This window comes from Salvia hispanica, unplaced genomic scaffold (genome assembly GCF_023119035.1).
Source record: "Salvia hispanica cultivar TCC Black 2014 unplaced genomic scaffold, UniMelb_Shisp_WGS_1.0 HiC_scaffold_953, whole genome shotgun sequence".
NCBI classification, from domain to species: domain Eukaryota; kingdom Viridiplantae; phylum Streptophyta; class Magnoliopsida; order Lamiales; family Lamiaceae; genus Salvia; species Salvia hispanica.
The window spans coordinates 1-103,479 of record NW_025952747.1 but is presented as its reverse complement, the minus strand read 5'-3'; the positions used below and the strand labels follow the sequence as shown (position 1 = coordinate 103,479).

General features: G+C 36.2%; 9 protein-coding genes, 1 long non-coding RNA gene and 4 pseudogenes across 12 annotated transcripts; 7 read left to right on the top strand and 7 right to left on the bottom strand.

Annotated features, from left to right (window-relative positions):
* Positions 1-1,408: 1,408 nt before the first annotated feature.
* Positions 1,409-4,836, bottom strand: LOC125200403. The gene is made up of 8 exons (XM_048098049.1): positions 4,573-4,836; positions 4,437-4,458; positions 2,967-3,023; positions 2,801-2,882; positions 2,418-2,513; positions 2,147-2,271; positions 2,045-2,063; positions 1,409-1,881 (listed from the first exon to the last, which is right to left on the bottom strand). The coding sequence occupies exons 1-8, from the start codon at positions 4,670-4,672 to the stop codon at positions 1,636-1,638; spliced, it is 747 nt and encodes a 248-aa protein (XP_047954006.1). The 5' UTR covers positions 4,673-4,836; the 3' UTR covers positions 1,409-1,635.
* Positions 4,837-6,780: 1,944 nt separating this feature from the next.
* Positions 6,781-8,321, bottom strand: LOC125200412. Its single transcript, XM_048098057.1, has 8 exons — positions 8,302-8,321; positions 8,155-8,202; positions 7,979-8,016; positions 7,769-7,816; positions 7,570-7,672; positions 7,181-7,296; positions 6,968-7,040; positions 6,781-6,897 (listed from the first exon to the last, which is right to left on the bottom strand). The coding sequence occupies exons 4-8, from the start codon at positions 7,774-7,776 to the stop codon at positions 6,781-6,783; spliced, it is 417 nt and encodes a 138-aa protein (XP_047954014.1). The 5' UTR covers positions 7,777-7,816; positions 7,979-8,016; positions 8,155-8,202; positions 8,302-8,321.
* Positions 8,322-15,611: 7,290 nt separating this feature from the next.
* On the bottom strand, positions 15,612-16,583 carry LOC125200411 (F-box/FBD/LRR-repeat protein At1g80470-like). The gene is made up of 2 exons (XM_048098055.1): positions 15,753-16,583; positions 15,612-15,668 (listed from the first exon to the last, which is right to left on the bottom strand). The coding sequence occupies exons 1-2, from the start codon at positions 16,563-16,565 to the stop codon at positions 15,612-15,614; spliced, it is 870 nt and encodes a 289-aa protein (XP_047954012.1). The 5' UTR covers positions 16,566-16,583.
* Positions 16,584-29,272: 12,689 nt separating this feature from the next.
* Positions 29,273-30,560, top strand: LOC125200414 (annotated as a pseudogene).
* Positions 30,561-34,070: 3,510 nt separating this feature from the next.
* LOC125200410 lies at positions 34,071-38,913 on the top strand (annotated as a pseudogene).
* A 14,945-nt stretch (positions 38,914-53,858) lies between these two features.
* LOC125200409 (AT-rich interactive domain-containing protein 5-like) lies at positions 53,859-58,916 on the top strand. The gene is made up of 11 exons (XM_048098054.1): positions 53,859-53,992; positions 54,108-54,238; positions 54,314-54,353; positions 55,463-55,515; positions 56,056-56,101; positions 56,422-56,523; positions 56,954-57,085; positions 57,175-57,226; positions 57,374-57,452; positions 57,970-58,034; positions 58,864-58,916. Exons 2-11 carry the CDS (start codon positions 54,108-54,110, stop codon positions 58,914-58,916), a joined length of 753 nt encoding a protein of 250 aa, XP_047954011.1. The 5' UTR covers positions 53,859-53,992.
* A 1,334-nt stretch (positions 58,917-60,250) lies between these two features.
* LOC125200407 (AT-hook motif nuclear-localized protein 26-like) lies at positions 60,251-60,785 on the bottom strand. Its single transcript, XM_048098053.1, has 2 exons — positions 60,431-60,785; positions 60,251-60,306 (listed from the first exon to the last, which is right to left on the bottom strand). The coding sequence occupies exons 1-2, from the start codon at positions 60,783-60,785 to the stop codon at positions 60,251-60,253; spliced, it is 411 nt and encodes a 136-aa protein (XP_047954010.1).
* A 1,979-nt stretch (positions 60,786-62,764) lies between these two features.
* Positions 62,765-65,754, top strand: LOC125200401 (SWI/SNF complex subunit SWI3B-like). Of its 2 annotated transcripts, none has more exons than XM_048098047.1 (6): positions 62,765-62,982; positions 63,077-63,474; positions 63,846-64,217; positions 64,607-64,706; positions 65,242-65,366; positions 65,463-65,754. In XM_048098047.1, exons 1-6 carry the CDS (start codon positions 62,802-62,804, stop codon positions 65,643-65,645), a joined length of 1,359 nt encoding a protein of 452 aa, XP_047954004.1. In that variant the 5' UTR covers positions 62,765-62,801; the 3' UTR covers positions 65,646-65,754. The 2 variants fall into 2 exon arrangements, with proteins under 2 accessions (XP_047954004.1, XP_047954003.1); XM_048098046.1 differs by having other exon boundaries at positions 65,242-65,375.
* A 2,686-nt stretch (positions 65,755-68,440) lies between these two features.
* On the top strand, positions 68,441-71,575 carry LOC125200413 (annotated as a pseudogene).
* Positions 71,576-71,752: 177 nt separating this feature from the next.
* Positions 71,753-74,077, bottom strand: LOC125200406 (annotated as a pseudogene).
* Positions 74,078-75,535: 1,458 nt separating this feature from the next.
* On the top strand, positions 75,536-77,942 carry LOC125200404 (increased DNA methylation 3-like). Of its 2 annotated transcripts, none has more exons than XM_048098051.1 (3): positions 75,536-75,694; positions 76,593-76,927; positions 77,581-77,942. In XM_048098051.1, exons 2-3 carry the CDS (start codon positions 76,627-76,629, stop codon positions 77,814-77,816), a joined length of 537 nt encoding a protein of 178 aa, XP_047954008.1. In that variant the 5' UTR covers positions 75,536-75,694; positions 76,593-76,626; the 3' UTR covers positions 77,817-77,942. The 2 variants fall into 2 exon arrangements, with proteins under 2 accessions (XP_047954008.1, XP_047954007.1); XM_048098050.1 differs by having other exon boundaries at positions 75,537-75,694; positions 76,578-76,927.
* A 12,129-nt stretch (positions 77,943-90,071) lies between these two features.
* On the top strand, positions 90,072-91,567 carry LOC125200400 (protein CUP-SHAPED COTYLEDON 3-like). Its single transcript, XM_048098045.1, has 3 exons — positions 90,072-90,518; positions 90,596-90,870; positions 90,948-91,567. Exons 1-3 carry the CDS (start codon positions 90,314-90,316, stop codon positions 91,383-91,385), a joined length of 918 nt encoding a protein of 305 aa, XP_047954002.1. The 5' UTR covers positions 90,072-90,313; the 3' UTR covers positions 91,386-91,567.
* Positions 91,559-93,028, bottom strand: LOC125200405. The gene is made up of 3 exons (XM_048098052.1): positions 92,797-93,028; positions 92,171-92,652; positions 91,559-91,585 (listed from the first exon to the last, which is right to left on the bottom strand). The coding sequence occupies exons 1-3, from the start codon at positions 93,026-93,028 to the stop codon at positions 91,559-91,561; spliced, it is 741 nt and encodes a 246-aa protein (XP_047954009.1).
* Positions 93,029-101,029: 8,001 nt separating this feature from the next.
* Positions 101,030-101,680, bottom strand: LOC125200402. Its single transcript, XR_007172723.1, has 2 exons — positions 101,532-101,680; positions 101,030-101,182 (listed from the first exon to the last, which is right to left on the bottom strand). It is a non-coding gene; the product is annotated as an uncharacterized LOC125200402 (long non-coding RNA).
* Positions 101,681-103,479: the final 1,799 nt, after the last annotated feature.

Sequence of the window (103,479 nt, the reverse complement as noted above, 5' to 3'; positions counted from 1 at the left end):
TGTAGAGTTTGGTGGGTGTAATTGGATAAAATTTGACGTGAGTGTAACTACATTGGTAGAATAAGTAGCTAATTTAAGTAAGTAGCACTGGCGGACCTACACTTAATGGGGGAGGGGTTTTAGCCCCTAATGAATTCATTTTTTTAATTATTTTCTACTATAAAGTCCTAAAATTTATTCATATTCTATACACATTATTATATAAAAGTCCCTATTAATAATCTAAATTACCTACAAATTTATTTTTAAGGTAAAATTTGAGAATTTAGTCCATACTCTCGTTCATTTCTGCGTCCGCCACCGGTAATTAGTACTACTAGTAGTATACATTTAGTTGGGTAAGCTATCGTAAACGAATCTAAACACACATTATGTTTAGCCAACATAAAATTTTTTGAATCTTTTGTTTAAATTTTAGTGTTGTATTTAAATAGTAGTAACAACGTGGTTACAAAATCGATTATTTATCCTTTAGAGGGTAAATTGTTAATATGCCAAGAAAGGCAACCAAACAAATACACATTTTGGATGTGGTTTGAGTTTGATGGCGTCGTCTCAACTGAATTTATATTTGGCATGAAGTAATAACATCCCACAATATATTCTTTAGATAATTTTAAATTAGAATATTTTTGTCGTCTAATTTTCCATTTCAAAGGAGTCATGATAGCAGAGCAGCAAATCCAGCTGTGAAGATGAGATTGCTTTTGATTGTTATTTGAATTGGGACATCTCTCTAACTTGGACTAAATCAATGCTTATACCAATGGTTTTTGGTGGGGAATTTTGTTGCAATGCCTCTTCACTTCCCCAATGCTATATCAAAATATCCTACTACCAATTAAGTATCATCAAGAACGTTGTTTTGTAGTACTCCACAAGAATAATTATATTTTCAAATATTAAAAGATTAATCAAAATTTGACTAAATTTTGTGATGTAAGTAACTATTATCACTTTAATTTATTTATGTATCTCATTTGATTAAAAGTGAAAATAAAAGCAAAAAATAATAGCACTATGATCACCTCAATACATTATACTATTATGAGAAGAACCTGAACCTACCATAAGTATAATGAATAATTGTAGGATGAAGCTTCCTCACATGTTCGATGTGAACGAACACATTATAACAATGACTATTTATATGTTGTCTGATATTATAATACTCCATATGCGTGTACTCGCTGTAGTAACTAGCAATTAAAAATTAATTCAAGAATTGAATTATAATGCCTTATTTAATCGGAATGATATTAAAACGTGTACGTCAATTGTAGCCGCCCATTAAGACTCGATCAATCATTTGTTTCTAACCATACAATACATACAGCCTTCTTTCTATTAAATTTAGCTCTATCATAATTGGTGCAAAATTTATTTTAGAGTCACGTTGGACGTTACAAACACAAAACATGTAAATGCCATTTTATTATATACTAGTAGCATAAATCTCAAGTCATGGCAAGGCTTTAAAAAATTAGTAGGGGTCTTCATATGACTACCAACCAAATACTGTACTAGAATGTGCAACAGAAAATGTTTATGAATATCTATCAACAACCTCCGGATGATGTATTCGAACAACTCCGTCTCCGACCAACGAGCCAACGGTACAGAAGGAACACAAGCTCACCTCTGATAGCCTGCAGGGGGAGGAGGATAAGTTGGCTGCCCATACGCGGGTGGAGGAGGATAATTTGGCTGCCCATACGCGGGTGGAGGAGGATAAGTTGGCTGCCCATATGCGGGTGGAGGGTATCCGACAGTAGAGGGATATGGCTGATCAAGGCGTGACATTTGCTGGACGGGTGGAACTGCCATCGGTTGTGGCCCAAACTTACCATCACGCTTGTCCATTTCAATCTTGTGCTGTGTCTGATATTAACACAAAGGACAAACATTTTGATAGTAGAACTTATGAACCAAACCACAAAGTCGGGTTTTCTAACAGCTACACCAGCAATAACTTCACCTATTTCTTTATGCAGTTAATTATTGAACAAACGGTATAAAGTACTAAAGTGGCATTAGGCTTTACCTGCATACAAGCACAAACCCTGCAAAAACCAAATTATATTCGACTTAGTAGAGGATAGAAACAAAAGATTGACATTCAAGATATATGGTGAAAATTTCTTACGTGCAATACACCATATCCGACAAGCATGACAGAATCTGGGAAGCCTCTGAGATCTCTTCACTTCCAACGATCATAGCAACAATGGAGAAAATGCAAGCAATTTGTTGGAGGCAGACCATGAAACCCTACATACAGAACTAGCAGTTGGTCAAGCTGCATATTAAGGAGGTCGTAAGGGAAGAGCAGACGAGATTGGTTAAATTGATAGATCGGTTGAGTGCACACAAGTACATTTGTGTGTGTGTGTGAGAGAGAGAGAGAGAGAGAGTACAATGATGCAATTGTCACACTGTGTTGTTTGTATGTTGAATTCATCTTGCAACAAAAACCGAGTAGAGGCAACTGAATTTCCAAAGCACAGGAAAACCTGAAATTGCACTTCGATTATTTTCGTATATCAGCAATGCTTGGTAGCAGGAGTCAAACAAACAAAACAAGGAGAGCACAAGAATAGAGGCACTTAGTGCACACTGGAGAAGAGAGTCCATACCTTGCCAAAAAATGTTTTAAGCATAAATGTAGATAAAAGGAAAAAAAAAATAGAAATGGGTATCATAGCTGGAGAAATTTTGTAGCTTTCTAAAATCGCGGCAGTAATATCATAAATCATAAATCTTATAACACAAAACTTTGGTCCCCTGAACTTCATAGTACCTCAGTTGCAAGGCAAAATTCTGGGCAACGGCTTTCACCACATCGACCACTGCAAGGCATATACCCAGCACAGCACACATACCTGTCACAAAAACAGAAATAACGATTATAACCGCAACTGGTGGTCAAATTACAATCTAGAACATGAGAGATGATTGGTCATTACCGGGACATGTCATTGTAGAGTGCTCTTTTGCGGAGCATATACGACACACAGGGGCCACTGTAATATGGAAAGTTATTAATTACTTAACATATTCAAAAACTTGTTTTCACACTGCAGATGCAGAATCAAGGGCGGATGAAACAAAATTTTATGTCAAGATTGGCCATATACATGCTTAATTTTCAATCTTACCACCACAAACGATTTAATACCTAGAGAGGTCTTATGAAATTGCAACAAAGCTACATATCAAAGCTAAATCCTAAACTGGGCCAAAATGCTCTTGAAATATACTTCCTGATGTCTTGGTGGAGGTGGAGTCTGTGACCTATTAAGGGATAAACGATTTTTCTTACAGATAAGAGTTCCGCTGAACATGTTAAAGGGACAATAATTTTCAATCCCAAACCATAATGGTTTGTGATATCCTGGGGGAGTCTGACTGATTAAAGGAAATAGATTTTTTGTTTAAGTAAAAACTCCTCAAAGGTTAATGGTATAGACCAACAAAATCGAAGACGCAAGAGGAATCAAGAAATACCATTGTCCTCATTACTCAACCAAAAATTGTTTGAGACTTTGAGTAACAGGTCATGGCTGAGCTCGAGGATAATCTTGTTGCAAAACGAACGGAAGATGGCAGCTAACACATGCCCCACAGCTCAATTTTTAAAAATTCCAAATTTGAAGTGACAATGAAGAAAATGATGCCAATAATCGTTTTATTTTTGTGGTGGAAAACTGAAAATCCACCCCATTTTGTTATCATCCTAGTCACACTTCCAAATCCCGAAAATTTTTAATTAACCCAATCATAGCTTTAGCAAGGACATTCCTCGCCGTCACATATTAGCCATAAGCCACTAAGAGATATTTACTTTTTAATGATTGATTAGATACTACATGATTTTGTTTGGACACCTCATTAGCATTGCTCTAGTCCTAGCATATCAGTTTGATATGAATCATGCAAAATCAGCTCAAATGGAAGATTATCAAGATTCAAGGGCTTTTGAATATCACAAAGTTTAAAGTTTTACTTTTATCTATCTAGGCTAATCCTCAAAAGCACAATGCTTCCTCAAAGGATAAATTGATACTATTATTGTCATCATATTTTTAAATTGAACTCACATTCTTGCAGAAACTCAGAAATGAATATCTCGTTGATTGGAATGATCTTTGAATCCGTTGCCTTTAAATTTAAAACTCAGTTAATCCTAAATTAAGCACAAGTATATGAAGTAACTAATCCAAGTCAACCCTGAGTCGCAGCAAAGTCTCAAAGCCTAAGTTAACTAATCCGAGCTTTAAAATAACAACATCTGAAATCTTCAATTAAAGCATACTATTAATCAAAACGAAACACAGATCTGAAAAAACAAATAACACAAGAGCAGAAAACCAAGAAGATAGTAATTCCTTAGTAACGATAAACACATAAAACAATGAATCAATCAGTAGACTTACCACCAAAACGACAAGCAGCAATCTGCCCAAAAAGCATAAAAAAAAATTAAATCAGCAGCCTAACAAACACATTGGGCGTAAACGAAGAAATCGAATTAGGCGTAGAGATAAAGAAGTTATACAAAATAATACTCACATGGGGGATCATTTTGGATTGTGCGCATGAGATCGGTGTGCCAGAGATTACGATAATTCTGGCGCTGCTGCATCTTGTCCATATTCGCTTGAGACCCCATTTGTGGAGCTACCTGCTAAAAATCTCCCTAAATTGAGCTCCGATTTCAATTTCTCAAGGGGAGAAGAAACGGAGACGAAGAAGAGGAAGCGTAATTGCGAAAAAATTGATTGAGAAACTGACGCAGGAGGAGGTTCTACTCTACCAAGTCGTTGGATGACTTCTTTTTGAATCTTCTAATATTTTGACTTTTATATTCGTGACAAAATTTAGGGAGCCGGCAAAAATTTTCACGCATTAACAGTAAAATAAATCTATGGAGCTTGCCATATTTTGTGGGAGTACTAACTAAAAAAATTATTTAAGAAAAATTTATTTATTTATGCATTTAAATAAAATAAATGGATGCAAACATAGCACATAAAAATATGAATAATATTTTTGGCCCTATATTAATGTTTTTTTATAAAAATTTTTTTAATTTTTGAATCATAAAATAAAATTTAATTTAATATTTGATTTAAATTTAAAAAAAGTAATATAGAAGAAACCAAATATTATAAATAAATTAAAAATTCTTTTAACTTGTCCATTAAACGAAGATATATGTTACTACTAAAACAATATTTTTCCGCCCCCTTTTAAAATTGTTTCTTTTTTTGGGTGCCCCTTTTAGGACCCCGATTGAGATATTTAATTATTGGTAATAGGCCCTTTACCCCTTTTTCCTTCCTTTTATTAAAAACCAATATATAAAAGTGGGGCCCCTTAATTCTTTTTTAAAATTTCCCCAATTATGGGTATTTTTTAAATCCCCCGTTAACTAAGAAATTAAAATGGGGCCGGGAGTATCTAACTTACTTTTTCAAATTTGAATCAATTCAAATATTTTTTTCAGAACCATATTATTATTTGTATTTCATTCTTTACAATTTGGAGGTTTTTTTTAACCCCGAAAGAATGAGTTTAATTTTTAAAAAAGGGCTCGTAATTACTTCCCTTTTAGTGGAGGGAGTAATAAAAAAGGGGGAAGTATTTTAAAAAAGATACTACTATAAATTGTTTGAAGCAATACAGTTCTTTTGTATGTAGTCTACATTTACATAACCTGTCACAGAATTCTACACCTACAAATTATTTTTAAAAACTTAAAAATTCTAGTAGTACCCTGTTATCTAGGTGAAATAGCACTTAATATTAAAATACTACCTATTACTTACTCAAACTCAGCCCCTTTCTCTTTTATTTATACTCGATGATTTAGTCTTTAATGGGTTGCTTTAGTAAAGGCTATAGAAGGCTTATGAAAATTTCAAAAATTTTACAAGTAGAAAAAAGAAGAAAAAAACATTTGGGAAAGGGTTAAAGCCCTACACTTTGCCTAACTGTGTCCACCCCTGTTCATGGCCATGCATTACAGTTTGCTTCAGACAGCTGTTGAATTTATTGAGCTCAAACACCATACTCAAAATAGCTCAAACCTAAACGAGAATACCAAAATACTCATTCAGAAAAAAGGATTATACAAAATCAGAAGAGGTTTATTGTTAAGATGCCTCTAATAACCGACTAGCTATTAGCTCCCGGATATCTGACTCAGCGCCAGCTCATGTCCAGCTCACCTCCAGCTCACCCACAACAGTCATCCATCTTTAGTGCATCAGCAACTTCCGCATCCACACGTATGCCACTTATTGATTGTCCGCGCTGATCATAAATGATGAGGAATTGAATATAAGTGATTATTGAGAAGTCCTGATCATTAAATGAAGACAAAATGCGTTTGATACTTACATTACTGGCTCCCCTTTCGTTCGGGACCACTTCATCAGTATCATCCAGGAGAGGAGCGGGAAATTCGTCGCCCCCGCGATCCATATAATCAGACCCAATCGCGTAACTTGCCCTGAGTTATAATTAAATGCACCGCATTAAAATAATGATATTAAACGCACTGCATTATAATAATGATATTAAACGCACAACATTATAACAATACTTACACCAACTGTGATCCATCTAGTTTGAAGCCATTCAGGGCTTTAATGCACTGCAGAGCATTCTGTTTTTTCAAACGTTGCTTCTCTGAAATAAAATAAGATATTAAAAAGGACTCATGATGCGAATCCATCCATTCATATTACAAAAGTAAATTAACCAATAAAATACTCACATTTCAAAGCATATACTGGGTTTATAGAACAAAATTTCCCCATCAGCTTTTCTTGCAATTGAGACCTTAGTCACCTTCCCGTATTTCCCAAAACATGTATTGCTCATCAAAGTCTGTTGATGTATAGGATTGACTAGTAAGAACAAGCTTATAAAACAATACAATTAAAAATGGTTTACTTACAGCATCATTAGCAAATTTGAGAGGTATTCCCCTCACAGTTACAGTAGTAAATGCAATCGCTTTCGGCTTTGGCCTATAAGTATAGTAACATGAGATAAGTGGCTTTAAAACAATCTAATTAAACTTAGACTCGGGTGCAAGGACTGACCTCGGTAGCCTAGCAACAAATCCGGCCTACAATCTAATTAAACTAATACTGGTGCAAGGACTGACCTCGGTAGCCTGGAAACAAATCTGGCCTTATCATAGCGTTTACCACACGCAGGACAAGTCCCTACAGCACCTTTCTTGTACCGTGCTACTAGGCTGTTCCAACATCCAAAACAAATCTGTAAAAAGTGGAGTATGCGATTAGTTTGAGGATGCCCGATTCTCACCACCCTTTGCAACATCTTTATCTATCTTGATAACAAGTGAAGTGTTGTAAAACAGAATATAAACCTTCAACATCTTTATTTTTCTTCATAACAAGTGAAGTGTTGAAAAACAGAATATACACCTTCAACATCTTTATTTTTCTTCATAACAAGTGAAGTGTTGAAAAACAGAATACATCTTTATTTTTCTTGATAAAAGGAAGTGTTGAAAAACAGAATATAAACCTGATAACCGCATTCGCATTCTGAAAGCAGCGGCTGGTTAGGATACAACAGCTCCAAATTCAGCTCCATCGGACACTCTCCACATAGTCTAACAGCCGTCGACCTAGACGTAAAAACACACATGAAACGAAAATATATTATTACTCAAGAATATTGAAGACGAATTTCAGATTTTAACCTAAGGAATTTGAAATTTTACATGCTCATTGCTTATGAACTGCTTCTGGTCGATCGTCGCTTCAATATTCTAAACCACAGCGCATGAAAATAACTTAAATCAGATAATTGAAGACGAATTTCAGATTTTAACCTAACATTTCATCAGCGTATGAAAATAATTCTGATTCATTCAGATTTTAACCTAACATTTCATCAGCGTATGAAAGATTTTAGGAATTTGAAATTTTACATGTCGATTGCTTATGAACTGCTTCTGGTCGATCGTCGCTTCAATATTTTAAACCACATCGCATGAAAATAACTTAAATCAGATAATTGAAGACGAATTTCAGATTTTAACCTAACTTTTCATCTGCGTATGAAAATAATTCTGATACTTCAGATTTTAGGAATTCGAAAGTTTACATGTCGATTGCTTATGAACTGCTTCTGGTCGATCGTCGCTTCAATATTCTAAATCACAGCGCATGAAAGTAACTTAAATCAGAAGAAGAAGAAGAAGAATTTGAGATATTAGAAAATAATCATTATCAGAGAAATTTGAAATTTTACCCGCGATTGCTAACTGCTTCTGGTCGATCGTCGCTTCAATGTCAAGCTAGAAGTTTTTATTTATAGCAATCTTGTTGTTGGCCAATTTGATTATGGCCCATTGCAAAGGCCCATATCTGCAGTTTCTAGATACTTCGGTGGTAGAAAAATTCACGTGTCGCAAAAGGGCCCTCTGTAACATCCATGACCCATTACATTTTGTTCTTTATAATATTTAATCATAAATAAAATTATATGTATATATAAAGTGGTTATGGTATGGACAATTTTCCCAATTAATTACAACAGATTAATATATTTAGATAGGAGCATATTAGAGTGTGATCCGTTGCTAACTTGTTAATTCATCAAATGCAAATGATAAAATGTTAATACAAAAAATCAAATGTCAACATAAACTTAAGTTAATATTTTAATACATTATGTTGACATTGATATTTAAAGTCACACGTTTATTAAAATGTCGATCAAATATGTGTTGACATTTTATTGATCGTTGATATTTTTAATACACTACGTGATAAGTGCAAGTTAGAAATTTAAGAAAAATTAACATTTTAAGCACACGGGTATATTATATATAAATGTTAATTGTAAAATTCAAGAGAAATATTTCAAATAACAATAAATACTTAGATTGAGAATTATGAAGAATGTAGAATTTTAAACAGTGTAGTATAAAGTGATGGATTAATTCTATATATTGGCATAAAATTATTCATGCTTCATATGCATAAAAATAGATAACTATTTACTTTACGTAGAATGGGGGGCTCCCCCCAACATCCGCCCCCGGGTCATTGTAGTTTTAGGTTAAACAAAATAATATTTTCCGTTGCTAAGATGAAATTTCTTACCGCCCGGTTTTGGATTTTGGAAAAGGGGTTTAAATTTAAAGGGTAAGGTGAGAAAATTAAAGAGAGAGATAAAAAAAAAGAAAATATTTTAATGGATTTTAAAAAAGGGTTGAGGGTTTTAATTTGGGGAAAGGGTTCCCAAAAAAATGTTTTATTTTAAATTTGGGCCCAAACTAAAAAGGAAAAAGGGCCATTTAAGTAAACCGGGGGGAAGAATTTTTCCTTCTCCTTTCCCAATAAATATGAAACTTTTATTTTTCCGGACAAGATTTTATTAAATGTTTTTAGAGTTAATAAGAAAAAGAAAGAAAAAGAAAAAAGTAGAGAAAAAATGATTTTTCCATTTTAAAACGTTTTTTTTTATTACAACCCCAAAAAAAAAAAAAAAACCTTGATTTTTTAAATTAATGAAGGGGGAAAAGATTTGGGTCCCATTTATAATTTTCCTAGGTCTTTTTTTTTACTGTCTTTTGATTTATTGAAAACCCAATTTCATTTTATAAAGTTATGTTAAAGGTAATCGTAAATAAAGATAAGTTAAATTAAATTATTATACAATATAATTATTGTAATTTAAACTATATTTTGATTACAGTTATAATGTAAATTTAAATTACATGAGTCATATACGAAATTTTTTTATATTATCATATTTATTTGAGTTATAAAAAAATTTAAAATTATTTTAAATTTTTTTTTATTCTTTTTTTTCTTTTCCTCTTTTTAATCATATTCCGGTGGTTTTTTTCTTAATTACTTTTCTATTTTATTCTTTACACAATTAATTCACTAAGCATATTTTCTTAAATTTATGCCCAAACAACGACGCAAATTATAAGATATTTAAGAAAATTATTGCCCTACAATTATTAAGAATATTTGCAATTGCATCATATTCATATTGTGGCACCTACATTAATTGTTAAGAGAATTTGTAACTATATCAATATGCATAACTATATAAATTTTGGGTAAATCAACACTGTCATAAGAAATAGAGCATATTTCATTTCTTTCAAAATTGATAAGATTTGCTATCTTGTTTCAATTATGTGGGCCATGCCTACCCAAATCTTTAGGCCTATTTACGTACTCCTTGTTTCACATAGTTGAGTCATTTTACCATTTCGAAAAGTTTCTTCATAGTTGAGTCGTTTCCTTATATGTAATTTTTTCTTCGTTTTACTTTTCTCTCTACTTTATTCCATTCTTTATCCACTTTATACTTTATTCTTTCTACTTTTTCCTCATTACTTTTTTATTACTATATTTATTAACACATCCAACATTATTTCTAAAACTCAAAAATAATTTATTAAGTGAAAGGGGAAGTAGAAATGAAACAAACAATGAACATGCCTTTAAGAGTCCTATTTCACATTTACCAAAAATATTAAGTGGCCCCACATTCCACCAATTTATTCCACTCAATTTTATTATAAAATTTAAATTTTGGACTCATATTCCGGACAAGGAGGATTAAATAATTAATAATTTAAGGTGCATCAAGGAGTATGTATATGTAAATAATTGGACCCTTCCGGTCCATTGCAATCGAATCGCTTTTTTTGTGATAAATGAAGTATAATTTATCAGAAAGAGATGAAGGGTACATAAGTATATACTAGTACTATATGTTGGGTGAACAAACCAAACCCCTATTGATTGGTTAGCAATCCTGGTTGTGAAATCCACATCCACACTCTTATCCTCTACATCAGTGAATAATTAGAGGTTAAACTAAAAGCTAGGGTCTATTAGAGTAGAGTACCTACTAAATACATACTCCATATATTACAGCCAGTCTTTGCCAACTCACTGAAGTCTCTTGGCCGCACGAATAAACTCCACAATCACTTGTACCTAGACTTATCTATCATAAATATTTCTACTTGTGCCATACCATCGACTTTAATTGGGCAGAACTAAATTTTAGCAGTTTATTACTTTATGTTCATTACTACATGATAAAATGTTAGCAGTTTATTATTTTTTTAAATTTGATGTTAATTTATGGCTGTCATCTTCCAAACTATCTTTGTCGTTTTCTTTTTTCTCACTCAAACCGAACAAAACAAATACTACCACCATTCAACTATAGTATAGTAGTACTCATTATTATATTACGTTTCTTAATAATAGAAATCTTTAACTAATAAAAGTTCTTTTAATATGTAGTAATGAATATAAAGTAATAAACTGCTAACATTTTATCATGTAGTAAAGAATAAAGTAATGCATTTTATTACAAACAATCTAAAAACTAATACTTCAAGACTAAGCAAATCAAATCCCAAGGAAAATGCATTTTTTAAAGATCAACAATGGAAAACTATTTTAAAGAAAAAATATCTTACCAACTGAGTTACTACATTATCAGGAGTTTAGATAGTTGTACATATCTTCATATCACGTATTCACTAACAAATAAACTAGGAGAAAATTCCACCTTGCAGTTCAAAGTCCTTGTCAAATACTCCCTCGTCCCATTAAAAATGCAACATTTTTCTTTTTTATTGTCCCATTAAAAATGAAACTTTTCATAAAATGGAAACAACTCTATCTCTACTTTTTCATCTTTCTTACTTTACTCTCTTTCATTCACTCACAAAATAACACTACATAAAATCTCATGCCGATTTCTAAATGTTGCATTTTAAGTGGGACGGAGGAGTAGTTTATTACTCCCGAAACACGTGCAATTTGTATAACACCCTTTCATCAATCTGAGACATTTCATATCTATCCTAATCTAAGAGCATCTCCAATGGTAGGCTAGCCACGGCTAGCCGATGTCCGCGCTAGCCGGTCGGCTAGCGGAACCATTGCAGGCGAGCGGCAAATCGCTAGCCAATCGGCGTGGGCTGGCCGATTGGTGTGCGCTGCCGATGCGCTAGCCGATCGGCTAGCCGCTATTGTGGCACCGCGATCGCCGCGATCGGCTAGCGCCGATTTTCATTTTTTAAAAAAAAAAACCTATATAAACGCGATTTTCATTCCATTTTCATTTGCACCACTTGTTTTAACGAGTTTCTCTCTGTCTAACTTTCGTTTAAGAGCATCATCGAGCGATGAGTAACGTGGTGGTAGCGGTAGTGGTAGTGGTGGGGATCGTGAGGAGTACGAACGGAGGATGAACGAGGCTATGGAGGCCTACATGAACCGCGGGATGGAGCGGTACATGCGTATGGTGGAACAGCACTACCACCGGGCCAGGCGATACCTCGCCCTCCACCGTTGTCCACCACCGAGCGTGATTGATCGGGATCACTTAGCTGCACATGAGCGGTTGTACGCCGACTACTTTTCAGAGCGCCCGCGGTTTCCTCCAACATGTTCGGCGGCGTTTTAGGATGCGAGGAGTTGTTTATGCGCATCGTTGGGGCATTGGAGCGTCACTATCGTGTTTCCGCTTCCGGCACGATGCGGCGGCGGACCGGCCACACCCCTATCCAAAAGTGCACGGCGGCAATCGGGCAGTTGGCCTACGGAGCGCGGCGATATGTGGGATGAGTACCTCCACATCGGTGAGTCGTCAGCCTGAAATGTCGAATGGGCGTCGGTCCAGCCGTCTCATTTGTGGCCAACGGCAACCGGCATGATATGGGCTACTACTTGGCGGATGGGATATACCCTCGGTGGCCGGTCTTTGTGAAGACGATCAGACAAACAAGTGATGAAAAGAAGGCCTACTTTGCGCAACGACAGGAGTCGGCACGCAAGGACGTGGAGCCGCATTTGGTGTGCTCCGGTCTCGATGGGCGGCATAGGGGTCCAACGCGTTTGTGGAATGTCGGCTGCGTTGGCCAAATAATGTACGCCTGCATTATCCTTCACAACATGATCGTCGAAGACGAAGGCGTACAACCTGACTAGTTGGGCCTATGACGATGAAGCGGTCCAAGCCACGGAACGGCCACCCCTAGTGTACGACAGGGTACTCTCGATGAAGCCGACCGACTCAAGGAATTTGCCGACATGCGCCAAGTGGATGCTCATATTCAACTCCAAAAGGATATAATTGAAGAGTTGTGGGCACGAGGATTACTGAGATAGTTTTTTCTTTATTTATGCATGTAATTTTTTTTATCTATGTAACTTTTTTAAATGCAATTAATGAATTTTCCCATACCGTATATGTGTCGTAAATTTATTCCGTATTTTAATCGTAAATTTAATTCCATAAATGTAGTATATTTTGAATTGTTTTTATTGCGGCCGGCCTATGGCGGCCTAAATCGCGTGGCAGGTGGTTTTTTTGGTGTTGCGACGTGGCGGGGAGAGAATGGCTGGCCTATGGCTGGCCTAAGTGCCATTGCGGATGCTCTAAAGTGACAATTTGGTGAAAAGACATTTTTATCCTTTTTGGAGGGAAAATGTAAAACTATTTTATTTACCCTTTTGGTCATTTTAAGAAATGGCAAAAGAGCGGATATTATTGGATAAAAATCTATACAATAAAGAGGGACGGACGAGAGAGAGGGGTGAGAAGAAAAAAATGAAGAGGAAGGAGAGTGAGAGAAATGCCGGTGGCGCCGGATTAGGTGGTGCAAAACCACCAAAATACTCCGGGCACACTACGAAGGCGGAGGAATTGGCGAGGCAAAGCGGTTGATCGGCGAGCTGCAAAAGAAGTGTCTAATATTCGAGAATGGAGGTCGGCGGGCGATGGCTGCAAGGCGACGACGCTACGAGAAACAATGAGAGAGAAAGGAGAGAATAAGAAAAGGAAGAGGAAGGAGAAAGAGGCAGGGCTGTTTAATATATAGTGATATTATAATTTTACATTTATCCATATTAAATTTATTAGCTATCGATTTGTAATCATAGGAGGAGTTGGATATTCATGACATATTTTTGTAATTAATTTTAGAAATTAATTATAGCAACGTCTATATCACTAATTATATTTAATTACATAAGTTATACTATCACTAATTGTATAAAAAAATTTAAATATAATTTTAAAATAAAAATATTTCAAAATATTAAATTCTTAATACACACTAACCATTTAAATTATGCTTCCTTCCTGAGAAAGTAGTTGAATTATATTTTTGTAATGAAAAATTAATTTGTTAAAAAATTATTATAATATATACTTATATGTGATTATGTTTTTACCAATTTTTTTATATATTCATATAATTTATTATTTCACAAATATTGTTGTGGTTACTTTTATATTTTAATTACAATAAAATTTAAAATATATTCATGTAAACAAACCAAATTAATCAACAATTTTTATGCTTTTCGAATTGTGCCAAAGTAGTTTAGTAGTACTACTATAATTTCAACATTAAAGGTGTATTTTTATTTTATTGATTTGTAAATCAACTTGTGGTATAATTAAATTGTTGTAATGGATATTTGTAGATATAATTATTTGTACGATAAAATTATTAATCGTATTTGTAGTACATTTCTTTTTTTTTTTGAAGTGTATATATAATGATAATTACACGGTTAGGTAATCATACTTTGGAGGGTCAAATATTGGGTGACCATAAAATTGGCCATAAAGTGTTTGATTCCTCGAATGTCTTTAATACCATATGATTCGAAGTTGCTAACTTGCTATTCAGATTCCAACGACGACAATTTTTTTTGGCTATGTCGTATGCAATGACCATTAACAAAAATTAAGGTCAGTTTCTCTCTCATGTTGGACTCATTTTCCACTAAAACATTTTTCTTTCTATCTCTCTTCTTTACCAAATTTGCATTAAAGTTTATGTCATTTCAAAAAATTTTATTTTTAGAGGATGGAGGGAGTATATGATAAATGTATGTGACATATAAATGTTACGACAACACAAGTTTAATACTATTAATTTATATTTTTAAAAATAAATATATTGAGATGAATGGATGATAATTTGGTGTCATGTAGGATAATAATAATAATAATAAATACTCTCTCCGTCATTGAATAGAAGTCTCATTTCTTTCAGGGGACAAATTTTTATTTAATATTACTGCACTCATGTTAGATAGTAGATACTATTAAAATTGTATAAAATGATATGCTGAATATGTATGGGTTCATTTACAGTATCTTGATAGATATACAAATTTCTTTTTGTTGTTGTTTATAATGTTATGTATATTCTTTATAATTACTTTATATTCTTATTTGTAAATATGTTTTTATATTATTTATTTTATATTCTTTATTTTAATATATTTAGCTGTTATTATATCTTCATTACTTGAAAATCTTTTGTCTCGTGCATAGCACGAGTGCTAATTGTATAAAATTGTTGACTGAATTTGAAATATTTGATTTAGGAATAAGTAAATTATTGATTTAGAGTGGGACAAGATAAGCATATATTTGATTTTGTAAATCTTTCTATTGTTATGAATTCTTATTTCCTACAGTTTCATTGGTATTAATATTCATTATATGAAAAATCTTATGTCTCGTGCATAGCACGGGGGTTAATACTAGTTGGGAAATGGAGTAGGAGTTTGCTCAAAAGAACCAAATTTGCATTGGAGAATCTATCAGTTTCAAACAATCCAAGCATACATATAAGCAACACACTAGTTATTAGTATATGTATATGAGGAGAGAGAGAAATGTACCTGCAGAGTGTCCACAGTGAACGAAACTGTGGTGGCATGCCCAAATTGGTGAAGCATCATAACAAAGTTGTTATCGTGATGATGGTAACAAGTGTCATGAATGTCTAAATAGACTTGTTCCAACATTGGGAAATTCACCTTTGCACATTCCCAAGCAATATCAGACTCGTATCTAAATGAGGTAAGCAATGGAGCAGAGATCTCTTTCACTTTTAAATAATAATCCTGGATTTCAAGAACTCTAAGCTTTGGAGCCTTTATAATAACAAGGCCATCACACGATAAATTGATGAGAGTAAGCTTCTCCAGCTGTGGGAGGCCGGAAAAGGGGTCCATCCTATGGTGATGATTGTCGAAGACCAAAAAGAGGGTGTGGAGATGAAGGGTTTTCAAATTAGGTAAGGACAAGCGTCCAGGTAGTTTAACCGGGCAGAACAAATCCCTGATCTCGAGCTCCCGTAGCGTGTTGCAGGTGAGAAACGCTGGCGGAAGCCTGAGTTTGCGGTAGGTGGGCCAGTGGAGGCGGAGAGATTGAAGGCCGTGATTGATGGCGTAGAGCACGCATTCCTCCAAGAATTCCCTGTCAACTCCGCATGGATATTGTGGATTGGGGGTAGGGCCGTCGAATAAGAGGTGGAAGTCGTGGACGGCGGCTGCGGCGTCACGGTGAAATAGCAACTGGGAAACAAAGCTAGAGTGGATGGTAAAATCTTCCAAGTGGATGCGGAAGGGGGTGGTGGCGGGACGGAAGTGGAAGCGGAGGCCGGGGAGGGAACGCCACAGGTTCTTCCATCTATGGGAGACAAGACTCATTGTTTTAACCGCTTCATATATGTGAAAAATATCGGTTTTATCACAAAACCTGAAAAGTAAGTTCAATATCGATTGTATACATATGCATGATTACAATGGCGGATGCAGAAATTTTTTCAAGGAGGGACTTACTATATAATCCTTCCGTCCCACTATAAGCAAGTCACATTCCCTTTTGAGATATATCCTAACATAATGAGTCATTTCCATTTTAAGTAAAAAAAATCTCTTCTCTTATAGTAATTAATTTCCCCATACTTTATTATTTTCACTCCTCTACTTTTCTCTCTGTCATACTTTATTCTCTACTTTAGCTTTTTAAATATTAATTTCTAAAATCTTGTGCCAAAAGAAGTGGCTCGATTATGGTGGGAAGGAGGAAGTATATTTTATATAGTTAAAAATAAGTTTTTTTTTAAAAAAATCTTGTATGTTCCATTTTTCTATTGTGAATGTTTCATTTGATTTAGTAATTTTGTTAATGGACCATTTATTATATTAGCTCATTTTGTGTAGATTTTATTATAAAACTACTCCATAAAAATAGAACTTTGGTTCCATTTTTATAACATGTAATAAATGAAGGAACATAATAAAGTATAAATGGAGTTAATAGCATGTAAAAAATCACAATCACAAAATTGAAAATTGCATACATATGTTAACATTTTTTGAGTAATAAGTAATATTTGGCCTAATCCAAAAAAATGAAAAAGTTTCATTATCACACATTCATTTTCTTATTCTCAAATTTTCATAAAATATGAAAGAAAAAAACTGCAATTGATTAAAAATTAAATTTCACCTTCATTTTCTTATCCTCGGATTTTTATAAATATGATGAAAAATGGAGTATAATTTTTGTATAACGTATTAAAATTAAAGGTAAAGGAAGAATTAAAAAATTCAAATTAACAATATAAAAACATTCTAAAGCTAAATACTACGAGTACTTTAAACTCGCTCAATAGAGATAATATTAACTCCTATTAAAACTAGTAGTACTAGAAGTTTATTTATAGGCACACCTTTATGTCGAGTTTTGTACGCTTACCGAGACCTAACCTTAAATTTAATAATTAAACAATTATAACAATTAATATTTTATTTATATTGGATACTCCATTTACTTCTTCTTCCTCAATGCGGGAAGCCATTTCGCAACTTAAAATTTAATCTTCTAAGTCCCTAATTTGGTGAGGACTAAACTTGATTTTCTGAAATTTCAAAAAAATTATAAATAGAAAAAGGAAGAGAAAAATTGGGTAGGGGCTGAGGAATAAATCCTTGTTTATTTTGTATAGAGGCAAGAAGACGTCACCTTTATTTAGTGATTTATGAAGAATAGTTGGCGGAAGATATTGTCGAAGCGAGAAAGAAAACGACAAAGGAAGAGGAACAAGTTCAGCTCAGCCTATTTTAAGGCCATTAGCAATGGGTGGCCGATGGGAGGGCCTTCCCATCGGCCACCGTCGGCCCTCATTGTGGAGGAGGGCCGATGCACCCATCCCACCTCCCCCCATATGGCCGATGTATCGGCCTTGGCCGACGAGAAGGGCCTCCGATCGGCCTCCATTGTGGAGGAAGGGCCGTTGGTCGCCACTTGCTTCTATTTTTTTTTCGTTTTTTATTTGTTTCTTATATATCTCCATTTCCCCATCACTTTCACACCATTCCTCCACTTTCCAACACTTTGACTACTTTCTTTTCACTCTACACCTCCTCTCCACCATCTCCATTTCCCATCACTTTCCACCATTCCTCCACTTTCCAACGCTTGGTATCCGCGTTAAACATGGATACGATTATTATCCATAATTAACATAGATTTGGTAGCCTGCATAATAAACTAATTGCCCCGTTTTTTTAAAAAAGACCCGCCACTGTTCACTAATTTCCTATGATAATAATCGCGATTTCAACACCGATACTTTAACATGCTCGGAGTTGTCCCAAATTTAAATTTGGGTAGGGTTCATTCTTACCCTTTTTAAAAACCATTTTGAAATTCATTTTACATGAGAGAGGGCTTCACCCGAGGAGAGGAGAGGGCTTCATCAAGAAGAGGACTTCGAGAGGGCTTCCGGGGAAGGGCTTCACGACCGTGAAAATCCACAAATCGCTGGACGTCTCCGGTTCAAAATTGCTTGGTAAGGTGCTGGCTCCGAAATACTATCACAACGTTTTCATCTTCGATTCCAATGTAGCTGCCAGTTGGAGGTAAATTGGATTGGTTACTTTTTTTGAAATCTACGCGTTGTGGTAATTAGACAAAAAGCTATATGAAATTCGTAGAAATTGGATTAGTATTTTTTTATATGAAATGCACAGTGTTGTGTTCAAATTAGACAAAATGCTCTAGACATTTGTAGAAAATGGATTGGTATTTTTGATTAACTGTGAAGTAGGGGCATCTTTATTTTCTTTCTAATGGTTTTGACTTGAATTTTTTATGTTTATTTGGCTTGAATGTGTTGGTATGTGTCAAATGTTTGTAGATTCACGTAGAAAGGTTTTAATAATGATAAAAATTTATTATCTTGCTTGAATTTTTGTGTTTTCGTTCCTCGGGATGTAGGTTTTCCTTTGTGAAACACGAACTTTTTCCGGTGGTTCAAGATTTAGCCTATATTTTTGTAGTATAAGCTAAAAACAATTTGGTGTTTTTGTTCTAGTTTGATGGCGCGAAATGTTTCACAACCCCCGAAATAATCCTGAGCTTGAAGGCATACTCTCTTTCTTCGTATTCAAATGATTATAATCATCCACCTATTTTTAAAAAAAGCCCCACTTGTCGTGCCGAGGCCGTTTCACACGACCTTCTCCTCGTTGATAAAATGCCGCCAGTTAAACATTTGAATCGACTAGTATGGTTTGTGATGTTGATTGCTTTGATAATCTGCGAATGGATAGAAACACATTTGGTAAGTGTAAACTTTTAAGGAGTTGGGGGATAGGGATGGAAGATTTGTGACGTGAGGAACAAGTATATGTTTCGGAATACTTGACACCACAAAAAATCTCGATTGTCCGGTTTGATTTAGAGGTCTGGTTATACGGTTTCCAAGACGTCCATGCTCTTTACGCGCATTATTAGACATTTACAAAAATTTTTTGGCTAAGCCCGACCCCGTAATGAATGACTCAACATTCTAGGTGGAAGCATTTAAGGTATATTTCAAAAAAAACTGCCACTTTGTTACCATATCCCATATGCAATACATTTTGTTTACTTATTTGAAGACATTCAAATTTTGGTTTTATTAATGCATATTAGGTTGTCGGGTTTTGGGTGACTTTTATCAACGTCCTAGTGAAAAAAACGACAAGCCTCGGGATAGGACGAGGAAAGGGCGAATAGCTACCAACATCTTGCTGCTTTTGGGCAGGAAAGCGCTTCATTTATGCCTTACCCGGATGGGAAGGTTCACGGGATTCACGAGTACTAGACGCTTAGTAGAGAATAGGCTTAAGGTCCCAAAGGTTAGGGCCGCACTTCGCATCAAAAATATATTTCATTAGATTTCAATTTTTTTAAATGTAGCTCAATAAAATGGAAATTACTTTCGAAATTCCCGCAATTATTATTTGTGCGACAACGGTATGCTAAAGGAGGTTTTTGACACCCATACAAGGGTGCTACCATCTCAAGGAGTGGGCTGGGTCACAACGCCCCAAAATGCTATTGAGTTGTTTAATTTAAGACATACGAAGGCACGCAACGTAATTGACGTGCCCTTGCTTGCTTTAAAAATGCGATGGGGAATCTTCAAAGGCATCATTTTACCAATTAAGATCCAAATCCGACTAATTATGGCCGATCCTTCTCCATAATTTCATCCGAGCAGAGATGACCGATGACCCTATCGAACGTGAGCTCGACGTTTATACCCGATACCATCCCTTGGAGGAGGACAACCGATGTTGATGTTTGGGAACGTTGAACCTTCAACTAGTGTGGACACAAATGCGAGTAGATGGCAATTCTATGTGGTTACATGTTAGTGCTTATTGACAATCCCATTACTTGGATTATTTGCATTGTGTTTGCACAAATAAATATGATATGTTATTCTTATTCCTCTTATGATTAGGCTAATGGTGTGGGAACAATGCATAATTTCCATTTGGGTTGGAGGACGATGCAGTGTAAAGTGGGAAAATTGTGAATCATGTTGGTCGACTTCTACAAGTGTCTAGGAAATGTCAACCACCTGGGGCCTTTATGGGGATCGTATTGTTTCTATTGGGTGTAATTGTGGGGAAGCCTATTGTAATTCCTATGATAAGATCTGTAATGCTTATGTCTATGTCCGATATTGGTTGTTGCTTGCTTTCGATGGTCTTCAAAACTTTTATCCTTTTGTGATTCAATGTGAAGAACCACTTGATTAGTTGATTACTTTGGGAAAATTTACTACGATTATATTTCAAGATTGATGAGATTATGAAAAATCTGTTCTCGTATGTACATCCTAAAATATAGTAAGTACATCTCCATTGCAAAATACCGAGGACGAGGAAACAGTAAAATTAGTGAAATTTTCACCCCATTCACTCTTGAATATCTCTTGAACACTGGATTTCTAGTATATATCATGCACCACTACTACCAATAAAATAGAATGTGAAAGGTGAATAAAAGAGATATATGTCATTGCCAACTCAAATAAAAATTGTATTAGAATTTAAGAAGCTTACAAACAAATACGATTAAGAAAAGTTAATTGGATATATATCCGTTTTTATACATGGAGTACTATTAAATTTTACTAAACAATGTTAGATTTATTTAACAAAAATACTAGTACTAAAAATGAAAAATTACTAATCCTCGGTCCCCAAAGAATATGCACTTTGGGTGACGGCTTAAGGTGTGCATATTCTTAAGGGACTGGATGAAGTATTATTTGAGGTGTTGAAGTTAAAGCCATTGAAATTGATCAAATATCTATCATAGACAGAGAAGAACCATACTTTGCCTGTCAAAGTTAGACGATGCATTTCTTTTGGAAACGGAGGAGTGTTATGCAATGCAATAAATCTTCCAATTTACAAATTCCACATCACATTTATGTCATGGATTTTTTTAGAGTTCAAACGGCACAATAGAGCCAAATTGTACATATATCTTGTCAATTATAATTGCCACAACAACCAAATCCTAGTAAATAGTTACGAGCACTTATTAAAAGTAATCATCCCTATCTCATTGGTAGTTGGCCTTCAAGACACATTATTAATAACCCTATAAACAATGTCAATAAAAGGGATCACTCCTTGCAATCGAACAACACAACTCCATAGCTTTAGTCTTTTGCTTATTTACCTAAACATGGTTCTCCCCATCCCTCACCAAAGTTCATTCCTTTACACGCAAAGTGGACTCCAACACTTGACTCCACTCTAGTTCGACGTTGATGAGGTGAAAAAGAAACACGGGTGGGACGGCACCGTTTTCCCACGCTATTTCTTTGTGGAGGCACAAGTTTTCATTGAGGAGGAGCTTGGCTATGCATTCAACTGGGAGGAATTGTATGATCGACTGCATTTTCTAGAACTTCGGTACACAACGTTCAATACCGTCCTTGACGTGCAAGGTACTCTATGGAACTCTGATGAAAACTCGATGGTGGTAGTTGATCATCACTTGGAGCCTCTCATGAAGGTAACCTCAAATTTTGTTATTATAATCATTTGTTCTCATTCGCATGACAATTACTAATATTTGTTCTAATATTGTCGGAATAGATGAACCCATAGTCACCGCTTATTACCGGCAAAGTGAATCGGTATACAATGAGTTGACGATGATATTTCGGGTTCAATAAGATGAAAGAAGTGAAGGGTCATACCGTGATCAACATATCTCGACTCTCCCCTCACCACCCATGATGGAGAAACTCAACGTGCATGTCACCCTCCGCTCGACATAAGTTATTTGATGAAGATGACATCTCGTGGACATGCAATCAAGCAATGAAAGGTTGATCACTTCTACGAAGTGAGCCCCGGTGGTGAATTAGTTCGCCGACATAAACACAGCTCAGTCGTCTCGCCACTACCAAAAGCATCCCTCCAATTATCTTCCCCTAATAGTAGCTTCTCGCGTTGTATAGCCCTCCGATGTGGTGGCGGGCATAGAATAAGTAGGAGGCATGACAATCGACTAGAGTGGTATATTTGTGTGGCTATGCATTTTCGTGTTCTTGTTTTAGTTGTTTCTATGTATTTGTTTTATCTATGTTCTAGGTTGGTATATCTCCTGTCGTAGAGCTTATATCCACAAGTTTATGAACCATATTTTGTGTTGAATATTGAAGTGAAACTCGTATGTTCGAGTTATAAAACAAAATTGTAGTCAGGTTATGAACTATATTTTGTGTTGAATTTAAAGTGGCAATGTTCGAGTGTGTATGCTCGTACCATTTTAAAAACTTTGCTTTTACTTGGAAAAAAATTCAATTAGATAACATTCACAATTTTTCATTATTATAATTAGAATCCATAAGTCAAATAAGAATAAAAAATCTATAGCACACATAAATATCTTATTGTTGTTACATGATCTGATCTCGATCATCTTCATTTAAAATATTCATGTAATTTGACGAATGGTTTTTGCTATTGTAATTAGATTCCATATGTTAAAGAAAAGATGTTTTACAAACGGCTTTGCTATTTAAAGAAAAGATGTTTCACAAAAACTATTAGCAACGAAAGGAGTTTGAAAGTTCATTTTATTTTGAAATTTTGTATGTGTTCCCAAGAAAGAAAATCATCAAATGAAAACATTGTTCCATGATAAGCTTTACAATATGATCACAGAAAGAGCAAAATTATGATCAAAATAAAGGCTTTGAATAATGGTGTACAAAACTAAGTGTTTCGACATAAATATAACTGCAGGAACCTTAACATATAACTAACTGACATAAAGTGAAAGAGTTTGAAGTCGGATAAATTCATAAAAAAGCCAAAAACAACCTTAGATGTCCATTCCTACACAAAATGCCCACAAAAACAAACATATTAATTAGTTTGATGTTACTCAATCCCATGTTACTCAATCATTTCCAAATGAATGGATTTCACATCATATTCTCCTTCTCAAGAACGCGGTACACATATCCTCGCCTTCTTTCTCGGTGGTATACCCATGAAGATCTCCAACCTAGTATTCTCTTTGCCAATTATGTCGCACAAATCATACCTATCTCGATTGGAGAGCCTTAAATGCCACCGAGCTACTCAAACACCGCCGCCTTGTTTACCAATGTCAATCTTGTAGCATCCTAGTGACAAATTATCTAGACGAGAGTTTGTCTCAGCATGGAGTTTCTCAGCAAACTCGAAGTAGTCCATCGCCGTCGTCGAATTTTTTCGTTTCGAGAGCTCGTTTGGGAATGGAGGTCGGCACAAATGCACTCGTGTATGACCGTCCTCACCATGGTCAATTGCTTTCGTTGTAACCAATTGGAATTTTGGGAGAGTTCTCATCAAATGTGACATTATATAGTCACTATTGTAGCCATGTCTAAGCATCATCGCCTATGATACTCCACGCGATCTCCCCGCCTCTTCCATATCCTCTGCAAGTTCACCACCGGCCCTATCCTTTCCAAATATCACCTTCCACTTCCAAATAGGGACATGCTTTAGTCCTCATGCCTTTGAGACTACTATCTCCATGTGAACAAGAGTTGTAAGCATTACTATGAACTATACATCATGTAATTACAAAAATTTAAGATGAAATCCAAACCGACATTGATGATATGATCTCACCGTTCATCATTGCGTAATAATTTTGTAGTCATTGTGGACATTAAACCCGACCCGCCCACTTCGTAAATAATACAGAGGCCATTTTAGTCTTCTTCCAAGCGTTATCTTAGATCGAATATGAGGGTTGGCCCTCAAATCCATGGTAGGAAAATCATGTAGAGGTATTCCTCCACTTTGTTCGATAGCCACCTCTAAAGCCATTGTCGATTTCCAACCATCCCAACTAACTCCTTCATCGCTGCTATAAGTGCAAGCTCTTCCTTATCCGACCAGCTCCGCATGATCTATCTACCCTCCGATGCCAGCCTCCAATCGGAATGCACCTACACAAAAGTGATGCATAAGTTTCGTTTAAGGTTCACCACATGTCCTAATAAAATAAAAGCATAGTTTCTATGTCGCAACTTATGCGATTGCCCCGGCTCAAACTTCCATCTGGGCATTGTTCGACGAAAATGAGACATGACCTTGTGCGTAGTGGCATTCATACATGCAAACATAATAACAACGAAACAAAAATAAACGGAAAGATCACCTTAATCAACTCGCAGATATAGGTTGATGTAAGAAACATGTCAATAAGTTCACATGGGTATAAACTAGCGAAGAAATCAAAATATTATTCTCGGGATGTCAGTGACAAATTTATATTGATATCACTACAAAAAGGAATAATGAAAATTAATGGACAAAGAACTCAAATCCTAGAACATAAACGAAACTTATCACCGGACATGTTCGAATAAAAGTCATGGCAGAACCACACATGAGTTGTAGCAAATATAATATGAAAAATGAAAACTAAGAATGGGTTCAATCGACAACCTAGTAAATTCTGAGACCGAGCTTCAACCGGAGAGATAATCTAAAGGAGATGGTCACCACTTTGGTTGGATTGCATTTTCTTCTACAATTGTAAATGAGAAATTTTGATGCATGCGCTAAGAGAGATAAGTTGGGGTTTTGTTCACAATGAGGGTATAGATGGAAATATCACCAAACCCTAAGGATAACTTAGTCATTTTAAAAAAGGATCCTCGACTCTATGTAACCAAACACCAGATAATAAAAAAGTAATACAAACCAAACACCTCGTCCAAATAGTTGTCATGTGCAATTTTTTATCTATCAACCTTGTAGGATCGATCACTGGGATTCACTTATTATCGGACCTCTTTGTATTAGGTCAACACCGAGATGGCTAATCTCGAGAAGAACAAGCCAAGACAAAGATTACAAGTAACCGAAGAACACCGACTATCTATCTATTACGTATAGCAAACCCTAATCGGAACCCTACTAGTTCAAGACTCTCAACCAACTGAATTCAAGCTATCACCAATAGAGAACTCCGCACACTAAGATAGAACGTAAGATCACACACAAGACTCAAAGAGTCTAAATCAAACAGATAAGGAGACAAAGAAATCAAAGATTTGCGGATATGGCTCAGTCACAATGTGACTATGTCCGCGCTAGACCTCCTCAATCACAAGATTTATCCAAAGGAGCGTAGTGAAACCGTTCGAATCGAGATCTACCAAGATCTCACCGATTGCTACCAACGTCACCGTCTTAACACGCACAACCACCTTTTCACCAAGAGAAAGTCTCTAAACTCACGAACTCACGAACTCACGTATCCTCACAAGAACACTACGAATCGCTTCAGCCTTGCAGATCCAACAAACGAGTTAGATCTAGCTGACTTCGCAAGGCAACCGAATGGGTAGCCTCGCAAAGTGATTTCACTGGTCGAAACACTAAAGGCTTCACTGCAGAAACACTCAAAGAGAAGATCTCGCACTAAAGAAGTGAAACCCTAGAAATCGCCAGAGAAGAGAAGCTGAAGAGAGAGAGAGTCTAGGTGGAATCGAGAGAAAGTAGAGAGACCTCGGATATCTCTCACACAACTAACACACTCAACATCCAACGGTGTAGCTCGGTGATCCGCGTGAGTTGCAACGCTGAGCAATCCAAAAGCTTCTGAGAGAAGTGCACACCAACCGGCCAAACACTTGGGGCCCCGAATTAATAAGTCATTGGACTAAACACGATCGGCCCAAGACACCATTATATCGATATGGGCCATTAAGTCTCACAAACCTATGTTTGCACTAATCCATGATAAACCCAACATGGAAACTAAACAACCCCTAGTTTCAGGACTTTAAAAGTAGAGTAAAGGCCAAAATTGGTCTAACATATGCCCATTTGACGATTTTGGTCCTAAACTTTATCTTTGAATTATTGCATCCTAAACATTTCAACTCGATCGCAATCGGTCCTACACTAATGCTTCGTCTATATTTAATCTCAACTATTAAACCCGCTTTTAACCAAATTAAGTTGTTAAGTAGTATGATTACTTACTCCCTAATTATATCCTTAATTATTTTACTAATATAACAAATAATATTGAAAAGAAAATAAAATAAAATGGGTTATATCAATAAATGTATGGATCAAATCCCTCCCATCACTACCACCACCATCGATCGCTCCACCGCCATTTCTGATCACCCAAATCAAGAATCACCCTTACTCAACTTATTTTTAACACAAATATAGCCGCAAGTACACAGGGCTAATGTAGCAAATAGTAAGCAATAGTATCGTATCCACTAGAGACAATCGAGTGTCCACTTATGTACCACTAATCAACTTCAACTTTTATCAAGATGAATTGAAAAGTTCTGTTTTTTAAATCTACTTGAAAGTAAAATATAAACAATAATTAAAGAAAATAAAAACAACTTAGGAAAATAAAAGCAAGAGAAGAGTAACGGATGTAGATCAAGAATGGGAGGTAGAATCCTACGGATCGATAACAATTATCATATGCTCAACTAATTTCCAAACTATGCCAACATAGGTCTCAGGGTTATTAAGCTATCACTATAGTAAAACTATATCTTCCCCCAAGCATATAATTTGTAGATTGTTACCTAGAACCGAAGTGTCCTTCCTAGAATTAAGACAACAACTCCTAAAAGCTCCTAAGATACTTAGCTTCATCCAAAGGCTCAAATATCTCGATTATATGCCAAAAACATCAACTTCTCTTCTTCAAATTAAACTCCCCATCTCCTCAAGATTGAGTAAAATCCACGCATTTATAGCGATCACCAAATAAATGTATAAGCACAAGAGAAGTCAAAATAACTACATGAGCCAAGGCATATAAAAAGGAAATCAATTAAACATAAGAATTATCAGTATCTCCCCCGTGAACTCTACTGAGGATTTAGCTTACTCATGTTCATCACAAAAGTCGAGAAATATTCAAAACATTGTTCAACAAAAATAAAACTAAAATATGAACTCCTAGAATTAGATTGGGTGGATTGAGGCCTCGTCTTCAATCTTGCGATGAATACTCGTCCTCCGCTGCTCTTCTCTTCTTCCTAGGTGGAAAACTGGTCTTTTGGAGTAGAGGCGTGTGTAAGGGTAGGAGCGTCCCATGCATTGATATAAATTAAAGGTTCTGATTTCTTCTCTAGATTGTCGGCCGAACTCGGCGGGTCGCGATGCTTACGGTGATCTCCGGGCTGATGTCCCGCGAGTCGCTAGGTCGTCTTAGCGAGCGGCGATCCGCCACCTACGTACGACAATTTCATCCTTTTTCATCCTAGATGCTTCCTTTCGCCATTTAAGCTCATTTTCAACCTTTTTTTCTACACATTATTCACACAAATATCAATATCATAAAAAGTAGCTATAACCATGTCTCAAAGTACACAATATGATCAAAACCAAGTAAAACCGCCCTCTAAAACCACGTAAAATCCAAGTGAATCACACCCTCCACTCCTAACCCCGCTCTCTAAAATCCCTCCCAACCTCCTCCACTCGAAACCCTTAACCATTGAAATAACACTTACATTTCTGAAAATCCCATCCCTCTCAAATTCTCTGCTCTACCTTCCTCGCAACTCCCTCGGACACCCCTCCGCCCGAATCCGAGCAGAATCGGTTCCTTTCTCGCCTCAAGATGATCTCCACGACCTTTCGCGACTTCATCGCTTAGCTACAAAGTGAGATTCAAATAGACGTTTCGATTCTCGCGATAACTCGAGGCGGATTAGAGAATAATTTAGGGGCGGGTGTTCTCAATCGCTTTGACAACTGAGGATGGGGAAGCTGAGAATCCTTTTGGAATAAATAAATTAGAATATATGATAAGTAATCATACTTAATACTTAATTTGGTCAAAATCGGGTTAATATCGTTGACCTTAATGTACAAGTAACTGAGTGTATGACTGATCGTGATCCTAATAAATGCTCGTGATGTAATAATTCAAAAGATAAAGCTATCACCAAAATCATAAATGAAAGATACGCTTAGACTAATTTTAACCTTTACTCAAAATATCATGGGATGTAATCATATTTCTAAATATTGAAATTTGTATTAATCATATTTCTAAATCATATTTCTAAATATTGAAATAATTGAAAATAATATATTTATAAGTATGACGTGTTCATAATAAATTATAAAAGAGTAAAGTAGAATTAGTTTAAAATAATTTATTTTACAATAAATATATTAAGACGAACTAGTGATAAATACGGTGTCATGATGCACTATATAAATTAATAAGCATAGTATATTTCGAAGACCTAGCTTGGAATTAATTCAGGATTTATACTTATCACAATTTTACAATAAAATTTTCTTTTTAATTTTGATTTCAGACAAATATTAAATTGGTAAACCTAATTTATAATTCAGTTAAATACAAATAATCTTAAAGAATATATTTAGGTAGTGTTCAGATATCCAATAATTAAATTAAACGTTATAAAACATAAAAATTGAAGGATGAGTACAGCTCAAGTATTTTATTTTCAATTTTGTTACCAGCAGGTACAGCTCAATACTTACATTTCTACAAAATGCAATCTTTCAATTTTTAATTCTATATTCCCACTCAAATCAGATGTCTAGGGTTTCTTCAATCTTTCTCAAACCCTAACAAATTCAATCATTCTCCGCTCGGTTTCAATCGATCTCCATCAATCCGCTCTCCAATTCGTCTATCGAGCTATTCGATCCGCACAATAATGGCGGAGCACTTGGCCTCCATTTTCGGCACCGAGAAAGACCGCGTCAACTGCCCGTTCTACTTCAAAATCGGCGCCTGCCGCCACGGCGACCGGTGCTCCCGCCTCCACAACCGCCCCACCATTTCTCCGACGCTGCTGCTGTCCAACATGTACCAGCGCCCCGACATGATAACCCCCGGCGTCGACGCCCAGGGCCAGCCGATCGACCCCGACAAGATCCAGGAGCATTTCGAGGATTTCTACGAGGACATATACGAGGAGCTCAGCAAATTCGGCGAAATCGAGAGCCTCAATGTCTGCGACAACCTCGCCGACCACATGATTGGAAATGTCTACGTCCTGTTCAAGGAGGAGGACCAGGCGGCTGCTGCTCTCAACGCCTTGCAGGGCAGGTTCTACTCTGGCCGTCCGATTATTGCCGATTTCTCGCCGGTCACTGATTTTCGCGAGGCCACGTGCCGGCAGTATGAAGAGAACAGCTGTAACCGTGGCGGCTACTGCAATTTTATGCATGTTAAGATGATCGGTAGGGAGCTGAGGAGGAAGCTGTATGGTACTCGCCATGGCAAGTTTTGGGGAACTAGGAGCCGAAGCAGGAGTGCGAGTCCCCCTAAGCGTGAGAGGGAGAAAGACAGGAACAGGGAAAGAGAGAGGGATTATGATAGGAGGGATCACCACCGTGGTAGTGGGAGGAGGGTGGTGGAGATGACAGGCATGGTGGGAGGCATGGGAGGAGAGGAGGAGGCATGGAGGGAGTCCGAGGAGGAGCAGGAGTCCAGTGAGGGAAGGGAGCGAGGAGCGTAGAGCTAGAATTGAGCAGTGGAATCGGGAGAGGGAGGAGAAGGGGCAGTGATGCTGTTGGGTTTGTTGTATTTGTTTATACTCTCTTTTGGTATTGCGCACTATATTTTCGTGTTGCCATGTCTTGGTAGTTTGATTAGTTCGACAGTATACATGCAACTATAACCTAGAATTATGTTTCTTTTTTTCTGTGGGATTATGATTGGGGGATCAGATTGTATGACCGTTAGCATTCTAGTTTATCAAGACTGAATCTCATCACACTTTGGTACCTGGTATTGGTGGTTGTTTTCGTGAGATCTTAATGTGATGTTCCTCATTCATGACTCTAGCTCGTTCTCCTGGTTATTATTGGTTATCCAAATTTCAAGTCCTTAACTCCTTATATGCTAATCACAACAGATATCTTCCATATTCAAGTTCTTATTTCTTCTTGTGCCCGTGCAGGATACTTAATTAGAAAATTTTAAGAATTCCCTATGAAACATCTGATAGTGTGGTGAAAACTCCATTTGCTAGAAATCCTGTAATGCGTAGCCTGGCCTGCTGAGCTTTGTGATCATGTGGTGAACAAAGATATAGAGTATGCAGTAGTTTAATCATGATTTTTTGCATTAAATCAAGTTTAGTTATTCTTACGAGCTTATTGATTCACCAACTTACTCTGAAATGGGTGCACTTTTCCTTGTATATTACAGATACTTTGATGTGAGCTCTGGCTGAACAATCTGTAATCCGTGTGTTCTCCATTTCTTACCTAATTTCAGTGCCACGTGTTATTACTCATAATATAGTAGTACTCTATTAGGATTTTCTTGTGTGTATGTGCGTGTGTGCTTGTGTTTTGTTTTGTTTTAGCACATCTTTCAACAGTAACTGTTCCATTTTAGGCCTAGCATCTATGGTTTCAACTTTCAATGAAGTCAAGTAATCAACGCTCTACAAAACTTCTGTTATGTGTATTGCTCTTTATGGATATAACGAGGATTGTTGTGTTAACCTATCTATCCAGGCTGCATGTCTATATGTGCTGCATGCCGATTCATTTATCCTATTTTTATACCTTTGAAAAGTAATAAATTGATATAGATTGTGCACAAGGAAAGGACAAGTATCTAAATCATGCAGTTTAGTCTTCGCATCACCTGCAACATTTAACGATTGTTCGATATGGCTCTTTATGTCTTCACCAACTAGCCGTTTCTGGTTGGAGGCTTGATACTGAAAGAGCAATCCAATTTGTCCTATATATTAGAGATGTGCCACATTCATTTATTAGCTTGGTGCACAGCCATATCCATGTTGAATTAGTAAAAGAAGCGTTTAAGTTTTTGTGTTTAAGTCTTCTTTTCTCATTACATGTAGTGATAGTAATTGGGCAACTGTGTTCATACATTCTTCTGCTCTCTTTGCTCATGGTATGTGTTTTCTTTTCGCATTGCTATGTCTTGTTGGTTTATCTAAAATTAAACAGTACCTGTGCGCAATAATATAGGGTTATGTTTTATTTTACTGTGGGATTATGATTGCTAGATTAACTTGTGTAGTTATTAGCATTCTTGCTGTCGAAAGCGAATCACATCAGATAACTTCTTGGCTGCAAAGGAATGAAAATTGTGTTGCTATAGTAGCCAGTTTCATGACATGTCTTTGGTGTTATATTTTGTAGTTTATCTAGTTAGACACTAAACATGCCATTGTATTTCCTTTTTGTGGGATTATGATTGGGGATTATTAGCTCATATAACCATTAATATGCTGTATTGATTCTTTGCATCTATATTACTTAGTTTATATTATTACTATGCTTCGGATATCACAATATGAGTATATCTATACCGTCCCGGTCTTCTAATGAAATCTTTGGTTTACTATGTCTTACAAAAGCTAATTTAGAGTATGTTTGACATAGAAATCTTACTACATAGACGACAATGATGTCTACAATTAAACAAGGTGAACTGTGAATGATGACAGTGGCATAGGGTCGGCGGTGGCCTTGCAGGTAAAGGAGGTCGGCTGCAGCTAGGATACCTCACGGTCACAGGCGAAAGAGAAACAGTCGTACTGATGCCACCTTCTTGCACGTGCTCGTGGGAGGAAGGCCAGTGGCGCGGTGAAGGGAGAAGGCTATAGACAATCGATTTCCTTCCAAATTTGAAGGAAGGATAGAGTTTGTGACAACTACTAGGGACAAATAGTAGAGATAGTGTCATCATTGATGATGAACTACATCCTGGAGTGGTCGAGAACCATATCTACTTATTTAGCAGTGAGCTTGAGATGGTCAGCGTAGTAAGTCCATACATCAGTGGCACGACCATGAGTAGGCTGCAAGGGCCTAGTAGCCACCGGAAGAGATGGAGGGAGGGAGGAGACATTAGGGTTTGCGAGAGTAGAGACTTGAGATAGAATGTTGAGACAATTGTTGAAAATAGAGAAATGGTGTATTTTCAAATTTAAAATATTTTATTTGTAAATTTGAAAATCAACCTATTGAAATTAAGTTGGTGATCAAGTTTTTATTTTTACTTTCCATTTTGTCAATCTGGAGTGTTGCCAATCATAGGAGTAAACGTATCATAGCAAAAATATTAACTCTATTCTACTGAAATCTACTATTCTACTAGTACTTTACAAAATTTGTAAAGTTCTAATAAGACAACGATATTTGTAGGAGAGAATGAGCGTGGGATGGTATGTTGCGACGGACTGTATCCAAAAGAGATTTTATGCTCAAAGTTTTTTGTCTGAATGTCTTATTCCACTTTCTATTTATAGTATTTGTTAGCACTTTGTTTCCTAAATATTAAAACTTTTAAAATGGTACTATAGTACATATGTTTTGTATAAAATTTGGTAAAGTAAGGCAAATAGAATGAAATATTTTGAAAATGAATCTCATCTCATGGATGGAGAGAAGAAATTTTCTAAAATGACCAAAAATTTCTATATTTATGAAAATTAAAAATTAATGATATGAGACCTACATTATTAAATTAATATAACTTTCCAAAAATGAAATGCACATATTTTTGAAGACTACGAAAAAGAGAGCGATATATTTTTATGGGACGAGGGATAACTATATTGGAATAAAGTCCAATTAGTTAGACTTATATAGTACGATACAAACTTGACCGAATATGTTTCTAGCCAATATCAACACCAACATTGTCGAGACACGAGTCAATAAACTACTAATACTACTAGCTAGCTGATCCGTATGTTGATTGCTCGCTTCAATACGTCATAGTAGGTATTTAACATTATAAATAAGAGATGTTTATAATAAGAGATGTTATTGTTTTCAATTATTAAAGAAATATCAAATTATCTATTTTTCCTTTTACGCTTTTTCGCAAAGTCGAATTTTTAAAAAAGCCCGAAGACTTATAACTTAAGTTTTAAAACTAGAACTAAAAAGAAATACCCCGTTGATCAACGGACTTTGCTTCCGGTACTTCCTTTCTTTGTTCTACGTGCTTGTATTACTACATTTAGTCGTTGACGAAATATTGTTCACAAAAATATAAATTAAAGTATATCTATATTTTTGACAAAAATTGATTTATAGAAATTTTCTAAAATGACAAAAAAATTCTATATTTATGAAAAACTATATTACCTGTCTTTGAGATAATTAAAAATTTAAATTAATTATGAAAATGATTAGACTTAATTTCAAATGAATGAGTGAATATTTATGATAATAAAGTAAATCATAGTAATATTATTACAAGTTAGTTGGTTGGTAGGTAATTCCCCTCGCCGGCTTGCCCTTTGGGTATATAGAAACGGGAAGATATTAAGCAAAAAGAAAAGCAGTGTGCTGGTTTAGGAGAAATGGACGGGGATTATGGATTAGCGAGAGAACTTTCGGATCTGCAGCAGCTCCGAACCCTCTACAAACCTCAACTCCCGCCCTGCCTTCAGGTCTCTCTCAACATAAACATTTCAAGCTTAGTTTCGTTGCTTTAACTACTAAGTAGTACCACTATATACTCCACTTACTTGATTTTAGCTGAATTTACTTTTTCAGAACTAGAATAGGTTCTATTGTGAAGTTTACGAGCTCATATCCTATATTTTGGCTTGGCTGTTGCAGTGTGCTACTTATTTTTAAGCAATATGAATTAGGGACTGACCTTTTCTCGGTCCAGATCCAGAATACAATAATTTTTACTTTTTAGTCTGGAGGTGGTCCACATCCATGCTAGGAGTGTGATGAAATCGACTTAAATATCAAGATTTTGTATCAGAACATGAATGATTTGGTTAATTAGTTTACAAACCTAGTAGAGGAGTGTAGCTTGTGGGGGAAGAACAAAGTGTTACTTTTGCGAAGCATGGGGTAACACTAGTATTGAATACCGATATTGTGTGTCTGATGTCGATATGTATCCTTGCAACATGTGATTGCATTGGACAGGGAACTACGGTTCGGTGTAGAGTTTGGTGATGCAACCATAGCTGCAGATCCTTCAGGTGCTCACACCATAAAAAGGTCGTTTCCTCATACTTATGGTCAACGTTTAGCGCACTTCCTCAGAGCTACAGCTAAGGTTCCTGATGCTCAATTTATTACTGATCATCCTGCAGTTAGGTATGTTATCCATTCCAACGAATTTAGATTGCATTTCACTTACGTTGAAGTAGATTTGTTTCTGCTCTGTCAAATTTAATTACCACTGATTTAACTTCTGTATATCTTGTCACAGGGTAGGAGTGGTGTTTTGTGGGAGGCAATCTCCTGGAGGACATAATGTAATTTGGGGCCTTTTGACTCTCTAAAAGTCCACAACCCAAAAAGTGTGTTGCTTGGTTTTTGGGTGAGGAGTCTATTCTTTTTCTTCGATCTATGGTGCTCCTGTTTTCCTTATTCACTCTCTTGCCTATACAAAACTCCTTACTATTGGTATTAGTTTATTTTGGGGCTTCTATTTTTCTAGGTTATTATGATTGTGATTGCTCAATCAACTAGTTAGTCATCATAATACATTTCTTAATATTTGTATCTTTCAGTTGTTTGCCACAGTCTTTATCCTTCCTCAAGTCTTGCTCCATTGTTCCCTTTTTTTAATGAATAGTAGTATATTTGGCCTTGCGCATAATTTCCAGGTGGTTCTGAAGGTTTATTTGCTAAAAAAACTTTAGAGATGAGTGATGAATTTTTGCAACCTACAAAAACCAAGGTACATCTGACATGCAAGTTAAACTTTAGGAAATTTGACTTGTTAGTTGAACTCAGATCACTTATGCTAGTTGATATTGTACTGTAAAGGTGGATATGATTTGCTTGGACGGACAAAAGATCAAATTAGAACAACAGAACAAGTAAATGCGGCATTTAAATGCATGCAAAATTTTAAAAAGCTGGATGCTTTTGTCATTATTGGGGGTATTTTTTTTCTCCCAATTTTCCCAGTGTATTTTATTCAGTTTCTTGACTTTTTTTTTTTTTTTTGCAGTGAAGGTGTGACATCAAACACAGATGCTGCCCGACTTGCAGAAATATTTGCAGAAAGAAAGTGCTTTACAAAATTATAATGGCACTTGTGCTTCACCAAGCATTTGCTTGTAATTGTTTCTTTTTCTTTTTTTTTGATCATGCCTCATGATCTCGTCATCCTGAACTATATTTTGCACCTAGTTTCTACTCCCATTGTTCAATTTTGACTTTATTTGTCCTATTCTGAACGTAGCTAAACTTTGCAGGTTGTTGGTATTCCCCTTACTCTAAATGGAGATCTTAAGAACCATTTTGTTGAGACAAATGTAGGTTTTGAAAAATTTGTAAGGTAATGATTTCTATTCCAGATTTCTGAAGCCTGTGTTAGTTTGGTTGATATGATTGCAATGGTAGTTTGTTATATATTCTTTCCTTTTTTTTCCTTTTAACATACAAGCCCTTTGTTTTGCCCCTCTGTCTTTGATCTTGTTGAATTATTTTGACACCCCTCTGTCTAGATAACTCTTGATGACCTCTCTTCAAAAATTTAATAAAATTTTAACAAAAAAGGGATAATCAATTAATTTCACTCATCAGCAAATGAAAAAATTGTAAGTCTTGTTTACTTTTTTAGGTGAATTCCCCCTGATCAGCAATGTATGCACTGATGCATATCCGCAGAAAAGGTGCAATTTATTTCATGTAATGCTTCATTTTATTGCTAGAGATCCTTCAGGGGATTATTTTTTGTCTTTACTTTGACTGAACTAATTTTGGGACCTTTTCTTGTCGACTTGAAAATTCCAATATACTGTCCATATTTTAACATCTGTTTATATTTGCATACAAACTTTTTTAAATTTTTCCCTTTGCCATGCAGTATTATTATTTCATAAGACTCATGGGGAAAAAAGGCATCTCAAGTTGCATTAGAGTGCACTCTTCAGTCTCATCCCAATATGGTTTTTACTGAAAAACATTTCATTATCAATTTTATTAGAAATTTTCATTTAAGGATGAACTTCAAGATGCTGTATAATTCCTTTGTCTCTTAGAAAGGTTTGATAATGTAATACAGGTAATTCTTGCTGAAGAGGTGGATGCATCTAAGCTTCCCTTTTTGACATCACAAAAATTATGCGATGCTGTTCAAGCAAGGGCAGAACAAGGTTCATCAAGAGCTTTTGTTGGTTTTTCAGTGTTTGTAGCAACTAATCCTTTCTAAAATTCTGACATTTATTTTCAGATAAATACCATGGTGTGGTTCTATTGCCCGAGGGGCTCATAGAAAGTATTCCGGAAGTATATGCTCTGTTGCAGGTAAACTAGATTGGGCTGTGGCTTTTGTAAATAAATATAGATGACAAGATCTTACCCTTGGTCCTCAAGAAAATGATTTGAGATTTTTAAAAACAAGTTGTCAAGTATCAGCCATTGACAACATTTGTCTTATTCTGAGTTGATATGGATATGAAGTTATTGTGCATCTGTAATAATTTGGCCCCTTTCTCCAGGAAATTCATGGTTTACTCAGGAAAGGTGTCTCTGCTGACAATATTTCTGGTCAACTGTCACCTTGGGCTTCTGCATTGTTCGAATTCCTGCCTCCTTTTATTAGGAATCAGGTACTTGTGTATATTTTGCAGAAATAGTTGCCATATTTTGCTTATGCTGAATTTAAATTTTTTGTTATAGCTTCTTCTTCACCCAGAATCAGATGACTCTGCAAAACTCTCTCAGGTACCGGAAAAAATATAGAGTAGAGATGTATATGTTTATCTTTAAGCAAACTGTTTGCATATCAACTGATTTTGCTTTCGCCTAGACAGATTGAGACGGAAAAGCTTTTAGCTCATCTTGTTGAAATAGAAATGAACAAACGGCAGGTAACTAATTGCATGCTTTTGTTTTATATTCACAACAGTATTCAAATCTCAAGCTAACTCAAAATTTTGGAATTGTTAGTGAATGTTGCTTCTTCATGCTATAAAGCTTTTAAGTATTCCTATTGTTTGTGTGAAGACTGGATTTGGAGATTTTCTACTCATTGTCTTTGTAATTGACACATAAAAGGGCTTTTATGGATTTGATATTCTCTGCATGTTCTTGCAGGAAGAAGGAACCTACAAGGGGAAGAAATTCAATGCAATTTGCCATTTCTTCGGTTATCAAGCTCGTGGATCATTGCCTTCCAAATTTGATTGTGACTATGCTTATGTGTTATAGTTTCAATTTGTTTAAAGGGCCCAAAATCACGGGCTCTGACGATTGCTTCTCTGCCCGATATGGTCTCCTTGTACACTTCCAGTCTCCCAATTGATGTTTAATAGCGCAAAGTTGGGTTCAAAGTGTATGCTTCTTAATACTTTCTTACTATATGGCAATATTGTTATTGTAGGTGCTTGGTCATATCGGCTATCACATAATTGCTGCTGGGTTGAATGGTTATATGGCAACTGTTAACAACTTGAAGAACCCCCGTGAATAAGTGGCGGTGTGGCGCTGCTCCCATCACTGTACAATCTCCATCCCTCCAAAAATTTGCTCTTACATTGTGAAGATATAGTAGTAAGAAAGTTCTGATCACACCTCTCAGGCTATGATGACCGTGAGCGGTATGGTAATAACCCTTCGATCCTCGGACAACCAGCCCTCCGTCCTGCAACTGTTGATTTGAAGGCAAGGCCTCGAGTACGCTTCTTTATTCACCTCTCTCAAGTCCTTACTCATGACAAGAAACATGACACGGATGGTTGATATTTGTTTGGCAGCTTGCTGAGACAGAACGCAACCAAGTTCTTGATGGACGACATCTACAGAAACCCTGGCCCCCCCCAGTTCGAAGGCGCTGGTGCTGATGCCAGGCCCGTGATCCTCTGCGTTGAGATCAGGATTACATGGGACGCATCAAGGAACTGCAAGAATACCTTGAGAAGGTAAGCAAAATCGTGATCCCGCTTATCTTTGTGCATATTATGAACATGAGTTGGCCTTCGATTTTACAGGTATCAATAGCTTTAACCAGGTTGCTCAAGATATTGTTAAGGCTGCTCTGTCAGCCATGGCTGCTGTTACCGACATTCTCTCGGTAATGGCCTCTCCTTCCACTTCTTAGACGAATCGCAGTTTACTGTGTTACAACTGCAACATTATCTCTCTCTCTCTGGTGGTTTGTACTAGTATGTATTTCCTTATCAGAGTAAATTAACATACGAAGCCAGTTTTGGATTAATGGTGAGGACTTCATTTTTTTGCTTTGTCTATGATTTTTTAAGTGAGGAATTCGACGACTAGAAAATGACCAAAAAAAACCACATTGTGGCTGGTTTCTACTCTGTAGCGTAAAATAATATCAGTGTCAGGGATTCTGTTTTGTAAAAAAAATTTAGCAGTGCAAATCTTAGTATCTGAAAATAAAAAATGAATTTTCAATAAAAAAATTTGTATCGTACTGTTTATAAATTTTCTTCGAACCACCTAAAAATCATCTGTAACTATGAGTCACCATCCAGTAAAGTATACGAAAAGGGATTTGTTTGTTTAATTTACGTATTCTTTTTTCCAACGTTAGTTCAGTGTATTCCCCTTTTTTTTTATCTCAAATTAGTTGAGCCATTTTATTGCAGAAAATAAATATTTATCATTAAAGTTTCTATGCTTTGTTCTTTTTCCTACTTTATTCTTATTTTATTTTATTTTATTTAATTCACTAAATTTTATTTTTTAAATTTTCGTACAAGAGGAACGCCTCAACCAAAATGCAAAGGGGGTATTATTTTCATGAATATCAATAAAAAAAAAACATTGATGAAATAATTTTTTTTGGGACAGTATTTAGAAAATAAGAATTTCAAAAATATAAAGCAACACAAAAATTTTTGTTCAGTATATATCATAATAAAGAAATTTAAAGGGGTTTCAAATAATTTGTTGTGGTTTTTTTCATTTAACATAATTATGGGGTTTTTAAAAAATTATATTCCATAATTAAATTTATATTATTAAAAACATTTAAACTCATAATTTTAAACCCGATTTAACTAACTCCATTTTGACCCCAAAAAAATGTTTTTTTTTTTTTTTTATTTTTTGGTTTGTTCATCGAAACTGTTTACTCGATATTAAAATCCTAATTTTTTTATTTTACAATTTAATTTTTTAAAAGATAAAAAATAAAATCATACAAAAAAATTAAAAACAAAAAAATAGTTCAATACTTGTAAAATTATTAAAATTAGGGGGATGATTTTTTTTTAAAATATCATTTAGTGTTCGTCCAAAAGGGTATTTGTTAAAAATACTTTTATTTGCAAAATTGATAGATTTAGAAAAAAAGCCCAAAATAAACCCCCAACATTTTAAATTTTTTTAAATTTTCCCATAACATTATCTTTCAATTATTTATTAACACAAAAAAAACCCAAATTTACCTTTTTGGGGCAACGTTTTTAAAAATAACGGGAATGACTTTTGAAGTAATTTTTACCAAATTAAGTTACTAATTATGTTTTATTAGAGCCTAAATTATAACCCAATATTTTTTTCTGAAAATTTTAAATGTAAAATATTTTTTAACTACAAAAAATGCAAAAAATACAAAAAAAAAAAATTTCTCTTTTCTCAATATAGAAGGAGAAAACAAACTGGGAGTACACAATTTGGATAGATTTATAAATTTCAACTTAATCATAAATAAATTTAAATTGCATCCATATTTTCACGCTACCTACAACCAATTTACACAAAAGAAACCAAATTCCCAAAAAAAAAATATATCCGTTGGTGGGGTTTAGGCTTGAAGGCGTGAGATTTTAGAAAGAGAAGGAGGAAAACAAGCCGAGAGGGGAGTTCGCCGTGGAGAAAAAAAGGTGAGGAGGAGATGGCCTCTACGTGCCGCACGCACCCTACGACGGCGCACGAGGTGAGAGAATCACGACGAGAGTGGGGAAGAAGGAGGCCCCCCTCTCCTTTACAAAATTATTTGTTAGGGTTAAGTTTATTTTCGCTTTTTAAAGGACATCATCTTCTTTCAATTTGTTTTTTAGAATAATGGGAGTACTATATTATTTTTAAAAAATTAAAAAATTCTAATCGAAAATACATTCGGTCAAAATCAACTAAACAATGTTGATTGTTAGTTTTAAACCCCGTCTAAAAAGGACCAACTATGACCCGTTTTTCATGGGCGGACCAAATAATTCAAAAGATAATGTTGACCAAAATCGTAAAAATCATCATAGTTGTGTTTAACAAGTGGTTGTGAGAAAGACTCATCCCAAAATACCGGATGAAGATGTGGCAACCTCGATCCACATCATCTTGTAACGAATTAAAGCTAAAAAAGTTTACAAAAAAATCGAGAACGGAAGAAGAAGGACGCACTACTATGATAACCTCACAACCTGTGTGGACCACAAACACACTGGAAACAAGTTGCGTGGGTTAAATTTCAGATTAGAATCGCTATTGACGCTTTAAGTGCTTATTATCTTGGCCAATAACCCCGCATCTATATAGTATAGAGTTTGATAAACAGTTTATTAATGAAACAGTGAAAATATTTCCTTTCTCAGCTTAAGTCTTCTTTGCTTTCACTTTTCATGGCTTGCTTCATAATCTCTTATCGGGGACCATTTTAACCTTTACTCTAAGATTTAATAAAATAAGGCGTTTTAAACAAACAACACATTTCTTAGGCTGCCAACATTTTCGCACATTTTAGGATGAGCATTAAAATATTATAGTACTAATATTTCTCGACCGTCTTCCTCAACCTACAGATATGCAACCATTTTTGCTAATTTTGCCTCTGTAATTTTGTTTCCTTCATGCAATTCAGCCCTTTTTACTTTCAAATTATGATCTATAGCCGTCTACGACACTAATTTAGTGAGGGCTTGTTTAAATTTTTAAAATTTTAAAAAAAAATTTTGAAGTAGAAAACAGAGAAAATCAAAATTTTGGTGAGGGCTTAAGCCCTCCCATCTTCTCATGTGTGTCCGCCCCAGACATAGCCAACCCCTCCTACTAAATAATTTTACAAATTAATCTTATACTCGTCCGTCCTCCCAATATGAGCCCGTTTTTCCATTTTTTGGGCCCGTCTGAAAAGGGAAACCCGGTCATAATTACATAAATGGAAAGAGGCTCCCACATTCTACCAACCCACTTCACTTACATACTCCCCCCGTCCCGATAGCCTGCTCTCTATTTTAACCATCCGCGAATAAAAGTTTTTGTACCTTCACCTAACTCATTACACCCCATTTCAATTTAAAACTAATATATACAAATGTAACCATATTCCACTAACTTTCTTTCACACACTTTTTTTTAACATTTCTTAAAACTCAAATAAAATAAACGGTAATTTTATTCCATGACAGGGGGGATTATACAATATCTTGCTATTAAGATTTTATCTATAAAATCAAATGTCGTCTTTAAATTAAAGAAGATCCGAGTTATGGCTCGTTTGTTTTTCATGTTAGGGTAGATGGAGATTTTTTTAATGTCTATGTTTGACTGCCATGTTTGTCTTCCCAAGACCCGGTTCTAAATCCCACAACCCGATTTTGTTGGTGTTTATTATTCCAAAATAAGAAAACCCCTAAACCGTTCCCCTGGTTTGAATTTTATCTTCAAAAAAAAGATAGTACCTCCCATAGTCAAATGACGTAATTACCCCCCCCATTATTACAACCACCAATTTTCACCGACAAAACTCCCAACCCAAGCATCCAAAAATGCAAATCAAACAAAATTCGTTGTGTTGGCGATTTAAAAAATTTTTTGAATAATCGAAAATCGATTCGCAGTGTGGTTTGATTCGAAGATTTAACTAAATATAATCGCAGAAAAGCTTCAGCGTTTAATTTTAAGTTCAATCGAACTGTGGGTTCCCCTCGTCTCAGCTGTTGAGGTTAGGTTTAATACAAGATAGGGCCCATGGCTGAGCAGAAAAAATTGGGAATAATGTTTTTAAAAACTTGAAAACTATCCATTTTCAATTTGTGATATCGCTGATTTTGATTATGTACATAATAAAAATCTGTGTCTGCTAGAGTTGTTCGTCTTTCTAAATGCAGGTTATAGGATGTATGTGATTTGATATAATTTGTATTTATTTTTCCCTTTATTCCAATTGATATTTTGTTGCTCTGTATACAATCGATTGAAGTCGGTATGCTCTGACTTAGCGTCATCATTTTTTATAATTTTGTTTACAATTTCGCTTGATAAGTGGTGTTCATATTGGGCAGCCCGACTATGTCTACGGTTTGTTGGCTGTGCATACAATATATGAATAATTCAGAGTACCGACCTTTTATCTATGCACAACATATGTCATTAATTTATGTTGTATATTTGCATTTAGGCCTAAAAGTGGTTCATGTTTGTAAGTGCAATGCTACTGGCTTTACTATGACAGTTTTTTAATCCAAAAGGATGACCGGAAGTCTGAGGAACAACCACCATTTTGATTATGCTTGAGGAAACCGACACCTAACCCCAGACAGCACTTACTATAAATAAATTCAAAATTTAAAAAAAAAATCTACACGTCAAGTACAAAAAAACACATATTATATTATTTCAAAAAACCCAAAATTTATCGGGACATATTTCAAACATTCTAAGCGAAAAACCCCCTCACCACTCTTTTACTATACATTTATCTACATGAAAAATGGAGGGGTGGGGCAAAACGGACCGCCCCGATAAAGTAGTTCCTATGACCCACGCAATCAAAAAAGCACTAATATCTTATTCCCGAAAAAAAATAAAAGGTTTAGGGCACAACTCAAACAGATATAAATCTTACCTTAATTCCCCAAATTTTAAAAAATCAATTATATTCTTTAACCAATATATATAACAATAATCAACAAAATTAAAAAAGATTCCAATGATAGCATAGCCATGTCAGCTTTTTTTTCTCGGAAAATCGCCCGACATCCGCCCAAATTTCCCTTATATCCACCCAATGTCTCATTGTCATTGTACATATATAGACCCGGCCATTTATTGTATATATCCCGGGCTCATGCATGATAATATATGACCAAAACCAAGATTGATATATCCATCCATTGTATAGACCCATGTCCATTGCCATTGATAAAACCCAGCAAGATTTCCCGATCCTTTAATCCAAATTCAAATAATTTAAACCATGTGTAAACGATCAATTGATCAATTTCATATTTTGATCATATTTCATCCAATAACACCTTTATAATATAAAACATATATCTATTGCACAAATTACAAATTTATATCATCTTTCACAATCAATATCAAATAACACATAACTATATCATGTTCATATCATATAATTCAAATATTCACTCTAAGTCAAGAAGATATAGCAATTAACCACATAACGCATGGAAAATTAAAAGTATGATTTATACACACCTGATAAAGATAGATAATCCGCCAGTTTCTGATCTATAGCCCTTATTCTTACAAGGAAAATTAATCACCTCTTCAATTCTTCCTCTACAAAGCACCAGAATAGGTTTTTCCCTTTTTTTTTTCTTTCTTATTCTATTCGTATGATATGTGAAGCTTAAAAGCTTTATATGATGAAGAACTACAATAATATATCTAAGTCAGCTAAATAAATTATTGAACCACTAAATTGATTGATATTATCCATTGTCTTTCTTTTATATTTTTAATACTATAGTTTTAAGATGACTTATACATTTGGCAACTTACACGTATTTTCTACAAGTACACCTATTACAATTAATATATTAAAGTATAACATATATATATATATTGATGGCCAACTCTATATGTTAAAAAAAGAGATCACCCTATTATTATTACACTATTTTCTAAATAAAGTAGCTACTTGCATACAACAAAATTTCTTTAAACTACTAACTATCTAATATTCACAGTTAGTTAATAAATACATAATCATATATGCATAAAGGTAATATACATATGTACTATATGATATTCGTGCATATATATTAATAGATGATCTAATTTACTTAGTTATTTAATTATACTTACCTATATTTAACATATATGTATACATAAATATATTATTAAATCTTTAGAACCTTGCTCAAAAATATAATTAACTATACTTTATTTTCTTATTTAATTTAATTCTATCCTCTTATGCAAGTGACAATATAATATGCAATAATGTAAAAGGATGCATGTTTCGGGTTGGGGATGTCACTGTAAATACAAGAACCTTAGGATAAATCTCCTCCGAAAGCATGCTACTCACTATGGTTGGACCAAAACCCAAAAAAAAAGGAAACGGGTGGTAGAGATTCACTAGAAGAACCGATTAAGTCCATTCTAGCACATGTAAAGAGCTTATATAGGATTGTCCGTAAGTGATAGATCATGCATGACAATCTTCGATGGATAGAAACACATTTGGTAGATTATGTCGACTGCTGACCGAGTTGGATTAATAGATCGAAATTTGTTACGTTGAAGAACAAATTGCTATGTTTTTGTGCATTCTATCCCACCACAAAAAGACACGATTGTTGGTCACGATTTCATGCGTTCACAACCGTGTCTAAATATATGCATATTGTACTCCGTGGGGTCCTTAATTTACACGAGGTGTTTTTAGTAAACCCGAGCGCTTGATGATGATTGTATCGATCCAAGATGGAAATGGTTTAAGGTAAGTTAAATTTGTCAAATGTTATGTTCTTTATCTAAGTTTTTTAAATACCTTGGTCTTAAACTAATTTGATAACAAATACCTGAGTGCCTTGAGCTTTAGATGGACAAGTATATCAACGTCGGGTACCCATTGCGGACACCCCTAGGTACCGAAATAGGAAGGACATAACGACAAATACACTTGCGGTTCGTGATCGACGACTCCGCTTTGTGTATGTACTCGCCGGGATGGAGGGATCAGGGGTGATTCGATGATATTACGAGATGCTATAAGCCGTCTCTTGGACTGAAAGTTCCCAAAGGTAAATCATTTGATATTTCACATAAGTACTATGTTTGACCGTGTAGTTAAACTGATTTTGTTCACACGGTGTCATTAATTGCATTATTCTCCGAACCATCGCTCTCATTTCATAGATTGCTATTACCTTTGCGACAATGCGTATGCCACAAAGCGAGGGATTCATCACACCATATAAAGGCGTTCGCTATCATTTGAAGGAGTGGGGTCCTAGAACCCAAGCGCCTCAAAATCCCCAAGAATTGTTCAACTTGAAGCATACTAAAGCGAGGAATGTCATCGAGCGTTCTTTTTTCGTGCTTAAGATGCGATGGGGAATCCTTCAGAGTCGAGCTTCTATCCTATTGACGTGCAACCGGCTTGATAATTGCTTGATTCCTCCCGCACAATTTCATTCATACTAATATGGAAGTCGATCCCTATGATGACGTCGTAAGCACTCAAATTTATGACGGGTATGGCAAGGACAACGATGAGCCGGTAGTGCCTACTATCAATGTTGTCTCATCAATATTTATCGCTGCATTGTTGGGTCAAAGAATGATCGGGTGAACGTAGCAATATGAGTTTATGAATTCAATCATTATCATTTATGTATGTGAGCTAGTCTATTCGAGAAACAAATGGTGTGTATGAAATGACTAAATGTTCTTGTATGAAACGTTGTTATTTATGACCGCATTTATAATTTATTTTCTTTGTTATGATATGAATGAGTTATGGTCCGTTAAATTTATACTACTGATTCATTTTGTGCATTTGTTTGGGAAATATAAAACAAGTAGTTGTCTTTCTTTTATGTTGAAACAATTGTGAGTTTAGGACAACACAGAGTACAAGTTTGGCATGTTTTTGGCAACACATCACATATTTCAAATTCCATATATAGATTGGACCTTAGAGCCATAACCAAATACCAAAACATCAACCAAAATACCATTAGCTAAAATACATACTTCGACGTTCTTAAGGACGTTCAAACCACACATAGAATTGGACCTCAAATGCATCAACAAGCTTGAAATGGCTAGCCACTCCTTCCACCTGATTGTGATCGTATTTGAATCGAGCACACCCATGCTTCACTTATATCTTTCTCGAGTTATGTTTGAGTGTACAGCCACGTCCCCTCTCCGGTCAGCAGATACACGCCGGCTTTAATTGCCCCATCGGATATGGCGTTGCCAAAAGCCATAAGGAATCTCAATGGTGCGATTGATGTTTGTCGGGTAAGAGAAATGGCGAATGTGGGATAGCCATCAACGTCTAGTGCCCTCCGCCGTCCTCGAACTCGTCATTGTTAGTTGAATCGCTTTCCGTCTCCGATGGCACGTAATCATCAGATGTATCGATGTTCAAGTAGCAACCTTCTTCATCATCATCTTCAACAACTAAAATTGAAATGATTATAATATCATATCCAATATTACCTAAATGAATATCCAATATTACCTAAATGAAATGTCTATACATATTTGGACACTATTATTTATAATTTCAATTCAATTATACCTTAACCACCTTTGCTATCTAAAGATTATGAATCTAAATTAAGATATTAATGCAATCAATATGATCTCAAAATTGTAGACCAACTCCCGACTATTTAGAGATATATATTCTCCACATTGTTAATTAATAAATTAATATAGAACCGAAAATAACCAAACCTTCCATTTAATTCGGTCATACCAACAATGGTTATCCCATCGTACTCCAATGGGTTGTATTTGACATGGTAGGCCGACGAGATAGTCACCTTTTTGTACCCAAACCCTAATGGATTTGACAAATATCTACCAAGTGGTAAATGCTATTCCAATTGCATTAAATATTGTATTACGAGGTGTTCTATGAATAATTCTATATAATGTAGTGAAATTCTCACATTTATACAATCAACTCCAAAATGAACTCCCAATTCCAGCTCGAGCATCGTTCTTCTATAATGGCAAATGGATTCAAGAGATGGATTATGTGTTGCTCACCACACTCATCGAGAAGAGGATCGGGCGTGGATAGGACGATGCAAGCGTTCCTAACTATTTGGTTCGTTTGTGTGCTAAATTGATTAACCGGCATTTAGGTTCCGAACTAACATGCAGCGACATCACGACACGTTTGAAGATACTCAAGCATAGTTACGATACATTCAAGGCGTTGGTTGCTACAACCGCGTACGACTATGTCAACAAGATCATCATCGCCAATGAAGAGTGGGAAGAGCGTATCGTGTTCGCACACTCATTTTTATATGTAGATTGATGATTGTTTATTTAAACGAACTAATTGTCGTGTTGTATTTGTAGAGAAATGCGTCTCGGCGTACTACCACCGCGGCGAGCTACATTTTGACGAACCGGCCACTATGTTCGGTTATTCGACATGAAGGTTGAGGAGTCAACCGAGGTGATAACCTTATCGAAAACACCGAGGTAGTAGTCAATACTCGACACCATCGAGCTAAACGAGCTCGTTTGTTTGAGTGCAAAAGATTCGGCTGTGGATGTCGATGAAGTAAACTCATCATGGCCCGGCGTATCACGTGTTCGCGAAAGCTATTTCGCATGCGAGGTTAACCTAGACCTAGACCACCTTTCATCCTCAAAGTCACCAAGTCGTGTTATACCGGCGAATGAGGTGGTGGGGTCTTCATTCAACGGTTCTTCGTGTGCTTTTTGGAGCCCACTACCAACCTCACGCAAGACGACACCATAGGGGTTTTATTGGCATCCATCGGTTGTTATGCAATATGGTTTAGAGTTAAGCATCTTTTGGTTGGTTTAAATTAATAGAAGTAAGAGTAGAAATGTTATGTTTTATGTCCTCCGCTTAGTTAGTGGTCTAAAATATTGATCGATGAGCGTGTTTGTCCTCTATGTATTAGGAGTTAGAGAGTGAACTTGTTGCTATTTTATTTTGCTATTAAAAAAAAAGGCATAGTAGCCAAATGGTTTGTGTACTCTGATTAAATGTGTAAATCCATTACTGAAATATAAGCATAATTATCAGCCAAATATAAACATCAATATCAACCAACAATGTGAATTTCAATATAAGCATCAATATCAGCCAAAATATTTCAATATGTCATCATCATGGGTATCACAAAGTCTGCATTAATAACACAACCATATTGAAAATACATACATTGTTCGGTGTTCATCATATACATCCGCAAAAGAATAAACGGGCATACCGCGTAAAATGCATTGGCCCTATACAACAAAAGACTAGCAAACATCGACCCCCACTTTCAAATCATTCCATCGTATCCGAAGATCTAGTACGAATGTCGGCCGAAAACAAACTCATCCAGACCCCTAAAAGATCCATAAACTCGGGCTCCTTAACAAGCTTTTTGGCCACATAAAATTGTTGTTTTATGGTGAGGTCGGGCATACCTTTAGTTGATTGAACACCTCAATTCTCTTCGTGCTAAGATTGAACTCATAGCCTATTTGGTTCGAGATTTCCTTCAACCGATCATTCGTGTCTTCGTGGATGCGATTCATCGAGTAAGGACATTGTCGATCTTGTCCATCTTGTCCACTGTCTTTCTCTTCTTGTTCTTTTTGTGAGGCACGTTCGGAGCAGCTCATCAACCATCTCCGGTAACACACCGTCAGAAAGACTTCGTCGGGGAAGAGTTCCTCTAAAGTCAGTGGTGAGGACTTATCTGAATCTTCATTCGAATGTACCTTAGGGCCATAAATTTTGGGGACCGTCTCCCCTGTATCCACAGACCGAACTTCCTCCGCACGGTCCTTGCCGAAGATCTCTTTCCATCATTCAACAAGGGCCAAGACTTGTTCCTCATATACTTCGTTGCTTCTTTTTCGCCATATAAATTAAACAAAACCATTAGTTCTATTACGAAATATAAATATGCATAACTCCCAAAGAATATGTAAAACACAACCCGCACGACTTGTGCCCATTGTTCATGATCGATATCTATTTTGTAGTTACCATCGGCATTGAAACCCACACCACTTCGGTCAAGTATTTGCATTAGCGAATAGTAGGGGTGTGCATTCGGGTTCGATTTTTCGCCCAAACCAAACCCGAAAAACCGAATTTAGGCTAAAATTGAAACCGAACGAATCGAAAACCGAAAACGAACACCGAAAAACCGAACCGAACCGAACTTAAAAAACCGAACAAAACCGAAAAAACCGAAATTTCAAAACAAAACCGAAAAACCAAAAAAAAATAGTATATTTTAATATATCTAATTTATTTTATTTTATATATACTAATAGAATATAAATATATATAATATAAAATTAATATAATATATATAATATTTATTATATAAAAATATATTAGAAGAATATGTATTATATATATGATATAATATACTAAATTAATAGGATAAAATATATAATAATATATTTAAAATATAATTCGGTTTTTCGGTTTTTTTTTGCCCAAACCGAACCGAACCGAAAAACCAAAATTTTTGTATTTTTAAAACGAACGAACCGAAAAACGAAAAAACCGAACCGAATTTCAAAATTTCGGTTTGGTTCGGTTCGATATTCGGTTTTCGGTTATTTTGCTCACCTCTAGCGAATAGTAGTTCTTCTTCCAAGTGTTGATCTTAGACTTGATGTGAGGGTGAACACATATGTCGGTCTTTGGGAATTCCTACTGAGTGCCTCCTTTGTTCGGGTTAAATATCCCGCACGAAGCCATTATCTCGATTTCCATCCGTCGCCGATAGCTCCTTCATAGTTGCCATAAGGATCTCCTCCTCACGTTGTGTCCAGAACGCCTTGACCTATCTACTATTAACCCTCCGCCCGTATGAAGATTCGGGTCAACTGGAAAATAGATAGTCCTCTTGTAGTTGTTAAGGCGGCATATGTACCATGAAGAATGAATGAAATTTACTAGAGGGATTACCATCGGTCAATGGACGTCGTTGGTGTCATTGCCATTCAATTGTTGGGATCCCATGGGAACAACCTTCACAACCGATAATTAGTACTCCTCCGTCCCACTTTAGGAGTCCTGGTTGAGTTTAAGACGAGTTTTAAGAATGAAAGAAAGTCGTGAAAAAAGATAGTGGAATGTGGGTCCTACTATTTTATATTAGTTTTATAATAAAATGCGAGTGGAAAAAGGATAGTGAAATGTGGGGCCTAATAAGATTTATGGAATATTCCAACCGAGACTCATAAAGTGGGACGCCCAAAATGGTAAACCAGACTCCTAAAGTGGGACGAAGGGAGTATATTACAACAACTACCACAAAAGCCCATTGAATCAATAAATCTCTAATCAAGAAACTGTTATCCAATATATAGTATTTGCACTAAACTGCAATATACGATGCTTCAAAATTTTCCAAACCAAAAATTACAAAAGAACCAACACAAATTAAATGTCACACTGCAACTATCTTATACATTCACGCTGGTTCATGTTATACAAATGAAGATATTCATACACACAATATTGAGGAAGGCAATTCCACTGTAAACAACTAGCAGAAATTTGTTACGGTTGTCCATTCCTTTTTCGCATCTGTTCACATGTTAGACCATCATGTCAAACAAACGAGCCCTTAGAGAATGAGAGGAGACTATAATACCGAGTGAAATAAAGGGGAAAAAATTGGAATGACACAAAATTAAATTAATCAATAATTATACCAGACGGGTATCGAGTTCACAATACCCGATCCAGATGCCCGTATTGGCCGGCCGGGTCGGGTATTTCACATTCGAAAATGTAGGATGACGAAATTCATTTATTGGGGCAAAATAGTCCACGTAAATGGTCGCCCGCACCATATCCAATTTCGTTCGTTTGAAGTTTGAACGCAGAAACAGAAGCAAATATAACTCCTGTGCTTCGCCGGAACATTTCGCCGTTCGCACAAAGTTTGAACAAATTGTTTTTTTTTTCTCCCAATCTGTAAATAAAATCCTAATACTACAATTTTCAGGTCGAATCATACACGTGAAAAACACCAGCTCACTGCGCTCGCGCATTGTCTCCTCATTTTGCTCCAACTGAAACACAGAACAAGCCAAATCCTTGATTCGATTGCTGCCCCCACAATTCAACGTTTTCAAGCTCGCCTGCCGCAGGCAAGTTTCTCCACTTAGTTTTTTTTTTGGCGGAATTCATGCACGTTTTTTTAATTGCGTATCTCCCGTTTATCTAATCTGAAATTATCATAATCAGACTTTTCATCCTGCGCCGTAGTTGTGATTATGCTAAATGCTCGATCTGTGATGAAAAAGAAGAAAAACAAAAATTAATGGGAGCTTTGCATGTTCCGTTACTTAGTTTTTGGTTACTTTTTCCTTGTCCGTGATGTTGAGGAATAAGATAGTATCTGCCAAAATGAGCAAAAGTGATGTAGAGATGAAGATGCCAAAAAATTCTATGATGATTCAGGAAATAGCATCGAAGAGTCTGAATGCAAATCAGTTGACCCTAAGGTTGAAGTTAAAGAGGAAATTTCCGTGCAGCTGCTGGATCTGGGGATGGAAACGGAAGGGAGAATGTCGAAGAAGAACTAAATAAAGTTTCAGATGAAAAAGTTGAAGACAAGATGGATGTGGAAGACCAAACTAACCCTGTAAAAAGAGGCCATTGGGCCAATAGAAGGATCAACCTGTGGAATAAGCATTACCAAACTTGATGATAATGAGCCAATAAACACTGAAACTGCAGCTGAGGCACAAACTGCTGCTCGTGATTATAAAGAGCTATTAAACACTGAAACACCAGCTGAAGCAGAATCTGCTGCTAGGAGTGCAGTGAAGAAACGAGGTGACATAAAATTTGAAATGGTTGAATGTGATGCGACTATTTCTGGGGTGAAAGAAGATGGGCTGACGAGAATGATGTGGTGGATGAAAACCAAGGGCCGGTGTTGAGAAACGACCCAATGAAGATGTTGATGTGAAATATGAAGTGGTTAAATGTGATGCTACCACTAATTCCGAGTTGAAAGAAGATCAGCTTGCTAAGAACGATATGTTGGATGAAAACCAAGGGGATGATGTTAAGAAAATTCCAAATGAAGATGTTGTGGCGAAGTCTGGAGAAATGGGCAAGGATACAGATGATATCGAATGTATTTCCTATGAGACGGTGGTGGAAGATGTTGGTGCTGGAAATGCCCCTGCACAAAATAGGCAACTTCAAACTGATTTTTTTTTCCAAAGGACATGATGCTAACATAGGTGATGTTCAACCGGGTGTGGATGAAGAGATGGAAGATGTTGTTCACTGTGATCAGGATAAGATGGTTAAATATAAAGAACAGGGTGCAGAATCTTTCTTGTGAGCCATGAAACTCATGGGAATGAAAAAGCTTCTGAAACTGCTGCCAAACTGGATGCTGAAGAATCTTCACTTGCGAGCCAGCCTGAACCTTTTACACCCAATTCTCTCATCCGATGTTCTTCTCAAAAGCAATGTTATGGATGGCGATGGCGGCTACAGCGGTAGCCAAAAAACCGCCACAGGATATGGCGTAGCGCTATAGCGGGATATGGCAGCGATAAATTAATTAATAAAATATTAGTAATATATGTATAGATAAATTCAAAAAATTAAAAAATAATAAAAAATGTAAATATCAACTACTAAAACAGCTAATAAAGCATAAAGTCATAAGCAATTATATATTATGCATATAATAATAAGTCTTAGTTCAACCATTAAAATATAAAGTCATCATCATAATGAGGTCGAAGTTTCTTTTCTTTTCTAGATATATGGATGTGGTTCTTGAGGCTTTCCTAGAACTTGATGAGGTAGAAGTTTCTTTTCTTAGACCTAGACCTAGTATAAGTGTTAGGCTCACCAATGTCTGACGACTCGTACACGGTATCCCAATCAAGTGAATCTCCATCAAAAACCATATCATTGCCTTCACCTTCACCTAGTATAAGTGTTAGGTTCTTTGGGAGAGAAGGCGCAGCTAGTGTTTTTTGGGAGGGAATCTGATTCTAAGAACAAAAACCCTAATTTTTTACTAATTGGGTCGGGTTTGGGCCGGGTTTGAGGGTAAAATAAATTTGGGCCATCTTATTTGCTAATTGGGCCGAGGATTTGGGGCAGCCCAACCAAAAATGACGCCATATCTGCCATGGCACCGCCATGGCGCCTCATTCGTGGCGGCAAATGGCAGTCGCCATTAAAAGTTCCATGGCAGCATATCAGATGGCGTTTTTCTTGAAACCCGCCATGCAATGGCGCCACGGCGCCGCCATAGCTGATATTTAATAACATTGCTCAAAAGACTGCAGACCATAGCCGAGAAACGGCCCAGCCTGTTTCTAGTCAAGCAGCACTACCTTTCGTAAGAAATATAATGTTCAGCTGAGAATACAAATGATATTATAAGATTGGATTTTAAGGATGAAGAAATGTCCAATGTTATTTAGAATGCACTTTTTCCTTGTTGCCATTTTTAGATGGGGGAAGATGATGATGGAACACCTGAGGATCAAGCAGCATTCATGAAGGAGCTCGAGCATTTCTACAGGGAGAAGACAATGGAATTTAAACCACCCAATTTTTATGGGCAGCCACTAAATTGTCTGAAGTAAGCATGCTGAGCTGTTGATTTTGCTATGCCCTCTCGCGTATATATTTATTTCCTTGGTTTGGTGGCTGCTAGGTTATGGAGGGCTGTAATTAGGTTGGGAGGCTATGACAAGGTATGCGTGTCCAGATGTTCCATTCCAATGTTACTTTTATTTGTATTCCATGTTACTGCTTCTTGGCGTTAAGATTAATGTTCTATATGACTGTATTATTGTTCATGCATGTGCCTCAAATTATATGTACTTAAAAGCTTGGAAGTTTTTAGATTTTTTATGCAGACTGGTACAACTAAGAACTTAGACTAAATCTGGTCCTAATGCTAAAGATCAAAAGGTATCTATAATGAGTGTGTTGTTTCACTATCACAGGAGTAGGATGGATAATAGACTTCAAATATAAATAATTTGGTGTTGACATTGTCAAGGATAGGAGATAAGAATGAAGTCATGCATCCATATTCCATATTATGTGTGAAATAAAATGCATATGGACACGTAAAGTGAAAACTCCCTCTAGGATTGTTTCATTTCAGTAGTCAAAGTCTATGGAAAATAAAATCATGTTATTTCCATCATCAAACCAAGTATCTGTTAACCGGCAGTCTGGCGCACATGGTTTTGCACTTACATTTCTTGGCACGATTCAAAGAATGAAACCTTACAGCATTATAAGGCACTTTTTTGTTAATACTTGATGTAATAAGTTCCTTTATGTGTGACAATTAAATTGTTGTTATGGTTCGTTAAATTATTCAGCTCATCATTACTAAGGGTGTTTAAGGTGGGGAACTTTATTTTAGAATTAACCCTCTAATAACCAGGCCATATCTGTAGCTATAAGTTGTTCAAGGCTTCAAATTCTTCTTGTTTGACTGGACTTAAGAACTAACATTGAAGTTGACAAATGTTCTCAAACATGTCTCAGAAACATGAAAATGTGTGTGCAACTGGTTTTTCAACTTGTGGAAATGAAGAGCAGTTTTCAGTTTCACTGCCTGGTAATTCTGATAGAGTACCAGTTTGCTTCGTGATCTTAGAAAACCTGAGGGTTCTTTATGTTACTCAGATGGACTTACTCACAATGTTACCACAAGTCACTTAATGGCGTTCTATCTGTCAGAAACTTGAACTTCTTTGATAAGTATTTTTGTTGAGTGCATTGACAACTCAGACAAATTGATGTTTTGAGCTGCCAAATTTATGAATTTGTGAATCTTTGTTAGGTAACTGGATCCAAGTTATGGAGGCAGATCGGAGAGTCATTCCATCCTCCAAAGTAAGGCATTCTTTTCTTTAAATGATTTTTTTAAAGTCTTGTGTTCTTGCTGATGCCACCTTTTTTGTTTATATGCGCCAAGCTTCAACTTTATGTGGGCTGTGGTAAAGGTGGGTGGGTGTGTCTCTGTAACTTATAGCTTTAACAGTCTGGGGCTACTGCTGCATTGTAAACCATATCCAGTTTTTTCTAAAATCATTCTCTTTAGAGTTAGCTTTAACAATCTAGGGCCACTGCTGCATTGCAATCATATCCAGATATTTTCTAAAATCATTTTTCTTTAGAGTTAGATTCATTTTGATTTTGTAAGCTGCACATCAAATGATGTTGTCTCATCTGATATGTGGTCTAGTGGTCTTTACTGAAAATGTGCTTGTTATTCTACCTGGCCTGTGGTGTAAAAGGACAGCATTTATAGTTATGTTGGTTTAAATGTATATGACTATGACTTCTATTATTATGTAATTCCTTCTTCTCCGCTTTAAACAAAGTGCCCTTAGAAGTTTTTTCAATGCTCTCCTATGTTTTTTATTGCTGCAGGACTTGTACTACAGTCTCTTGGACCTTTCGGATCTTCTATGAGAAGGTAATGATTTTCTTTTAACTTTTCATGCTGTAACACACTGATTTCTATTATTACCTCTGCCCTGCAAAGAAAAAGAAACTGAACAAATTTCATTTGGTTCTGTACATCTGCTACAGGTCTTTCAGTGATTTGGTGCTAATGCTTTAAGTAGATATTGCCCCACCTTATTTATTTTGAAATAAGTCAAATTAACAAGGAAAACATGGTCATATGTATTGCTCTTTGACCATATACTTATTTCTGCTTTATTGGTAATAATTTGGTGCTGCGTCTAATCTAGTATCTATATAAACCTTATTTCTTTCCCCTATTTGCATTAGTCTCTCCTGGAATATGTAAGGCATAAGACACAAAGTGGTGAGCTTCAACTCCCTGTAGTGTTGCTCCCTGAAGTTTCTGAAGTTTCTGCTGCTGATGGTGAGGTGAGTTTTCATTCAATTGTTCCTACCACATGTTTGTACCTTCGATTGGATTTTGCAGTAAAACTCTGTTACTTTAAGAACCTTCCATTTTGTGGCTCTTGAGCTGAGAAGATTTGATACCTCTCTCATTGTTGCAGACATTAGCGGAGATTGTAAAATGTTGGTTAATGCCTGTTGTGTCTGTTGTAAACAGAGGGTATATTGTTTGTAATATGCGCCTAACTGTACAAAGAAAAAGCATATATGAGTGATGTTTGACTTATTATATGAGCGAAGATGGCTTAAAATTCCTCATATACCATATAAATGTGTATACTTCTATCCTTTTTTCTGCGAGGCTTGTATCTGTTTACGTTTCTGTTATTGTGCTATAACTGCAGAGGGCTTAGTATGAATACATCACAAGTTTAGATTTATGTATTTTTCACAGGGAAATGGTTATCAAGGATCAGGATCAGGACCAGGACCAGGAAGGCCTAGAAGAGATTCTGCTGCCCGTACTATGCAAGGTTGGCATGCCCAACGCCTTGGGGCTGATGAGGTTGGGGATCAAGTTATGAAGGTACCTACGAGTGATATATTCAAATCAGCTTGATTTGCGATCTGGCAGCATGGTTTTGGGTTACACTTTCTGCAATTATAATTTGGCAGGACAAGAATCTCAACAGTATGGCTAAGAATGAGAAGAATCTCAAAAGCATTAGTAAGCTAGATTTTGTGTTAACATGTTTTTAGTATATTAACCTCATCAGATCAACATTGTTGAAATTAATGTTGTGATGAAATATGTTCTATTTTGACCTATGAGCATGAATTGAATAGATCGCTTTTCTGTGCCTCACATTTGTAGGTTTATTAAAACAGAAGAGACCAAATGAAGTGGAGGATTCAAGTTCAAGCAAAGCCACTCGAACTGATGTATCTAAGCAGTTAAGTCTTGATTACATTTACAAGTTCTTTGTACTTAGCTCTGCTATAATATCACATAATCTTGCAGACTGTACTAGTGTACTGTAGTATTTTTTAAAAATTGACTTGATTTTTGAAGATGTGTATTATTGTACCTAATTTGACAAACATCCACAGAAGCCGTCTGATGTATGTTTCCAGTGATACCATTTTGTGATATTATTGACCAAGATCGAAATATTTTGGCTAGTTGGTTTCCTATATCTAATCTAAGTTAACTTGTATAGTAATTTGTATGTAGAACATTGGAAAAATATACACAAACTTTGTTTCTTCATTTTCAAGTATTGTATGGTATTGCATGTGATTTACCTTATGCCAATTGCCAACACTAGTCCTTTGTCAAAGCTAGTCTGCTGAAGAGGATTGCTTCTGGAATTGCTAAACGAACATAAATCCTGTTAACAACCCCCTCCCCCCCACTGTATATCAACTCAGTAGCAATTAACATTGTCTAAATCTCCTATTGACTCGTAGACTGGTGACATCTGTTGTTGATGTTGGGCCACCAGCGGACTGGGTGAAATTAACGTCGCCAAACTGTATGTTCACATCATCTTACATTTATTCTTCAATTTGTAGAAATTACTCTAATGCACAAAAGGAATTGATGTACTTGTTTTATATGTGCAGAAAGAATGTTTTGAGGTTTATGCCCTAGTGCCGGGATTGTTAGCGAGGAGGTGTGTGCTTTGTGTAGTTTCCTTTACTTGTCATGGATTGTGATTCCACAATCTTTCTCACCAACTCCATATGAAAATAAATAACTAAACAAGGGACAACTTTTGAGAGAGAATGTCATCCTCTTTCACATGTTTCTTACCTCATCGCATGATTAAATCTGGATGGCTTGAGTGGGATTATTCTTCATAATTCTCTACTTCAGTTCAATCAGAAAATTGAGAAATTAGACAAGCTATATAGTCATAGCTGTTGCAAATGTTGTTGGAACTTCATAAGATTTAATTCAATATACTATTATTCAGGAGTGAGTTTTCGAAAAGAATATTGTCCCACTCAATCCAATCTTGAAGTTTAAAGGATGAAGTGCAGAAATATTAGTTATACAATTGTACTGTAACTTTTATTCATTGTTTCCAAGCACTATATTCATGATCAAGCACTTTTCCTAAACTCAATTTGCTCAAATACTTATCCAATTGAAAACATGTCTTAATCATAATTATTTTCTTATTGTCTGCTTAAATTGTTATTCATGCATTGGGTCACATCTTCGCTAATGGGAACCTGAAGCCTGAACTGACTAATTTTCACTGACTGTAGGTGTATTGTGTTTGTATCCCTCTTCTTGTGAAACAGTTTTATTATATTTTAGATGACATATTTGCATTTACTCCATTGTTGGGTTAGGTGCGAGTTCAATCAGATCCCGCTGGACGTTTGGTCATAACAGGTCAGCCTGAGCAAGTTGATAATCCCTGGGGATTGCACCATTCAAAAAGGTAGCCGGAATCTTCATCATTGTTATTTTTATCTGCATATTTTAAAAAAAAATACATGCTGATATATAATCTGTGACTACTGTAATTGGATTCACAATTTTTTTTCTAATAATCATCTTAATAAGGACATATCATTACTGTTGTGTTATTACAAATAATAAAATATGTTTGTTTCATAGTAGTATCACTTTTTATGTGTGTCGCATGTCCCTTTTGCAAGTAGTAATAAGTAAATAAAACAGTTGTTCCTTGATAAGTAAATTAGAAGAAGAAAATACTCACTTCATATGTCTGAAGTTTCAAATTTCCAGTAATATACTAATTGAGAGCCTAAATTAGTACACACAATTTATTATAGCTAAAACTTAGGTACTAATGTCCTCAAACCTGTGTTTTATTTGTTGATAAGTACTTCCTCCGTCCGTTACCAATAGTCTTGTTAGACACAAGTTTTAATGCAATATTGGTAAAGTACGAGGAGGTAAAGAGAAACATACTACTGAAAATCAGACTATTGCTTGTGGATGGAGGGAGAATTCTTTAATTATTCTTAACTAGGTTTTATTAATCCATAATTAGGGTCTTAATTCTAACTACTTGGATGACCATATGGTGCGATGTTTGCACGAGAGAGTGCGCCTCAGTCGCTATTTAGTGTGCACTAATGATGTAGAGATTTGAGTTGGAACATTGGAAGTTTATGGTTTACAATTTCACATGCTTGTTTATGATCATGTTCAGGTTATCAGCTTACCGGCAAGAATTCAACCAGTACAGACTTCAGCCGTGGTAAGCCTGCACGGACGTCTCTTTGTCCGCATTCCAATTGAGCAGCCAAATATGTAGACAACAATTTAATTCATCGGTAACATCTACAACTTGCTGAATGTATTTATGGTAGTGGATTAGGTTTAGTTGCTGACAAAAATATGGGGAGGCTTTTTGGGCTGTAAGATGATGAATTGCTGATGCTTTGATTCATCTCTAACTTGTTTTATCAGTGCTTGAATGAACAGTTAGTTTTTGGTGAATTTGTGGGTGCAGCAACATTTATTTTGATAAAAACTAATTTTCAAATATGACATCATTAACACAATATTTCAATAATATCAACATTTTTTTATTTGTAGCAAATGTAGCACATCCAAATGCCAATTACAGGAGTATATGTTTGAATAATATTAAGAAAGAGAAGCACATAATATGATGATTTGGAAAATTAGCAGCTTATTCACCACAATCTGACCTTGATTCGCATAAATAAATTTAGAAATCAATAGCACACAAATTTAAGATCATTTGGTAATCATCAACTCATTCACCACATTGTAAGTAATAAACAAAAACGCAGCTGTTGCATGCATTGCGACAGAGATTATGAAGAAGAAAATGGTAGTTTGATTACATTGAAAAAGTGGTATCGATATTCCAAGATTTGAAGAAAATGTAAGCAGTGGTGGCGGATAATTAATTACCGGCATTCCCAGTGGCCAAATTGAGCAAACCGCCACCGCCACCTACGGCCGAAGAGTGGGAGGCAGCGGTTGGGTCTTGTTCCTCCTTCAAAGGCAGGCGTATATACTCCGCACGCTCAAACGACATGGCTGTCAAGACCAGCAGGTCGAGTGGGCCCACGACGCGCCCGCCGAACAGCTGTCCGTTCCCGGCGGAGACAAGTATAGAGAGATCGACGGAGCAGGGCGGCGAGCTGAGAGACATGATGATGGAGCAGCCTTGCAGTGTGACGACGCCCGGGCTGCAGCACGCTCGCATTGGCCACGCGGAGATGCACTCGACGACGTCGTTTCCGGGGAGGATGTGGGTCCGCATGGTTACGTGATGATGTTCTTGGAACCCTTGGGGCGGCCTCGTGGGCGGCGGGTTTGCGTTGGAGAGATGCTGGATCCGGATTGTGACTGCGGTGGAGATTCGGCACAGGGCTCTTCCATTCTCTCTCTCTCATTTCTGGGTTTCTTGCTTCTTGGTGGACAAGATGAACGGTTTTTCTACTCAAACAGAGAAAGATAGAAAAGAGTGGAAGTGGAACACAAGTCGTTGAACCCCAGATTTGTTGCGTACGTGTATATATACAGAGAGACAGAGTTTAATCAATTTACTACCTCCGTCCCCCAAAATTTCTCATCTTTTGCGACCGGGTTTAAGAAATGTAATGGAAAATGAGTTAAAAGATGGTGGGATATGGGTCCTACTTTTTAGTATTAGTTTTAGTTTTATAATAAAATGCGAGTAAGAATGAGTTACTGGAATATGGGTCCATGCTAAAAATGGTAAAAGTGAAGTGTATCAAATTTTCGGACGGACCGAAATAGTAATATGTATCAAATTTTCGGGACAGAGGTAGTATGATACTACTGTAATTCAAGCCACACCACAAATGATCAAGGTCTACTACTTTCATATTTATATAGTACTACATCACAATATATAAACTACTCCTTCCCTGCCATGATTTAAAGTTACTCAACACAAAATTATGAGTCTCATTATTAATTTTAGGGAAATTGCTCAGAAATATTGTCAACTCTCACAAAAATTTGATATTTTTCACCATCTTTAAGGGTAGTCTTAATTAAAAATTTTCTTACTTTTCAAATTGTGCGGATTTCCTTCACTAAATTTCCGGCATAAATTTTACCTACGTGGAATGTAGATACTAATGTTAGAGCATCCAACCATCATCAATTACATCTTCCCTACAAGATGAAATGTAGCTCCAACCATTACACATATATTTTTAATACATGGCTTGATGAGTGAACAAGTTAGCAATTTAAGAAAAGTTATCAAATATAATGCACATATGCTGTGGATTTTAGTTGTTTGTCTACAAGAAGCTTTCCACACAAGTGATATCTTTGGAATAGTTGCAAAATATTTTCGAGGTTGACTAAAAGCATAATTTGGTATTGAATCGGATGAGGAAGCATCGAACTTAAAATGATTATAGTTAAATTTTTGAATAACTTGAAATGTGTTCCTTAAAAATAAAATCGAACCGAACCGAACCAAAACCTAAACGGAACCGAATCAAATTTTAAAAATCGATTTAGTTTGATTCGAATTTCAGATTTTTTGGTTGACCCTCTAAATGGAACATCTTATTCTTTAGAGCATCCGCAATGGTCGGTAGCGACGGCTACGAACCATGGAGGCGAGCCAACGCGTAAATCGCGATGCCGCGGCTGAGTCTGCTGCAGCGTGGCAATGCCGCCATTGTGGCGGCCCGATCGCTGCGATCGGCCAGCGCCGAATTTTGTTTTTTTTTTAATTCTTTTTAAAAAAAAATTTTAATTCTTTTTTTTAATTTTTGAAAAACTATATAAACGCGATTTTCTCTATCTCTAAATTTCTGTACAAGAGCAACATCTAGCGATTGACAACAAGATTCAAGGTGGCTCGTGTGTGGAAGCCGAATTTTTTTTATTATGTTATTTTTATGATTTTTAGTTAATGTACTTTTTTTTATTTAAATAAAATTAATGAATTTTCTCGTATATGTCTCGTAAATTTAATTCCGTATTTTAATCGTAATTTTAATTCCGTAAATGTAGTATATTTTGAATTATTTTTATTGCTTGTATACACTGTGCTAAATCGCGATGTGACATGGATTTTTTAATATCTGACGAGCGAGAGAGAATTGCTTTCATTTGGCCTATGTACTTATATCGGATGCTCTTATACTTACATTAGTGTTGAATTTGTTATTATCTTCTTTTTATGGCTCTCAAGTGCTAATATATATACTCATAGGTCTCAAATTTGCAAATTTTCCCAATTAGTTTTAACGGTGGCTTCCTCCCTCTGACTTCAATTAATAAAACGATGGCCGCTGAAACGACGCCGCCGCCGAAACCCTCCTCCTCTGAACCCTCTCCCGTCACTCCGGCAGCCTCCGCCGCCGACCGTCCACCTCCTTCCTCCGCCACACCCACAGCTCCGTCCTCCATCACTGCTCGCCTTAGCGAACCCGACGCCGATGTTATTCACATTCCCAGCTACTCTCGTATGCTGAATTCTCATCTAATAATCTACAATTGCGTGATAATTTGTCTGTGGTTTTCAAAATTGATGATTATTTTTTGCTTTTATATCATCAGGGTGGTTTTCGTGGAATGCCGTTCATGAATGCGAGGCTAGATTCCTACCGGAGTTCTTCGATGGGAGGTCGCCGTCGAAAAACCCTAAGATTTTCAAATATTACAGGAATGCCATCATACGGCGGTTCCGGGAGAATCCTAGCCGGAAAATAACTTTTACCGAGATGCGGAAGACGATTGTGGGTGACGTGGGGTCTATTCGGAGGGTTTTCGATTTCCTGGAAGCTTGGGGTTTGATTAATTACGCTGGTTCTACTTCGAGGCCTCAGCTGAAGTGGGAGGACAAGGATACTAAGTCCGCCGCAGCGCAAGGCGGCGGCGATGTTGCTGTGGTGAAGAAGAGGGTTTGCAGTGGTTGCAAGACCCCTTGTACCATTGCTTGCTTTGAGTCTGAGAAGGTACCATTGCTATCAATTTTCTTTATATGTGTGTGTGCATTCTTTGTTGGCAAAAACTTGTGCTAATCCCCCATTAGGGCTTATTCATCATAATTAAGATCTAATCTAATTAGTACGTATGCACATTACATTCGAATACTCCAGAGCTGGAGCATGCCTCTTGTTTGTTTTGGCAATTAGGGATGATTTGTGCTTGTAGTATTTATGAGTAATATGGTGCTTTTCATGAATTCTGCTCTCAATGTGTGTTGATCACTTAAAAGTGTTTTTCATTATTTCTTAAATCAATATTCTCCAGGTATTTAGTGGAGTAGTAATTATATGTAACATTGAATGATGGGATCTAATACCTTCTTTTAACATGTGAGCAGCACGATATGACACTTTGTGCGAGGTGTTATGTGCGGGGAAATTATAGGGTGGGCTTGAGTTCAGCAGATTTTAAGCGGGTTGAGATCAGTGAAGAGGCGAAGTCAGACTGGAGTGATAAAGACACCCTGCAACTTCTTGAAGCTCTCATGCATTATGGTGATGATTGGAAGAAAGTAGCAGAGCATGTTGGGGGAAGAACTGCCAAGGAGTGTGTGGCTCACTTTATAAAGCTTCCATTTGGCGAGCAATTTGACGGTCCTCCGGAATCCAGAGAGCTGGATACCGAGTTAGGTTTACAAAATGCAGCAATGACCACAAAGAGGATGCATCTTTCTCCACTTGCTGATGCCAGCAACCCCATTATGGCGCAGGTAAGGACTTCCTCTTTGGGGTAAAAGAATATCCAGTAAACCATTATTGGTATCGCTATCTAAATCGTTACAGTGGTTTTTATAGCAATTCATAATTTTGTGAGATGATTGGGTCATATCATGCAATTTCTAGACAAGCTAAAAACTAAATTCATGTGATATATATCGGTTTTATTGAAAGTTTACTGTTATTGTGTTTTTCTGTCTTGATAATGCATTTTGTAAAATAGTTAGTACTATATGATACTGTGTTTGTAAAAATATTTTCTTTCTTGCAATCAAACTGGACGCTGATTAAAGACTAATGGGCTTAGCTTGATATTATTTTTGGATGTTTATGTTAATGCTGGTAATTAATAGACTTTGATGAGTGCACTCTTTCTCCCCAGGCTGCTTTTCTCTCTACATTGGTTGGAGTAGATGTTGCTGAAGTGGCAGCACGTGCTGCAGTAACGGCTATATCTGATGTTGGTAACTTGAAGCAACAAGGTATAAACTGCTTGTTTAAGGCTTAAAATTCATATGCATGTTCAATTCATTGATGTTTAAGTATATATGCACATTATATTGCTAAAGGATAGAGAGCATACAAGGAAAATACTCAAAGTAGTTGAAAGTAGAAGATAGTTTTATACTAACTCCAATATGATGATATAAGTGTTTGTAAGATGGTTAACAGTATTAACCATGTTATGCATAAGTAGTGTGTTTGTCTTTTTGGTTCTACGGAATACATTGTAACCATCAAACAGTTTAGTGTCCCTCAAACAAAGATTGCCTTCTTCAACTGGCAAGTACAACATTACCTGTCAATCTTTGCAGATTAATATTAATCAGTGTTGCTTAACAGTATTACATTCTAATTACTAGTACTAAATAATTTAGACGTGTTAGGAATCGGTAGAGCCCATGTTGCCCCCTTGTTCTGCATTATTTAGAGTTGTTAGCATGATTGTGTGCATTTTGATACTGATTGGTATAAGAGATGACTTCACATCTCTTCTTCTCGTTCTTTCCATTGCAGAATCTGGATATGCATCTAATGGTAATACCCTGAACAATATGGAAGAATCTCTTGGTGAAGCAAAATTGCAGCTCGGGAAGGAAGAGGAGGAGCTGGAGAAGACCATATCTGGAATTGCAGCCCAGGTAGATCAAGTATTGCAACTGCTGTATATATATGCTGTGTGCTATTCATGAGTATGGTCGTCCTTCTGAACATCTGCTGGCTTCTTTCTTTCACAGACAAAGGAGATTGAGGACAAGATTTTTCAGTTTGAGGAATTTGATTTACAAATGGAGAGGAAATTGCAGCAGTTCCAACAGCTCCAGAACCTGCTGTTTGTTGATAAACTAACTATACTGTTTCATAAAAATGCAGCACCAAAAAGTGGAGACAACGCAGCAGAGCCTGTTAAGATCGATTGATTTCTCAACGTAATATCTTCTAACCCTTGTGTTGTTACATTTTAGTTGTATTACGAATTTCAGTTTATTGTAGCAGATCCATTAACTAAAATGCCTTCAACGACTACCAGACTATTCGAACAAAACATTAAAAACGCTTAAAACTCATACTTTCAAGTACTCTAGCATAAATGTAACCAAATACAGTATGTTAGTTGAGTTCATCAAACTACCTTCAAATCATCTTAAGCTTAGATCATCAAGCTGTTAGTTGAGCTCCTACACACATTCCTTTGTAACTAAAACCTACCTTCAAATCATCTTAAGCTTAGATCTAGTAAATCGATTCTTTTGAACTATTCTTGATTATAAAGGTTTGCCCATACAGTTGGAATAATCCCTTACCCGAGAAATATGAGTTAATTGTTAGGAGCAAGAAAAAAGTAAGCGACATAGTGTTCATCGTCTGAAAGTGACAATTTCCGATCACAACCCACTATCCATAGGCAATATAAGTTTACATTTTTGCCGTCTAAAAGCAACAACCCATCAAATAGAATGTAGGTTCTTTGCACTCGTAGGCTAAGACCTCAAATAGTGGATTAATAGGTGTTACGAGATCGTGGAAATAGAAGGATTTACTTCAAACAGTAATAAAACTAAGCTAGTGTATTTTGTTAACTTACTATGTCTAGTTAATCAGATTAAGTTGTAAACTACAGTAGTTATCTAGGTTTATCACTTAATACAAAAAAAGCAAAAAGATATTATTATCGTAGCTGATATTATTACTTCGTCCTTATCACTCATTGACTTTTATGTCCTCTTTTTATAAAAATGATAAAAAATAGTTAAAGTGGAAAGATGGTAAAGTAAGAGAGACAATAATGTAGATAAGACTCTTCTCTATATTATTTTCTCTTAATTTACTATTCTCATCTTTAACTATTTTTTTATCATTTTTACAAAAGATGACAAAAAATCAATAGCATAGCGGGACGGATGGAGTATTAAATAGCGAATATAATTATCTTTTCTGGAGAAAAGGTGCCTCACAGGGTTTTGCACTAATAACTGATGAAGCAGCACGAAACATGACTTCTACCATAATGCTATAATGTCTCCAAGTCATAATGCTATAATGAGGTTAAAATAGTCATTTTAGATTGTTTTAGATTTTATTTAAATTTATGTTTTGTACATATACCATATTAACCTTATACTTATAAAATATTTATTGGTGTATTTAATGACTTGATTATGGAAAGTTATGTGGAGTATAAGATATAGTACAGATTTCGGTGGATTAATTAAATTGCTATCTACAATTCTCCATGAACTCATGTCTCCATATTTACAATTCTTTCTTGTATTCATTTTAGAGAGAAGATGAGAAATAATTTAGTTTTGATTTTAATTGTCAATTTGCACAAACAAATATATAATTTTAAGATAAAGTACGAATAGAAATATAAACAAAGCAATGAGCAAAAATATGGAAAATGGAAACAATGTGTATAATTTGGAATAAAGAGAAATATTATAAAATAACCGAATTTATTATATTAAAACTTCAATAGTTATTTGATGCGAATAACATTTATCATTTTAATTTACTTTTAGATATCAAATTTATATGTATTTCATGATTTTGAGTAGCGATGTAGATTACGAGGAGATACAATATTAATCATCATTAGTTCATTGAATGATACCACCAACAAATTAAGTATAAATACAATTAGTCCTTTTCATATCTTTACTAATGTTAATATTTATTTTATAATAAAATAATTTAATGCAAATAATTAGTTGTTATTGATTATTAGATGAGTAAACTTAATTCAAAAGTTAATTTTTATATTAGTTTCGAATAAAATAAAATTCTCCATCTTAAGATAAATTAATTCAAATCTTTTTATATTATGCAAATTTGAAGAAAGTTATTAATTGACTTAATTATAATTCCCCAAAGTTATTGGAAGTTACTATTAAGATAGTTAATTTGCATTGATTTGACTTTCCTTTAATAATTAAACGGTTATACTACATAACTATTTAGCTAATTTCTTTTTATTTGAAATAAAGGTATGTTTGTCCATATATAAATTATTCTTATAAAAAAAATATAAGGGCATTATGGCATGAAGACACTATGTCTTTAAATTACTACTCTATTATTAAATAGCGAATATGATTATCTTCTCTGGAGAAAGGTGCCTCACAAGTTTTGCACTAATAACTGATGTAGCAGCACGAAACATGACTTCTACCAACTACTACGATAATGTTAATTTTAAACTTATTTTTCTTTTGAATTATAGGTACGAATCTCATCAATAGAAGTATTCAATATAAATTTAAAATTAATTATGTAGCAATAGTAATATGGAAGTTGTTGCCGTACATTAATTAGTGGTACTATATGATGGTTTTAGATCGATAGACTCTAATTATAATAGTAGGGGGTACATTAAAATGTGGTTATAATTGGTATGGTTTATGTAGCTAGATTGTATGGTTAGAATGTATTAAGAGTATTTTTCTAAAATTCGTGTCCAACATTAAATTGTAAAACAAACATAATTTCTGACATTAATTTTCTTAATATGGTTCCAATTTCAAAATTATTATGATAGTATAACAATTTTGAATTGTTAAAACTTAGAGAATATTGGGCTCCAATTGCAATTTTCGTAAGAATGATGGTGAATTTGCAGTAATTATTTTAACCTTCTGTATACGTGTAGCAAAAATAGGTAAAAGAAAATTGAAAAAGAAAAATAACAAGCCCCTCGTAATTATAAATAAATTAACATTACTGAAATTCATTTCTTCGCAAAAAATCCCTATTTTCTGTATCCGCAATCCCTAAAAATTCCCTAGCTTTGCGTTTGGATGTTCGGATGTTCCTGACTCTCAGCTGACACACAAAATTTTCATCATTTATTCGTGAGTTTTCTGATTTTTTTTTAAATTTATTTTGGTTGATTTTATGTGCTATTATGTGTTTTTCGTTATTACTTATTAACAGGAAAAAATGGTGAGAAATTAGGAATTTTGAAAACTATTTATCTTTTTGTCGGTTTAATTTGGAGCTCCTAGGTTGGTTTTCGGCCGATCCCTTGGAAAATTGGGTGGAAAAGGAAAACATTCAAAATTTTACTGCATAGAACATTCATCATTACTGAATCTCAGTTTCCTTTTTTCCAAAGCAAAATATTGGAATTCTGCGGTGTTGTTGGTGTGAATGTGCTATGCTTGAGTGCGTGAATGTGTTTGAATGGCGTCATTAAACTTAAATCAGTTAATTTGAGAGATTCTTCTTCTTCTTCAGCTGCTGAAGATCTCTGTGCAACATTTTCTTGGTAATTACTGCGTTTCTTCCGGGTTAATTTCGGAAACCCGCAAAAATGTCAGGTGGGCCTGAATCCGACCCGTTTACATTAACGCCGCATTCTGAGCCTCAGCTGGATCAGCAAATGCGCGTGCCCTACTCCGTGCCGCCGCCGTTACAGCAAGTGGGTAAGGAGGGGATGAGTGAGCAGAAACGGAGGAGGGGCCGGCCAAGGAAATATGGGACAGATGGCAGCATGGCCATGGTGATGGCTCCTGGGCCTGGGCCTGGGCCGCAGACGGAGAATTTATCTCCGGAAGTGGTTGTTGGATCGGCCAAGAAGCCAAGAGGAAGGCCCCCTGGTTCCACCAACAAGAAAAAGCAAATTGAAGCTATAGGTATTATATATTGTCTGTTTCTTACAATCAATATGGATAAGGCAGTTGGGATTCCTATTCACCTTTTATTATATTCTTATTCTGGATTTTTGTGTTTTTTAAATGTGGCAAGTTACTTTAGTTGTGGTTTCTCTTATCTTAGAACTGTATATTGGGAAGAAATTGCCATTTGCTGAAGCTGACCATTTTTAAATTAGTATGGAAATTACCTGGATACCCCTTCTAAACTTGCGTTGCCGTGTGAATGGTAATGCTTATGCAAGTTAGTGTATCTTTTTCTTTTTTTTTCTCCTTTTGTTTGCCTTTATTTGTATTTATGAGTTTCTTTTTTTCATTCTAGGAAATATTCTCACTTTACCATGTCTTGGCTTGTCCATAACTTGTAGTTTGATTGCTGCACTACACAGTGGAGCGAGCTTCTTTTATATTTTAATGTTTTGTTTATTTATTTGTTACCTTTTTACTTTTTCCCTCTTCATTTGCAGCTTCTACTTTTTCATACCATTATTATTGTGTTGTTATCTTCTTATAACTTGAAATTCTCACACAACTTCATGCTTGCAGGTTCAAACGGGATTGGATTCATACCTCATGTAATCGACGTGAGGGCTGGAGAGGTTGAGAATTTACATAAATATTTACTACCATTCTACAATTACAGAGCTCATGTCTATTTGGATCTCTTTACTCAAAAGAATATCTTGATTCCTTCCACTTAAATACCCACAACTTCATCTATTCTAATTATGGTTCCATAAAAACTCATAGTATTTCGCAGAGTTGCGGTTATGTAGCTTGATTTGTATACTATTCTGTTTTCAAAATTTGGTGCATGTGATACTGTTCTTTTCTCTGTGAGAGGTATAGATATACATATCTTTGAATGGATGGCATTGGATGGTCGAAGGGAAATAGCACCATCATATGTTGATTAATACTTGCTACTGGGTTTCAGGATGTATCTTTGAAAGTTATGGCGTTTTCTCAAAATGGTCCAAGGGCTGTCTGTATCCTATCTGCAAATGGTGCCATATCAAATGTGACACTCAGCCAAACTTCAAAATCTGGTGGAACTGCAACTTACGAGGTTTTTCTGAACCAAATGCTTTGTGAACCCTATATGGCACACTTTTATAAGGATAATCAATTTCTAGGTTTTATTTTAATCATGAACTGCTGATCTGTATTGGGTCGGGGTTCAAATTAGAGAGTGGCAGCTTGCATATTTTACATCCCGATAAGCTTTATTTCCTACTCAAATTGTCTGAACAGCCAAGGATCAGAAATTCTTCTTGTTGCATTCTCCTTGCCCAACTGAATATACTTGCTAATGTTATTCTTTCTGTTTATGTAGGGCGATTTGACATCTTGTCCTGTCGGGCTCATTTATGGTATCGGATACTGGTGGTCCCAAAAGCAGAATCGGTGGGTTAAGCACAACGTTAGCTGGACCTCAAGGAAGGGTGTTTGGTGGTTGCGTGTCTGGTGTGTTAATTGCAGCTTCCAATGTCAAGGTATATTGCTCTCTGAAATTGTGTCCTTGTCCATGAATTGAGTTTCTAAAGCATGTTGTCATTTTCTGACGGTCACTACACTCAACTAATAAAAGTCCGAACGTCTAAACACAGCTGGCTTTGGTGAGAAACCGTAGAGCTTCGATATATTCAGTCCCATGCTATGGTTGTTTCGGCTTTAGGATGTTTCTGTATTGTATCCGAGTTTTTACATATTCCTGATTCATGGAGATTGAGCATTGTCTGTTTGCAGTTTCAACAAGTGTGGCTGTGTTTGATTGCAGGTCATAGTCGGAAGCTTTCTAGCAGATGATCGGAAGAGCCAAAATCAGCAAGCCATATGGAGCCTTTATCTGGTCCACCGAAAGTGAACATGGGCGTTACGATCAGCTCGCCATCACAAGGTACATTCAGCGAGTCCTCCGGTGGGGCTGCAAGCCCTCACAATCCGAGCTCCGGTGCTTGCAACAACCAACCCCATGCCATGTCTGCCATGCCTTGGAAATGATCTTGTCTGCATAGTTTATGTTTGCCATCTTATAACCGTAGCTGTGTATGTCTTGTTGAATGCTAGTATGGTATGAATGCACCCAGTAGAATTGGGTTCTTGGTTGGCTGACACGTCAGATTGGATTGTAGCTGTTACATTAGTTACTTTCTTTACCATGCTTTCGGCTAATTGTTAACCACCAACTATTTGATGCTCCCTGCTTCACATATCTCCCTCATCCCATGTTACTTGGGGTATTTCTTTTCGGCATGATATTTAAGAAAATTGTGTTCAGTGAATTAAATATAGATAAATAAAGTAGAAAAGAGAAAGAAAGAGACAATTTTAAAAACTGGATAAAATGCTTGTTTCCAGCTATACACAAAATTTCAAATCTTAAAAAGCAACCATGATACAAGTCCACAGAGGAGAAGAGATGTTACTTGAATGAGTTTAGCTCTTTTCAGTAAAAAACGCAACGAAAAGAATCCCAAAACAACAGTTTGCAAAAACCAACCTGCTGCATTTTCAGGATCACATCTTCTTGCAAGTTGCCAAGCGTAGACACCCTCCCAATATGTGCAGCAACTGCCATGGTGAAGATTGCGCGTATCACCGCCATGGAGCGTAGAAAGAAGAGGCAAATCGCTCTTATCACGGGAACAGGGCCCAAGTCAGGCAAGCAAACGGCACAGAACAGCATTGCCATTCCAGTCAAAACAGCCACCCAGGCGTATATGGTCGGACCATCTAGTGTTCTTCTTTTCCTTTCCTTCCAGTATTCGGCGTGGCAGCCATACCCTCTTTAGGGCTAACCAGAGGCCTATAACCCAGTTCCTCCTTCGCTTTCAGGAACGAAAAGTAATGGGTCACGCCAACCTGCCAAACATAAGAACAACAATTCTTGTAGTTAACAATATGTTGTGCATACAGCTGCCTTTTAATCGGGATAGCAAAGAACTACTTATCCAATCCCAAGTAGATAAAAGAATAAATAGCAGGAAATTTACGGGTCGGGTAGAACCTTGTAGACTTCAGCAGGAAGGATAAGAGGCTGAGGAAGCCACTTCTGGCTTAGACACGGGTACAAAAGTGAGTAGAACACTGAGATAAGCTTTCCGAGAAAAAGGGCTTGGGAGACTGGCAATGTCAATTTAGGCAATTCATAGTTCAAGCCTTCAAGCAGTGGCCTGAGGAACTCAAAACTGTTGACTGGAGAACCTGTGAATAACAAGGGAAACAACTAAGACGGAAAGAAAAATATTTCTCTGAGAGGAAACATGGCCATCAATGAACTACAACTCAATGTATAGTTAGTTTCTTGACAATGCTTCAACAAATCAAATTTAAAAAAAATGAAATATCAATAATCAACATATGGACCAGCTTACCATCCGATATGAAGTAGGCTTGGCCGGCCGCAACAGGCCGCCCTACTCTCCCGGGAATATCACCCAAAAAGACCCATCTAGCCTGGAGCATTGCCAGAACAATGTTATCAACATAGACCCAATCCGATTTCACCTTCGTATCCCCAATTTTGAAAGGCAGAAGACCCAACTTTGCAAGTTTTATGATCCGAGGCAGGTGCCTTTCTTCACCTGGCCCATATATAGCTGCAGGACGGATTGACAGGAGTACAATTTTTCCTTTCTCTTTTCTGTGTAGACCAATTCGAAATCAACTTGAAAATAAGAATGGACTAGAAACTCTTTTAATTTTTCCCTACCAGACATTGGATTATATTTTAAGGAGGCAACAGGAAAATACATAAAAACTAACCTAAAGGGTTGACCATTGTGCTTGAGAACAAGCTGCTCGGCTATAGATTTGCTGCGGCCGTATGAGTCAACATGGTCAGCAATAGGAAAAAAGGGTGGCGCTCGTTTCCATTTAAGATTTCCTGCCCGCCAAATACAACATTATAGGTGCTGACATAAACGAGTCTGCTCACCCCATGCTCGAGGCAAGCATCCAAGACATGGCAGGTTCCGTTAATATTGATTTCATCGACACGCCCATACTGAAGCATCTCTTTTCCGGACATTCCATATGAGGCCAGGTGAAACACACAATCTGCCCCTTGTAAAGCCTTGTCAACATCTTTTTCTTACGCACATCCCTGATAATTGGAGTGTATCATCACATATGAATAATACGAATACTAATATCGAGATTATGCATTTGCTTGAAAAACCAAATAATTAAAAGTGCATAACCAAATTCAATCCTGCATTTTTCATCTCATATAGCTAGAAACCCCCAATTACTCAGTGCAGCTCTATCACTAAAAACAGAGTAACATCAAACAAATGTAAAACCCTAGATTAGAATGCATCTAAATGATTAGAAACAAGTGTGCATCTACGACAATAAGGTAATAATCTTGTAGGAAAAGAAAGAAGCAGACCTTGAAGATGACGAACACCGCGATCATGGAGAGCGGCAGACCAAGGGGATTCGGGGCGAATGTCAAGGCCCGGACTTGATAGGCACCTCTTCTGAGTAGCTCGAAGCAGAGTGCGGAGCCCACGAAGCCAAGCCCGCCGGTCACCACAAAGGTTTTGCCTTGAATCCCCTCATTCTCACTCAAATGCATCTCCAAATTCAAACCAGCAATCTGCGATCACTCTGCGCCCCACTCTGGTTTTAAAGGCGATAATCAATAATCAATTGCTAAACAATATTTGTAATAAACAATTTCCCATGGAGTTCAATCTACATACAAGATGTTTTATACAACAAATTACCACAAATTATATTTATTTTTTTTGTCAACAAATCCACGCCAACCTCACACATGCTTTTCTCTATTCACTTCTACGGTGGAATGTATATTAAAAGTATATTTGATAAATGAGTTATCAACCTGAAACATGATATAAATGGATGTGATTCGTGTCACTCAACCTTATTCGAATCATGGGGCAATCGAATCGTGTCGTGGACTAATAGAATTAAAATTTAAAATCTTAATGATTATAAATATGTATTGTACGCAGCTACGTGTAGGTTTGTCATACCTTTTATATCGTGTGGTGTCACTCTACATACGAGATGTTTTATACAAAGGCTTTGCGACTCAATAAACATTCTCATCCATCATGTTGGCAACATGCAATTACTCGTCAAATTGATTGTACGCGAGTACCGTGTGGCTTAATGACTTTTTTCCGTACATTGGTTCGTCCTAGAGGGGGCTTGGACTACTCTGAACTAAATTGTTGTGTTTTCATGTATTGCCATATTAAATGAGTGATGCGCCTTTACCTCTCCTATTTATTTTTTATTTTAGGGTTCTTGGATTCATTGCTCGTTATTCTTTCTTGAAAATACACAATTTGCAGCTCACTTTAGTAAGTTTTTAGTAAGAGTGTTTATTTATGTATCTACCTAATGTTGTTTTATCTACTATATTTTGCACAAATGACAGTGTTTGTGCGTTTATATTGGAATGGAAAATGATCTAGCTCTTAAGTTTGAGTATTGCATATAATTTAATTCGTGCGAAAGCATTTATTATATTGAATAACATTTATTATATTGAATAAGAAAATATCATATTATCAGTTAGTTTCGATGATATGTGAAAAAATTGTGCTACTACTAGATATGGATAAACCCAAAATCTATTTCTCCCACCTTTAATAGCAAATTAATTCATAAAAATCAATCTATAAAATTCTATATTCAACGAAATTCAGTATTCTAAATTCCAAATCTATATTCAAGAAAAATATACCATAATTCAATGTTCATTTGTTGATGAGAGCAGATTTATCAACAAAATTCAATCCTAAAGCTTACCCAAAATTCAACAAAATTATACACAAAATAACAATAATAATCATAATAGAACACTTAAAATACAAATCGGAGCTAATTTCTCGATCTGAAGCAGCTGTCGCGCGGAGGAGGTGGGGAATCAACTTGTTCTGGAATACTAAGGTAGAGACGCGACGACAATTCATATGTTTAATTAAGACGCGAGATACTCTCACGTGTTAGGCAAAGATGCGGGATACTTTAATATGTTGCGTCTTGCATACGCAGTGTATTTCCCTCTTTTGTAAATTGTAATAAAAAAAACTCAATTAATCCCATTTTGGTAATTTCTCCCCTAATTTATTTTTTGGTAATTTCTCCCCTAATTTATTTCAACAAACTAAATTTGGTCATGCTTTGTTAATGTCACCGTTTAAACTTTATAATTTCCGGTGAAGAAGAAAAGAAGAAGCACAACTGCGTCTTTTTCGGCGATCATAACACCGCAGACCACATTTCTCTGCTCAAATTTACCCAACCCAGCTTTCCTTTCGAGTTATCAACAGGTAATTCTTCTTGCATTCCTTGTTCGACTAATTTTAGTGTTTTTGTCGTTTCAATTCTTGAAATCGTTCGTTTCCCCTGATTTTCATCTTACTCTAGTGAATTATTTTCTTAGTTAGGTTGTTATGTAACTTTACCCAAAGCTCAATTTTTAGTATAAAAAGAAGATATTCAATCTTGTTGCCAAGAAATGAAACTCGAAAAATGAAACATGATTAATTGCAACTTCAGACGAAAAATCTTGATTTAAGTGGGTGGGTGGTGGAATGTAGCCTTTTCATATGTTAATGGTTTATGGTAATTTTGGATGAAGCGTTTGTTCTAGTGTTAGTTGAGTTTGGCTTAGAGAATCCCAATTAGTTTGCCCAATGTTGTCGTGGTGATTGTGTGGGTGTCGTGTGACGGTGCTACCGAGCTATTTCAGCAAACGAAGATAGAGCATATTACATAGAGATTGATCTCCAACATTGATCAGATTATGCTTGCTAGACTAATTATTTTTTATCATGGTTTCAGTAAACATATCAATTCGAGCTTAAATACAGCTACATCACTATAATTCTAATTTCGTTTATAACGAGCTTGATGATTCTCTTTCAAATCATTCTCTCTCAGCTTTGTTTGAATGGGAACTTCTGTTATCCTTGAATCCCTGACCATAATAAACATATTTATAAACGGGGCCGTTGTTATTCAAATACCCTTTGCAGTCGTTATTCAAATCCAATCAGTTTACTCCAAACGAGTTGGTCGTTAAATCCTTTGTTCAGAATTAACATTGTACATAGAACCTGCTTTCTATTTCTGCCCTGAAAATGTCTCTTGTCTCCCTATATCGTTTCTTGCCATTTATTAGTTTCACTCACAATTGTTTGTTGAATCAAGTCATTCTTGGGCTAGGTGACGTGGCTGCTGGAAAAGAAGTATATCTGCAATGGATGAAAATGGTGGGATAGTGGACCTGAATAACAGCAAAGATGCAGGGGAAGAGACGCACCATTCTGATTCTATGCAATTGGTTACGTATCCAAGGACTTGCAGTTCTGCCCAGCCGTTTGCTTTGCCCCTTGTGCCTGTTCCAAAGGTGGAAGAATGGTGTTCGAATACGTCTGTTGTCTTGACTGGTACAGCTTGTAAAGGGGGGACTGGACCACCTATTGGCATCACAGACATTGGTGAGAGCAAATCTGCATATTACTTTTGTATTGCTCTACCTGGCGTCAAGAAAGATCCTGGTAAATTTCTCTTCACCTCATCACTCCGTGTCTGTGATTTACTCTTTTATGTTCTTTTGTATATTGTGTTTTTTTGTAGTTTTGGTTGGCTGTGGAAATAACTTAAGTAAATGAAGAGTATCTGTGAACGGTTTAAGCAAAGTAATGTGTTTTCCATGCTCATTTTCTGATCGAACATGTGCAGGCTGGAAGTTATGTATTTGGCTATGAGAGATTAAACTTCTCGTTCTTCATAAAGAGACTGATGTTTCGTGTCTTTACAGGAGTGAGGGAGCATCATTAGGAAAGAGAGATTTTAGTCCATTGGATTATGACTGACAAACCTATTTCATGTTAATTTCGGCCGTGCTTTAGATTCTTACTTGTAGTCTAGAGATTCTAACACACACATCTTGAAAATAACAAGATCAGTCTGTGTGGACTTGAAGCTGCAAACTGAAATCGGATATTGGTCATTGACTCAATGCACCATATCTTCCCATTACTGTGTATAATGTCATGAGAGAATGATGAACACAGGATAAATCTTCTTCTTATGTTGAAAACTTTTCATTAATTTTCGACATTGAAGTGTGTCTATGAAGCACATTCAATTAACCTTTTACACTTTTATGTTTATATGGTTTTTGTTCTCACTTGATTACGTGTATCAGGTGAATTCAGCTGTGATGTTCAAAGGGACGGAAAGGTCTGTGTTCGAGGTGTGACTTCGACTGGTGGTAAGATCGTCCAAAAATATTCCCGAGTATACGAAATGAAATTCCAGCAACAATCACCCCCTGGACCCTTCACGCTCTTCTTCAATCTGCCAGGGCCCGTCGACCCTAGGTTGTTCTCTCCCCATTTCAGATCCGATGGCATCTTCGAAGCCGTTGTTGCAAAGTACTGAGTAGAGTAGATTTCGTATATCTTAATGTAATGTATCGACTGTTCATCGACATAATCTAGGATGCTTGCTTCTATGTTGGAATGTTAATGAACATGTGTTTCTTTAGACAAATGAGTTTTTCCAGTACTATAATTTTGAACAGCATTACGTTTCCCGTATATCCTTTCTCCACGATGGCGTGGTTCAGCCCCTTGCTCGTTTGGTACCCAACAGCTGCCACTCTGAGCTCGATCCCACAAACCTGCAATGGATAGTCTCCTCCTTATAAAGGCTGCCAATGTTGGCAAACACGTAATCCACGAGGCCTGTTATAAGTTGTGTAGCACTCGATTGGCATCTGCTCCGACAGTTCGGTTAGGTTTCCCGTCACGGTCTGGTTTATGCCCTACAGTGCAGCAACTGCCTGCATTTGCAGCTCAATAATTAAGATTTACTAACAAATAACAATATGCATTAGATATGAGTTTAGATCCAAATATTGGTACCATTCGTATGCCCTTCTCTCAAAAATAAATTACTTATATATTTTTACTAATTTTTCGTCAAACTGGTTGAAATGATATCTGGTAAGGCCCAACAGTAAGCCCAGTAATACTGAAGGTCCATTCACATATAAAACAGTAGGGCCTTTAGTACTGAAAGCCCATTCACGTACAAAACAAAATATTAGTTATAGTAAGATGAAATAATAGCTAAATTCATTAATTTTAGCCAAACTATGATATTTCACATAAACATAAAAGTGACTAAAAAATCGTGGACTTTGACTAGTAGTCGATTTTCCACAAAGTTGAATGTTTATGAGGACTAAAACGATAATGTTTTGAGACATGTGAGAATGTCTATATGAGTCGGAAGTAAAAACACATGCTTTCTTGTAGATTAGTAATAGTAAGATGAAATAATAGACCCCTCGCCTCGCCATTATGACATCCTTTTACATTTATACAACTATTTCAAAGGAGTGATATTCATCTTTCTTTGTGAGAGAGTTAAGATGTAAGGACCATTTAGATCTCAAATGTAACGAAAAAGGAAAAGTACATTGTGTGTCTTTTAAGTGTAAGAGTTCATTTACAAAAAATGAATATATGTTTATCATGCTCGAATACAAATGAATACAAGGTTATTAGTTCCATGCCATATATAGATAGTGATCATAATAATTGCAACAACTACATAGTTAAAAATTGTCTCATTTGAAAAAGTTTCTCGTTACAAATTAATGAATGGCAGTTAGAGGAGACGTGTGAAGACAAGTTTTGTACAAAATGTCAACTAGGCGTATTAAATTTAGAGAAGAAAGTAGGTCCAAAATGCATTGAATGCAATGGTACGAAATCAAGCTGTGTCCCAATGCATATATACACATTTTTATAGAGAGAAAGAGCAGATAAATCAGAGGTTGATGATGATTGAATAACTAAGGTTTCGTACAACAATAATTCATGCAATAACTCCTCCAACCCTTCAAAAATAAAACAACTTAATTTACACCCATTTAATTTAGAGTAACCCTACACATATAAATAGATAAGAAGGCCATACAAGCAAATGTTTTTCTACTGTTTTTGAAAGAAAAAAAAACAGATCTGCATTGCAACTATATTTATTGGAGTTATTCAATTCCTTTACTATGAACTGTCACGTCAATGATCAGGAGAGTAAAAATCACATACTCCATATTTTAATTTCTATTCTCATGACCTAAATTACTAAACTTGTTACTCCGCGTTATTTTGAGCTGTGACTGCTTCTTATTTAGGAATTCATGTGTATTGTCTCATTTCATTTAGTAAGTACAAAACACTCTAGTCTTTAGACGCGCTACATCAATTTTTTAGTATACAAACCACTACAATTTTAAAGATTGATACTTATATACTCCTAGTATATAAAAATAAACTAATTTTAATTTGTCATGTAGATTTATAGAGAAAAAAGAAAGAAATTATAAAAGAAGATAAAGACAAAAGAGAAAGAGGTGCACAATAAAGATGGCAAGAAAACGGCATAGAGAAATGTGATGTAATTGGAGGAACAATAATCGAATTTAAGTGGGCTCGAATCTCAACATACCCATCCATCAGATTCTTGATTCATCCATCACTCTCTCTAATGAATAGATATATAGAGATAGATACACCTGCGTGTTTGTGTGGTACTCTAGTACTCCCTCCGTCCCGGCTAAGATGACACATTGCTTAGCCGGCACGGGATTTTATGAGTTATTGGTTAAAGTGTTTAATTGGAGAGAGAGAAGGTGGGTGTAAGTATTAAAGTAGAGAGATAAAGAAAGATGAATATTTTAATAAGAGTGAGAAAAAGTGGTTGAGTGTATTAATTGGAGAGAGAAAGTTACCAAAAAGGAAATGTGTCATCTTAATTGGGACAAACTAAAAAGGAAAACGTGTCATCTCAAGCGGGACGGAGGAAGTAATTAAATTGGATGGCATTAGATTAGGCATGTTATGACACATCATACATCATGCATCACGCTTATTACAACTAATAATTTTTGTACTGTCAATGCTAGTATATCATGCAATAACCGAGCTGCTCGCTTTCTAAATAAGACTGATGCATCAGTGACCCCGACCCTCCGTCCCAAGACTCCCAGCTGCTCGCTTTCTTTTCTGGAATAATGTCTCACCTAAATTGTGTTATTAAATATTCAATTATTTTTACTTTATTCTATTATTTATTTTATTCTTTCTTTATCTTTTTTACTTTATTTATCTTTCATATTTTTTAATACAATTTCTTAATTTCCGCAAAAAGGTTTTGCCTCAACTTAATTGGGATAGAGGGAGTACTACATATGTCCCTACAAGAATACTCCCTTCAGTCCCATAAAAATAACGATACTTTCTTTTTTGGTCCGTCCCATAAAATTATCTCATTTTCATTTATAGAAACTTCTCTCAAACTCATTATTCATATACATCAATTTATTTACAATTTATACCGCTATGTCCCACCATTAAACATTATTAATAATATGGGTCTCACTATCCACTTACACTGTTTAACTACCCTTCTCATCATCTCTCTTACTTTACCAATCATGCATTACTTTCTATACCGTCCATGTCTTATTTTTTTGAGACGGAGGGAGTACATGTTTATTTATGGTTTCTTCATTGCACCAACCTAGCTACCTATCTCAAATAAACAATATACTCCCTCCATGATCAAGAGTATCGATAAGAAGTTCAACATAAATTTTAAGAAATATAAAAATACTTAAATGAAAGAAAGATAATAGTAGAATATTGTCACACCTCAACCCTTATGACGTATACACTTACTATAAATAAATTCAAATTTTAAAACAAATAACCACATTGTGACTACATAAAATCCACATATTTTATCAGGTGCATATTTCAAAACATTCTAAAAAGCAGTGGGACCCTCTCACCACTCTATATACTATAAATTTATCTACATGCAAAAATGATGAGGAAGAGAAGGTTGACAAAATGCGTCAGCCGCCGACCCTGATAACATGTGCAATTCCTACGACTCATCTCAACCAAATACTTCACATACTTCACTCATATCTTATTCCTGAAAAATATTAGTAGTTTATATGAGCCACAACTCAGTGTATATAAATTTCACCTTTAATTCCACAACCCAAACAATCAATTACTCCCTCCGTCCCAGAGAAGTTGGCATACTTTGAAAATGGCACGGGATTTTAGGAGGTTTTGTTTTGTGTGTTAAATGGAGAGAGAAAATATAATTTTTATATTCATGTGAGATAACAATTATCAACAAATATTAAAATAATTCCATATAAATATGCATATGCCACTCTGTTCACTTTATTATTCTGTGACAGTTCAAGCCTAGTGTCTATCCGGAATTTCCATTATATATGACCCGAAGGTCCCCTTTCATTATTTGACCTTTCCACGAAGGCCCCTCTTTACATTTTGACCTTTCCACGAAGGCCCCTCTTTATATATTTTCTTTGACCCGTAGAACCAGAGCAAGACTGTCACATATCCTCTTTAATCCAACGATTCAAGATATTCTAATGTCATATAAAAACATATTCATTGCACCACTCACATATTCATTGCACCAATCACATATCCATATCACATTTCACAAATTAATTCCAAATAACGCTACTATATCAAATTCATATCATATAATCCAAATATTCACTCAACTCTAACACGTAGCAATCAATCACATAAAATATGTAAAATTAAAAGTGTGATTTATACACACCTTTAAATAAATTCCCAAATCTGCTTTGCGATCTACGATTCATATTTCTTTCTTCTAATTCTTTTCTCTCGTCTTCCTCTACTAACTATTTATCATTCTATTCCACTTTTATTTCTTTTATTTTTTTTCAGTTTATAATTGAGTCTAAGTATGTATATACATATAAGCAAGCAAAGGCGGTTACAAAATAATAACTTATAGTTACTTATTAAAATAAATAGTAACATGCATACTATATACTCCCTCCGTCCCACTTTAGCAGTCCCACTGACTTTTCTGCCCTCTTTTTGTAAAAATGATAAAAAATAGTTAAAGTGGATAAATGATAAAGTAAGAAAGACAATAATGTAGATAAGACTCTTCTCTATATTATTCTCTCTCTTAATTTACCATTTCTCCTCTTTATCTATTTTTTATCATTTTTATAAAAAGATGGCAGAAAAGTCAATGGGACTGCTAAAGCGGGACAGAGGGAATAGTTTATTATTTTAACATTTGTCCTATGAGATCAGAGGCTATAACAATTAAACACCACGTACATACTAACACATTTGTATTTTCAAAAGGATGCTACTGCTATTATTTATTTATAATAATTTAGGATAGGGGAGTGTTATATTGCTAATTCAATACCTAATTGTTAACTACAACTAAATAATAGTCATTAGATATTCAAATTAAGGGCCTAGATCATTAACCAAGAAATATCAATACGATCAACAAAAAACGTCAATAAAGCCATATGATTAATTCCATAAAATATCAATAGGGGTATTAATGTCAATTAACTACATGTTTAGTTATAACTAACTTTTAAAAGAAATCTAAAAACTTTAAATTCATATAACATATATCAAATTAAAAATAATTTTATAAGGATTCCAACGATATCATATATGCATATGTTCCAACGTCAAAATTTGAAAAAAAATTCGAAAATTTTTCAACTTTTTCGTAAAGCAGAAATGTCAACATACTATATAAAATATGTCAATATAATACATGTAGAATGTCAATATAAGCAATGGGTTAACATTCTTAAAGCATCGTGTTGACATTCTCAAAGCATTGTGTTGATTTTTTCGAAACACTATATTGACATTTTCATCTAAAACACTAATTTGGCGTTTTTTTTAATCATTTTTTATTTTATTAATAAAAATGAAAATTACGCTTGGCAAATTGTAGACCACACATTTTCTAAAATCCTATGGCCTTTAATTAGTTGTAGTTAGCAATTAAATGATGAGTTAGCAATTGATCACTCCCCAATTGGGATAACTATCATTTCCTTTGTTAATATATATTATATATGTATATACACGTACATAACTACTAGTACTATATAGACTACACATGCACACATATTTACGTAACTATTATATATATGTATACTAATTTATAGAGTCTCATTATCCACAAATCCACTCTTAAAGATCGAACCACCGAACCCTATCAAATTAGGGCTTTTAGATCTAGTTTTTTATGGATAAGATACAGAAATTTATAAATTATTTTCGCCTTCATCACGAGCCTATTTTAATTCATCCGAAGGTAAATAAGTCATACTAACATGTTACGAAGATTTAACTTCGTTCCAGAATATATTACTTCATTCTAGTAGGTTTTTACTTCATTCCAGTAGGTTTTTACTTCATTCCAGTACGTAAATGTGGTTTCGCCGTCGCGTGCCGTTCTTTCTCTCTACAATATCTATCACCAACGCCATGACGCTAATATGGTTTAATAAACACATGGAATAATGTAATAAATTATTAGAATGAAGTATGTGTAGAAGCATTTGAAGTCCTACGGGAATGAAGTAAAAATCTTATCTAATGAAGTAATAACGTTTCTAAATGAAGTAATAAACTCACTTGAATAAATTGCATTTTTAAATGTTAATCAAGCAAAAACCCACGTCAATGAATTTGAATGAAGCATATGTTGAATCATTTCAAAATCTATTGGAAGCAAGTAAAAACATGTTGTAGTTTCAAGGTATTACGTACATAATGAAGTAATAAACCTATATAATGAAGTAAAATGGGCTAGTAATGAAGCAGAAAAAATTTTCACAGCAGCACATCTCATCAAAAAAACTAGATCTAATGGCCCAGATTTGGTCTCTAGTTCGGTCTTTAAAATTGGTTCGACATTGATCACAACTCCTAATTTATATTATAAAATTATATATATATATATATATACCTCCATTTTAATAGTTTTCGTAAATTAATATTACTTAACACTATAGTATAAAAATAACAATATAATATGCAATGACAATAAAATATGCTAATATGCAAAATAATGCAGGTGTCGGGTTAGGGATGTCACAAATATTGTATAAATTTTATTTTTATATATTAATTTTATACTAATAAAATGTTAGTGTACTTATTTAATATAATGTGATGCATAGATATTATTTTATAATAAAAGTGAATTAGAACTCATAATCGGAGATAAATGGAAATGACTAATTTTTACTTTTAATCACGAACGGATGGAGTTCATGCTTCTAAATACTCATTTTTCATTTTCATTCGTTTAATAAAAATAGTAAACTTCTAAATACTGTTAAAAGTTTTTTTCTAATAAATTAGATTTATTTTTCACTAGCAATACATTCAGTACTTAAATCACTTTTTTATGTATTTGTTTTCTACTTTACCAATTAAGTATTAAAATTTGTAATATTTTTTCAAAGTATTTATTCGTAGGGCATTCAGCAATGCAGCCGCGCGCGCCTAAGGTGGCCGTCCAGCGCGGCTGCACCGTAGCTCCTCTCTCCAGACAGCCGTGGGGGGTTTTGCCCCATTCTTGGCTGAATCACCTGCGGTTGTTCAAAATTTATCTTCTGTTTTCTATTTTTGTTTTACTTTTCAAATTTTATCTTTTTTTTCACACCCAAACCATTACTCCAATTTGGATACATTAATGTTTTGATTGTACTCGTGCTACTAGTGCTTACTTCTTTCATCCCATAAAAGATTATATCGTTGGACAATGACACGAGATTTTAGGAGATACTCTCTTCTTCCGCGAATAGGATTTTCGTTTTTCCATTTTAGTCCGTCCGCGAATAAGAGTCCCGATTCACTTTTACCATAAATGATACTAATAGGGTCGCACCTTCATCTAACTCATTCCACTCACATTTCATTTAAAACTAATATATACAAGTGAGACCCTTATTCCATTAACTTTTTTTTCACCCACTTTTCTTAACATTTCTTAAAATCTGTGCCACCAAGGAATGAGCCTTCTAATGACGGACGGAGGGAGTATTATTTTGTGTGTTAAGTTGAGAGAGAAAACAATATATTTATATTAATGTGATAGAACTTCTTTTAAAAAAGAAAATGTGACATCTTTTGTGGGACAAACTAAAAAGGAAAGTGTAACATTTATTATGGGACGGAGGGGACGGAGGGAGTACTTTTTACTACCACCCCTAGTATCTCAGACCATCCGCATCCATGTCTCTTAACCGTCTCATCCCTTCACTATTCATGGGCCACATTGTACTTTTCATCATATCTCTTAACTTAGAGACAACACCTGCATCCCTCCATCTCTTGATCATCTCATCCCTTAACTATTCATTCAATTTCATTTTTTATTTTTATTTCCAACAAATTTAATTAATAAAAACACATATTATTAAATAAAAGAAAATTACAATTTAAAATCTTAAAAAAAAAACATAATTAAAATCTTTAGAAAAACATAATTTAAAAAATGGATCCATGAATGTATTAAATTTGGGAGAAAATTAAAATGTTTTGAGATGGAGAATGTAGAGTGTTTGAGTGAGAATAGAGAGTTTTTTTTTATGATGGATAATTTGTGGGAATGATTTGATATTTATAGAAGTGATTGCGGCACAAAAAATAGAAAAAAAAAATTAGAATTTGAAAAAAAATGGCTATAAACGGCTAGTAATTTTTGGGATTTTTTTATAAAATTTTCGATTTTTATTTTAATTTAAAAAAAATAATAAAAAAACATTTTCAAATGATATAAACGACGCTCACTCGGGGGCCAGCGAGTTGGCGTCACGGACGAACGGGAACTCGCCAGCTTGCTCTCCGCGGCGAGCTACGCGATGAGACGGGACGAGATGGGAGGCTTGCATCGCTATCTAGATGCGGTCTCGTCTCTCCAAGATGAGATCGAGCCCGCATCGAGACGCTGTGCATATGCTCTCATTTTTGTTTGTTTAACTTTTTAGAATAATTTCTACACTTAAAATATGAAAGTAGGTGCGGGTTACTAATACGTACGTGTGCACATATATAGGAAGGCTGCCACACCATGCTGCTCTGCTACTGCCACTAGATTCTCACTGTTGCTATCTTTTACTTGCATAACTCACCCTCTTCGTTATAATTTCATTTTTCTCTTTAAAGAGCGTTCACGCTATTTACTGAAAATACTCGACCTCATCCTTAAATGCTTCATAATTCCATTACTAAAATTTTGGGTATAGGCCATAGGCGACTTCTTTTTTCTTTTTAAGCTTGTTGTGGTGAATTGATTAAGTTTGTTATGACAATTATATCAAAAGTGTTTATATTTTTATTTATTTGGCTACTTTTTTTTTTGTTATTGACGACCAAGTTACTCCTTCCGTCCTCGATTAATTGTCACTCTTGTCCATTTTGGTCCGTCCCTCAAGAATTGGCACACTTCATTTTTACCATAAATGATAAGTAGGTCTCACATTCCACTAACTCACTCCACTCACATTTTATTATAAAACCAATCTAAAAAAGTGGGTCTCACATTCCACTAACTTTTTCAACTAACTTTTCTTTACATTTTTTAAAACTCGTGCCCAGTTAAAGAGTGACAATTAATCGGGGATGTGGGGAGTAACATTGTACACATATTCGATCTCCATTGATTTGAACATTAAATAAGGTGAAGAAAAAATAATTCTAGTAACTTCACATCTCCCGTAATTAGTGCTTTCTCAAGGTTTATATTAGAGAAAAGGGAAAATTTCATAAAATTGATCAAACATTAGATCGAATTGTCCAACATTATCTTTCACATTTAATATTGTCATGAAATACCTTTTTGTTTTTGAAGGTGTAATTCCTAGTGAGTTTTTTCATGAAAATGCTATAGAAGTTGAGAGGCTTAGTAGAGTTTGATGAGTTCTTGATTTGATTTGTCACAAAATTGGGATCAAATATGTTTGCACACTCAACGTACAAGAATTTTACTGTATTTCTTTTACCTCCCAACTCGATTTGTAGCTGGAATATACTTGTATATTTGTTGTGCAATGAAATTTCACCACCTATCAACCTAGCTATCCCGAACACTACGAATAGTGAAATAAATAGAGTAAAAACAGTATATTCTTCTTACCATGCTTTAATTTCTTTACTGTTGTAACTAAGTAATTGTGATTAGGATTCAATCATGCAAGTAACTTTTGTATGACTGTTTTCACTAAGTAATAAGTTGTGATTAGGATTCTATCATGCAAGTAACTATATATGTCCCAAAATATTTTCAAGTCAAACAAGAGAAGTAGTGACGCTGAAACTGCCATATTTGAATCTAACAAAATTATACCTTAATGCAACCATAACCGGCTTGACGAGTTATTAGAGGGTTTTGGTTTTGAACTGGTAATCAATAATCCTAGTTCGAGTTTAAAACATGCTTGTTTTATCTATTTTAGCCTATTCCAGCTCTCGCTCGATACTTTTCTATTTTTCCCTTTTTCAATTAAATATAATGAACATGATAATATAAAAATGAAACACGAAAATTAAATGTATAACGCTTAGTAATGAGTAAGAGAAAGAAAGCTTACTTTGATATTAATTTACTTATAGAAAATTTATAAATTTCAAAGTTAAGTAAAAAACTAAATCATAACCTAAATAACTATAAGGCGTGTTCGCTTTTCTATATTTCATTTGAAACAACATGGGTTCTCGTACAACGGTCACCACTGATACAATCCTCATCAATTGATCGATGAATCACGAGGAATCATCTCTTAACACAGCATATGACTTGATAGAACTGGACATATGATCGAATAAATCAGATGAATGTTCACCTAACTTAAATGAATTCAAGAACGTGGATTGGTAGAATGACACCATAAATGAATATGATTATTCGTTTCATAATTTGGATACATTTCTCAATTGACTGAATATTCGAAAGTGAACCTAAGAGCAAAACTCTAATCCGTAGAAGGAAGTCATTTATATAAGAAAAGAATACTATTTTATACTCCCTCCGTTTTTTAAAAATAGCAACTCTTTCCATTTTAGTTTGTTCCTTAAAAATAGCAACTTTCAAACTTTTTATTTTAAGAAATCTTTACACCCCTATACATCAATTTATTTATCATTTATACCACTAATAAAGTGGACTCCATAATCAACTGACATTAATTCCATTTTTTTTCTCTCCCTCTCTTACTTTACTAAATTGTTCATTAAAAACCGTGTCGTTTCAAATGTTTTTATTTTTAAAAAATGGAGAGAGTAGGATATGCAACGACTCATCGGAAGTGCATATGGGTGTGTGCCTTATTTACCTATGGGTTGAAAAAAATGGCAAATTACACTATCAGTATTTATGAAAAATAAATTAAAAAAGAGGAAAGCAAAGAAGAAAGGAGTGTGACTGGGAAATGGAAAACTTATATAAAACCGTTAGGTGATTAGAAAGTGTGTCTATTGTCAAGAAGATAAATGTGTGTTTTAGGCATCAGCACAGCACACAATGCATACGAAACCTACAAATTGATGCAAAAGTTTCATTGACTCATAAATTTAAGGATACAGTTTCATCAAAATCTAAGGATCTATTAGCCATTTTTTTGGGTGTTGAGTTTCACAACAAATACCCTACCTTTTTAGGAGGGCCCGAGGGCCCTAACTCTCTTTTCCTGGCTCTACTTATTACCAAACATGAAACTAAATTATTCCGGTAATTTGGAGTAAAAATTTATGCATTAAATAGAAAAATTATGTTAAAGTGGTTATTTATTCCCGTCTCGATAGACCTATTAAGGTAATTTAAGTTTAGAGAGATAGAAAATGACCACCATTACGGGAAGAATCGAGATCTCAACTGATTGTCGTTCTTTATTAACATCCTTAAAGATTTTGACTCACTTGTGGTTCGGCATGTGCATAGAGAAGTAACATTTTAACAAATTTTTTGTCACATTTTGCTAATAGCTTTTCTAGAAAAGTTCATGTTTTATAGTTGGTTTATCCATGATAATATAAGTGTTTCTTATATTCTTATATTCGCTAGTTTGTGTTAGTTTTCAGGTTTTGTATGCTCTTCTTTGCCAAAAATAAATAAATGAAAATGACTGGCCATATTCAATTTTATCCAAAAATACTAGTACTAAAATCGCCTAGTACTCTCTTCGTCCCATTGAAGATGATTGATTCACTTTCCTTTTTGGTTTGTCCTAATCAAAATGACTTATTACTAAATTTAGAAACACATTTATCTATTTTTTATTTACTCTCTGTTACTTTATTCTCTCCATTTAACGCACAAAATAAAATTGGCTAAATATAACTTTTAATTTGAAGTGTCTGAATTGACTAGTTTGTACTCCCTCCGTCCAACAATAGGAGTCCCATTTCTTATCGGTGCGGGTTTTAAGAAATGTTAAGAAAAGTGAGTGGAAGAAAGTTAGTGGAATAGGGGTCCCACTTGTATATATTAGTTTTAAATGATATGTGAGTGGAATGTGTTGGTGGAATGTGGGGCCTCTTTACCATTTATGGTAATTATGAACCGGGACTCCTATTCGTGGACGGACCAAAATGGAAAAACGGGACTTCTATTCGCGGACGGAGGGAGTACTATTTTGCAATAGGGAATAGGGAAGCAGTATGAATCTGAGAGCCTAATTCTTTGTATACGCACGCATAAATCTGTGCAACCAATTGCCATTGCATTTACTCCATCTCTCCAACCCCAACCCCTCTCTCTCTCTCCTCTTGATTATTATTTTGCCTGTTTCGGAACCCTTCTCAGGTGGCTTTTACAGGTCCTCTGCAGATCAGCCTTTATGACGCCCCCTCCCCAAATCTATTCCATTTCCCTTCGGATTCAGTGCTTCAATTCTGAATTACTCTTACTCCTATATAAATAATCTCTATTTATACATCCACCATAACTATCAAGTTCTTGTGCATGTTTTTAGCATATTCAATTTTGAAATCAAAATATATATGATGATGTTGGGAGTGGAAGAGATTCTGTGTGAGGTTGAGAGAGATGATGAGCAAGGCAGCCTCCCTCCTGGCTTCAGATTCCACCCCACCGATGAAGAGCTCATCACCTTCTACTTAGCTTCCAAGGTCTTCAACGGCAGCTTCTGCGGCGTCCACATCGCTGAAGTCGACCTCAACCGATGCGAGCCGTGGGAGCTTCCTGGTACTTTACTACACATTCATCTCCCAAATTAATTAATTAATCAAACCCTAATCCCCATACATGTGTGTGTTGTGCAGATGCGGCGAAAATGGGGGAGAGGGAGTGGTATTTCTTCAGCTTGAGAGACCGGAAGTACCCGAGCGGGCTGCGAACAAACCGGGCGACCGGCGCTGGCTATTGGAAGGCAACGGGGAAAGATAGGGAGGTGGTGAGCGGTGCGAATGGGGGCCTTCTTGGGATGAAGAAAACCCTAGTTTTTTACAAAGGCAGAGCCCCCCGAGGGGAGAAGACCAAGTGGGTCATGCACGAGTACCGCCTCGACGGCGACTTCTCCTGCCGCCACACCGCCAAGGTATTAAACTTTTTTAGCCTACCTAGGGTTGACTTGTTTTATTCTAGGAAATAGTTTTTGATTTTGATTTTGGATAGGATGAGTGGGTGATATGCAGAATTTTCCACAAGGCAGCTGAGAAGAAGAGCTTGGTGCAAGGCCAGAGCTACTTAATGAGAGGGTACAACCCAGCTACTTCATTGCCTCCATTGCTAGAGCCACCACCAACACTCGACCATCATCATCAATTTCTCTATCACACTGTTCAAGAGCAATCGGAGCTCAAAGCCCTAATCAACCAAGACTTGAGTTTGAAGGAGCTAAGCATGGCCATTGCCATACAGTGCAAGAAAGAGTCTGATATACGGAGCCATTTGCAGTTGCAGTATGGGTGTGGTGGTGATGGGAGTGGAAACAGCAAATATGAATATCCATTTGTTTTTGGGGGAAATCTGGCAATCCCATCAGCAACAGCAACAGTGGATACAGCTGTTGATCATGTGATGTCAAATGAGCCGGCTTTTAGATGGTGGTAGAGATTCAAATCCATCAATGTCACTGGAGAGATTATTCTTGCCTCTCTTTAATTGTGGAATACTGAGTATAAAATATGTTATCTACACATTCTGGATATATGTGTCTCTCTATCTGCAGATTGTGTGTCATGAATATTGTAAGCATGTAGCAGCAGTAGCATTAATGATGGGGACTATGGAATGACTAGCTCTGTATCTTGCTGTTTTTGTACCATATATTTATTTATGCAACATAAAGATTTGCAATTTACAACTACTACTACTGCTAGTATAGTATATAACCAAAATCTTTGATTTCTGGCACTAAAAAAGTATAAGTGTAGATTTTATTGCACAAGTTGTTTATGGTGTTTAGTCAAAAAACTAAATAAAAATTAAAAAGTGATGGGGATTAGAGCACTCCCAATGGTCTCCCTTATTTCTCCCTAACTCCTGCCACATCAGCGCCACATCAGCACCAAAATTTATCCCCAGTTTTTAGCCAACCTCTACAATGGTTTCTCCCTTATTTCTCCCTTATTTCTCCCTAACTCAACATTTCATTTTTACATCATCACTAATTTAATTGTTTTATTTTTATATATAATAAGCTAGCTCATTTAATTTATAAGATAAAACAAATAATAGTACACATCAACAAATAAAGTTCGTTGTATTAAACACGGGTACACATTACAACGAAGAAAATAATAAAAAAAAAAAAAGTACACGAATGGATAAAAAAAATCAAAAAAAAAATTCAAAGAAAAAAAAATTCAAGGGCGGTGGGCGCGGTTTCTATTTGCCCACAATTCTTCGATGATATCGTGTTGTAGTGCTTGATGGGCCTCCTTCTGGTGTATGTCCATGAACGCCTGGAACCGTTCATGTTCGTTGTGCGGTACACCCTGGCGGGCGGACTCGGTTGAGACACCGTGACTCGATGATGCAACACTTGGGTCGTTGGTGACGTCGAGGACGCCTTCGTGTTCATCTTCGATGATCATGTTATGCATGATGATGCACGCATACATGATATCGGCAATATCCCCCTGGTAGAAAAAGCGCGTCGGGCCCTTTACCAGTGCAAATCGCGATTGGAGCACCCCAAATGCCCTCTCCACATCCTTGCGCGCAGACTCTTGCGCTCGGGCAAAATACCTTCTTCTATCTCCGAGTGGGCATCTGATCGTCTTCAGAAACACGGGCCATTGCGGATAGATGCCGTCAGCCAGGTAGTACCCCATGTTATGCACATTGCCATTGGCCGTGAATTCGATGGAGGGGCCTAACCCGTTGATCCGCTCGTTGAAAAGGGGCGAGGAATTGAGAACATTTAGGTCGTTGTTCGACCCGGCTAAACCAAAATAAGCATGCCAAATCCAAAGCCGTTGGTCGGCAACGGCTTCAAGAATGATGGTGGGATGCGTACCTTTGTAGCCGGTAGTGAACTGGCCTCGCCACGCGGTTGGGCAGTTCTTCCACTGCCAGTGCATACAGTCGATGCTGCCGAGCATCCCCGGAAAGCCGTGGGTCCTCCAGTGCCAATCCAGTAGGAACTGGCAGTCAGCTGCGTCCGGCGAGTGAAGGTAGTGCTCCCCAAATATCTCTCGCACGCCCTGACAGAAATTCTTCAGGCACTCGTTGCCGTCGTCTCGCCGCATTGCAGATACTCATCGAACATGTCGGCGGACCCTCCGTATGCCAACTGCCGGATGGCAACAGTGCATTTCTGTAGGGGCGATAGTCCGGGCTTCCCTGCTGCGTCTCGCTGGAGCCGGAACTCGGGGTAACGCGCGGACAACGCATTAACAATGCGCAGGAAGAGGGAGCGGCGCACTTCTGAACCGGCGACGAAATACATCTGCCGGATAACGTGGTTCCTCCGCGAAATAATCGGCGAACAGCCGATCGTGCGCACCAGTGTGGTTGCGAGGGATGTATCGGCGCCGCCGGCGGATTGGCCGTTGGGGGGGTGGCTGCTGCATTCGAGCGATCTCGCTTTGTATGCGGCGGGAGATATAGTTGTTGATTGGGTTGTTGGCGAAACCCGCTACATCCCATCCGGTGGGAGCGGGAGGTACCTCTTCTTCGGAAGAAGAATGTGATATTTCCTCGTCGGACTGAGCACGAGACGATGAATCAGAACTCATTTAATAAAGATGGAGAGAAAAAAGATTGAAAATTTGTGCGAATGAAGTTTGTGGGTGATGAATGGAGGAAGAGGATGAAATATTTATAGGGGTGGAATTTAGAATATGACCGTTGAAGGAAAAAAAAATTTGATCATCGCCGGATTATCGCCGAACAGCTCCCCACAGTGGCCGGCGATGATCCGGCGATAGCCCGGCGATAAAACGCCGTTTGGCGTAAAATCGGTAGGAAATTCGCCGAAAAATCGCCGACCTCCTCCCAATGGCCGGCGATAAGTCGGCGATATCCGGCGAAAAATCGCCGGATTATCGCCGTCGCCATTGGGAGTGCTCTTAGGGGATGTGATGTGATGGCAAGATGTGATTTATGGAGGGGTTAGGTTTTGCTTGGCTATGGCGCGATTGCATGGTCAGTAGCACATGGCGATGATTAGTGATGGTAATATCCCTTGAGTAGGAATAGTCCCTCTATCGGTGTCAACCAAGATGAGTCTAAAATTTTGAGCACAATGATTAACAAATCGTGTTGAAAAGTAGAAGAGTGGAATAATGTCAAAAAAGTAAAAATAGAGTAAAATATGTGATGGGGTAAAGTAAGATTGATTGAATGTTTTATTTTTTATCGAAAAAAGAAAATGATTCAACTTAGTTAGAGTGATTGAATGGTTCAACTTCATCTGAAATACCATAATACTCGATGTGGGTATCCGCAAACCCAAAATTATTATGTTACAAATTTATTTTATTTAAATAAACTATACCGTGATGAGTGTAAGAGTTATTAAAATTATCATAATACTAATTGACTATTGTTAAAAGTTTAAACTTTAGTTTTAGTGCTTTAAGTTTTTCATTATTATGATACTACGATGATATATACTACCTCCGTCCATAAAAATTTGTCCTACTTTGACCCGGCACAAGTTTTAAGAAATGTAATGAAAAATGAGTTGAAAAAGTTAGTAGATTGTGAGTCCTACTTTTATATATTAGTTTTATAATAAAATGTGAATAGTAATGAGTTATTGAAATATGAGATCTACTACCAGAAATGATAATAGAGACGTGGGACAAATTTTGGGAGACAGACAGAAATGGAAAAATGAGACAAATTTTGATGGACGGAGGTAGTAGTATTTATTAATAGACATTAACCACTACTTGTTTCAAAACAAAGAAACTTTTGGGGTGTAGGGCGGCGAACCGGGGTGGGCTAATGAAACTTAGAGTTGAAGAGTGAGGCACGAAAACATTGCTAAAACTAAAAGTAATTAAATATTTTACAATACGGGCTTATAGCAAAAAATATTTATAACTATAAACACTACTCTATTATCGGATATTAATCGAGTACTATTCGGGTATCCAAATATATCTATCCATCTATGTACCCCAATAAATCCTTACACCAATTATCCGAACCTATAATTTTGGGTTTCAGGTACCCAAAACCCGTTGGGTATCGGTTCGGAATGGAGTATATCTAGTTCAACAATTTTTATTTTTTTATTTTTTTAAATTATCAATCAATTTATAAAATTAAAATACAGAATATACTAAATAACATAATGACTTAATGTGAAATTCGTAAAAAAATTTACATTAATTATAATTTCTAAAATTGAAAAATTAAGACAAACGTCAAAGAGGGTGAATCTCCAAATTTGGATTTAAAAAAACTACCACTATAAATGAATACTATCCTCGATCTCAATTATATATGGAGTATAAATATAGTAGAATTAGAAATGAATTGAAAACCATACGCATATAAAATATTTTGGCATTACACTTATCCGGCGACTGGAATAAAAACTTTTTAGAAATACATTCTCCTTCTATCTTCACCACTTCCCTCTCACTCATTTCGACAAACACAAAGAAGTAGCTGTGAGCCATGACTTCTTCCCCCTCTCTCAAGCCATCCTCTCCCGCCCCCAGTGGCGGAGCCAGACTTTTAACGATTGGGGTCCAAACAATTACTCCCTCCATCTATATAAAAAATAGTCACATTTATGGACGACACAAGTTTTAATGAGAAACTGATAAAGTAAGACAAAGAATGTATAAAAATGTGGATAAAGTAAGAGAGATGAGAAAAAAAGAAGTAAAGTATGAAGGAAAATTTTCCATTTTCATAAATGGAACTATGTTTTGTGGACATTCTAAAATGAGACTTTTTTCGTTAATGGAGGGATTATTAAAATTTATTGAATATGTTCAGTGTTTGGAAACAAATCGAACAAAGCCTTAGAAAAAGTTGTGCATGAGAAAATAGATAATTAGAAAAATATGAATATATATTTTAGGGCATAGCATTGATATTAATTTTACTAATGTTATACAATATTATATATTTACATATTTATAGAATTATTTTTATTCTTAAATTATAAATATCATTCTTTATGAATAAAAGTTTAAATCGTTTATGAGAAATTACTAGAGTGAAAATCAATAAAAATAATAATGTGAGAAAATCAATAAATACTCTAAATGAATATGATGGAATCAACTAATAAATAGTACTCCCTCCGTTAACAGGATTCGAACCTTGCTCGCCAATGAAAGGCTGAAATTCACGCCAACTGCGCTATCTGCTGATATCATTAATGGCGCATACATATTTAATATATAATAAACATTCAATCGGCTGGGGGGCTGGCCCCACTGTGGCTCTGCCACTGCCCGCCCCTCTACCCCCAGCGGTCCAATTTCTCTCCCCGAACCCGGTCTGATACGAACCCCCCTACTTCAGACCAGCCAACACATGCAGAGGACATAGATGACGAATGCTACAGAGATGAAGCTCTCACTGCTCCAACATTGGAGGTTTCCTCTCGACGCATAAGAAGACCCCCAGTCCGTTTCAAAGATTACGTTGATTGTTAGTTTGTTAGTTATTTTGGTTATTTCATATAATGTAATAGTGTAAGGAGTCGAGCATAGTATAAGCTCTATCTCGGGTTTTCTTTGTGGTTCTTTCCCGAGTGATAGGAGGTCGAACCGCCCTAGGGTCCTAGATATAAAAAAGGAGAACTTGTCAACGTATCTATAATGAATGATAAGTTTACTCCAAATTTGCTGTCTTCTCACTTTTAAATCAGTTACATATCCGCTGCTTGACGGAGTAGAACTCCGCACGCAGATTCTATTCGATCATCCAGTTTTCTCGCCGTTGATTGCATTGCCGATACGATCATCATCGTATCATCTGGTGCCTTCATTGTCGTTCTCATGGCTACATATCCGAACAACATCCCCATTCCTAATCCAGAACATTCTGAACCAGCGTCGAATGCAGATTTCCAACAGGACCATCAAGGTCCAACGTTGGCAATTCCCAGCCCGGGAGGAGTTCCGTCCGTTCAGTTGAATTAGATTATGTCCACGATTGCCAATTTGGAGTCTTGATTGACTTCTATTGATCGTCAGCTAGCTGATTACCGGACTCTGCCGCGTTTGGATCATGATTCGCCTTACGTTTTGCCTATTCCGGCGATTCGCAAAAATCAACCGACCCACGACCGTTTCACACGATGGTTTATACACATAATCCACAAATTCAACCGTTTCATAACCCCCTCAATCACCACAATTTCCACTTCCCAGAGGTTACTCCTAATAACCGTCAACCACAACCAACTGCCCTGCCTCCACAACCGTCATCTTCTTCCATGATTCCACCTTGGTTTGCAACTGATCCAGGAGATCCCTCTCGTTCTAATATGGGAAATTTTTAGCACTCTCAGTATTTGCCTCAGCAACACAGTATGTACTTGCCCATGAATCGTCTGTATTTTCAGACCATTGCTCCGTAAATCAGTTATTGTATTTTTTGATGATATTCTGGTTTACAGTCCCACTTTGGAAACTCATTGTACACACTTGGAACAAGTCCTATCGACTTTGGCGGCTAATCTTTTCTTTGTGAAGCTATCCAAGTGCACTTTCTGCAGTTCCACAGTGGATTACTTGGGTCACTTGATCACAGATGGGCGTCTTAAGGCTGATCCTGCAAATATTGAAGCCATGGTAGCATGGCCAACACCTACCACAGTCAAATAGTTGCGTGGTTTCTTGGGTTTGACGGGCTATTACCGTCGTTTCGTTGCTCATTATGCCATAATAGCGGCCCCTCTCACTGATTTGCTCAAGAAGGATTCGTTTGTTTGGTCCTCGCAGGCAAATGACAGTTTTGAAGCTCTTAAGTCTGCAATGACGTCTGCACCATTCCTTCATCTGCCGAATTTTGAGCGAACATTTTACATAGAAACCGACGCTTCAGATTTTGGTATTGGCGCGGTCTTATTGCAAGATGGTCATCCCTTGTCTTATTTCAGCAAGATGTTGGGTCCACGGCGTCGTATTGCATCCACTTATCACAAAGAACTCTATGCCATTGTTGAAGCGGTTCAGAAGTGGAGACAATATTTATTGGGACGTGAGTTTGTTATTCGCAGTGATGAAAAGAGCTTCAAGGATCTGCTTCAACAAGTTATTCAAACACCGGATCAACATCTTTATGTGCGGAAATTAATGGGCTACAAATTTCGAATAGAGTATAAGGCTGGTACTTCGAATCGGGTTGCTGATGCCCTCTCGCGTCGAGATCCGGACGCTGAACAGACTACTGCCTTGCTGACTCTCACGGCACAACCTGTGCCTGATCTGCTTTCTGCCTTGCGAACAGAAACGGCATCTTCGGATTACTTGACAAATATTCGAACTGCTGTTGAGAATGGTACTGCTCCTGCTCACATATCTTACTGTGATGGTTTACTATATTATAAACGTAGAGTTTACGTTGATCCTGCCTCCCCTAGTCGCGCTCGGTTGCTGTTTGAACACCACAGTACTCCTGCAGTCGGCCATCCCGGGGTAGATCGTACTTTTCGTCGCCTTTCCATGGGTTTCTTTTGGCCTAAGATGCGTAAGGAAGTTCGACAGTTTGTTGCTTCATGTGTTGACTGTCAAACGACAAAGTATTCTACTCAACGTCCAGCAGGCTTGCTCCAACCTTTGCCTATTCCATCGCAGGTTTGGGATGACGTTTCGATGGATTTTATCATAGGTCTGCCACCATCCAGAGGATACACAGTTATAATGGTTATTGTTGACCGACTATCCAAGTATGCACATTTTGCTGCATTACCGATGAAATTTGATGCTTTGAGAGTCGCTCGATTGTTTATTGAAATTGTGGTTAAACATCACGGTTTCCCTAAAACTCTTGTGTCGGACAGGGACCCCATTTTTCTAAGTGCGACATGGGAACATATGTTGCGTTTGATTGGTACTAAGTTGCATTTTTCGACCGTGTATCATCCTCAATCTGACGGTCAGACGGAGGTTCGCAATAGAGGTCTGGAGCAATATTTGCGTGCTTTTGTGGCGGATAAACCTTCAAGATGGATAAATTTCCTTCCTTGGGCTGAACTTGCACTTAATTGCTTACACCATTCAGGCCTTGGCACCTCTCCATTCCACGCTCTATATGGCAGGGAGCCACCTTTATTGGTCGCCACACCCCCTTCGCATTCTACTCCTCCGGCAGTAGCTGACCTTATCCGCCAAAGAGGTGCTTTACTGGTAAAATTGAGAGCGAATTTACAGAGGGCTCAACAACAGATACGGGACACAGCAAACAAGCATCGTCGTGATGTTCAATTTTCAGTTGGTGACATGGTTCTTCTCAGACTTCAGCAATATCATCAACACTCTGTCGCCCGACCACAGTCTGCAAAATTGGCTCGACGTTTCTACGGCTCTTTTAAGATCATTGAGCGTGTAGGGACCGTCTCCTGTCGCTTGTCATTACCGCAGGAATGTCGCGTGCACAATGTCTTTCATGTTAGTCTTTTGCAACCTTTTATTGCAGGGTCTGTTATGCCCGCTGAAGTTCCATTACCGGAGGAATTCTTCATGTCTCGACCGGTTGCTAAGCCGCTTCGTTTACTGGACCGTCGTGTGGTGATGCAAGATGGCAAGCCAGTGGAACAGGGTCTGTTCGAGTGGGCTGATTCAAGTGACAACTCTCCAACTTGGGAACCCCTCAACTCTTTCTACCGTCGCTTTCCTTCCATTGTCCTTGAGGACAAGGACACTTCTATTGGGGGGGGGGGGAGTTGATACGAACCCCTCTACTTCATACCAGCCAACACATGCAGAGGACATAGATGACGAATGCTACAGAGATGAAGCTCTCACTGCTCCAACATTGGAGGTTTCCTCTCGACGCATAAGAAGACCCCCAGTCCGTTTCAAAGATTACGTTGATTGTTAGTTTGTTAGTTATTTTGGTTATTTCGTATAATGTAATAGTGTAAGGAGTCGAGCATAGTATAAGCTCTATCTCGGGTTTTCTTTGTGGTTCTTTCTCGGGAGGTAGGAGGTCGAACCGCCCTAGGGTCCTAGATATAAAAAAGGAGAACTTGTCAACGTATCTATAATGAATGATAAGTTTACTCCAAATTTGCTGTCTTCTCACTTTTAAATCAGTTACATATCCGCTGCTTGACGGAGTAGAACTCCGCACGCAGATTCTATTCGATCATCCAGTTTTCTCGCCGTTGATTGCATTGCCCATACGATCATCATCGTATCACGGTCTCACACCTCTCCCTCGCCCCTACAACGCAGTGTGCTGGAGTCTGCACCCCTCCAAGTCGTCCAGCACCCCATTCTTCTACCCGTTACTCATGCCCTATAAGCTCAAATCAAGATTTTAGTTCAATCTCAACGTTTTGAACTGAACATGCTATTTTGAGAGCACAAGAAAAAATGCAGCTCTTATAGATGAATGGAATTTAAATTCCAACTTAAATTATCTTTGGCTTCTATAGACTGTTCTATTACAAGTAATTTCACAACTTAATCAAACAAACTATTTGCTATCGAGTAATAAAAAAATTCATTATGAAACCAAAGCAATGATCTAAACAAGTAGGGAGTAGAAAACATTTTTTTTCTGCAACGAAAACCAGAGTTGGGATGAGGATAGAGGTAGTAACCTGGCATCTAAGCATACAATGACACATCTAAAATTTCATCTTACACCGAATCAACAACGAATTGTTACACCATCCAGTTGAGTTTGCTCTGGTGTCAGCCTTACCACTAGAGTAAAGGTTACCTTGTGTTTCTAACAAAGCTTCAAGATCAAATGACCTTATTAGTGCAGCAATAGTTCTTAACCTAGGATGAGGTAAACTTAGTAAGTTTGTCCAGCGCTTTGGTCAGTTTCTAAGTACTATGTTACGAACCTTGAGGTTGCTAACCAAGCACACCTGCCTTTTGCAAACAAATGGATAGTAACCAATAAAGCAAAGTTACATGCTTTACCAATCCTAATGCAGTGATATTGATGTTTCATGCTCAAGGCACAAGCCATCCCCCAATGAAAACCCACTATCTATGTCAATCTTCCAATCAAATCAATTTATGGCATGAACTATGCCAAACTCATTGAAATTAAAGCTTATTACACTATTCAAAATGAGAGAGGCAAAGTGGCGATGGAGAAAGAATCATGACTCCATTGAGATAGATTCCTCAATTGTTTAACTTGTCACATACAATTTTCATCAACATACCACGACTCTAACCAACCATCACGAAAAGACACTCCAATTAATTTCATATGATTGGGGAAACTTCGCAATCCTGAAAAATGCATGTTTAATATATCATATCGAGTAATATTGACAATTTATATATGAGTTTCATAAACCAGGATAAGTAACACAATTATCAAGGAAATAATTAGTCTGAAATCCGATCAGTGTAAAAACTTTTTGTTCCTCTTACTTAACTACCATAACCAAATGGCAAACAGCAATAAGTGAGAGAGATTGAAACAATACTACAAATAAGTATCCTAATTCACAGTTTCAGCAAATTAACCTTTATCCATATCAAAAAACAGGAAAGAATCAACAAACAATCCTAACCAAAAAGGTTAAGAAAAGAGGAGTAGTTGCGAAGGAAGGGTCAATAGTGAACATCACATCACCTTGTCATCCAAACCGAATTAAGAAGCCGTTGATCCACGCAACGAATCAGGCGGCGAGTAGGCAAGGGCGGCAATTATCGCCAGCCACCGCCGCCAGCTTGGTGACCATCGGCTGTTGAGAAAAAACAATTCATTTTGATTAAACATTAATTATGAATTTAATTATTGGAGTTGATATTCTACTTGTTTCTACTGAGTTTGGTTTTTTTTGCCAGTGATCGATTACATTCTAGGTTCCCCAAATTATATGGTACGTGTGCTTATCATATCAAATTATAAGCACTTAGTTATTAAGTATGAATATATTCTTAGTTAATACTATGTGATTTTGAAAATTAGACAACATAAGATAGCCTGCGTTCCACAGAAATGAGACTTAATAAAAATGTGTCGAGAGGTAATAATTTTCATAACATTTAGCCCCTTATTAGTACAATAATGGAATGAAGATATGAATGCAATCATAGTTTTGGTTTTTTATTCCATCCTTTATTCCATCATATTACCAATCAAATGAATAAAATAGCAGTAGTATTCACATTCCTTTCCATTATATTCATGAAAATTTATGAAGCTATAGAGCGCAAACTAATGAATAGCTAGTTGGAACTGAAACTAATCCAGCATTTAATGAAATGTAGTGTATTTTTAAGGAGAAAGCGATTTGATTACGATAAACATCCAATGATTCTCATGCACCTCATACCATCCTCTTTAAAAAACAATGGAAAATGAGCAATTGAGCATCACTAGTTTAAAAGAGGCAGAATGGTAGTATGACTTTGTTTGCAACAAGTTTACTGCATCTGCTGTCATTTTCTGAATCCTTTGATTTATAATCCGCCATTAATTTTTCCCCAATTTAATCATAGTTATAAGAAAAGATTCAAGTACTCCTAGTTAGGATTCTTTCACAGTTCTTCTGTTTGATTAGTTCCTCGCTCATTTTCAGCAACTTTCACTCAAACCATATGTTTCTTTCTCACAAACAAAATGGTTTGCTCAAATCTAAACAATCTTATATCTTAATTTATTTTTTTGTGCTGTGAAATTCTGCTCTGGTACAAGCTTAAAGGAAGTATATTACCTATTCAAGATCGAGTTAGTTTTTCTTCATTACAATATGTTTGTGTAGTTTGTCTGTACATCAGTGATCATGCATATTATGTAGCTTGCTTGTTTCTTCTTTTCCGGAATGTTGATTCTTACTCAAATTTTGTTATCTTTGTGATAGCAGATGAGGAAAGATGAAAGGTGCTGCTACAATTGGCAACCTTTTGACGTGTTCGCCATTTCTTCTCTTCAAAAAGGGAACTTATACTTAGGTATATGAACTTTATAGTAATCCATATTCCTAATATGTCTAGGAGCTGTAGTTTACATAAAATAAAGAGAGGCCTTATTGTGGCAATGTCTCTTATTGGAGCCACAGCCATCACCACTTGTTTGATAATGCTGTGGCTCCCAATGTGTATGTCTTGTTTTAGCTAGGCTGTTAGATGGGTTTTATTGGACTTGTGTTACTCTCGCCCTTCAAACCAGACTGCCCCTTCAGAGATACGAGGCATGGAATACCCTTCCTCAGTTTGCTGGAACTGCTGGTATGTTCTTGGCGTATTGTATGATTTTCGGGGTGTCCTTGATGCTCGGACTTCTTTTAGTTCCTTCTTTGTGTATTTTTCGTTGATGGTTTTGTATCTGCCTGAATCTCCCCTCTGGCTAGTGAGCAAAACGAAGATGCTGAGGCCAAAAGTGTTTACAGAAACTGGCCCCTGGGGGGATTTTTGGGGAGTTTCATGGGTTTCATTGACCTTGAAAATAGACAAATTGACCTGGCTGTTGTTCCGATTTGCAAGATGGGTTTACCCTAGAAGGTCTGGCAGTTGGTGGCGGTTTTATGAAGAGTATTTTTCGGGCCAGCAGATGAGGGGCATGAGGGTGGTGATGA

Excerpts from the sequence above, each read along its gene's own strand:
- LOC125200403 (XM_048098049.1), bottom strand. The coding sequence starts at position 4,672 with ATGGGGTCTCAAGCGAATATGGACAAGATGCAGCAGCGCCAGAATTAT. Across the intron at positions 2,883-2,966 it reads CTCTACAATGACATGTCCCG|GTATGTGTGCTGTGCTGGGT; the intron begins GTAATGACCAAT and ends TTTTTGTGACAG. Across the intron at positions 2,514-2,800 it reads AATTTTGCCTTGCAACTGAG|GTTTTCCTGTGCTTTGGAAA; the intron begins GTACTATGAAGT and ends GTGCAATTTCAG.
- LOC125200412 (XM_048098057.1), bottom strand. Across the intron at positions 7,041-7,180 it reads TTTGTTTCCAGGCTACCGAG|GCCAAAGCCGAAAGCGATTG; the intron begins GTCAGTCCTTGC and ends CTATACTTATAG. Across the intron at positions 6,898-6,967 it reads TCAAATTTGCTAATGATGCT|ACTTTGATGAGCAATACATG; the intron begins GTAAGTAAACCA and ends ATACATCAACAG.
- LOC125200411 (XM_048098055.1), bottom strand. The coding sequence starts at position 16,565 with ATGAGTCTTGTCTCCCATAGATGGAAGAACCTGTGGCGTTCCCTCCCC. Across the intron at positions 15,669-15,752 it reads TCACTGTGGACACTCTGCAG|ATTCTCCAATGCAAATTTGG; the intron begins GTACATTTCTCT and ends TGAAACTGATAG.
- LOC125200409 (XM_048098054.1), top strand. The coding sequence starts at position 54,108 with ATGGGGGAAGATGATGATGGAACACCTGAGGATCAAGCAGCATTCATG. Across the intron at positions 56,102-56,421 it reads TTCGGATCTTCTATGAGAAG|TCTCTCCTGGAATATGTAAG; the intron begins GTAATGATTTTC and ends TATTTGCATTAG. Across the intron at positions 57,086-57,174 it reads TTGGGGATCAAGTTATGAAG|GACAAGAATCTCAACAGTAT; the intron begins GTACCTACGAGT and ends ATAATTTGGCAG.
- LOC125200407 (XM_048098053.1), bottom strand. The coding sequence starts at position 60,785 with ATGCGGACCCACATCCTCCCCGGAAACGACGTCGTCGAGTGCATCTCC. Across the intron at positions 60,307-60,430 it reads TTTGGCCACTGGGAATGCCG|CTGCGTTTTTGTTTATTACT; the intron begins GTAATTAATTAT and ends TGCATGCAACAG.
- LOC125200401 (XM_048098046.1), top strand. The coding sequence starts at position 62,802 with ATGGCCGCTGAAACGACGCCGCCGCCGAAACCCTCCTCCTCTGAACCC. Across the intron at positions 63,475-63,845 it reads CTTGCTTTGAGTCTGAGAAG|CACGATATGACACTTTGTGC; the intron begins GTACCATTGCTA and ends ACATGTGAGCAG. Across the intron at positions 64,218-64,606 it reads GCAACCCCATTATGGCGCAG|GCTGCTTTTCTCTCTACATT; the intron begins GTAAGGACTTCC and ends CTTTCTCCCCAG.
- LOC125200404 (XM_048098051.1), top strand. The coding sequence starts at position 76,627 with ATGGATGAAAATGGTGGGATAGTGGACCTGAATAACAGCAAAGATGCA. Across the intron at positions 76,928-77,580 it reads TGGCGTCAAGAAAGATCCTG|GTGAATTCAGCTGTGATGTT; the intron begins GTAAATTTCTCT and ends TACGTGTATCAG.
- LOC125200400 (XM_048098045.1), top strand. The coding sequence starts at position 90,314 with ATGATGATGTTGGGAGTGGAAGAGATTCTGTGTGAGGTTGAGAGAGAT. Across the intron at positions 90,519-90,595 it reads CGAGCCGTGGGAGCTTCCTG|ATGCGGCGAAAATGGGGGAG; the intron begins GTACTTTACTAC and ends TGTGTTGTGCAG. Across the intron at positions 90,871-90,947 it reads CCTGCCGCCACACCGCCAAG|GATGAGTGGGTGATATGCAG; the intron begins GTATTAAACTTT and ends GATTTTGGATAG.
- LOC125200405 (XM_048098052.1), bottom strand. The coding sequence starts at position 93,028 with ATGCGGCGAGACGACGGCAACGAGTGCCTGAAGAATTTCTGTCAGGGC. Across the intron at positions 92,653-92,796 it reads GTTCACTACCGGCTACAAAG|GCCCCTCCATCGAATTCACG; the intron begins GTACGCATCCCA and ends TCAACGGGTTAG. Across the intron at positions 91,586-92,170 it reads ATATCATCGAAGAATTGTGG|CAAGATACAGAGCTAGTCAT; the intron begins GCAAATAGAAAC and ends GTACAAAAACAG.